The sequence below is a fragment of the Sapajus apella genome, unplaced genomic scaffold (genome assembly GCF_009761245.1).
Source record: "Sapajus apella isolate SASKATOON/1434 unplaced genomic scaffold, GSC_monkey_1.0 scaffold28, whole genome shotgun sequence".
NCBI lineage: Eukaryota > Metazoa > Chordata > Mammalia > Primates > Cebidae > Sapajus > Sapajus apella.
Genome location: NW_022436968.1, coordinates 13,970,810 through 14,114,988, shown reverse-complemented (window position 1 = coordinate 14,114,988; position 144,179 = coordinate 13,970,810). Strand labels below are relative to the sequence as shown.

Here is a 144,179-nt window from a genome sequence, read left to right as displayed (position 1 = left end):
GAGGAATCACATTGAATCATCTAGAGACATATGTTAGTTTGTAAGTACAGTATGGTTAACTCAATAATTAAAATAACAGTATTTCCTCTTTAGTTAAAAAAAAAAAGTCAAATGATGCCAGTAATAATAGTTTAAAAAGGTAGACAATTAGTATAGCAAATGACTATTTTCATTTGTTATACTATGTTGGTGAGGAATCTGAATTATGTTGACAACTAGGGCATTAACCTGACACTAATTCCAAAATAAGCATAGCAATAACCATTTTAATAACTGTTAGATGAGCTGTACCCACAGTATGTCGTTTCAAAAGCCACCTCTACATAACATGAATTCATTTTAAACATGGAGTTTTAATATTATTTTAAGGTCTTTCCTCTTTGTTATTTGATTTCATCACCTAAATGTCTGTGCAATTTTACCTGTAATATTCTGCTATTTTTTTCTGTTTAAAAATATCTGAAATACAGGGAATATGTTTCTGGTACGCAGCTTGTAAGATGGCCCCCATGACCCTCACCTCCTGATATTCACACCTTGTTTAGCACTTCCCATTGAGTATGGGGTGACCTCAGTGGCTCAGTTCTGGCAAATGCAGTGTAATAGAAGCAATGTTATATTCCTTTTGACATTAGGTTAACAAAAAAGACTGCAGCTTCTCTCTTGGTACTCTCACTTATTCTCTCTTGTTCGTTCTTAAATCTTGCCCTCTGTTTAGTTGATCTTAGGAAACCCAGCCACCATATTGTAGGCAGTTCTGTGAAAAGGCACATATGAATGATCTTGGAAGTAGAGCTTCTTAGGCTTGCCAACAGCTGTGTGACTGAGCTCAAAAGTGGATACTTCAGAGAAGACTCTAGCCCTGGCTGACAGTGGAACTGCAACCCCATGAGTGATTTTGAGCCAGAACCATCTGGCTAAGTAACTCCCAGAGTCCTGAGCGACATAAACTATTTGAGGTAATAAATATTTGTTGTTTCCAGCCACTAAGTTTTGTGGTAATTTGTTACACTACAATAAATGTTACAACATTGAGTATATCAGCTTTCTCTCTGTCTTGAAATTTATCCAACTATATTTTGGGGATTAAGTATGGGGCTGCTATGTTAAGTTTGGTCTTAAGTGGAGAAATATATCATTATGTCTTATTTACCATGGAGGTTTCTGTAATTAACCTGAGTAGGCTACCATGCCCCAGTGTGTTCTGTGTGGCATGTGTAAATTTATTTCAAAGATCTTGATGGAATTCCCGATAATGCAAATAAAATAAAATAAAATGAAAATGTTAGCAATTTAGTATCTGTTAGGTGTAATATCCCTTACATGCTTATATCTTAAAGTATCAAAAACTGCCATGTGTTTGGAATCTATTACATGGTTCATTCACCCCTTCATTCATTCAATTTCTCAATGCATTTAGAAAGCATCTGTTGAGTCCTTATTATGACCAGGCGTTCCCTGGTTATACCAGATAGAATAGACATAACAAGTGGAATGTTACTAATTCTGCCCTCCAGAAACTTAAGGTCTAAGGTAGGCAAACCAATAACGATTACAATAGAGGGAAATAATTGACAGAAATAGCAGTTGGCCCCGGGTACTATTAGCACAGAGAAGAGGCTTTGGAAGGAAAGCTACCTTTAGAAGTCATGTCTGATATTGAAGGATAAATGGAATTTAGTCAAATAAAGGAAAACATGAGAAAATTATTAACATTTCAAGCAGAAGCAAGATATGTGTCAAAGCACAAAGTAGAGATAGAGTTTAAAACTTTGAATTTTGTGTGAATAAACTCAATGCCGGCCCTCTTGATGCTAACACTTCAATGATAGAGGAAAAAAACGCATGAACAAATAAATAGAAAATTACAAATTGTGGTAAAGTTGAATAAAGAGAAAAACCAGAACACCAAGAAACAGTAGGGATTTATAACAGTATTGTTAGAAGAAATGATTTTCATGTTAGACATATTTTTAGGTACATATGGGGTAGTCCCTTGGAAAAGTCCCAGCACAATTTTGAAGTGAGAGTGAAACTTGAAGGCGAAGGTAGCGCTGGAGCTAAAGATTTGGACTTCAGGAAATGTGTAAGGTTATCAAATTGTCAATTATGCCGGCTTTCTGAAGTAGATTTTCAAAGTATCTTTGTGGATTAATTTTATTCTAAGAATCTGTTACTTTTTTACATCAGTACAGGGTTTAAAAATAATTTTGAGTAATTTTCATTAAATTATAATATTAACAACCACAAAGTTGTTGCTAATGGAGAATAGTGTTTTTCTAGAACTTCCATTTGTTAAGTCTGTGAGACTGCGAGACAGTTAAGCCTAATGCTTAAAAAACACTGAATACTGGGATCCCTAGCTGATTCCACACGTAGGCTTCAGCTGTTACTGTGTGACCATAAGTTAGTTACTTACAATCTTTCATCTCAGTTTGCTTTTGGTAAGACTTTACATGTATAGTGAGAAAAATATGAGAAAATGCAGGCAAAGCCTATGACACATTGCAAATGCTCAACTAGAAAATGGAAGCTCCTCAGAATATTATTCTTATTCTTATCACTATGAGTATCGGTAATAATGGCAGCTGTAGCCAGTCATAGTAGTAGTCAATGCTTTTTCTGTGAGAACATTCTGAAAAACTGTGGGATAGCTTGGGTTATAAAATTATCAATATTCTGACATTATTCCAATTAGTATTGCTGTTTCTCATATAACCATAAAAGATTGATTTGTTTCTTTTCTGTGTTTGAGGTGGGGACACAGGGTTAAAAAAAAATGTGGAAAGACCAAGAAAAAAGGTCAGGCAACTGAAGATATGTCTTCTGCCTTGGAAGCTCAAATTTTTAGGATCTTTCAAGATCCCCATTTGCTCCTAGGACTTCAGATGCTTGCTTAATATTGTTAAGAAATGTGATCATTTCCCATTTCAAATAAATACGGAAACCAGTATTCTTTGTTGCAATATTATACTTTTTAATATAGAAATGTTATTAAATTTTCTGAATTATTTGGACTCAATGTGGGTGAACTAAAGAGGTGACAAAAATATTCATGCTTATCTTTGCCCCTTCATGCTATGTAAATAATTTTATCCTACCATGTATAAATAGTACTTTTATAATTTTAAAAAGTTAAAAAATAAGCTCCACATGGAAAATATGAAACAAACACAATAATTTAGATTATACTAGACAACACATGACTCTAGTATAATCCTGGAAATGTTACCTGATAAAGAATATAAGTAATATCCTCACTTCCCTTCCTCCTTTTAAAAATATGAGTAAAGTCTTTTAAAATATTGTGTATTGTTAATATTATTTCCAGGTGTTAGCTAGCTCTTTATTGACTAGTTCATTTTAAAATAGGCTAGTCCAGCCGGGCGCGGTGGCTCACGCCTGTAATCCCAGCACTTTGGGAGACCGAGGCGGGTGGATCACGAGGTCAAGAGATCGAAACCATCCTGGTCAACATGATGAAACCCCGTCTCTACCAAAAATACAAAAAATCAGCTGGGCATGGTGGCGCGTGCCTGTAATCCCAGCTACTCAGGAGGCTGAGGCAGGAGAATTGCCTGAACCCAGGAGGCGGAGGTTGCGGTGAGCCGAGATCGCGCCATTGCACTCCAGCTTGGGTAACAAGAGCGAAGCTCCGTCTAAAAAAAAAATAATAATAAAATAAAATAAATAAAATAAAATAGGCCAGTCCCCATGAATGGCAGGCAAGGATAGATGCCTGACAGGACTGAGTCTTCTGGTGTCATACTTTAAGGACCTCTTTCTGTAGAACTTCCTTCTAGACATAAGTCTAGGAACTTCTGAATTTACACAAAACTCTTTCCCTTAGAAATAGAGCCAAGAATTAATTTTATTTCCATTATGATGTAGATTGTAATAAATGATTTATATAGCATGTGTAAGTCTTTAAAATATTTTTATATCTATTATCTCACTCTCCTTTCAGAATTACTCTGTGAAACGGGCAAAATAGGCAAAACTGTATCTCTCAGACCATTTTCTAAGGTTATGGTGCATCTTTCTATACAAGGCTTTGTTACTTACACAAGCATATGCTTCAGAGTTAATAGTCCATTTTCCATCTGTGCAACATTGGACATGATTATTAGTGAGACTGAAGATTTTTTTGTTGTTATTAGTTAGATGTGTTTCCTCCTTTGTGAATCAACTGCTCATCACCTTGGACTATTTTTCCATTGAATTATTTGTCATTTTCTTGTTGATTTCAGTGACTTGTAGATAGTAGAGATACAAGTCATTTTTTATAGCTGTTGCAAATATCTTCTACCTGGCTGTGGGCTACCTGTTTAATTTTTGTGATATTTTTTGATAAAATAAGTTTTTCATTTTAACTGAATTTGTAAATATTTTTCAAGAGGTTTTAAAGTTTTGGTTTTCACACTTAGGTTTTTAATCTACTTAGAGTTTAACTTTGTGTATAAGGTAAGTGATAATACTATTTTTTCCCCCACGAAATCCCAAAATTGGGAGCTGCTACTAAGTAATACAGGAGTCTGGCTTCTGTGCTTGCGGCTCTGTGCCTATTTATTGCGTAGGATTTTGATCTATTTATTGAAGTCTGTCTTTTCCCCACTGATCTGAGCAACTAGCTTGTTTATACCTTGCTCTATGTTTATCCAGTTGGCCTATTTGTCTATCCCTACACTGATACCGCATTGGTTTAACATAGTTTTTAGTCTTGATATTTGGTACAGCGCAGTTTTTCAACTTGCTCATCTTCAAAATTGTCTACTTCCAGGTCTTTTCTTTTTCATACATATTTTAGAGTTGGCTTATCAGATTACACACCATGATTAAAGTCAGGATTTTAATTGGGGTTGCAAGTAATTTGTGGGACGTGCACTATTATTGTTATTAGTATAAATATGTGAAAACAGAGGCATAGGGTACTTAGGAAACTTGCTCAATATCAAGCAGGCAATAAGAACAGGGTCAATATTTGAATTTGACCTAACTAGCTCCAGAGTCTGTGCTCTCATTCACTAAGTTATCACACTCTTCTGTAGAGTTTCCTGGCATTTTATGTTGATAATTATCTGCAAATAATGACAATGTTATTCTTTCTTATTCTTACCCCTAATATATTTTTTTCTTGTGCTGCTATAATCTCTTATATGGTTTGGCTGTGTCCCCACTCAGATCTCATCCTGAATTCCCACATGTTGTGGAAAGGTCCCATGGGAGGTACTTGAATCATGGGGTCAGGTCTTCTCTTGCTGTTCTCGTGATAGTTAATAAGTCTCACGATATCTGACGGTTTTATAAGGAGGAGTTTCCCTGCACTAACTCTCTCTTCGCCTGCTTTCAGAGGGAGGAAACCCCAAACCTTGGCAGCTTTCACGTGGTGTTGAGCCTGTGGGTGAACAGAAGCCAAGAAGTGACGTTTGGAAACCTCCGCCTACATTTCAGAAGATTTATGGAAACACCTAGATTCCCAGGCAGGAGTTTGCTGCAGGGGTACAGAGTCCTCATGGAGAACCCCCACTAGGGTAGTGCAGAAAAGAAGCGTGGGGTCAGAGTCCCCACACAGAGTCCCTTCTGGGATACTGCCTAGTGGAGCTGTGAGAAGAGGGCCACTGTCCTTCAGACATCAGAATGATAGATCCACTGAGAGCTTGCACTGTGCACCTGGGAAAACCACAGACACTCAACACCAGCCTGTGAAAGCAGTTGGGAGGGGGGCTATACCCTGCAAAGTTACAGGAGTAGAGCTGCTGAAGACCATGGGAACATACCACTGGCATCAGCCTGACCTGGATGTGAGAATGGAGTTAAAGAAGATCATTTTGGAGCTTTAAGATTTGATTACCCTGCTGGATTTTGGACTTGCATGGGGCCTACAGCCCCTTCGTTTTTGCCAATTTCTCCCATTTGGAATGGCTGTATTTAGCCAATGACTGTGCCCCAATGGTATCTAGGAAGTCACTAACTTGCTTTTGACTTTACGGGCTCATAGGCAGAAGGGCCTTACCTTGTCTCAGATGAGACGTTGGATTGTGGACTTTGAGTTAATGCTGAAATGAATTAAGACTTTGGGGGATTGTTGGGAAAGGATGACTAGTTTTGAAATGTGAGGACATGAGATTTGGGAGGGATGAGGGGCAGAATGATATGGTTTGGCTTTGTTCTCAAACAAATCTCATCTTGAATTCACATGTGGTGTGGGAGGGACCCAGTGGGAGGCAATTGAATTATGGGGGCAGGTCTTTCTCATGCTGTCCTTATGATGGTTAATAAGTTTCACAAGATATGACGGTTTTATAAAGAGGAGTCTCCTACACAAACTCTCTCTTTGTCTGCTACCATCCATGTAAGACATGACTTGCTCCTCCTTGCCTTCTGCCATGATTATGAGGCTTCCCCAGCCATGTGGAACTGTAAGTCCATTAAACCTCTTCCTTTTGTAAATTGCCCAGTCTCAGGTATGTCTTCATCAGCAGTCTGAAAACAGACTAATACAATCTCCAACCCAATGTTGAACACAAGTTGAGATGATGGCATGTAAACTTGTATCATTCCTAAATTTAAATGGACTAAGTTTTACTTGTAAGGTATATTTTAGTCCTCACAAAAGCCCTGTGATAGAGTAGGCAGCTATTAGCGCCATCGTAGATGTGCAAGGGTCAGTATGTCACTAAGAGTTGAAATAAACAGACTCAGTATTATGCAACTCAAATTTTAGAGCTAGAATTTTCATCTAGGTCCATTGATTTCAACACCTGTATTCTTAACCACTGTATTCTCAGTATGCCTTCACTGCATGCATGAATCCGTGTATTTACAAAACCAAGAGCTAAAATAGCCTATGTTCCTTTAGAGTTTCTTTTTACTCTAAAAAAAAAATAGTAGTTGAATCATTATTAAAAACAATGATTTTTAAATGGAACCCAAATAAGTAAAACAGATACAAGTGAGATTGTTCTGGGTAAACCTGGGATACAGAACCCAGAGCTGGGTCTGTTCTGTTTATTCCATTCACCCTGGTATCCTTGCTTAAGGTGCCTATGAATTCCATAGCACCTGAAACTGCATCTGAAACCATTGATTTAGAATATCTCTCCTTTTCTAGGTAGACAAGTAGACGTTGTATTATTTTTAATTTTTATTTATTTATTTATTTGAGACAGAGTCTTGCTCTTTCTCCAGGCTGGAGTGCAGTGGCACAATCTTGGCTCACTGCAACCTCCTTCTCCCGGATTCAAGCGATTCCCCTGCCTCAGCCTCCTGAGTAGCTAGGACTACAGGTGCACGCCACCACACCTGGCTAATTTTTTGTATTTTAGTAGAGACGGGGTTTCACCATGGCCAGAATGGTCTTGATCTCCTGACCTCATGATCCGCCCACCTCAGCCTCCCAAAGGGCTGGGATTACAGGCGTGAGCCACCAGGCCTAACCTGTTTGTCTTGTTTAATAGGAATTGATAAAGACAAATCCTCCCTACAGCCACGTTCCCTCTCGCAGTTAATTGGCTGCTGCATATGTGAGAGTCACTCAGACACTGTTTACCAAACCACAACAGCAATGGCCTGAACAGAATGGCCAATGTCCACCACAGAATTGGTTTTGCCAACTTGTTTTGTTATACCTTTTTCCCCACAGTGCAAATGATACTCCAGCTGCCTGATAGCAATTTAGGAGAAGGGAAGAAGAGGCCCTCAAAGCTCTCTTAAATTATATTTGTATATGCCTCAGCAACAGCTGATCTCAGGAATAAGCTGTTGAAACGGGGGGAGGGGTGCCTGAGCATCTGTTGAGAGTTCTCAGTAGGCTGTTCTGCCCTAGCAGTCTGAGTGTCATTTTTACGCTAGGGTTTTCAGAGAATGTTCCAAAATCAGTGTGGCATAATCCCCAGTAGCTCTTACTTAACTACCTAGGAGAAGGCTTTCTGTAAAAGACACTGTACACAAGAAATAGGTTATTATATTAATCAAAACCCTTACTTGTGTTATGAGCTCCCTTTTTTTGGTAGTGATAGACGTGGCTCTCCAGAATCTAGACACCTTAGAATGTGTCACAACTTTAATGGATAACTCAGAATAAATGTAAACAAAATACAACAGCTGTGTAATAATGTACAGAAACAAAGCATAAGTGGTAGACTGAATAATGGTCCCCAGAGATATCTAGTTCCTAAACCCTGTAACCTGTAAATGTTACTTATATGCCAAAGAGAAACTAGAGACAGGATTAAATTACGGATCTTAAAATGGGAGTGTTATCCTAGATTATATGAGTGGGCTCTGAATGTTATCACAAATATCCTCATAAGAGGGAGGCAGAGAGAGATTTGACATAGAAGAGAGAAGGCCATATGACCATCTCAACAGAGAGAGAGATTTAAAGATGCTTCCTGGGGTGAGGTCAGGGGAGGGTGAGCTGTAGGAAAAATAGCTAATGCATTCTGGGTTTAATACCTAGGTGATGGGTTGATATGTGCAGCAAACCATCATGGCACACACTTACTGTGTAACAAAGCTGCACATCCTGAGCATGTACTCCAGAACTAAAAATAAAAATTAAAAAAATAAATAAATAAAGATGCTATGCTGCTGGCTTTGAAGGAGTAACAGGGTCATGAGCCAGAGACTGCAAGGACCACAGCTCTAGAAGCTGGAAGATCAGGAAACAGATTCTGCCCTAGAGTCTCTGGGGAGAGCCTGGCTCCAACAATACTTTGATGTTGGCCCAGTGAAACTCGTTTCAGGCTTCTGACCTGCATAACTATAAGAGAATAAGTATTTGTTACTTAAGACACCAACTTCATGGTAATTTTTTATAGGAGCCGTGGGAAACGAATACAACATGTTTTGGATACACAGCAAGAGAAGACAGGGGAAATCAAAAAAGTTGCCATGCAAGTAATGATAATGTTATCATTGAATAAAATTACCCAGGCCCCTGGGAATTCTTTACTAGGAATTTATAATCTGAGGATGTTTTGTTGTTGTTCTTATGGTAATCTCCCTGTTCTTAGGCAACTCCAAAATCTGCACACTAAAATTAACAAAATGCAGTTAGTATATAGTTTCCAAATGCCTGACCATAGAATGAGATTGGTATAGGATATTTTTAATTGGTCCTTGGATGAAATGAGAAAAATAAAGACAATGTAATGAGTTTTGTCTAAATTAAATTTATTTATGTATTTGCTCTTATATGTTGTATTTATATTATTATTCTCTTGTAAAATGATATATGCCATTGTTGTGTTATAATTTTAAGCAATACATTTAGAATAAGGCAGTAAAATTAAAAGCCAGTAATTGGTTCCAGCACTTTGGAATTTTTATTGGTCTATTAAATTTGTAAGTTTAGTAACCATTTACCTAATGCAGATAATCACAAGAATTTTTCTACCTTATTAATTGTATTAGTTACTTATTTCTGATGTAGCAAACTACCACAAACTTACATCAACAATGTATTATCTTACTGTTTTGTAGGTTAAGATGCCTGAGATAGGTCTCATCAGAAGAAAGCTCACTTGCTTCTGGAGGCTCTAGAGAAGAAACTGTCTCTTTCCCTTTTCTGGCTTCTAGAAACCTCCCACATTCTTTGCCTTACAGCCCTTTCCTCCATCTTCAACACCAGCAACAGCAAGTGAGTCCTCGAAACACATCTCCTTTTTTGACTCTATACTTCTGCTTTAGTTGTCCATTTTAAAACAGTTTATTATTAAATTAAAATGTTGATTCTGAGTTTAACAATCATATTCAACAGTTTGATAAATATGACTAATCTTAAAAATTATTATGTGCTTTTACTCTATTTCATAAAATTGAAAATTTATTCTAGAACACATCATTATTTTATAAACTCCTAAGAAAAATTGTTGTCAAACAATAGACCACTATTAAATGAAATTAAAAATTAGATTCTAAGATGCATTATTATTTTATGTGTCACTATTGAAGAAAAGTCACAGCCAGTTAAATTATATATTTTTTTGCTAGAGTTGTTGTTTTATGTTTATTGAAAGAATTTTCTCAAGCTTACTTGGATTTATATTTTTATCATATATCATAGCAATATGAAGAGCTATGGCCAAGTTCATGCAGTCACAAGCAATGACAACTACATCACAAATGCTGCCTGGCTGAGAGTGATTTAAGACATCATTGATTGCAAGGTATATTTTGATTTCAGAGATGTTAAAATGTGCATGTTAGAATCAATATCATTATGTATTAGGGAGACTGTTAGAAAATGATGATTCTTGATTCCCATTCTTCAGTAGTAACTGAGATGGTTGGTGATGGGAGATGATTTATGCTTTGCTGGGAAACACATTGCACATGTTTCCTGCATGTTGCACAGGAGAGGGCTCCTGTTAGTGAATGAGTCTGGTGGATTATGCACTCAATTCACACAGCCATGAGTGCACACTGATGCAGAAACAGACTCTCCTTGCCACCTGATGCCTAAATTTAAGTATCTGCAAAGATTTCCTATAGCCCTGATGAATGGCAAAGGTCTACCGTGGGTAGTTATAGAAAATAGACATATATTCCCAGGGGGAAAAAAGCAGGTTTTCAAAAAATCTGTTTGAATACAGAAAAATCGCTACCATTTATTCAGGGCTTACTACATGCCAGGCACTATGCTAAGGACACTGTCAACATTTCCCCAATTTAATCTCCCACAACTAACAACCTTACATAGAAGATATAAATACAATATTTTTACAGATGAAAAAAGTGAACCCTAGACTAGATAAGTGATATGCTCCAGGAAACATGCTAGGAGGAGGCAAAACATGCTAGGTTTTGAGTCCTGGTTTGTTTGAGTCGAATCAGTGTACTAGACAGTCTTCTATATTCTACATTGATTATATCTAATCAAATAAATAACTGCTTCCAAGTTACTGAAATTACATTAAAGTTGGGGAGAATATTTGTATTTCTACTATAACTCATTTTTTCTACTGGATAACTCTAGATACTTCAGGAAAACGTACTTTGTGAAAATGAACATAATTTAATGAGTAATAGCACAAAACATAGATTTACCTTTTTTCCCTAAATTGAGAATGGCTTAAAAATCCATTTCCCAAGGACACCTGACACTCCAATTACCCATTTGAAAATTATTCATTTTGCCTCATGATTACACAATAATGTGTATATTATACTTCAAAGCCACTTTTTTGAGAAAGAACTAAACAAAAATAGTTCTTCTATGACTACAGAGGAGATCTACAGAAAAAAATAGTTATTATAGATAAAAATACAGAGGCAAGTGATTTACTGGTGTGTTTCAGTCAGTAAGTAGATCACACTTATATAATCTAAATTTATTCTTTCATACAATAGGTATAACTGAAGTTAGAATGTTTCAACAAATCAGAAAAAAACAGCCTAATAATCTCTTTCTATATACACATCACTGGTCTATGGCAATTTGAACAATCACTAAGGCTCATTCTTTAATTTAGCAAGTATATATTATTTTCTTACTATTTTTCCATCACTGATTCTTCACATCCCTATCACTAAGTTGTGTAAAGCAGTGATTCTCAACTTGACCATGTATTGGAATAACCTAGGAGAGCTTAAAAAAATATTAATGCTTGGGTCTCACCCCAGAGATTATGATTTAATTGATTGGGAGTATGGCCTGTGCATCAGGATTTTTAAAAGCTCCTCAATCATCCCCAGATGATTCTACTGTGCAGCCAAAGTTGACAACCACTAATCTGAAGAGTTCAATAGTATAAAACACATCTGTCAGTTCGAGAAAGAAGGCTGACTCAAATAGCTTAACAGTGTTACTTTTGAATTAGCTACAGATTTCTTTGTATATTTTATGTATGTTCTTATAACACCATAGATAATGGAGACTTAGTTATGTTGCCAAATACTCTAGGCATTTCATGAACCAAAAAATATAACCAGATTTTTATCTTATAACTTTGCTCCTAAAATTATCTTATTTGTTTTTAGAATTCTATAACAAATTTGTGTTTGGATAATAGGACCATAAAATCCAATAGTACTACTGTCTTGGGGGCATGGGTGGGAGTGTGTAGTAAAAAGGTTTAAAATTTATAACTTGCCATCTTAGGCAGTAATCCTGGCCAAGTTTCTTAAAAGACAATTTGATACACTAATAAAACTTCTGCCAAAGTAATCTTTTGCAGAGCCAAAGTAACTTTAGGTATGATAAACTGGCCCCAATGCATGAACTAATGAAACAAACAATTGTAACAGGCTATCTGTACTTCTGATATTACTGTTTTCTTGAAAAATACATGTAGAAGAAAGTAAGATTTTTGCATAACAAGTGGTAGAAATGCAGCTAGGCCCCCAAATAATACTTTCTATTCACGTAGAACTTTATAATTAGTAAAGCTTCCTTACAATAAAATTATTTATTTGGTTTCTAAGTCACTTGACTTCCTGGAAATGTTCTTTCTTAAATAAATATTTTTCCAGCTCAAGTGGTGTACTAATAAGATAATTTAAAAGAAAAGTCATGATTGGTTGATGAGAAGCTGTCATGATGCTGTCAAGAAAGTTAAGTAAGGTAAGTCACTATGATGTTTATATCTACCATTATTGCAGTTTCTAATTAGTTCATTTACCTGTGGTTCAGATCATACATCAATACTCCACTTTATGTAGCTCCTTTAGTATTATGCCTTCTAAATAGACAATTGGCAACTACAATAGCAAATACTCTGCAAAAGGAAAACATGACCTCTTATGAGGAAAGTGTCATCTACTAGGACTTAATGTCAGCAAATGAATATTCATTCAAATAAACATCTGTTACTTCTGCAAGCCACTGCAGTAAATCAGTTTTAAGAAGCTGTGTGGAGATGAATACCGCATCACCTTTCCTCACCCCAAATCAATCTCTTTAAACTGGGATCCTTTTTGTCTGGATTTTACATTGCACATACCACACTAAAACACATTATAGTTAGGCAACATAGAGCCCGTGAACGTGCTCCTAATGTCAGTCCCTGATATTGGTTTTAACTTATTTATTATTTGTAGCACTCAAGTTACTTACGTTTGTCAAGTTACGTGGTTGAGAATGCTGCAGTTAGTCCTCATCTGTAGTGTCTTTAACAAACAAGTGCTTGTTCTTGTACCAAATTGACTATCTGTGCACATACACACTTATATGTATATTTATGTTTATATATATATTTTATATATATATATATATATGTATGTTTGCATTCTGATTAATTAGAGTAAGTACACTGAGATTAAGTCATTAGTCCAAATACCATTTGTGCCACAGTAAGCACTGATGCCTGGTGATGCTGGGAATTTTCCCCTGATAGCACCTTTAAATAATTAACAATTATTTTTATATACTCACCGTTAAATGCACAAATACAGCTTATCAGTGATTTAGTGTTCTTTACAGAAACTCAGAGAGTTTCTATAAACTATCCCTCAGCCTACGTTAGGCACACATGAACTTGTTCCCATTATAAAGTGAAGAATCTAATCAATGTTCCTAAATCTAAATTTGGGGATTTAAAAAATGTAAAATAAAATGTTAAATTTTAATAGGAAATGGTTCATATTTAAGATTTGGCCATCTCTTCTAATATTAAAGTGACAGAGTACCAAGATTTATTTTTCATAATCTCTTAATTTTTTAAGGTTTAGTCCACTTGGGGACACTATTCTTCTGTTAAGAGTCACTGGCCTGCATGTTTCTCACCAATAAGAAATCATTTTTAATTTACTTAAGTTGTTTTCTTCTGATGGAGTGGAGAGTGTGTGATTGATATACACATTTGATTTAATAAATATTTTAAATTTTAGGTCAACATTATAACAGGCTAAATGGGATAGCAGAGGAAGGGGACAAAAAAAGGAGAATGTCATAAAGAAAGAGAATGAACTAGAGTTTGGTAGAAGAAAAATTGCCTAGAAGGACCACGCATTGTTTCTGATTTTTCCAGGAGCTTCTTTACACATTTCTTTCTCATTGGCCAGTCACTGTCAATCCCGCTATCCAAAGACTGTCCAAAAGAAACCTCCTGGGGATGCCTGAAACCACAGCACTTCCCTGTTCTTCACTGACTGTCAACAATTCCAGTCTGTCCTAGACATCTCAATCCTTTCATGCCACTGTGGGGCCAATGATACTGTTAATTTCTTCTCCTCTTTCTCATCTCTTCACTTAGAATGCCACTTTTTCTTCAGCTATGGCAGTGCATAGCAGCCAAGAGCATTTGTTCTGGGGCACAATCCAACATGTCACAGTCCAAAATTTACTAGTCATGTAATGTGACCTTTGGCATGTTGCTTTAATCTCTCTGTGCCTCAGTTTCCTCATCTGTATTTATTAATATATAGTAATTTGGGTTTTTGAGTCAATGTATATAAAAGATAGCACAAAAGACAGTGACTGCTATAGAAGTATTTGCTATATTTATTCAACAAATGTTTACTGAGCTCCAACAGGGTGCTAGGCACCGGGGATACAACTGTGATGGTGGGAGTAAGTGAGTGAGTCCAACATCTGAAGTATCTCAGCTGAAAGGCTGAATTCTGAATTCTATTTTTTTAAAAAGATAACCTACCACAATGTGAAAATAATTCAACTGCCACTACTTAACCATATAATTATCCTAAGATAGAACTTGTTTTCTATCTACTCAACTAGTGCCTATTTCTCAGAGACTGCTCTGTGTGTGTACATGCGTATGCACATGTAGGTGTTGATGGACATGTCACCTACATTCAAAAATACAGTTTTCTCTCTGCAGGACTAGGTATTACAAAATACAGCTTTTTTCATTTGTTGAATAGTTATTCAATATTTGTTTGCTGAATCAGTATATAAATCCATTCTTCATATCCTCTGGCCTCCCCTCTAATGCATTTGAAGGCAGCAAAACACAATTCCAAGAGGCTACTTACTACCTAAAGAATAGGTGAATGAAATTCAGCCATTGCTTTTTAGGTAGGAAGCCCCTGTTTTTAGACCTTGAGGCCCTCCCTCTTAAACTATCCTCATATCTTATTTGGCATATTTCCTCATGCACTGTACTTTGTCCTTTACAATGACTTTATTACATTTATTACATGAATAAATAGTCTCAGATATACACATAATTATATTTCCTAAGTTCAGTTTTATGAGTGTTTTTGTACGTACAGCAAGAGTAGCCATAAGGTAGTCATAATTTTGTTTTTTAAGAAATTTTTCTAAGAAGAAGAAAAAAAATTAACTTTAGAATTAATCTAACTAGACAGTGGAAATCCCACCTGATATAAACAACCTTATTAAAAATGAGAAATGACATCAACTATTTTCTTTACAAAATTCTAAACAACTTGAATTGCTGGCATATTTTTCCGCTGGTTTGGACATACATATGTTCATATAGCCAAAATAATGGAGGAAATGTGGCACTGGTTATGGTATCCTTTATATAAGAAAGACATCCTAATTTTTAAAAGCTAAACTGAATTTTAACAGTTAATCAACTCGTGAATACATCTGGCCTTAAATCATCACTGGCATAAGTGGTGCCTTCAAGCACAGTTAGTTTTGTTGTTGTTGTTGTTTTTAAAGATGCTAACAACCATGTTAGTTAATTCAGTGTGTTCAACATTATTTTTTTAAACAAGAGCATAAATCATAGGGATTCCAGAATTGGAAAGGACCTTAAGACTCTTCATTTTACTGATAAAGAAACTGGCATCTAGAAGGCTAAAGCATTATAACTAAGACTTAAACTTAAGATGCTGGGTTTCTGGGTCAGTGACCATGATGTTTTGATTAAGTGGTAGAGAAAGTTGGACCAAATGTATAACACTTTTATTTTCCATCAGTTCTTTTAAATTGCTCTGCCAATGGGTCTGAGATTGATCGAGGTGATTGATTTTAATCTTAACTGCCAGAATTTAGCTTTATAGAACATATAACTTGATCTCTTCTGTGAAGACATTTTATTAAGCAGGTTAGAAAAATTGTGCTGCCCTGCCGTACTTTTAGAAAAGAAGATAAGCCTATAGTCCAGTACTTATTCTCTGACCACGGTCTTATTAGAAATTGGGTGGGAAAATGTGGTCATTGTTCTCCCTGACATTTATCTCAGAGGTTAGACCCATATACCAAACATCTTTCATTTATTTCACTGTATGAAACTATTGTTCTTTAATTTCTCCAAATATCTTTCAATTCCTGTATGCTTGGCCTCTGCTGTCTTTAATGAAACTAGTTCCATAAATATATTAGCAGTGTGAAAGGATAATTTTTCTTGCTGTTATTATTCCATAACATTTCTTTCAGTTGGCTCTCTCTGATTGTGAATTAAGGTAACTTGGTCATCATTCAGGATTTATTTTACTAAATATTATATGCCAAGTACTGTCCTAGGCACAAAAAATAGATATGGGACCTTCCTTCCTTCTAGGAGGGGGAGATAAATATTGCAGAAATAATCACATAAATATTTGCTTATAAATCGTGATAAGACATCAAAAATATATAAGATGTTATGAATGATTACAACAGGATTACTGAATTTATACTGTCATATTAGAGAAGGTCTCTTTCATGTTTATGAACAAAGGTGCAAAAAGACTGTTAAAGTTACAGTAACTTTCTGATGACAGTCTTTTGACAATCTCTACAGGAGCTGGTGACTTGGGAGACTGGACTCTTTGCCCTGGTGGATATGGCAGTATAGCAGAATGGGCATAGAATTCCAAACTACAGTTCTGTCAAGAGCTACCTTTAAGACTTTAGGGAAGTCGTTTAGTGTCTCTAATCCTTAATTTCATTGGTAGAAAAAGTCTACTACCACAACATCCTTTTCTGGATTATCAGTACTGATACTAAGTGGTCATTATTTTATGAATCTAAATTGGAGATGTTCCTTAACTCTACCACACAGAATATATATTCTTTTAGAAAATTATTTATCACTGTTTTTATTTTTAACATCCTGATTACTCTGGGATGTTTACTTTGTCTGAGTTATTTTGGGATATTATAATCCAGAGAAGTTAAAATCATATACACTTTGACATTTTATTAGGCATAAAAGATTTCTGAGATCTTTGTAAATTATAACGAGCCTTTAAAACAGACCTTAAAAAACCTAAAAGTCTTACTCTTGATACAGAAATATTCTGTAAAAATATTTTGTTTTACTGCTTTAGTTTATATATTCAGCTGGCACATAAGCCTGATTATCATGTCAAATTAAGCTACTTTATTTGCAGCCCCAAAAGAAAGCACATTGCTCCTTATTGAGGCTTTTCTAATTGGAAAACCATTTGTGCAACATGGAAGAGGTAGCCAGAATCACAGGCAATCAGTCTACTTATTTGAAAATGATTGTTTGCACATTTCTTCCAAATCTCTTTTATAAATTTTTCAACCATCATGGATACAACTTTGTTTTCTGAAGCAGAAAGGATACATTTAAACTGATTTTACAGAAGATACTGTAAGGCATCTGAGAAAAATTTAAGTGACAATATTCAGTAAAAATATAAGTTAAAAAAATGATACATGACACTTTTCTTAGTCTTTTTAACTAAGCAGTACATGAGCTGATTTCATAGAAAAGGATTTATCAACAAGGAGGAACAGATAAACTGTTAGTTATAATACTCACCATTTTATATTCATGTATCATATTCCATCGAGTGAATGAACCATAATTTACCAAGCATAGTCCTTATGTTGGACAGTTTGATTGGTTTCTGTTTTTATATAGTATAAATTATACTGGGATAAACATTGTCAAGCATATAGCATTTAAAAAATATTTTGGGTTATTTCCTCAGGATAGATTCCCAGAAGTAGAATTACTAGGTTAAAAGAGTATGAACATTTTTATGATTCTTGTAACACATTGCCAAATTGCTTCCCAAAAAGGTTATATCAATTTAAAATGCCATCAGCAGTATAGGAAAGTGCCCTTCTCATAATGCTCCTCCAGGTATTTGGTATTACATAGTTTTTAGATTTGCAAATTTTGAGGGCAAGTATGTAGTGCTTCATTTTAATATACATTACTTAGAATTTTTTAAGGCAAAGATAAATATTTTTACATACAGCTTAATAACTTTGAATTTCTAATATGTTCTTTAACTTTTGATATTTTTATATGCATATTCAGAATTATATGTGATATTAATTATTATTCATAGTATTATCCAAACCATTTTATCTAGTCTATCATTTCAACTTGGTACATGTACTCGTACATCATTCCTTTAGGGAGGCATATTGAGGCTTCAATTTTTGTACCTGGTCAAATGCATCGTCTCCTGTAATTTTTTTTGTTGCTTTTTAGCATAGTATATCATAACTCTCTCTGTATTATGTACTCAAATTCTAATTTTCTTAGTGACTTTTAAAAATGTTAACTCTTGAACTCACTTGCAATTATGTTGATGTTTGATATAAGGTATGATTTTAACTTTTTCCATATTGGTAACTAGTTATCTCAGTCATTTATTGCATAATACTTCTTTTTTCTATGTTTTAGGTAAAATCTCATCTGTTACATAATTAAATTATGTAATATTTAGTTACTTCTTTTTCAGTGATCTAGCTGTCCTTGAGCCAGAGCTTATTGTTTTATTTAATGTGAAGTCTCTTCACATGGCTTTTTCAGGATTTAAAATTGGTTTTCTGTCTTTTTTCTTACATCAACTTTAAAATCTTGACAAATTCTAAAACAGACTGTTTGAACTTTCATCATTTCTTTTAGTTTATATAAGAACTTAATTTAAAAAACTGTTAACACAAAACAGCATGTATTTTTGCCAAATCTACACTTCTGCATTTATTCACGTCTTTTTTCACCTCGTAAAAGTAGTATCTGCTTATTCAAGAAAACTAGAAAAATACTGAATATAGTAAAATGAAAATAAAGTTGTTCACATTCATAGACACTCCAAAATCTAGGAACTGGTCAACTTTTTGGAATATTTTCCTTTCAGACATTTTAAATTTGCTTATTGTAAAAATATGGTGCATATTCACTCAATAAATATAGAGGGTTTACTTTGTGCTGGGTACCTTGAGAGATATTGAGGCAGGCTCTGATTTCACAGTGACTAAAACAGACAAACATCTATCCTCAAGTGTATTTTATCATAATCTGTTTTTAATATTTTAGCTTGCTTTTCACAACTGTTATTTTAATAACTGCAAATTTAATTATATGGGTGAATCAGTTTGTATAATCATTTGTATATCGTTGGACATTTCCAATTTTTCAATATCATTTTTTCACACATTTAGAATGTTTCCTTAAAGTACATTTCTTGAAATGGAGAAATCTGGTCAAAGGGTATGGCCACATTTAAGGCCCCTGAAAAAACTTCCAAATTGCTTTCGAAACATTGTACCAACTTTCATTGCTACTGGAAATGGACAAAGGGATTTTTTTTAAAAAAAAAACAATTTGCCAGGAATGATTATAATAGCTAAAAATTGTTTTTGTTATTTTGATAGATGTTTCATTTCAACTTTCCTTTCTGGATGACTTAGCAAGGCTAAATTTTTTTTATAACGTTAGATAAATATTTCTTTAAAAATTTTTTTGTAATACCTTTTGACATACTAAGGTGCTCATGGTTTTGTTTTACGTGTACAAGCTCCTTACCATCACATGAGCTTTTTTTGGTATTTACCTTTCCTTAGAGTTATCTCAAAAGAGAAACACAGAAAATAATCACTGAAGTATTTGAAGTCAAACCAAGGCTTATGCATCTTTCCGTCTCCAGGGCCCAGAGCTTGGTAGGCACACAGCAGGTTTTCCCCCCAGGATGCAGTGGAAGCGCACCTAGATGTCAAGCAGCACATTGGATTCTGGAGGTCCAAAGGCACTGGGACTAACAATGACAAACAAGGCTTTGTAAACTACAGCTGAGCCAAGAAATGCTTTCCTAATAAACCAATCCAGTCTTCAAGGGTAGAAAGAGGAAAATTCTTAGCCAGATGACTGAGGATACAAGTAACTGGAAAGCATCAGAAACCACCAGTAAAAATGAAGGGATACTGAGAAAAGTTATTGACTGGAAGGAAACAAAGCACCTTAAAATCAACAAAATAAATTTGTATTTATTCTACTCTTTTATGTGTGAGGGATGTTGCTGGCCATGGTGGATGAGTTGAGGTCTGTATCCCAGCTTACGTAATCATTCAGTTCAGAAACTTCTTAGGTAACACAGTGATAGATCCTGTGAAAGTCTTGGTTATACATACTCTCAGTTATGTAAACAGATAACACTGAGACTCACTGAAAGGCTCAGTAAAAGCATCTCCCAAACTAGGGAGGTCTACAGGATTCTGGGGCCTGCCTTATCTGCCCTTAGGCAGCTCTCTTTTTGTCACAACATTTGGTGGATAAGAGGACAAGAGATAATCATTGTAGTATCTATTGCAATTGGATTCAGTATCTTTCCTCTTACTGCTGCCCTTCTCAGGGTTGTGAGAGGCTGGCAGGACCCCAAACCAACAAAAGAAAAGAAAATAGACTGAGAGGAAACTATCTTTTTTGTAGTAGCTGGTGTCTGCTTGTGGAACTATTCTGATGGACCTTATGGGAAAAGGGCCCTTTTTATTATATATTTTATGAAATAATTGCATTAGGTCAAATTTATATGCTTCCAAGAGTGCCTATGAAACATGATTCCTAATTTCAATGATTGACATAGCAAAAACAAGAGAGAGAAAGAGAAAATAATTACGAAACACGTTGTCATGCCAGGAAGAACTAAACATTAGAAACAATTTATAACTACAAGTTACTTCTGATGGAGGTGGTGCCATGTCACCTAGGAGAGGAGCTGTGAGCTGGAATCATTTGAGTAACCCCTTCAGTCAGCTGAATGAAGGCAACCAGGCACCTCACATTGTGGGGGCAGGCCACTTTATCTTTATGGTGACTTTAACAATAGGTATTCTTTACTGAACACTCGAGTTCCAGGTACTTTGCCAAGAGTCTTACTTATATTATCTACGTTATCACTGGCTCTAATGATCTCTCCAGGACTAATCTAATGTTTCCTTCTTTGATCTTTACATCATGCCCCACAACTCCAAGCTGAATTAATATTAATAGTTCCATCATTAATTAATGGATGATTAATAATGCTCTATTCTCATTCTCTTTACTTCTTTAATATAGCACTTCTCATTCTGTAGGTTAGGTTTTTGGCTGCCCCACTACACAATTGAGTTTGGTAACAGCATAGCCCATATTTCACTCTAATTTCCCAAGCAGTTAGTAGGTCCTAAATATTCTGTTGGGTGAATGTTGAGTTAAACTCCATGACTTCAACTCACCAAAAAATCATGGAATTTTTTAGCAGGAGAGGACTTAGAACCCTTAATACAATCTTCTTTTACATAAGAGTAATTAAAATAACTTAACTTGCCTGAGGTCATATGAATTACATAGAATGAAAATTAGAATACACTTTCCTTGCTATTCAACCCAATAATAGAAGATGTTACCAAAACACAACTAAATGTCTTTCTCCCTCAAGCTCCTCACCCGACTAAATCCCATTAGCAATTGGCCTTTGGACTTTCAGGCTATTTCTGTGTTCTTAAATTTCCTAAAAGAACCCACGTTTAACATAGCTTTCCTTTTACGTCTCCCCATTCCAAACAAAGCAAAGCTCAACTCCAAATTGGCTGGCTTTTGCTGTAACATTACATCGTGTAAAGCTGGGGGAAAATTCTGCTTTTATTTTTGCTAACAAGCTTTTCCCACAAGCACTCTTTGACCCAGCCAAATAAAAATGCTTGTCCACACATAGACCATGCTCTTTTTCAAGACATGAGAAGTTCTATATGTTCATTCTGGGTGGAATATCCTTACTCCTTATGAATCTATTGAACTTTAATGAACTGTTCCCCTTCTGGACTAGGAGCTCCTAGCAGAGAGTAGAGACCTGGCTTTAGGCACACAGCAATTGAATGAGAGTGTGTCCAGTACCTAGCAACATAGGGCCCTCAATAAAGTTAACTGAATGACTGTGTCTTTGGAAAATTGTGGAAATGTAACTTACTCTTTAGAATTGTGAGCAAGCCTTTACCAAGTTTTCTATTAGGAGAAATAATAAGCAAACACGTTGGCTCACTCAGTCTTTTCTTCTTTCCCTTAACTGGTACATCTGTTTTGACTCTGCCATTCTCACTCCCTCTGTGAACTGCACATTCTCACAGCACCCCTGCCCCTGGACACTTGTGGGAGAGGAATCCACAAATTCCTTTGAGGCTCCATCACTGGAACAAGTTCTCAGTAGCTGGAGAAGGTCCGGGCAGCAAACAGGAAGTTTTTGTATTTTAGCTACTTTGCGCCGCGGGGTAAAAACCAGGGTCCACCTGGAGACAGCAAAAAGAATGGTAGAACAAACAAAACTGTCACTATCTCCACCTAAAGCTCTTCTGGGTGGACATTCTGACCCAACATCACTCAGGAATTCTCTTTCCAGAACTGGCACCTTATGGGCAAGACAGAAGAGTCCCGCAAAAAGTGTCATGTTTTAGCTCTCCTTCCCACCCCCCAACCCCAAACTCTTCTTGTTCACTTTTTAGAATGTTGAGCAGGACATTTTAATCAGTGTGTTGGATTTTTAGGGTTTCAAAGCATTGGAAGGACAGTCCCCTTTGGCAGCGATAGTTGCAAGCTGTCAGCCAAAAAGAAACAGAGGTTGGGCTCCTAATCTCCAAATGCCTTCTACCATCTTCAATGCCCAGGACCCCAACTTGTCCCTTCCTCCAGCTCACACGAGGGGCAAGTGGCAGCTCTTCTCCGCCTGCGTGCCTGGCCTCCTTAACAACACCCATTAGTCTCCCGTCTCCCGGGGCGGCGGGGGACTCCCAACCACGCGCCAGGGCCCTTGCGCAGGTACTGGGGCCCCGGGAGCCACGACGCCCTCGCGCAGGCGGAGGGGATGGGGCCAGCCCTGGGGACGCGGGTAGCCCAATGGGCAGCCTCGCCCCGGAGGCGGGCCAAGGCCGGAAGCCACCCCGCGGCACAGCGGCCCCGCGAGACGGTGCCCGCGCCCCCGCCTTCTCTGGCACGGGCTCCGTGGCCAAGGGCGGCAGGGGCCAGCCCGCTGGGTCCCCGCCGCGCTCTTTGTCCTGGCCGCGCGCGGGCGGACGCGTGCACCCCCCGGGCGAGGGGAGGCGCGGAGAGCACGCGCGAGAGCGCGCGGGAACAGCTCGCGCCCGCCGGGCGCCGGCGGCGCGCGTCCCTCCGCCAGGCAAGCAGCGAGCACGCGCGTCGCCGCCGCGCCCGCCCCTCCCCCCGCGCTTGCCTCGGAACTTGCTGACTGCGCGGCCGGGAGGAGCCGAGCCGGGCGGCGGCGGCGGGAGGCCACAGCGCGCGGGGGTCTCCCGCGTCCCCTCCGCCTCGCCGGGAGCTCGCGCCCTCGCCCAGCCGAGCTCCCACCCCCCCTTTTTTCCGAAGGCGCGGGGCGGCGCCACCCTCCGGCCGGAGCCCGGCACTGCACAACCCCCTCCGACTTTCAATGTTCCACACTCCCCGGCCAGAGCCTCCTCGGCTTCTTTTTTTCCCTCCCCCCCCTTCCCCCCCCCCACAGCTGCCTCCATTTCCTTAAGGAAGGGTTTTTTTCTCTCTCCCTCCCCCACACCGTAGCGGCGCGGTGGGGGAGGGGGCGGGGGCGGGCAGCTTTGTTCGCGCCGGGCGCCCGCGCCGCCGGTGTCCGCGAGCCGCGGCGGGGCCGGCCGGGCTGCTCGCATCACTTGGCGCCCGGCGCGGCGAGCGCTGCCCGCGGCCCCCGCGCGGCCCTCCCCACAAAGGGCCGCGGAGCTGCGTGGCCGCCGCCGCCGGCCGCGGCTTGCCTCCGCGGGCGCGGAAATTTGTTGCACTTCTTGGGGCTTTGTTTGTTTGTTTGTTTTTCCCTTGGGTTTTTAATTTTTTTTCGTTATTTTGGACAAAATGTCGGCCCGTGATGTAAAAATTGAGCGAGGAACCTTGGTGGCATTGGGAGCTTTGCAGAAGGTGCAGTTTGAATTCTGCTTTTCCCAGGGTGGCAGCTCGGTCTTGGCCGGATGAATCTTCGCTGCTGGCCGTGGAAACAGCTAGAGCAGCTCGTTAGTTGATTTTTAAATTTCCAAGTGTTGTGTTTAAAGGCTTTACGTGCACTGAGGAGGAATCGCCACCTTAAATAAGCATATGGGCGATTAACAGGGTGTGTTTTCCTTTCGGAAAGGGAATTTGGTAGCTTTGACCAATGTCAGTGTGTAAATATTTAGACGTTATTAGTGACTTCTTAACATTTTTCAGCGAGATCTGTTATTTACAGTGTGTCATATGTTATTAATGCTTGTTGCCTAAGTTCCCTGGCAAATCTGTTTCATGCCTTCTGAGAAAGTAGACAATTGATAGATTGTCCAAGGGATGGAAAAAAATGTGAGTGGGATTTCTAACTTGAGTTCGGCAAATCCCTGAACGCTGGCGTTTTGAGACACATCACCTCCCCTGTACCCTTGTTGTACGATGAAATAAATGTGAACACTTTTGAAGCTTTTTCATTTTTCAAAAATGCGATTTTAAATGAAGAAAATGCTGTTGGTTTATTTGTTAGATTTAACATTTTCTCCCCGCCTCCCCCGTTCTCTTTAAAAGTTTTCCAACAGATAACTTCACCAAGATGTCCAGTGATAGGCAAAGGTCCGATGATGAGAGCCCCAGCACCAGCAGTGGCAGTTCAGATGCGGACCAGCGAGACCCAGCCGCTCCAGAGCCTGAAGAACAAGAAGAAAGAAAACCTTCTGCCACTCAGCAGAAGAAAAACACCAAACTCTCTAGCAAAACCACTGCTAAGTTATCCACTAGTGCTAAAAGGTAATGTGTAAAAGAAGGATCCAGCACATGTTGTCAGGTTGTCTTCCAAGTGGTTGGACGCTTTAGTTGGTTTTACATCAATAACAATAGTTCAGAAATATTTACTTCATTATCGGTTTATTTGTACTTGAATGAATTGTCATTCTTTAGGTGGTATGTAAGCAACCTTACTAGAATTATATTTTTAAGCAAACTTATTCTGTACTTTGGTAACTTCAGTTAAGAGTGTCCTTGAGTAGAGATGAGACTAACATTGACACATTGTTTAAGGAGCTGGTAAGGAAAATTTGGTGAACCTAAATTAGATGGTACTTTGGGGATGTTTCCTTTTATGAGTCATAATCTTCTTTAATGAAATTGACACTTCCAGAGATTAGCAGTGCCTCTCTTCATGAAACTTAATGATCAGAAACGATCATATTTGCTAGGAAATTTGCAAATTTAGGGCTTTGCTATATTTGAAAGCAGATTTAAAATTGTGCTGCAAATCTGCTTACAGTTTTACAAAACATGACTTTAAATAGTGCATCACAGGTAACTTTCATGGTTAAATTATGATTATTCCTCCCTGTGCTTGTGAGGGTAAATCAAACTGAAAAGTAGCCCTTTACCGTTTGAGGTGTCACTTGGTGATAGAAAACTTTTATTGTCCTTGGGCCTCTTCACTCTGAAACTTGTGGATGTGCTTGACAAGTTAATACTCAGCAGCAGGAGAAACATATTTAATTGGATATAAGTGAAAGATCATTTGTTTCCTGTTGATTTATATTTTCTGCTGGAGAAAAAAAAATTCTGTCAATGAGACTCCATCAGTGGTAGTAGTAGTGGAATATCCACAAACTCTAGTAAATTATATGTAAAATATGTAATATCTACAGCATTAACCAATTTTGATGTCACAACTAAAGGAAAAACTATAAAAACTGATCAAGTATTGCATTCTGTGGTGATTCAGAAATATCTTATTTTTCTATGGATTTTCACTATTATTGTTTCAGTAATGAAGTATTAATAACTTGAGAATATTTTTGAATGGCAACAGTCTTTGACATAATTTAAAATCCTTCACATCTAAAGTTTTGAAAGCATCTTAAATTTGAAATCAAATCAGAAAACTGCTTTTCTATTTTCTCCTCTTTCTCTCTATATTTGTTAAATTTAAGTGCTGTACCTAAGATCAGGGAAAACAGAAATGGTTAAATTAAAATGTCAAGTAGTCTTTGAAAGTTTTTCACCAATAAAGCTATTTGTAAATTTTAAACTTTTCTTTGATAGATTAAAATGTTTTAAGAACTATTAATGTGCTCTTGCAGTAGCCTGTTAATTTTTACCTCAGTAGAAGTCACTTGAAGTCCTTGTCAAATATTCCAGTGCTTTCCCTCCTCCCTTTTTGTCTCATTTGCATATAAGCTTGAAAAGAGAATTTCTTGGGTAAAAAGTGTTCTGAAATAGATATTATATCCTTTACTGAGTACTAGTGGGTGAGTATTTCTCAAATCAAGTGTAAATGACTTATTTATTTGCAGTAGCAAGTGAGAAAAAAAGCTGCAAAGTTTCTGTTAAGGGATTTGGGTTATGCCTCTGAGAACAAAGAGGAAGCAGCCATGTTAGCATTACTGAAGGCAGAGCCAGCCTTGCATTTAACTGCATGGTGGTAGAGGGCAGTGTAATTCCCTGGTTGTTCTGTAGACTATCTCAAATCCTTTTTGTCTGTTCTCATTTCACTAACAGAATTCAAAAGGAGCTAGCTGAAATAACCCTTGATCCTCCTCCTAATTGCAGGTAAGAAATGAATTTTGTTGTTTTGGTTTAAAATTGTGGAAAAATATGAAGAGATTGGTGTATCTTCTGCGGATATGTGTGCAGGAGAGGAGACAACGTTTGCTTCTTTACTGCTTTGCAAGTGCATTAAACAAAAATTGTAGAAGGTGAACTAGATAATATTGGGAGAAAAAATACTTTTTAGCATAAGTATACATTGTGGATTTATGAATATACTGATTTTGTGCTTGAGATTCATATTAATGGTGCTGATTTTTGTTCTGGTGTATTTCTGCAGAGCGTGTTTATTGAGAAGTATGCTGAAGAAACTTCTAAAATTTTATTAGGCTTTAAAGTTGCTGCTTTTGTGCAATCTGAACTGACCTTCCACATTTAGAGATTGCTGAATGTGGTGTTACAAAATGTAAATGCAGTAAACAAGCATATAGTTGTTTCTGTTTGATTTATTCAGTAACTTGCCTTTAGGACAGATTTTACGTGCTAAGCTAATGGTTTTAGTCCTCGTTTTCTAGAGAGTGCATTGTTGGAATTATTTACGTTTTAAGCAAATGTCCTAATTGCTTCGGGAAATTTTTAGTAATTTTGGTAGTTGGAATATGTGTATGAAAAGCAGTAAATGAATTGGAATTGGGGGAATTCATTTCAGTAGAACTTAGGCAGATGAATTTAAGATTATTGGTTGGTATAAGATACGTCGAAAGTAGTTGGTTGATAATTTTTTCTCCAATAATTTTTGTTATTTCATTTCTATAGTGCTCTGTTCTTTTTAATGTTGACTGTATGGCTTACAAAATTCAACACACATAGACAAGAATATTATAGATAATTTGTGTAGAGATTGTGCACAATAATGCGAATGGCTGCAAGAAATAAGGCAGTTTTATGGTTTGATAGGAACATGTTTTTGTGTTTAACCTGTATTTCTGCTGCAAGTTGTATTCACTTGGGATGATCAGACCCTATCTCTGAAGTCTACTTGTGATATAATAGGGTATAATCCAATTGCTTCTTATTGTGTATGTTAACTGGATCCTCAGATAAGGTGATTTGATCCTGATTTATCCAGTGAATGAATAGTTTGCTTGTATTTGTAATTTCAGTTAGATAGGAAGCACAAATGTAAACTAATTTTAAGGAGATAGGGGTATGTCAGATCTCCAGGTATTAAGAGCTGTGCTGCCCTATAATGTAACCACTTGCCACATGTGGTTGTTGACCACTTCAGTTGTGGCTAGTCCAAAATGAGATGTGCTATAAGGATAAAATTTATATACATTGGATTTTGAAAACTTAGTACAAAAAAAGAATGTATAATACTGCATTAACTTAAAAAATATATTCATTACATATTGAAATAATATTTTGGATATATTTGGCTATATAAAATGTTATTAAAATTAATTTCACTTTTTTACTATTTTAATAGGGTTATTAGAATATTTGAAATTACAAATGTGACTTGCATTATATTTCTATTGAACAGTGCTGCTTTAGAGAACAAGCAAATCAAAGTGTTTTCCCTCCAGCCTTCTAAATGGTGTGTCAAATCTGTAGCCATTTAGGGAGGTCAAGTTAAATTTGCTCCCTGGAAGAATCACTTAACTTGCAGAGTGTATTCTGATATTTCCCATTATGAAAGATGTAAAGATCTATCAATTCAGAACTCTTAAATGTTTTAAAATTGCATGTAAGGTCAAACATTTTTAAAGGTTTCTGTTGATTTTCTGCAAATGGAACAAACTAATGTACGTGCATAAATCTAGAGAGCCTCGTGGACATGTGTTGAGTGCCCTCAGAGCGGTAGCCTAATGTTGCAGTTGTCAAAGAAATCTGCTTTACATGTTTAACCCTGGGAATGTTTCCTCAAGGTCACTGAGGATTATTTTAGAGGGAGTAGACTCAATGAGATCGGAGGTTTCACTCGTCTTTCTCTTTATAAACCAGATTTCATTTAAGTCCTTGAAATAATGCTTCTCATTTAGTGATTAGACTAGTGAAACATAAAAACTTTGGGCCTTCTGTGAACAGTAACATGAAACACCTCATCCCTGCTCTCCCTTGTCACAACCTTGTGATGACTATTAACTCTTGCAAGTAACATCTTTCCATTCTCAAGTTTTAATAGATGAGTTTCTGTGTGGCTGTATATGTGAAAAACAAACATAAAATATGTCTTAGTAGGGAACCAGGGTAAGTTGTTTCTTATTATTTGGAGGCATTGTTTTTCCATATGCCTCACAAGTAAAATATCCAGATACTTTGTGTGTCTTCAGATTCTTTTGGGTATAAGAAGATCTAGTTTTTGTCCTTGAGTAAGAATTGGGATACTGAGTGTTTGATAGAGGTGTTTTAGAATTTTGACAAATAAGAAGCCTGAATTTGTATTGTGTTTTTGCCTTCATGTCAGATCTGTGACAGATTGTGGTGTTACGTTCTTTTAATTCACAAGTGTGTAAATGAGAATTTTAGCTTTATGGTGATTGTACAGTTTAAATTTATTAATTTATGCTGTAATTAAAAATGGAATCTATATTCATAAATTTTAGAATATGTGACTTCATATTGCCTGAGATCTATGAAACCTAATACATTTGGCTTTCATGTGTAGTTATTTAAGCAGAATTCCATTACAGTTTTGAATATGATTTTTACAAGCTTGTCAAAGAACGTGACAGATTTAATTCTTCCTTAGGGAAGAAATGTAAAGCATATCTGTGTACATTCAGGAAAAATTTGAGTGAAATACAAGAAAACTCAGCAAAACCAAAATTATTCAGACTGGGGTGATTTCTCTAAAATCCTTTCCTATGTTTTAATTAATGAAATGTTCTTTAATTAGTATATAGTTCAGTCTAATAGATAACACCCAGGGTGATCTTAGGATAGATTTAATTGAATTGTGTATGGCTTTAAACATGTTTTAATATATTTTAATAGTGTTGATGTTTCTTTTCCCGATGGCTTAAAACTTTGATAATGACTCTATTTCCAGTGATTTGGTGTTATTTCAGGTTTTAGGTATTGGAGGGCCATGGACCGTAGTGTACTAAACATAGGGATATATTTATTTACTGGTTTCAGTTTATGCTGTTTATATAGATTAGATTATAAATAATTGATACATCATTGAGAGTGAAGGGAAATTGTGTTATAGGCATTTCCCTATTTGTATTGAGAGAGAATTATTGACCAGAATTGTTTAGTGATGTGTTATTAAGACATTTACTTTCCATCTTTTTCCCAGAGGGCGTCCTTGTCCTCTCATAGTCACCACTTGTGCAACAGTAAAAGTTTAGAAAGGTATTGGATTTCTAACTTATCCCTTAATTTCTTTCCATATAGAAAGAAGCACAAATATACACTCTTAAAATATTCATCAATATGTCAGATTGTATCTGTTCTGAAGATATTCGTGGGTATTTGTATTAATAAATAGTTTTTTAATGTGGGAAAGGCCATGTTGGGGGATATATATTACAGTTTCAAGTTAATAGTGTTAATACATTGATTGACAAAACGAGATCAGGTAATTTTGTTAACTTCTTTAAAAAAAAAAAAAAAAGTGAAATCATAAAAAAAGCAGTTGTTTCTAAACCAGTAGTTGGCAATCTTTAACTTCCTTATAAGCTGAATTGAGGATAAATTCTACTTTCTTCTGAGGGTTGCTACCACATTCCATCATTTTCTAGGGTAGACTAGAAGTTTGCTGCTTAAAGGAGTGATCTGCCAACCATCAGCATCTGCATCACAGATAGGGTTGTTAGAAATGCAGACTTTTGGTTCCTCCAACCCCCAACCCATAATTTGAATTTAACAAGATTCCTGGTGAGTTGTATGTATATATAAGTAGGTTTGAAAAGTGCTGGTACTGGAGCAAGACTGGATTCAGATCCATGCTCTGCCACTAATTTGCTATGTTACCTTAGATGTGCTTTGGAATATTTCTGTTCTTCAGTTTCCTCAGTTCTAAAGTGGGGATTAAAATGATACCCCCCTTTATAGGGTTATTGTGAGGATTAAATGAATTCATATGTTTAAGTTTTGTAGCAGTGTAAATTGAGTCAGTAGAGTGGCCACAGCAAGATAAACACGGGAGAGACAGTGTAGTGTAGAGACAGTGCAGTGTCGTGCCTTTACTGTTGCTGGCACTTTCTCCGGTGCATGGACAACTTACTGTAAGAATAATTTTATTTTAATTTATCACCTGATTATTGAGTACAAGTACATAACAAGAAATTTGTTTTTTACTGTCAGTAAAAGCAGTTCCTGGGAACTTGTATAAAAAAGGAAATTAGTCTAAAAACTTTGGGCATAGATGAACAAATACCGTATCCTTTTTAAAGGAATATGTATAAGGTTAGTGATATTTAATTCAATAGAGAATACTATGGTTATCCAGTAACGTATAATAAACCATTTTTAGATTAATGATTATGTTTTTCCCTTTTAAAGTATCTTATAAGAATTTGTGATTTTACTGTGAATGGGATTATATCGGTAGTTGTTACAATTCACATTCTGGATTGCTGTATCTTACCATTAGCTAACCCAAAGCATTCTTTCCTTGTCTGTGAACTATGGAAAAATTTTGAAAGCTTTTTTCTAATTGGCATATGAAAGCAGGTAATAATTGAAATAACATGTGATCCTTATATTAGCTTTATTGGTTGCTTATAGTGTACTTGGTTTTAAACTGTCTAACACATATAGATTGCTTTTTTTCTTAATACATTTAATTGTTTTTGTTTTACTTAGTGTGTACTACAAGATTGTGTCTCATTAATTTTCTAGTCTTTTATTTTCAACTCCTCAAAAAAAAAAAAGATCCTGGAACTCCTTCTTTATAAAAATTAAATCTTAATTGGAAACTCGATTTTGAAACAGATAAGTACAGAACTACTCTGACAAAGTATTTTTCATCCCACTGTGCCGTGATCTTCTACAGATAGATAGGTTTATTATTAGTTTTATTGTTAATAAATTCATTTTGGCATCAGCATAGATCTCAGAAATCATGAGGATTTTTCCGGGGGTTTGGGGGTTACTGATAATTTTAAATGGTTTGTGATTAAAGCAAATTGATGTTTTATTTTTCAATAAGCCAAGTTTCTTCAACAAAATTGTAATATAGTACTTTTATCATGCTGTATTATAATATTTGTCTGCCTTCTGCAAGAGTGAGTGTTCCTTGAAGGGAGAGATTGTCTTATTATTTTTTGTATCTCTTGCTTCATTCACATGGTGCTTTGCATGTGAAGGTCTGTTAATAAATTGAAGTCTCTCAAATTGACATAGAAATAGCAATTCCAGGCAAACCAATTACTTAAGAGAAAATTTATTAAATATCTGATATGTTCTTTACCTTTTTTATAAGTATGATACATAATATTTAATAACCTATTCAAAGGTTACCTAGCTACTGTTTTTGCTTATAAAAGGAAATTGATACTCACAGTAGGCCTAGTTATTTTCTCCATACATGCCCGTGTAGCAGAGAGACTCAGTACTCTATGTGACTAGAAACATTTTCCAAAGAAGTGACCAACCGAAAATAATATTCTTCCCTCTAAACTTCACATTTTTATTAAGGATCTATTAAGTTCAATACTAATAATGTAATTAGAAGGTCGGTGAAAACAGCATGTGCTTTTAAAAAAGTTATGTGGTTACTTTGCAGCTACATGCTGCAAATTGTATTCCTCTTCTAACCAATTAGTACTTTGTTCTCTACTTAAATGAGTCGCTGTAACAACAGGTGGATATATTTAATTGTCAGGAAAATAAATAAGTCTTACATAGATTTGCAAGGACATTCAGCTTCAGAAGGAAGAACCTGACCTTTCAGTTTCTTCTTTCCAATCAGTATGAAATAAAAACATAATTAAATCACTTGTAAATCTAGAGAAATAGAAAGTGATTTTTTTTTCTTCCCATACCAATTTTGACAGGTAAGTATATTTGGGCATTTTATTGGAATCCCGAAGCTGAAACATCTTCAAACTTTTAGTGTTTCTTTTGCTTTTGGATCAGTGGTTTTCAGCTGGGGCAGTTTTTGTCCTTCCCCAGTCCCCAGGCTAGGTGACAATTGGTAATGCCTAGAGACATTTTTGCTTTTCATAACTGAGGGAGAAGGGGGCTACCGCTGACATTAGTAGGTAGAAGTCAGAGATGCTGCTAAATACCCTATAATACACAGGACAGACCCCCCACAATAAAGAATTATCTGGGCCAAAATGTCTAGTGCTAAAGCTGAGAGATCTTGCTGTAGATATTTATTCCTGTACTTTGCCTCTTGAAATTTTGAATAGTTTGCTTTTGACTGTTTTCCTGTCTTATTAGTGATGCCTCCTTAATATATTCATCTACACCTTCCTCAGAGCTGGTTCTCCACTTTTTGCTACTTCTATGCATAGTTTACATGCATCTTATGTTATTTGGCATATGTGTGTGTTATTTTTCATACGAAACCACAGAATGGCTACCTTGAGTACCTGCTAAATCATGGTCTTCTGAGACAAGAAATGCTTACAGCAGTATTTTTATTTCTTTTAGGTCTCGTGCCAGTTAATTATATCCCGGCATGATCTAGCTTTAGGCTGGTTATATCTATTATGTTCTACTAGGAGTATTAGAGTAAAATCATGGAGAAATAACATTGGGCAATCATAAATTCAGTTTGACATTGAATTACACAAAGGTTAGAAATTTGTGCTCTTCATGTGGGTTTTATTTTCATCATTATGACAATACAGAAGTTACTTCTATTTTTACAAGTCCACAGTCCTTTATTTCAAACCCTTGGCACCAGATGTGTTTCAGAATGCAGAAATTTTCACATTTTAGAAAGGTAATATGATGTGTTTGTGGTACTTTGCGTACTGTGTTGTATGGCATTACTGTTTCTATGCATTACTGTTTCCACACCAAAATGTATTAATATTCATACAAGTGGAATAAATAGAAGCTACAAATAGTTTCAAGTTAGTTCAGATTTAGGGTTGCTACCAGATTATTTCATAACAACCTTATTAAAAAACCTTTGATTTTTTTTTTTTTTCCCCAGGGTTTTGGGATTCTAGAATTGTAGATAAGCAGTTGGCCTTATACAATAGTTCCCCCTTATCTGTGGGGAATATATTTCAAGAGTCCCCACTGGATGCCTGAAACTTGGGATAGTACTGAACCCTTTATATACTGTGTTTTTTCCTGTATACATATACATACTTATGCTATGTTTACATAAAGTTTACAAATTAGGCACAGTAAGAGATTAACAACTTCCCCTTAGCATACCCAAACGGCCAGCATCACTGCTCTTGGGCTTTGGAGCCATCGTTAAGTAAATGAGGGTTATTTAAAAATAAGCACTGAGATAGTTGGTAACCAATTCCCGATTCTTATAGCAGAGTCTGATAGTCAAGACCACTACTAAGTGACTAGAGCAAGCTTGTTCTACCCACAGCTTGTGGGCTGCATGGTGGCCAGGACTTCTTTGAATGTGGCCCAACACAAATTCATAAACTTTGTTAACACATTATGAGATTTTTTTGCCATTTTTAAAAAAACTCATCAGCTATTGTTATTGTTAATGTATTTTATGTGTGGCCCAAGACAATTCTTCTTCTTCTGCTGTGTCCCAGGGAAACCAAAAGATTGGACATTCCTGAGCTAGAGCATATACATTTTGGGTAAACTGGACAAAAGTATGATTCAAGTCCAAGTGAAATGGATCAGGACAGTGTGGGATTTCAGCATGCTACTTAGAATGAGGTGCAATTTAAAACTTAAGAATTATTTCTGGAATTTTTCCATTTAATGTTTTCAGACTGTGATTGACCTAGAGTAGTTGGAATTGTGGGAAGTGAAACTGTGCGGATAAGCTGGGACTGCTCTGCTACTTCTGTTATGTGACCATGACTGCGATTACTTACTACTCATGATGAAAGGGTGTTTTTATTTGCTTTGCTTTTTTTTTTTTTTTTACCCATTTCCTAATAGCTGATTTTGGTTTCTCAGTTGTTATTTTTGGATTGTTGCTTTTTTTTTTTTGTTTTGTAACTTGTATGCTTAACTAGAGAAAATTTTTAGACTCTTAAGAGTTCTTTTATCTTAAGATGAAACTATCAGTATCCATTACTTTTTAAGTTCTTTGTATACTGGCTTGTTTTTCCACTTTGCTTTCAAATACTGTCTTTTAATCATTCCATTCATTATAGATACACAATATTACACCGAAAGGAAGATAATCCTTAATACTTAAATGTAAGACTTGCCATTTTTATGTACGCATTTTGCCTTGCAGCATTTAAGTGCAATTAGGCTATAAAAGGAGGCATTAAATTTTGCTGGCTGTGTTGTGATTACAAACAAACCTGGAAGGCTTAGTGGCTCAACTGTATAAAGATTTATTTCTCATTCATATGAAGTCCACTGTGGGTCCAGGGACAATCTTGGGTTGCTCTTCTCTGTGTTGACTTGGATCTGTGTATCTGTAGCTCTGACTTACACCTGGAGAGTCATGTGGTAACTTTCAAGTATTTTGGTCTGGAAGCAAGGCATGAATTAGTCACCAGTGTAGAGTAACTGTAAAGTAGCTGAAAAATGTGGAGGAGTATACAAATATTCAGTGAGAAATCAATTTCCGTGCCACAAAGAAGATATACACGCTTACACATACGCTCTCTATTCTATGAATAGGTGACTTTCACTCTCACTTCAAAAGCTTAAAGAGGAAATAATTGAGTACCAGCCTGGCACTGTACTTGGTTCCACTGTACAGTAACCTAATAAACAATATTTTGTTTTAATTCCCAAAACAACTTTATGAAGTAAATATCATTATTCTTATTTAGATTTCAAAACCGAATGTGAGTGTTATTGAGAAAATTGCCAAATGTCATGCATTGTGTATATATGACAGATCCAGGGCAAAAACCTAATTGTTGATTTGAAATGAAAGCATTTTTAGTTTTGTACAGTGCTGTTTGGAAAATCTGGTAAAAGAAGACAGTTTTGATATGTTAGTACATGCTTAGTGTAAGTATATCCCATTCATTTGCTTATTTCTCGAAGGATCCAAAATAGTGTTCCTGTAGGGTTTTAGAATCTGGCAAGTAAGGTCCAGGCAGTGAATTGGAGAGAGTTTCCTTCTTTGGCTTGGGGATGGCAGGTGCTTCCTGTGCTTATTTTTTAAAAATTATCATTCAGAAGCATTTTATTTTCAGGGAACATTCCACAAGTAATCAGCTGTTTTGTCTTGTTCTCTTTCCTTGTAAGAAGAAGGTTAGGGATTGAATACGATCATAATGGAAAAGGTAAATCTTTGTTTTCTGCCATGTATTTCTTTATGTATTGCTTTCTTATAGGCAAAGGAGTAACTTTTAAATCTATCTTTACTTTTTTCTCTGGGGTATTATGAAGCAGTCCATGCTTATGAATTGCTTTGAACTTGGAAAAAATCTCTTTGCAGATAAGAATTTTTGTATTTTGTGAGAAAAAGCTCCAATCACATAGAATTTTAAGGGATTTTTAAAGCTGATGTCTCAGTAATATGAATACGTGTTATCTTTCCATATTGATACCAGCTTTGATTTTTTTTTTTTGCAGAAATTTGGATTTATATTGGATCCATCTTTATTTTGTCTTATTTTATATATTTTCATAATTTATTTAAACAGTTTTTTCTAAACTTGTGAATTTGTACTTGTGAATTTATATAAACTTGTGATCATTAGTATGGGAATTGGCTTTTTCTTTCTCCTTTTTTTTTTTTTGAAATAGGGTCTCACTCTGTCACTCAGGCTGGAGTGCACTCGCATGATCTTGGCCCACTGTAACCTCTGCCTCCTGGCCTCAGGCAATCCTCCCACCTCAGCCACCTGAGTAGCTGGTACTACAGGCACCCCCCACCATGCCTGACTAACTTTTTGTATTTTTAGTAGAGACAGGATTTCACTATGTTGTTCAGACTGGGATTTGTTTTTTCCAATGAGTCTCTTTGGAAGAGGGGCTGGCCCACTTTGCAAATCCAAACTAATGTTCTCAGGATGACCTGCTACATTTCTGTATTTCATTTTAAATGGATGAGATTATTGAGTTTTATGAATCAAATCTGTGCCTTGCTTCTTGTCTAAATGCAGTATTAAAGTTAAATTCTAACTCTTTGAGATTTTTATCTCTTTTGACATTTTATCGGTTTTATAAGGGTGTATGGGGAAATAACATAATGTGTGTGTTTATCACTTCTGTTTTGGATGTTCTGGTCGATAGGTGGTGATAGAGTAATATCAATAGTGAGGATCAGCTTCTTAGGGTCATTCCATTTTTTTGAAATCCCAGTTTTTTCTTTTTGGTCCTTCATGTATATAATAATTGTTTGAACTTTATGGTTATTTGCAACAAATGAAGCTTTGAAAGGAACTGCCGTATTGCAGTGCTTGTTCCTTGTGTGAGGTTTAGTCTGCCGTTTTTGGAGGCTTTTGGACTAGTTATGCCATTCCAGATTTTTTTTTGTTGTTGTTGTTGTTGCTTTAATGTCCCAGAGCAAATATACTCTGTCATTCTGTTTAACTTCCAGCTTGTCTGGGGAAAAATAAAGACATCTCTAGTCCAAAATTGCTTTTGGGAGTATAGTTCCACATCTTTTGGTCTCAATGAAAGTCCTAGGGAAACATGAATTTTGTTACCTTTTTATTGTATTTTCCATCACTTATAAATCATCATGATGATCCTCCCTTTACATCCATGCGTCTCAGTTTTTATAAACACTGTTCATTCCCTTTCTGAGGGTGGTTATTTGTAGTTAGTTTGGCCATTTACAATCTTATAAGTCCTTTACAAATGGATCATTTTTTCACATTAAATTTTAGTAGGTCAAGAATCCATTTATTCAGGGTCCCCAGGAGAATCGATCTCAGAAGATTGTGGCTACATATATTTTATGGCTTCCTATTGCTTTCTGTAGTCTTCTCAATTTAAACAGTAGCAACAACAGAACGTGGAGGGTACCATAAGGCATTGGCTTTATGATTTATTCTTGCTTCATACTTGTTTCTTAGGGTATTGGTGTTATGTGTTAGATTTGTGATATATATGCTTGTACTAAATTTACCTGATATCACAATGAGAAGAAACCTGGCATTTGAAGGCTCTGAACACAAACTCAGAGGCATATAATCCGTATGGAATTCAATGGCAGTTTTAACTAGTGTGCCTTTAGTTTTTCCTCATTTTATATTTACACCAGTTTCCTTGTAAAACTTAAAAAGACATTTTTCTCATCTTTCCAGATGCTTAATATCCCCATTTCCATTAGAAGACTGCCAAATACTCATTTTGTTCTTTTGAAAACCCTAAAATAAGCATGTTGCAATTATCACTTTTCCCTTTTGCTGAGGTTTCTTAATTTTGGAAAACTTGAAACATACATAAAAGTAAACAGGCTGGTATGATGAACCTACATATATGTGTAGTTATGTGTAGCTAATGATAGCTAATCTGGCTTTATTTATGCCCCATCCATTTCACCTTCCCATTATTACGTTAAAACAAATCTCAGGCATCATTTCATCTATATCTTAAAACATGTAAGTATTTCACTCTGCACTTTCAAAAAATAAGATTCCTTTTAACTTAACCATTGTGCAGTCAGCACGCCTAAAAATTTTCAGTAGCTCCCTCATCAGTCATTGTTTAGGTTTACAAATGGGTGTTGTCCTTCCTTCCCCACAGTTATTTGAATGAGGATCCAAATAAAGTTCAGTTGACCTTTGAACAGCATGGATTTGAATCAGTGGGTTCATTTATACATAATTGTTTTCAATAAATATATTGGAAAAATATTTAGAGATTTACAATTTGAAAAAACTTGTAGATGAATGGTATAGCCTAGAAATAGTGAAAAATATTAAGAAAAATTAAGCTTGTCATGAATACATAAAATACATGTGGATACTAGTCTGTTTTATCATTACTACTATGAAATATACACAAATCTGTTATAAAAAGAATTTATCAAAACCTACACAAACATTTTCAGACCATACATGTTGACATTTGGAGTCAAGAGAAATGTAAACAAATGTAAAGATGCTATGAAATCATAACTGCATAAAATTAATCATAGTACATACTGTATTGCAATAATATTATAGCCACCTCTTGTTGCTGTTGCAGTGAGCTCTAGTGTTGCAAGTATCTGCTTAAAATACTATGTGATGTGGATCATTTCTATATAAGCAGTTCATCACTCCAGTAAATTGTATATTGCAGTAAAAAGTGATTTGGTTCTCGTATGTATTTTATCGTGTTTAGTGCAGTACTGTAACCCGTGAATAACACCATGGGACCCATGTGAAGTGGCACTGGTGATGCTGGAAATGCTCCCAAGAAGCAGAGAAAAGTCATGACTTTACAAGAAAAAGTTGAATTGCTTGACGTATACTGTAGGTTGAGGACTGCAGCTGCAGGTGTCTGCTGTTTCAGACAACTTACAATATTGATAAATACAGTGTTGTAAATGTATTTTATCTCCTTTATGATTTTCTTAATATTTTCTTTTGCTTATTATACTGTAAGAATACAGTATGTAATACATGTAGCATACAGAATATTTTTGTTATTGGTAAGGCTTCAGGTCAAGAATAGGCTAATTGTAGTTAAGTTTTTGGGGCATCAGAAGTTATACTTAGGTTTTTTTTTTCTTTTTTTTGAGAAAAGGTCTTGCTCCGTTCCCCTGGTTGGAGTGCAGTGTTGCAATTATGGCTCACTGCCACCTCAACCTCCTGGGCTCAAGTGATCCTCCTGCCTCAGCCTCCTTTGTGCCACCAGGTCTGGCTTATACTCAGGTTTTCATAATCTCTGCATTGTTCAATGGTCAAGTGTAGATACATTGTGATTGGTTATGTCTTTTAATATTTTCTGATGTATAAGGTTCTCCTCAGTGTTTTCTTCATTTTTACAATTTATTTATTGGAGAAACCGGGCTGAGTTTCTTAGAGTCTACTTTGCTTATTGGATTTCTATGGTGTAGTTTAATATAGTTCTTCATCTTTAGTGTTTTTTTTATATTTGGGAGTTAGATTAAGAGGCTTGATCAAATTCAGGCTGGATTTTTTTTTCTAACAACTAGTACTTTTTTTAAAAAAAAAAAAAAAAACAAAAGTCCTGGTGCTGTGCTTTTCTATCAAAAGACACCTAAGATCTGGTTGTGTTTTTTTTTTGTGATGTTAGCAGCCATTGTAATGCCGCTCTAAACGGAAACTTACTCTCATCTCCTACTTGGTTACCTAATCATGTAAGTTACACAGTATAGGTAGGATATGTGCTTAATTTTTTCACTTGTTTACCAGTTTTCATTTTCAAAATAATGAGTTGGTGTCCTAGTATCCTTTTCAGAATGATTGTCAATTTATAATTGTGTTTCAACCCGTTGTAGTACTTCAGTATATTGCTGTTACAATCTTTATAGAACTTCTTAATTAAAAAAAAAAAAAAGTTCAGCTGAAATTGCTTTGCTCTAGGAAACCTTAGAGGATAAAAATCATATGGAGCTGTTTGGTGTAAAACAGTTGCTAGTGCATGCATTCAACTTAACCATTGCTCTAGGTATTATTTTGAAAACCGAATACCTGCTGAAGCTGTTGTTTCAAACATGACATTCTCCAAACCACTTCCTTGTCAGTTGTCAGAGATAATTAAGTCTTGGCATTAGGATAACCCGGATATCTTTATTAGAACTATAGGTCTCTTTTAAGTTATGAATTAAACCAAGGGGCTAGATTAAGATAGAATGCAAACCTTTATCAGAATCAAATTAATTTGTCACAATAATTGAACTTAAAAATTAACCTTGTAATCTAAATGTATAAGAGGCACCCTCCTTTGTCTGCTTAGTGTTTCTCATCTGGAGCATTTTAGTTATTTTTGACTGAATTGTGCTTTGACTTAGAAGACATTGAACATCCTTGGACTCTGCTGACTAAATGCCATGTTCTGGCCACCAAAACTTGCCTCTTCCTCCCATTTCCACATGTCTTGGAGGGGAGGGGCTATCACTTGGACTTGCAAATTACGAGTCTAGATTACACATTGCAGTGATAGCAAATCATAATGCTGTAACAAACTAATTTTATATAGCATTACTTTGGGTATTATATAATAATTTGTAATGGTTGTATTTCTTACATAAAATGTATCATGACCAAATTTGTGTAATTTTTACTGCATATGTAATTGTCTAATATGCGAAAAAAATTTTCTTCCTCCAGCCTTTTGCTTTTTACACCACCCACAATTGTGAACTCTCATAGTAAATTTGAACTTTGTGTGTGAGCTTAATGTGTACGTATGTACACATGGCTCTTTTAAATATGTGACTCTGTGTATGTTTGTCTTTATATTATTATTAAATTTTTTTTCATTTACAGGAAAACTTGTGTTCTTAAAAGGATTTCTGTTAGCCCATTGCCTCAAACTACACTTTTTCCTTACTCTTATTTCTAATCTCTCTTCAATCATTTAACCTCTTCCCTTTTCTAAGGTATTTTTTTATGCTCATTTAATTTTCTTATCTTTCTCTACTTATTATCCACTATCCAGCTTCCCATTTATCTATCTATCACCTGTATTTGTTTATTTCGTCTCACTTTTGTGTCTTTTATTTCTTTCATCTTTCTGTTAACTGGCTTTTCCTCTTTTATTTTATTTTAGAAAGGTTATTTGGTAATATTAGCTGTTAGTATTTTCTCATATGACTTATTCTTAGTTTCTTTTTTGTTTTATATGCCCACCTTCTCTTTAGTTTCATCTTCTTTTCTGATGTACTTGAAATGTCTCTTCTTTCTCCCACTCTCCTTTATTATTTCTTCATGTTTGCAATATCCATTCTTTTTCCCCCGTGTCATTTATCCCTCCTTGTCTCCCAGGCTCTCGTGCCACATTGTATCACAGCTGCTTTTTGGTGACGGATTTCCCTCAGAATCCCAGTGATTGTCCATCAAAATTACCTGTATTTAGCTCTCCTAATTTATCTTTATTTTTTTCTTATCTGTATTTTTTCTTCCATTATGTAGAAAAGTCCTATGTTGCAGCAAAAGTGTTGTTTCCTATTACCTGAGTAAAATTTGGGTTCTCTAGATTCTGCATCTTTGTTTACCTCTCTCATTGCCTGTGATGGCTTGCATCCTTCGAGTAGTAGTGATCTTTTAAAGCCTATTTCAAATGTTACATCCTTTTTGTGAAGGCTTTCCTGCACATATGTCTTTTGAGAGACATTTGAACTACTATTTAATTCACTGGTACTTACTGCCTCTTATCATGTGCCCTTTCTTCCAAGCTGAACTGGGCACTAGGACTTGTTATAACTCTTACGTTACTTTATATTTTCATCTCAGTAAAATACCATAGCACTAACCATGATAATAATTTTAATTAACTTAGTTGAAAGTAGTTCTGAAACTAGCCAGATTCTCCAAGTGTAGAGCACAAGAGCAACACTGCTTGACCATACACCTTGGTTGACATCCGTTGTCTTGACAAAAATACTAATCGCATTTCCTTTCACTTTTAGAAATACCCAAGCTTACATGATAAATTACAGGTTCACCTTACCCTCATGCCATAAATTGGTGGTGTTCTGGTTGGACGTGGTGAATCAGGAGATTCTTATAATCAACAATTACGCAAAGCACAGATTCTGATTTAGTTAGCCAAGGGTGGCCTGACAACGTGCATTTTAAGAAGCACATAAAAGGATTGAGGTAGTAGTGTGAGAAGCAGTACACTCTTTCTAGTACTGAGACCAGTGGTCTTAGTTGGGATAAGGAGAGTAGGGAAGGGGCAGGGGGAGATGATGAAATACCATTTATCCTCTGTGAAGGTGTAGAAGAACAGTTAAGATCACGTTTTCTACTTTGTTTTATATTTATTATTATTTTTTTGATACTGAGTCTCGCTCTGTCGCCCAGCCTGGAGTGCAGTGACGTGATCCCTGTTCATTGCAACCTCCACCTCCCAGGTTCAAGTGATTCTTCTGCCTCAGCCTCCCAAGTAGTTGGAACTACACGTGCTTGCCACCACACCTGGCTTATTTTTTGTATTTTTTTTTTAGTAGAAATAGGGTTTTATCATGTTAGCCAGGATGGTCTTGATCTCCTGACCTCATGATCTGCCTGCCTTGGCCCCCCAAAGCGCTGAGATTACAGGCATGAGTCACCGCACCTGGCCACCTACTTGATTTTAATGGCTCGTCATTTCTTACTCTAAGCATCCCCTATAGTTTACCTACATCTTAATGCAAAATAACCATTGGTAATAATGTGTGGGGAAGGAGTCTTTACAAGAATATTAAGGCCCTGTGTGTGAGCACGTGTGTAGTTAAAGACTTAATGAGAAAGCATCAAATTTTAGTGCAAACAGCTGAAAGTAGAAATAAATCAGAGCATAGTAAGATGCAACATTGAAGGGGCTCAAAGCAACAGATACATTTTTATCCAAAAAAGAGTAAAACAAAAAATCTTCAACAGCAGTTCCTTCAGATAATCAACAGATGATTCATAATTCATTTGAGAACATTAACTACGTTATTTGTAAAATAACTTTCCTCAATTTATACTTTTAATGTTTATTAAAATTTCTCTATAGATCTGCAGATGTTTTGAATGTGTAAGCAGTATAAATGTCTCATGTATCTTTTCTTCTAGAGCATAAGAAAAGATGGGAAGCTACCTCAAGCCTGTTTTGAGGCAAATGTGATATGAATCCCCAAGCATAATTCCAGTACTGCTAAATGACAATTATTTAATCTCACTGATGAACAAGAATATTAAAATTTTAAAGGTCAAATTTATTTTTTATGATAAGCGAAATAATACTCCTCCACAAAGGGTATTACAAGACCACAAAAAAAGTTAGTTCCCAGTACTCTGGCATACCACACAGTAGGCTAAAGAAGAAAAACTGAGCATTTCAAGAAATACCACAATACCAAAAAAAGCACTGGGTATATTTTATCTCCTCATCAGTTGTGAGCATTTAGGTTGTTTTCACCTTTTGGTTACTGTGAATAGTGTTGCTCTGAAGGGTTCATGAATACACATTTGTTTGAGTACATGTTTTTATTTCTTTACCGTATATTCCTAGGAGTGGAATTGCTGTGTCATATGATAATTTCTCTGTCTTTGTGAGGAACCATTGAGCTGCTTTTCAAAAAAGCTGTACCATTTTACTTTCCCAGTGGCTTATGAGGGTTCTATTTTCTCCACATTCTTGCCATACTTATTTTCTGTTTTTTTTTTTTTTTTTTTTTTTTTCCCCCGTTATGGGTACCCCCTGCCCCCATCCTCAAAGAAACAAACAAAAAACTCAAAACAGACCTTGTTGTACATTCAGGAAATCCAGATGACTCAGATAAAGGGCTTTGGAGTTAGACGAATAGAAGTTGAAGTCCTGGCTTCACAATTGAGTAACTATAAAGCTTGAGCAAGTTTTCTCCTCCGACTCTTAGAAATGTGAATAATAATCTCGTTTTATTCTTCTTAAGTGTTTTAGATATTATATACCTGGTATACGTTACACATAATGATATAAAAAGCAGTTGTTATATGGCCAAATAAACAGGCATGTTTATGAAAGAACATTTTGAAAAATGAAGTATTAGAACCAATTAAAATACAAACATATATTTTTGAAAGTGGTTTTGGCCCACCAATGATCAGTAGTACAGAATAAAGAATATTAATGCAGCTTGATAATTGTTTTGTGTTTTCAGCTGCCTTTTGCAATTTTTGTTCTTAGCATTTCACCCAATTTCTAGACATACTAGATGCCATGCATACATATAGTTTTAAAATTTTGTTCACTAGATGATCAGAATGACTCAGTATATTATAAAACACCTCTTTAAAAATCTATTAAAGTAGCTTTCTAAAACATGAGGTTAAGGTTATTTAAGTGACATTGGAATACATGAATAGTGATTTAAAAAGTTGTTAATCACAACTTTTATAATTTAAGCTCAAGATGGATGAAAATCTCATATGTTGTAAGGGGTCAAGCTATTGAAAAACTTTGCAAAGTGGGCATATATATTACTGTTTGAATCTAGAACATTACCATTGTACAACTCCTGGGGGTACCATTCACACTGTACTCCGTATCCAGCATAGCACAGCACAGAGTAAGTATAATATAAATGGTGTCCCTATAGTTGTATAGTGTGGTGGCCAGGATTAGACCTTAAAGAATAACTTTTTAAATTCATAAGCAAAATCATAAAGTCATTGATTGAAATTGTGTTATGTAAAGTAAGAATTCTTGTGCTTTGAAAAGGAACAAAATTTTAAACACACATCAAATACTGATCATACTGTAATGTTGATGTAATTTGCATCAGCATTACAAAGAATACGTTATGCATCATTAAGTCATATCAGTAATAAAGATATTAAGATTCACTATGATGGGATGGAGAATATGAATTCACACTGGCTGTTAAAGAGGCAAAAATTGGAAACAACTTGGGCGAGATTACATTACTTGGACCATTTCAAAAACCTGTTGAAAGTTTTGAACCACTGCTTTAGAAGAATGCTTAAGAATTTTTGGTTTTCTGGACTCCAGAGTTCCTTTCTAGCTCTAGAGTTTTATAAACATGAATTACTACATTTAGTGTAAATTGGAGTGAGGAAATGAAATTAGGTAAAATATGTCACTTATTCAGGAAAGAGAGGTAGGAGAGAAATAAAGAGGAGCCTCCAGAAAGCTGAGAGCTTGCATTTTGAAAGTAGAATTATCAGAGCTTCTTAAATGGCTGGGGAAAAGAAACATACAATTATGATTTACCTGGAGTCCCAGAAGTCCTCCACCTCCCCACCCCCAGCTGTCAATGTAGAGGTCGGGGCATCAAGAAGTGGAAATACAACGAAAGAGAAAATTTGGAGAAGGAGTGGATTCATATAGCACCAGATAAGTAGGTTTGCTTAAACCCAAGAGAAGGAATAGGCGGAAAAGTGCAGAAAAAAATAAAGGAGATTAGGAGCCTGAAATGGCCTAAGAAGTCTCTCAAAACTGAAGTAAGGATTCTGACATGTACAGGCCATAAGAAATCTTTATAGGGTACAGAAAAGAGGAGCTGGGATTTAGAAGGTGACAAATTATCATATAACTTGAGTTGTTGTGGTTAAAGAGATGTGATTAACTAACATTGCGGGGGGGCGCGGAGAGAGAGAAAACCATCTGGATGCAGTTCACCTTTCATACTGTTTTCAAGTTTGAATGAAAGGATTTTAAATTCTTATTAATTTTTTAATCCTCTAAAATGGCAAGACTGTCTTTACAATTAAATATTTGTTACTTAAAGAAATGTGTTTGTTCAAGTCTTTGCTTTAATAATGACAGTTTACAAAGAAGTTGTAGTTTTCCAACTGTTGCATATGGAGATTGAAGGGCTTGAATATCTCAAGCAGCTGACAGTATGGTATCATAGAAGCCTAGCTGGCGTTAGAAATACATATGACCTTCCACACCTAGCATTTGCTGACAAATGAAATAGTAAGGATGAGGTTAACTTTATGGCTGGCCTACCAATCACATTTTGAAATGGATTTGTTTTAATGGATTTCTCTTTTACTGAAAATATATGTATATCACTTGTTGGCTGCATGATAAAAGAAGTAGTACCCAACAACATAATGCCCTTTGATCTAGTTTCATGTTTAATCTATATTATTCATTAATATGTTTATTTTCTATTGCTCACTGTGGTAGGTAAGGCCTCCTAAGAGGTTGTATGAAAATGTATAGAAGGATTTAAACTGACAGACTGTCAATTCACAATACTTTTTTTAAGGACACATTTAGGAATGATTGCAAACAAAGAAAACCCTCTACATTCATAGATTTAGTTGCCGTGATTTACAACAGTGCTTTCCAATAAAAATGTAATGCATACCCCGTATGTAATTTTTGGTTTTCTAGTAACCACATTAGAAACTGAAATGAAAAAGTGAATTTCAATGTTAAAACCCAAATAAGAAAAATTACCAATTTTATCATAAGTAATATAAAAATTAAGCTATTTTACAATTTTTTGTACAGTGTTTTTGAAATCCAGTGTATATTTACACTTAAAATAGATACTACCTTTTACGGGCTTAAGGTAGCCACAGGTAGCTAGTGAGTACTGTACTGGGCAGCAGAGATTTACAATTGCTGCTCTGTGTTCTTCCACTTATCATGGATTATCTTTTCTTTTCTCTTACCTCTTTTAAATGTGCATAGATTTCAAGAACTGGGACACACCCCAGCTTGTAAAAAGATGGACAACCCCTATTGGCTAGAGGTAATTAGATGTGAAAGGTCTGAAAGAAAACTCAACACCCAGTACAAAAACGCAGAGTTCTTTTTAAAGGCTTTTGTTTTTGAAACACATCTCTCTGCCCATGTGTCTTTGTTATTGGTATCTTATAGAGAATGTGTGCTTTTTGTTTTGGGAGTCTCTCTATTCCTTTTGAGAATGGAGGGTATGTCCTGAACATCACTTTTGTGACAAGAAGCATAATATATTTGGCTTAATTAGTATTCCCAGATGGAGTTTATTTAGTAAGAAACTTATATTAACCTAAGTATATTTTCATTGGTGTTCTAGGATGAAATGTTATTTGTTATGATTTTAATTTTTTATATTAACAGCTTTTAAGGAAACATGAGCTAATAATGTATTTATAACTGCTTTATCACATTATAGACAGTCTTACATTAGCAGTACTTATGTTTCAGATGACCTCTAATGAGCAAATGTGGTATTCTTACTTGAGACATTTCTAGAAGTACTTTGTAAATAACTTTAAGTCTAATTATTTATGTCTACTTTTGAAGAACTTCCACGAGGGATAACTTTGTCCTGAGAAGTAAAAACAATCTAAGTACAATTGGACTTTATTTGATAGAAACTTTAAGATGTAGTTAGTTTTTGGATTTTTGGATTGTGATTTTACTCAGTACCTGAATGTTGTAAGTCAGTTTGCTGGTTTTGAACACTGAATTTGAATATTATTAAACTTTATAAAACAAAATTTGTTTGCACATAGTACACTATGGAACCAGACTATATTTCCTAAGACTTCTAGCCATGGACATTTTCATTGCCACTTTTTCCTTATGTGATGAATTGTTACAAGTGTCACTTAATTGTAGCTATATATGTCCATTTGAATATAATTTCAAGTGCATTATTTGTTCAGTGTGGTAGGTACTATTCTAGGTAATTTACATGTATTGTTAATATTTCTGCATTCTCCCAAGAATATATTATCATCTTTTTAGCAATCAGAAGAATAAATCCTTCAGAAATTACATAACTAGTCTAAAGACGTACTAAGAAATAATGGAAGCAAGATTCAAACTTAGGTCTGTCTGAAAAGATCATGCTCTTCATCACACTGCCTGCATCCGGTGTAAATGTGTGTGCAGGAAGGTCTTTGCGAGGTTGGGGTAGGGAGTTAAGAAAAACCTAATATTGTGAAGTTAAATTAATCGGTACAGCATAATACTTTGCTTTTCTCTTCACTTTCCTCTCTATTATACAGAGTTTGAGATTAATTGACTCAAAGCAACTTTTAAGAACTTACAGTTTTTAGAGTTGAAACCAGTGGTGTAGTGTGTAGTAGTTTTAGTTGTAAAACTTGATAACATAATGTTAATATTTTAAATTTCTTATTTGTACACAAAAAATTAACTACCTGATTAGCTGTAGCTTAAGAAACAATACAGTTGTGTTAAGTAACTTTGATTTGGGGCTAAATATGTTTAATATCAGGAATACTTGTCAGTTTATGTAGGTGTCCTTTGCACGTGCTTACAGCTTGTTTCTTTTTAAGGAGGCCAAGGCATCATAGCCTCCTGTATTGTGAATAAGAATAATATATATATAAAATGTAGTAAGTGACAACCAAGGCCTTTGTTGTTTCTTGGCCTTTTGCCAAATGCAATTTTGAAGGCTAGTGTTTGTATGATAAATCTTCAGACAGACAATGTCTTACCAAGAAAATATTTTGAAAGGATTTTAAGTAAAACCCAAAACTTACATTTGCATATACTTTGCATGCTGTCAGCCTAAAAGACAAACTCAACACTGTGTGTGTGTAAGTTACTCTTAAAAATTGACTTTGAATCCCTGTATTAGAGCTCATTTGTTTGCAGTGGCATACAACTCAAACCAAATTGGCTTAAGCAAAACATGAATTTGTTGGCTTACATAACTGATAAAGTCAGAGTAGATTTGGCATTTGGCATGCTGTCAGCGTCTGACTTACCTTTCCATTTGCTTGCTCTCCTTCCTCTTAGTTGACTGCATGATTACACAGACTTTCTCCTTGTGATGATAAATGGAAGTACCTTCCAACTATGTCCTTCAGATTGAGATGCAGTGTGAAATAGTGTGAATCTTGATCCTAGTTTTTTTGTCAGAAGTCTAATGCATTTCGTTAACTCCAGATGGGTATATTATATCTGTATAGTGCTTGCCTAGGCTACTGCTCTATCCCCAAGATAGGAATGGCATTAATTCCATTGGAAACACATAGACTATGAGAAGGGGTACAAAGGTGAACTGGGTTACCACAAGTTAAGTAAGGGAAGTTGAAGCCGAGTAGCAAAATCAGTATGTATCTTTTTGTAGTGATAGGCGTTTTCTATTTCTCCATAATCCTTACCTCTTCCTATTATGATGGCTCACTTAACGAATTTACATTGCCTATGTGGCACCTTACTGACAGTTGGGTTTGATTCCTCTGGTTTATAATTTCCTGTTATCTATTGAATAATTTGTTACAGTTATATAGTTGCATATATTTTTTTTCTATTTAACAGGCCTATACTTATAGCTTTTATCTTTTGTATATCTGTGTATTTAATATTTTTATGAACCTGAAGCTATACTACATTTGTTTAAGTTGTGAAATGTCAAGGATGTTTATAAAGCGTTGGGCCAATTACTTTTTTCAAATGGCTTTATCAAACACAGGTTTATGTGTTGGTTAAAGCTCAGCTGGTAGTCTTGAACTGCTTCTGGCAATTTCTTAGAAGAGGCTGTAGCCCAGACTTTGGCTCCTGCGTATAGTTATAGCTAAGCCAAGAGCTACTGATGTAAACGCCAGTTTATGGGCTGAGGGCTGGGATGCTGTCATAGCTGGAACAGAGGAGGTCCAAGCCTAGTCCTGCAGGAACAGAATTGGGAAGCATTTCCAGAGTCCCTTATTCTGACAGCTAGGCAGGACTGGAGAGGGAAAGGAGGCAGAAGTCTGTGAGGTCGGGATTCGTGTCACCAGGATAAAATGAACCAACACTGAGAGCTAGAATTGAGCACAAATAGTGCAGAGAAAATTCCCCTGTCAAGATTCCCTTGTGCTGGCATTAGATTTAAGGGCACAGAGTTTGCTTAAATAGACATACTTTCACTTGTTTTAAAGGCACACCTCCTTCTCCGTTGTATATGTATTCTATCTATATTGTTTTTGATTTCAGATTTTGTTGCCCTCCACATTTTGCCTTTTTAGATTCCATGAAGGATAATACTTCTAGGTCTAGGATGGCCAGATAAAATACAAGATACCTAATTAAAATTGTACAGAGAGAAGTTCTTCCTTAGGATCAATTAAACAATAATTTTTTATAAGTTTGTCCCAAATGTACGTGGAACATACTTAAATGCATATTAAATATTAGGAACATGCTAAGTATTCCTTGTTTAACGGAAATTGAAATTTAACTGATTAATTTCTATTTTTCTTTAATTAAACTTTTGATTTTGAGATAATTATAGATTTATATGTAGTTGTAAGAAAGAGTTCAGAGAGATTTTTCTCTGTTTTTATTTGCTAAATTTGACAACCCTCTCTGGGTTTTTTCATTGTAAAGCAACCCAACCCCAAAACATTTGAATTGTTTTGCAAATAGTAAATATTCTAATCTTTCCAGCAAGTTACTGCATTGAAAATGTTAGGAAACAGATAATTTAGCTTGCGACATTTCTGAGCAGGTAATATTTTGAACCATGCAGTCTCAGTCTCTTTCATCCCGCAGTCCTTCATAGGTCTTCCAACTCCTTTGACCCAAATTTAATCATATTTTTTTCTAGCAGTCTGTTGTGACTTTATTAGTGATTTCCTAACTATGAGATTATAATTTGGATAAATCAGATCCTAATGCCCACCACCCCTTTGAGTAAGCTGAGAGAAAGAAGTGACCCTTCAGGTTTTCAGAACTTTTGAGCCTCATTAAGATAGCTTGCTCCCTTATCCTTTTCTCTCACCTGTACAGTGGGTGGTACGGCCTGGGGAGAAAGATGGCTAGCATGTTTTCCACAAAATTACTTAGCCCTACATGTTGTTCCCTACTGATAATCAGACCTTGTGAGTACTTTTGTTTTATAAATATAAGAGAGTAGACTGGACTCAGGGAAAGAAGAGGAAGTGGAAATAAGTACAACTGTGAACTACGTATAATTGATTATCTTTTATTTCTTTCTCTATGCTTGGAAGTACCTGGGAGAATAGCTATAGAACATTGTTCTCTAACGATATGCAAGTTGGAGCTGGAATTAATTGGTCCATTTGACCTTCCATTGGTTGAACTTTGGTCTCCAGCTCTACCATCCTGGAAGGGGCAGAACATCAATGTATTCTTTCTGCCACCGCTTTCTAGGGGACACAACAGTGAATGGAGGCCAGTAGAGAACCTGCTGCTGCAGGTTTCTGTCTATACTAGTGCTGGACAGGAGAACTTTCCACAATGGTAGAAGGGTTTGATATCTGCCACATGTGGGAATAGAGCACTTCAAATATTGCTAGTGTGAATGAGAAACTGAATTTATAATTCAATTTTAATTATTTTAAATGTAAATAGCTACCTGTGGCTAGTAGCTAATATATTGGATGAAGCCTTGAACACTTATCAAGGAAGGTGTCTACAGGAAAAGTTTGTTAATTGTTCTTCAAGCATCCACGCAAACTAACACCAAACAAATACGGTACTTTGTATTCTGAACTGTCTTTTTAATCTGGCTTTTTACAAAGTAGGACTTGAAAAGTATTGAGGTTTAATCAGTTTAAACTTTGGCCTTGGTGATAAAATAACCAGTTATGACATTATGGGGTCTCTGCAGTATAGACAAATATGGGTATGCCAATCAGGATACGTTATTTTGCTTATGGTGTTTTGTTTCTTCTGCATGAAGCTTGGATGGAAGCTGTGCACATAATTCTGCTAATACTTATTGAGCAATTACTATGTGGCAGGCAATATTCTCAGTCTCAAAGCAGCCTTATGAATGTTATCCTCACTTTGAGGTGAGAAAACTGAGGTACAGAGAGAAGTTCTTCCTTAGGATCACATAGTTGGTAAAAGGTAGAAGCAAGATTTGAAATCAGGCAGTCTAGCTCCAGAGTTCATGCTCTTAACTGCCATACTGCACTAGTCTTTTAAGTTGTTCTTAAAGTGGTCGTAGACGTTTCATTTGTATGCATAGAGGCTGACTACTGGGGAAAATGTGTTGCTAGTTCTGGCTGAGGTCCAACTGGATATATACCAGTCCTGATTGGGCAAGGGAAGGTTTCCTTGTTCCAAGCCATGCTCAGGGGATTGTTGGGGACAGCCTCAGTTTCTAGCAGAGAGATGAATTAGGCCTGGCTGTGGCAGAGTCTCTAGTGGTAAGAGGAGGATGGAGGAATTCCTTAGTGGCTTTGGGTCAGTTAAAGGGAATGTCAGTGGGAATGCTCAACACAGGTCAAAGACCACTGGTTGTGCTTAAGTCAGATCTGCGTCCCACAAGCAAACATTAAATAGTTATTGAGAGTGATGGTTTAATTTCTTTAGAGCTGAGCTTGAAATAATTTTATAAACTGTGAGCATGATTCTCCCTTGCAGTATGTGCTTTTTATCAGGCTAGGCTATAATTTGTTTTATTTTTCATGGGAATGTGAAATTAGTTGAATGAAACATCATTGGATCTTAATGCATTAAATATTATATCTGTGCTAAAGACAGTTATCCTAAAACAACATAAACATGCCATTGTATAAAATCAATAAAAGGTAAAGGAAGTTGTTTCTTCTAGTCAGCTCATCTACATTAGTCACTTGTCTTTCTACTTTAGAATGTTCTATCTAGTCCCAGATTTTCTTCCTTAGTAACTGTTAACATAATGCTAGTATGATGTCTTCCCTGGGCATGTAATATTTTTGATACTAAGAAATTGGGCACACTGTAAAACAAATAACTGAAAAATAAGTGACCTTTTATACCCTTTATCTATAAAACTAACGCTGAATTGTTAAATTATATTATAAATATAATATTATATTAAATTATATTAATAATTATAAATATAATTATATTATATTATAATTATATTAAATTATATTAATAATAATTATAAATATAATTATTAAATTATATTATATTATAATTATTGAATTATATTATTTAATATAATAATTTATATTTTGGTCTATACACCAAAATAAATACTTCACTGCTTGAGGTCAGTGAACATATGATTTTGTTTCTTTTAGTATTTGTTTTTCTAACTCCTTCTTAAGTATTGTGGCAATTCCTTCTGACCCCTGTACTGTAAAGTACAAGCTAAGACTATTCCTTTCTGAAATGTAAAAAGTTCTATTTTATGGATTTGTCGATAACTAGAATGGCAAGGTGGTATTAATAAAGCACATTGGCACTTAGCTATATACTTTATAAATGCTTTTCTTATTATTAATGTATAGCCTGTTTTTCTTGATAAGCTAACAGTTTTTTTAATACTTTTTTTACTCTTCATTTATTCTTTTCAAACGTGTTTGTATTTTGATATTTTAATTGCTGTTTCTGCCTTGTTTTATGCTAGCCAGATATGTGGTTGCCAGTATAAACAGAGTCTAGTCACATGCAGTTTTTACTCATTCTTGATTACAGTAAATGTTTTACCAACCAGAAGGCAAAGTAAAATGAAAGTCCTCCTCATATTACTTCTCCTACTATAATGGTGTAATAATTGGAAAATATATATTTGTACTAGGCTTTATTATTTAATGTTATTGTCATTCTCTATATAGTTCTTTTTTATTCAGATAAATCAGCAGAAGGCATAATTTCACGTGTGTCAGAGCTGGTTACAGGGTTAATATGTTACTGGAATACTATTTCTTGTCAGTCATATTCTATATTGAAGGATTATTTTTTTGAGGTGGTCACTTAGCGGATAAGAGTAGTGGGTGTACATGTCACCCTCTTAGTGCAGCGGGCAGCATGTCAGCCTCATAATATGAAGAATAGTGGTTGATATTCCTAGCTGTAGAAGAAATCAAAGAAATCAAAGCGATATTTGCGTATTTTTAGGTTCTGCCTATCTACCTGAATCTGTGTTCTCTTAGGTAAGAAAGATGATCTGCAGAGACTAAGCAGGTTTTTAATATTTCTATCAGATTGAAAATTCTCCTTACTATGATGTAAAATTTCTAGCAGGATTGGCACTGTTTTAGTTAGATTTTGGTAATTGTTTTATGGCTACCAAAAATAGATTCAGTAGTTACATATGAACTGGGTTTCACAGGTACAAAAGGAAAATAGTAGCTAGTGAAATTTTTCCAAATGTCATTTTATACTTTACTTTTTCTACATTTGTATAAACAGTGTTTTCTGGTGGGACTTCAGAATAACTAAAAAAGCCTATGGCTGATAAAGTCAATTGAGGGACAAAAATCTTTGCTAAGAAGGGGTCTGATGTTTCAGAAGGCTGAAAATATTTACCTACCATTGGTTGTTTTTGCTATATCCTCCTTTTTTTTTTTTTTTTTTTTTAACATTTTACATGGATGTGTTGTGTTTATTGACAACATTCAAATCTGCCTAAGACTTTTATGTGTGGGTTGAGTACCTGTTTGCAAAAATGAACCTACTGATTTCTTTACTAGTGAGTGCCTTGAATTAAAACTTCCTGCTGAAGACTTGCCAGCTTCAACTTCACATCATACAACAGCCAGAGCTTTCACAGACTTACCTGATATAAGCCTTTCACTTAATAAAATTAAAGAGAGACTAGGTGACTTGGGTACAGGGTCTTGACTTTTTTTTTTTTTTTTAATTAGTTAGAGCCAGAGCAAAAATTCAGATTTCTAGGCTTCAGTCCTGTCTTAATCTGTTTTGTGTTGATATAATGGAGTACCTGAAACAGTAATTTATAATGGACAAATTTAATTGGCTCATGTTCTAGAGGCTAGAAAATCTAGTATCAGGGTGCTGGCAGGACCTAAGAAGGTCCTAGCAAGAGCTAGGATGCTGCTTATCCCATGGCAAAGTTCAAGAGAGTGGGGGTGATAAGGAGGGAGGGACCCATATAATAAGTCCAGTGCTCTTCCCAGGGCACCGAAATCAAAACGATGCCAAAAATTTTAAGAAAAATAATGCATTGGCTGCACAAGAATGATAGTGTAGAAGTGCCATTTTAACTGTTAGTTGCTGGGTAATACATTCCATTTTTTAACTTTTAGCTTAATGCCAACCTTGTGTGAGCTGTATCAATTTAATCATTGAGGTCCTCTGGCAAGTAGTGTTACAGAAATCGGATCGTATCATTATTTATTGTTTTTATTTTGGCTTTGAAAATGAATGAACCATGTGTCCTCCTTTTAACTACTTTTAGGAAGAGCAAATGATAAGGATGGACTACAACATTTTTTCCAGTTATTTAATTATGGTGATTTTTATTTATTTGTTTTAAATTTTCTTGAGTGAGAGTTATTAGGCAAAATGGACTCCATAGAATGTATCATATTTTCCTGTCACTCTAGTGTCTCATAATTAAACCATCATTTTATGTGGAAGCACAGCTCTGTTTTGGTTTACTGCAAGGTAGATGGCTTAGGTATTAAGTGGGGAAGAAACAAGTTAATTGATACTTTCTTTTGAGAGAGGGCAATATGGGTCAGGAACTCCAGATTTTTGTTGGTTGTGATAACATTTTTGAATAGTCTGCATATTCCTTTCCTGCATCAACACTTAATAGATTAGCAACACCGGTTAGTTTCAACAAATCTATATGTATAACAAAGTATACATGTACTAGTATATACTATAAATTTTCAAATATAAAACTCAAGCAAATATTTTGTCTTATGCAGTTGACAGGGTATTGGTCAGTTACAGTTGTCATTTAAATCAGTGCTGTCTTATTTACATTATTTTCTAGATCGTTATATATTTTAGGTACTTTAATAGCTCTTTAAAAAAAAAAGATCAAGGGATGTGTGTAGGTAGGTGGGTATACACATAAACACTCATGTACATGAGGTCACTCATGGATTTAGGTGTGTGAGTGTAATTGATTTTGAGTCATTTATTTGACAACCACACATTGTCACATAAGCACATAAGAGGTTTAACATGTAATGGCTACAAAGTAATCTCTTTGTTACGTGTGAAACCAGTTTGGACTGTCTGACTAAGTAAAATGAGTGCAGTATATTCTGTGTAAACTAATAGTTTGAAATATACATATGTCCCATACACCTAGTTGTTATTATATAGATATTTAGTTGTAATTGAAATCTAGGTTTTGAAATATGATGTTAAACCATTTGGTGGCATCACACATAACTAAAGCTTTATTATCTAACACATGTATAGACATGGATTTAGAGATAATATAAGTATTGGTATTTCTCATATTGAATATTTATGGATTTCCTACTATGTGTTAGACATTGCTTGGTATTTAGAATATACCAGTGGACAAAGTCAGGTCTTGTTCATTCCCATATACTGCTTTCTAACAAGGAATCAGGAAGATATGCAGATTATTTTTTTCTCTTTTTACATGGGAGTTTCATTATGTTGCCTAGGCAGGCCTGAAATTCTTGGACTCAAGCAATCCTCCCACCTCAGCTTCCCAAGTAGCTGGGACTACAGTCATGCACCACCTTGGCTGGCTACATTAATTTTTTTAAATTGCAAATATGTTAAGTGCAACAAAGAAAAAATACTGGGTATTATGATAGTGATCCATAGGAGTTGTGTTATCTATTGCTACTTAACAAATTGCTCCACAATTTAGTGGCTTTAGATAGAAAACATTATTATCTCATACTTGCTGTAAGACAAGAGTTTGGGAGAGGAGAAGCTGGTAGCTGGGTGGTTCTGGTTCAGGGTCTTCCATGAAATTGCAGTTAAGGTGTCAGCAGGCTGTAGCTGTCTGAAGACCTGATGAAACTGGAAGATCTATTTTCAAGGTGGCTCAGTCATATAAAAAGCTGTTGGCAGAAGGTCTCAGTTCCTCACTGGCTGTTGGCAAGTGGCCTTAGTTTCTTGCCATGTTGGCCTACCTGTAGGCTGCTTAAATGTCCTCATAAAGTGGCAGTTAATTTCCTCTAGAGTAAGTGATCTGAGGGAGGGAGGGAGGGACATTTCCATGTACTCTGAACTTCTCTAAACCTCATGGCTGGGTTTCAAAAACAAATATTGTGAAGCAGGGGAAGTGGGAAGAAAAGAGAGAGCTCATGTGTAGTGTGTATGTGTGCAGCATTACCTTTTTTGACCTAGGCTTGGAAGTCATACACCATCACTTCTGTTGCTTTCGGTGGAGGTAGTCAGAAAGTTCCACCCTAATTCAAAGAGAGGAGAAATAGACCGTCTTTCTTAATGGGGAATGGCCGGGTACTGGGAGAGCATTTGGACCAATAGTATTGATATGGTCATTTTTGGAAAATACGGTTTGCTACAGAAGGGAGAGCAAGAGCAGTTGCTGGGAGATCAGTAACATGTTTCCTGTAGCCTGGGAAGGATTTGGTGGCGGTGGAAGTGGAGGTAGTAAGAAATAGATATTACAAAAGATGTGCCAGAGAATGGATAGCATCTATTGGTTGAAAAGATGTGGATGGTGAAGGAGATGGAGAGGTCAGGGATGATCCCCATGTTTCTGACATGAGTATTAATGGACGCAGTGACATATTCTCAGATAGGAAATTCCAGAGGGTATGAAGATGGAAGTTTTTGTTTTCTGTGGTTGTGGTGGGTGGGGAAACATTTTAAGTTCATTTCCAAGCAAAGTGAGTTCGAGGTACTTGAGGGATATTCAGTAGAAATGGAATGTTGCTAGTTTTGCTGCATTCTGATACAGCTCAGAGAAGCAGCCTGGGTTGTAAATTAGTTGAGAATTTTATGTGTATAGATGGCAATAGGTATGAGTAAAGTTCACTTAGGTGAGTGTAGACTGAGAAGATGAAAAGAGGGGAAAAATGTTTTGAGAAATGTCAACTATTAGTGATTGATTAGGGAAGGCTAGGCTGAGAAGGACTGACCTGAGAGACTGGAAGAAAACAAAGAGGTTATTTGTCATGGAAACCTGAGGTAGAAAATGTTTTATTAGGTAGGCCACGTAAGTTTGGGACTGGATAATCTTATTGATTTTATCTCTTGAAGGTGACTTCAGCAGAGTTGTTTTATTATTTTTAAAAATTTTTATTGATACACTTGTACATATTTTTGGGGTACATGTGATATTTTGATACCTTTATATGATTTGTGATCAAGTGGGGGTAATTGGGATATCCATCACCTCAAACATTTACCTTTATGTTGGTAACATTACAGATTTTCTCTTCTAGCTACTTTGAGATATGCAATAAATTATTAACTATAATTTCCCACTGTATTATTAAAGTGGAAGTGAAGTCAGTTTAGAATGGTATGAAAAGTGAGTGGGAAGGAAGAGAATGGTGATGCCTAGTGAGGCAGATCTTTTTTTTTTTTTTTTTTTTTGAGGCGGCATTCTCTCTCTTTCGCCCAGGCTGGAGTGAAGTGGTACAATCTAGGCTCTCTGCAACCTCCAACCCCCGGCTTCAAGCGATTCTCCTGCCTCAGCCTCCTGAGTAGCTGGAATTACAGGCACCCACTACCATGCCTAGCAAATTGTTTTTTTTTTTTTTTTTTTCTTTTTTTTTTTTTAGACAGAGTCTCGCTTTGTCACCAGGCACCAGGCTGGAGTGCAGTGGCACAATCTCAGCTCACTGCAACCTCTGCCTCCCAGGTTCAAGCAGTTCTCCTGCCTCAGCCTCCCAAGTAGGTGAGACTACAGGCACATGCTACTACGCCCAGCTAATTTTTACATTTTTAGTAGAGACGGGGTTTAGTAGAGACCATGTTGGCCAGGATGGTCTCAATCTCTTGACCTTGTGAGCTGCCCACCTTGGCCTCTCAGAGTGCTGGGATTACAGGCATGAGCCACTGCGCCCGGCCCAAATTTTTGTGTTTTTAGTAGAGATGGGGCTTCACCATGTTGGCCATACTGGCCTCGAACTCCTGACCTCAGGCGATCCTCCTGCCTCAGCCTCCCAAAGTTCTGAGATTACAGGTGTGAGCCACTGCACCTGGCCGAGGCAGCTCTTAAGATGTTTGGTCAAGCAGGCAAGAGAGACTGAGGCCAATAGCTGCAAAGAAAAATGAAGTAAAGGGGTTTTTTTCTTAATTAATATATATTTTTTTCTTTTAAGGTAGAAGGGTTCAACACCCTTAAATGTTTATGGTAAGGATCTGGGAGAGAGCAAAAAGGGTATAATCCTATACACGTGGACTTAGTATAAAACTCAGGACATGCAAAAACATATTTAAAAATTGTAACGATATTTATGGCTCTATGTATTAAGTCTGCATATAGTCACATTAGGACATTTTAGTATGCAGACTTTATTATGTAGCTTATTTGTGTTCTTTGTGAACTAAATTGGTGACTTAAAAAAATTTTTTTTTAAATTTCTAAAAAATTTCAATACATCTAGAACATTTTGTCAATAACTACAGTGTTTTTTTGGGACAAAAATGATTTTTGCAGTAAAGACTTAACAAAAACAAAAAGACTTTACTTATTAAAAAGACCAAGTGGTTAAATAAATGATAAAGTATAATCTGGAGGAAATGCAGTATTAAAATACAATGTCAGAATTCTTGGAAAAATGAATAATTTTCATTATATGATAAAGTTAAGACTATTTTTTACTTTGAATTTTTAATAGTAACAGATAAGAATGAAATAAAAGCAAGTTAATTGGTTTTAGGAAGTCCCTAGGAAATAATCGATGTTAAAAAAAATAATAACCACAAATTCCATCAAAGCAGAATGGTAACAGAAAATTGAGATGTACTTAAAAGAATGCACAGAAGCCTGGACTAAAGTATAATCACACGATCCTTGTCCCATATACGAGAGTTAAGACCCACAATTCTTAAGTCACTAACTCAGTAATTTACAGTTAATTATATTGCACATGTCCAAACTAGAAACTGGGTACTCTTCTCACCAGAAAATTCTGCTGTATAGTACCATAGAGAACATTAGAGCAGTGAGACTGAGACCAGAGTAATTAGCAATAAAGATTAAAATTTGCTCAATTCAACTAGCTTTATAAACTTGTAGCAGATTTTAGAAAGATAAAATAACCACATGATACCTCTGGCATTCATATGGCAAACCTTGAAATAAATGTTAGTGAACAATGTAGTGGGCCTGGTGTCAGAAAACTGAGTTTTAACCCTGTAGCTGCCACTGATTTAACTTTGTGACCCTGGACAAGACACTAACCGTTACCTTCTTTTTATACCTTTTTGGGGCTTTGTTTGTTTGTTTCTTTGTTTGTTTCTTTGTTTGTAGAGACAGTATCTCGCTGTGTTGTCCTGGCTGGTCTTGACCTCCTGGGAGCAATGACCCTCTTGCCTTGGCCTCCCAAAGTGCTGGGATTTCAGCCATGAGCCACCATGCTTCACTAATGCTGTTTTGTCTTTATCAATACAATGATAGGTTTGGAGTCAGAGGTGTGAAAAAACTCATGTTTATTGGGCACCAACTATGTGGCAGGTAGTGTCATTTTCTTAACATTTCTTATTTAATATGTAGCATGCTATAAGGCTGCCTGTGTCAGACTCATTTTACAGTTTAGCTTAGGTAACGACAGTTATTACCTCGCTTATAAGTAATGGAGGTAGAATTCCAGCTCAAGTCTACTGACCCCAAAACTTTTTTGGGGTCAGTAGACTTGAGCTGGAATTTTTTGCACAGCATCAGTGTTCCAAACCTCATTTTTGTACAGCTTTAACAGCTGTCACCCTATAAGTGTCACGACTACTGTGATTTACTAGAGATTTTTCTTTAAATCTGTATTCATGTATTTTACTTACATTTATTTTAGAAGGAAACTGCTTGATAAACAAGAGCAAAACTAAGCATAAAATGGGTATGAGGGTCTGAAAAGGTAAGGCACTCTTTCTTCCTTCCGTGAAAGGTAGTAGGGTGGATATGTATGAAATATAGGAGGGACCAAGGGCCCAGGGAGAGGGAATCTCTTGGAGTTAGAAGCCAGAGCCTGGAAATGCCATAACTTCAAAGAATTGTGCTTGAGATTGGCAATTTGATCCAATCTGATTGAGAACTTCATATCACAGACAAAGTGTGAAGAGAGAGAAGCAGCTGGATTTGATTTAAAAGAGAAAACTGGAGGTGGCGACAGAATTGAGCTAGGAATGGAACTTGGGTTATAGAAGGGCCTGAGACTGAGGATAGAACATTCCCTGGGAGTGAGGAGAAGGTTAGTGCCTAAAGGAAGGACATAGGATAGGGATTGGGAAGTATGGAAGAATCACAGGGGTTGGAAGTTTACATTAAAGTGGGACACAGTGGTCAGGACTTCTGGAAATAGATGTGTGAAGGTGAAGGCTGAAGTCCAGGAGGGGCCAGTGGGACAAGTTTAGAGAAGGACCAGTGAAGTGGGCTCAGAAATGAAGCTTTAGAGATGGGTGCATCTGAGTTTGGGATGGTAATTTTTGAGTTACGGGCATGAGAGAAGGGCAACCAACCATGACTCCCTCCTGGATTAAGCCCACACTTTTTCTTCTGAAACTGGACTACAGATGTGACAATCTGATCCGTTTCTGTAAGGGAAGACTGTGTATGTGCACTGTCTGAAGTCACCTCATGGAAATGCAGTAGTGTGCATACCATCCTTTTGCGAAATGTAGCTTTTTCTAGACTGGATTCATCTGTGCCTTCCTAGTCTGGACTCTCCTTTGATCCATTTTTTTTTTTTTTAACATATATAGAAGTGTCATATGTTGCTTATTTAACAACAGCATAAAGTTTTCTTTTTCTAATTTGTTTAAGTAATAGTTAGATCTCGTATATTTTGGACTTGCCTTGTCTTTCAGCTCTGAACTAAAATGGGACTCGGCTAACTTTAGGATAGGGGGTTTAAGATGCTTTTTTAAAGGGAATGATTGACTAGAGCCTTGTTGCTGCAGGACTTTTTGGTTAGAGGAATCCCAGCTTCATGTCAGCCATCATCTTCTAACTCAGTATTCTGAGCTTAACTCACTTTTGTCTGTATTTCTTTTCACAGCGTCTTTACTTTCTGCTTTCTCTTTCTACCTAGAAGATCACCCTGATTTTGTTTTTGTTGTCGTTTTTAACCTAGCTCTACATTATGAGACTGCCACAGTGATTGTGCTTTGGTTTCATTTATGCCTTATGGACTTTCATTTTCTTTGCTCTTGGTGTTTTGCTGGCTACCTTCTAAAATGAATAATCTTGAATATGTAAAATGGTTATACTCTAGTAGCAATTTATGCCAATAAAATACAAAGAACACTACTTATATTTAGAGATTCTGTCCACCTTGGAGGAATGCATTCTGGTGATGTACATGTATACATAAATACACATTCACACATACAAGCACCTACGTTTACTCATGTGGTTAATATTTTTATCTGTATATACATATATATTTGACCTAGGAGGATAATATTTTTTCTGTGTATACGTATATATTTGACCTAGGATTGTATAGTATATCTATCTGGGTGCAGAAACCTATCTACCTTTCAGTGGAGATAATCTATTCTTGATTAACTTTTGTGCTCAAGGACTCAGGGGAGTATAGTAGTAAAACTGTGTGCCCTTTTTATTTGCTGATCTCTCTGCATTTTGTTTCAATTTCTGTTTTTTTTTTTTTTTTTTTTTTTTTTCTCGTGTGTGTGTTTTTTTTTTTCACTAGTAAGCTGATTCTGAAGAGTTTAAAGGAAGTAATTTTAATTGAAGGAGTTAGGGCTTTTTCCTTACACTTTCCCAGTCCACCAGGACTTGTCATCTTTGATTCCCTACAGTTGGTAACATCTTAACAAATGGCCGTAGTATAATAATAAACATGTATAATTTTCTTCTGTGTCTGGAGGGCCTAGAAGAGCTCATGCCTTTTATATGGGGGAGTGTTATTTTCCTCATAAACAGTTATCTGGGCTAGATGTCAGGATAGATCTAGGTTCCATGCTCTCAGATTTTTCACTGTAAAGTAAGGAAGTTTGAAATATTAGAACTTATCTTAAGTTCCTTTCTAGCTCTAATTTTTTTTTTTTTTGTCCAAGTTTTGCTCTTGTTGCCCAGGCTGGAGTGCAGTGGTGTGATCTTGGCTCACTGCAACCTCTGCCTCCTGTGTTTAAGCGATTCTTGAGCCTCAGATTCCCAAATAGCTGGGACTACAGGCACGCGCCACCACACCTGGCTAGTTTTGTATTTTTAGTAGAGACAGGGTTTCACCATGTTGGCCAGGATGGTCTCGAACTCCTGACCTCAAGTGATCCCATGCCTCGGCCTCCCAAAGTGCTGGGATTACAGGCATGAACCACCGCTTAGGGCCTAGTTCTAAAATTTATGAGAATATGGGTCCCTGAAATTCTTAGTTGATAGACAGCACAGCCAGTGCTCAAAATGTGCTATCCATAAATGTCACTCAGAAGCATATTAAGTTTGCATTAATCTTTTTTCTACCTATCAACTTTTAAAATTCAGTGTTCAGTGTCATTTTTAACTTGGTGGTTGTTTCATCTTGTTACTTTGGAAACCACAGTATGTATTTTATTTTCTTTTTGCATTTTGAAGGAATAATAGAAATAGAGAACTCTAAGGAGATGGAAGCTTCGTTTGTAATTATGTCAAAAATTCTTTTCATTGGAGAACACAATGTACCAGCGAGTTAAAGCCTACTTACTATTAGTTTCTTTAAAACATAAAAAATGAGCTTTATTGAGATAATTGACAAATTTAAATATATATGTAGTTAAGGTATACAGCTTGATATTTTGGTGTATATATTTTGATGTATGTATATATTGTAAAATAATCACGATAGTCAAGCTACTTAACATAGACTTCACCTTACATAACATTTTCTTTTAATTTTTTTTCTTTTTTTTTGTGTTGAGAACATTTAATAAGATCTATTCTCTCAGCAAATTTCAAGTGTATAGTACAATATTGTTAACTCTAGACACATTGCTGTACATTAGATATTCAGAACTTACTCATCTTGCGTAACTGGAATTGTGTACCTTTTGACCAGTGTCTCCCCATTTCCCCCTTGTCTCAACCCCTGACAACTACTGTTTTACTCTCTGCTTCTATTTGTATTTCCTACGAGTTTTTGTGGGAAGGTGATGTATTATTTTCCTGGGGCTACCATAACCAAGTACCACAAATTGGGTGACTTTGAACATAAATTTATTGTCTCACAAATCTAGAGGCTCGTTCTCCATTACAAGGTGTGGATAGGGCCGTGCTCCCTCTGAAACCTGTAGGGGGAACATCCTTCCTTGTCTGTAATAGCTTGTGATTTTGACATTACTCTACATTGTCACATGGCTGCCTTCTTCCTGAGTATTACCTGTCTCCACTTCTTGTAAGGACATAAGCCATAAAGATTAAGGGCTACCATACTCCAGTATAACCTCATCTTCACTAATTACATCTGCAGTGACACCTGTTTCCAAATATGCTCACATTTTGAGATACTGGGGGTAGGACTTCATCATTATCTTTTAGGGGCATACAATTCAAGCTGTAACAGTTGATGAAAATATTTTGATCTTAAATAATAATAATAAAACTAGAATTATTTCCTTTCTTTTAAATTTGTTGTCATTTCAATAATGCCACTACCACTTTTCTATCTGCTGAGCAAATGTTATTAAATACTTCTTTGTTTCTTGTGTCTAAGATTAAATAAAACTTAATGTAAAAATATAATCTTCCCAAATATATGATCTCCAGCATCACAGAAATAAGGATTTTTTTTTTTTTTTTTTTTTTTTTTAGCTTAGGTAATATATCTTGAACTGTAGTAATTCAAATCTAGTAACTTCAAAGATAGAATTTTCTGGTATGTTATATTGCTTCACATCAACTCTATTAATAAAAGTAGAATAGATGCCAAGGAACTTTTGTGATCTCTTGGCCAGGACAGACAACTTAAAAAGTTGTAAATAAAGGTTTTTAGAATTCACTATAAGCCTTTCATGTGGCTTTTGTTTGTCATATGGGGATAGGTTCTGGAATGAAAGTTGGAAATATTCTCAAGAAGTAAAAAACACCAAATAATTTTTAGGGGCACGAGTCGTTTGAGGTAAGTTTAGGATTAGGCTGGGTCTTGATGTTATCCAGAAATCAGACTACTTTGCACAATTATACTTGTATTCCTAATCATATCCACTACCCTGCTCTCCTAAATAGACCACAGAAACCTTGTGCTTAATAGCATGTAAAACAGTGAAGTGTCTTGCTTTCTAGAAATGCTTTTATTTTTATTACCACTATGCAAATAAATGTAATTTTCACATTGTCATAACATTCATTTTGTCATTGAAGATATTACTTATTTTTTTCCCTGACACTTCATGTTAAAATAAATTTAGCTTTGTTAGGTAAGATAACTTTGATACTTTCTTTTCATATTTATTGTGAAAACAGGTAGAATTGCCTGGGATACATGACATTTAAGGGTATTCTTTTAAAAGAGTTGCCTAAGTTGTTAATAGTTGTTAACCATAAGTGTTAAATACCACACTTTTTTTCTACATTTAAGTGACCATTGTCCTGTGTTACTAGACTTGTCTTGGAAATGAGGGACATATAGTGCCATTATATTAATTTGTATTTGAATCATATCATTGGCTATTAATAAACTCCTGCAGTCACATCTACATATATTAGCAGTGAAGAATCATTTTAGTGACAATTTGTTAGAGAAAAAAAAGTCTGAGTTCATAACCTAGTCTTCTATAAAAACAATTCTAATGTCAGTGTATAGCCCTTTTTTGTTTTTAAAACTCTCTAAGATAGTTTTAGTTTATATGGAAGCAATTTTCTAAAGAACAGGTGATGGATTTATGGAAATTTGCACATAAACATGTAATTACATTTTGTCTAAAAAGTGTAAAAATATTTCTTAATGTTGTTCAAAAAATATGTTAAATTCTGAATAATACCATGAAGCAATTTGATCTCATTTGCAGGGTCAACAGAGCAGTTAATACAATGACAGTAGATCCAGGGAGGCTTTTGCTATAGAATCAAATGTGTTGAGATAATGAATACTTAAATAGTTTTAATTAAAACAGCAGGAAAAGCTGAAAAAAACAATCCTTTGGAAGATTAAGTTAAATTTTGAAAATAATGATTGAAGCTAATACTTTAAGTTGTTTAGTATAGCGAATATAGATTGCATATTCTATAGATTGTCTTGGCATTTTCTTGTAATCTGATTTTTTTTTTCAATTTCAGAAGATAATGAATAAAATGTTGATAACTCTTTGAGTTCCATTCTCTTAAAAAAAAACTGTAGTCTCTCATAGACCATTTTGATTCCTGCTGGCTTCTCTATCTTGTTTGTCTGAAGGTAGAGCAGAGACACCTCTGTGTATTGAATTTTCTGTCAGCTAGTTCTTAGATCTTTCAACTGGTTTTTAAAAAAATAATCCTTGATATATGATTTCCAAAGGCTGAGGAAACAAAGTGAGAGAGGGGTGAAAGCAGTATATAATGGGGATTAGCTGGAGATTAAGGTTCTTCAAGTTTCAATAATGTCATTAATTTAAATATTTGACTCTGGCCCTTTTGTGTATGAGATTTGTTCCACCATTATAGATTTCATTATTTCAACTGGACTGCCTGAATACAACATTCCTGTCAGTATGATTATGTTTAATTCACACATGCCAATGGCAATATTACATCTATTGAACATGTATCATCAGTAAACTTGTATTAGTTAATGATTGGTATTCATTTCCAATTTGATTATTGTGCATATAATACTTTGTGTAATTTCTATGGTGATTATAAAGATGTGATTTGTAACCAGCTACTCAGACAATTTGTGTTACATTTTTTTTTAACGTGGATTTTATCAGCTAGAAATGTCTCTTCATAAAGGTAAATATTAGTAAAAAAATTTGTGCAGAGAATTGCGCAGAGTATCTTATTTATTTTTCTAATGTATTCTAATCTAAATTATTTATTCTATTAGGAATATTCTTAATGATCTTTATTAAAAATTTACTTAGTTTCTTAAATTATCTGTACCTATTGTTAAAATGTAGTCTATAGCCTTTTAAATAAAGGGTCTCTATTTTATAACTTAAGCGAATTTCGGATTTGTAACGTATGTATCTAAGTATATTTATGTGTCTGCATATGTGCATAAATTAAATCTTTGACTAAAAGATGGACCACAACAAGAAGTATGGGAAAGTGTTATAGTTACAATATCCCACTTTTTGCTTTTCTGTGTAAGGGACTTGGTAGCTGCATCATGGCCATGCAAACCTCTTGTTTTAAATGAGAGACATAGTTAACCATAAGTAAAAATGCTAAATAAATTTGAAATAGGAACTATTTGACACATTAAATAATATCTTACCAGGAATTCTTAGATGTGAAGTTATTTAATTCTTGAGACTTAAAAATATAATAATTTATTTATGGGTAGAGTTTTTTAAAAATTTGTCTTTCGAGCATTATGGAGACTGGAAAATTTGTGTGTTTTTTATTTGAAGGTCCTTTTTTTTTTTTTTTTTTTTTTTTTTTTGAGACGGGTTTTCACTAATGTTACCCAGGCTGGAGTGCAATGGCGCGATCTCGGCTCACCGCAACCTCCGCCTCCTGGGTTCAGGCAATTCTCCTGCCTCAGCCTCCTGAGTAGTTGGGATTACAGGCACGCACCACCATGCCCAGCTAATCGTTTGTATTTTTAGTAGAGACGGGGTTTCACCATGAAAGTCCTTAAAAAACAGTATGTAATTGTGAGAAGCAAGAGTGCTGCAGCATGTTGAATCTTTTAAAGATCTTTGCGAGTAATAGAAAAGCCCAAATTCTCTGCTAGTGTCATTTTTAAAATCAAGTATTGACAGTGAGTATAGCCAGCTGTCACTCTAACATTGGTAGAACTCTATTTTCCTAGTCATTTGATTGTACAGAAAAAGTATATCCTTTTATTACACAAGTATACTTTTATCATCAATCATGTACTGCATAATGCATAGAAAGGAGTATGTATAACATCTTGTAAAGCATAACAGTAACATACATACTGATGATTTCTCACCTAGCTTAAAAACTAGAAGGTATTACTGAATCTCTGTATATGTTATCTGTCCCTATTCAGTCACCCTATTTCCCTTCACTCAGATGTGATCATTATTCTAAGATGTTTTCATTCATTTCCTTCTTATAAAAATAATAGTTTCTGAATGTATTACTAAACGGTATATATTGTTTAATTTTGAACATTATATATGACCTAATGTAATTATATATTAATGTAATTATTATGTAATTATACTTTTTTCTCTGAAATCTTGTTTTAAGATTTATTTGAGTCTAGGCATGTAGCTATAGTTAAATGTCATTGCTTTATATGATTTTATTATGTGGATATACTTGGATGCATTGTAGTAGGATATGTTGGCTGTTCCATGTTTGTTTTGATTTTTTGTCGTTATGAACAATTCTGTGAAGATTATTGAACATGTGCTCTAGTATATGTGAGTAAATTCTTTCATTGTATATCTAAGAGTGGAATAGATGAGTCTCACAGAGTATGTGCATATTCAACCGTGCAAGATAATGCCAAATTGGTGATGCACTGATACACATTTCCACCAGCAAAGTGCAGTAGTTCTTTTTGCTCTACATGTTTATCAACTCTGACAATTTTCAGACTTCTTGATTTTTCCTAATCTATGTGTATAAAAATAGTATCTCATCATGGTTTTAATTTGCATTTTCCTGAGGCTGAACATTTTTTATGTTTATCTTGCATTCTTGTTTCTGTGAAATGCTTATTTTTTGTTATTTGTTCTCCCCCCTTCCCTGATTTTGTTTTATTAGGAATTTTTATGTATTGCGGACACAGTTGCCTTTTGTTTATAGATGTTGGAAAAATTTTGTCTCTGTTAATGACTTGGTTCTTTTTTTTGGTATATTAGTGAAAACTGAATTTAAATGGTAGTTAAATGTATCAGTTTCTTATATGATTAGCACTTTTTGTGTCATGGTTAAGAAATTATTCTTTGCCCCAAGCTCTTAAGGATAATACCTCTATTTTGTTTTCAGCGGCTTGCCCTTCATGTTTATTTCAAATCTATTTGGAATTGATTCTTTGAACAGCGTAAGGTAGTTTTCTCCATATGGATAACTGTGTTTTAGTAACTTTTTGAATAGTCCAGTGGCTGGAGTGCCATCTGTCATTTCATGATTCTGTTTTTGCCTGGTTCTGTGTTGGGCTCTTCCGTTGTGTTCATCAAGTTGTCCATCTCTGCACAAATACTGTATGATAGTTTCATTTACTATAATTCTGATGAGTCTTTGATATCTAGTAGGACAAGGATCTGTATTTTTATTAGGAGCTGCTTGACTCATTCATATAAAATTATAATCAGCTTATCAAATTCCTTGAAAAGTATTCTTGTGGCTTCAATTAGAATTTATTGAATTTGAGAAATTAGAAGTGGAATTCTTAAAAATGTTGGATATTCTTTTCCATGAATATAATATATCAGCCCCATTTATTTAGGATTTCTTTAATTCTGATTTTGCTTTCTAATTTTCTATATACAAGTATTGTACATCTTTTGCCAGGTTTATTTCTAGGTGTTTAATATTTTTGATGCTATTGTAAATTTTATCATCTAAAAACTTCAGTTTTTAAAAATTATGTTTTGTCATATCTAAAAACCTCGTATAAATGTTCTTTTTAATTCTTATAATTTGCTTATACATTCTTTGATTTTTATATGTAGACAATTATTCTGTCTTCTTTTTTTTTTAGTTCTGTTTCTTTCTTTACTATACTGTCCAGAACAGCCACCAAGACATAATTGAGCTTCCTTTCTTGTTCCGCATTTTAAATGGAGTGGTATAAACTTGTCATCCTTTATTGATGTTTGGTGTGGGTGTTTGAAGAAGTACTCTTTATCAGTTAATTTAGTCACTTTCTTTTTCTATTTTTCCAAGAGAGTATTTTGGTTGTCTTTGTTGGTAGTGATGGCCTTATGTAAAGTCTTGTTTGGGCATTTAATTTTAACAAATACTTTATCTACTAAGGAAATAATCATTTGGTTTTGCTTTACCCTATTAATATGACAAATTGAATGTGTATATTTTTCTAATGTCAGACTAACTTTGCATTTCCAGTTTGGTAATATATATTACCCTTTTTAAATACGAACACTCTTGGATGTGATTTTTTGCTAAGAGTCTTACATAAATGTTCATGACTTGAGATTGGCTTCTAATTTTTTTCTGACACCTGATTAGCCTGTTTTAAATATTGGCTTCAGAGGAAAAAAAATTTATTTTTTATTTTTGATTCTCACAAGAGTTTTAAGAGTGGAATGGTCTCTTATGTGAAATTTGATAGATGTCTCCAATAAAACTATTTGGACCTGGTGGTTTTGCATTTGGTATAAGGTAAGGAAAAGATAGAAATTAACTACCAGTCTATTTCTATGTTGTATAACCAGTATTCACAGTCTGTTCCTTTTAGTCAGTTAAATTTTTCTAGGAATTCGAGCGTTTGTTTATTTTTTTTATGTCTGTTGTTTCTGTTTTCTCTCAGTCTTGTCACAAGGTTTGTATGTTTTATTAGTCTTGACCCAAAAATTGAAAAAAACTTTGTCTTTGTTGATACTCTGTTTTGTTTGTGTTGTGTTTCACTAGTTTATACTATTACCTTTATTACATTTTCTATTTGCTTGAGCTAATTTTGCTGTTCTTTTTATAACTTTTTAGATTGTGTGCTTACTTTTTAGCTTTTGTCCTGTAATATTAGCATTAAAGCTCTACATTTACCTGTCAGTAGTGATTTTTTAATCTTTTCTACTAATTAAAAAAAAAATTTTGTTGAAAACTGCTTTTGGACCTAATGTATTGCTAGGTTTTATACCTATTTCCTGTGTGCCTGAGAAAAAACCTCTACTGTAATTATTATATGTAGGGTTCTCTATGTTTCCACTAAATCACGTTCATTTATTGTGTGGTTCAAATATTCTTTATTTTTTCCCCACTTATCAAAAACAAAACAAGATATGTAAAAATGTGTGCATTTGTCTAATCTTTGCCATGTTACTATACCTTGAGGCTATTTTATTATGTAAAGCAAGCTTGCAATGTTTTAGTAGCATTTATTTTTACCACTTTTCTTTGTCATTATAAAATACCACATTACTCTGTTTTTATTTATTTAGTCTGACTGTTTAAAGAGTTTGATCCGTTTGTATTCATTATGATAGGGGTTTTTAATTACCATTTACTTATTACTGCTTTCTGTTTTTCTCTTTTTCTGTGCCCCTCCTCCTTGCCTTGCCTTGCCTTTGTGATTGATTGAGGACTTTTTGCTTGTTTATTAGTTTTGGTGTTTTGTTTTGTTTTCCTCGTAATTCCATTCTTCTTTACACCTATTTTTGGAGGATATACACTATTTCTATATTCTTAGTGTTTCTGAAATTTTACTGTGCTTACTTAAAAAGAAGTCTTACATCTTAACTCACTCTCCTATAAGACAATGATTGTGAAACAGTTTAATTTCAATCAGCTCCTTTCCTGATTTAAATGTTTCCAGACTAGTGACCAGTTGCTTCTGTTTAACTCAAAAAGTTTGCTAGGCGCACAAATGGCATTTTGGAAATGCCTTGTAACCTGTTCTTATAATCTAAACGTTTTCTTCAATGGAAAACCAGCTTCAGGGCGGTGCTCCTTTAGGAAAATCTGGAAACCAAAAACTGTGGATGATCGCTCTTCTGAAGTTTATATCCTCTTAAGAAGTAGGAGTTTCTTGTCTCGCTTTGAACAGATTTTATGCCTAGCTTACCTTGGGTTTAGAGAACAAAATTAACTTCTTTTGTTGAAGTATTATGTTATGAAAGCTAAAGTGAACATCATTATTTCAGAGGAAACGTAAAATAGAATATGGTCGTATTCACCTGGTAGCAATTGCATGAAATAAAATGTATTCAGCATTAGTTTCTAATTGGTAATATTTTTTCCTCTGGAGACCGAGCTTCAATCTGATAAAAATATGTTTTATCCTTTATATATATGGATTACAAAAAAGTCGTTTGACTGACTTATTCAAATGGCCCCTATTTAAAGGAACCTCTATAGTTGATAGTATGGATAAGATAATGAAGTTTCAAAGAAACATTTGAGTCATTTAGTATTATTGAATATCTTCTTTATGTCTTAGGACTTTCTTATTTGTTAGTGTCTGATTTGACCCATTTCTTTATTCTTAACTCTAGATATTTTAACTTGGTATTCCTTTTTTTCTAAGTAAGAAAAATTTGCAATCTCTTTGAAAAAGTAAATTTTACCACTGTAACTTGGAAATGCAAAGAAAACAAAGCTGAAAAAATTTAATTTTTAAATATGCCTCCTTATTCCCAAATGATTCAGAACCACTTATTCAGAATAAGGAATATGCCTCCGTATTCCCAATTGATTGAATTAAATCACTTGCCCATTAATTTCAACTAATTTCAATTAATGGGCAAGTGCTTTCATTGAGGATTATCAAACTGTCTGAAATTTCCTGGACCTAGCATGCCACAATACCATTTTACACCTAGCTTAAAGTTTAGCATATACATTAGTGTGTACATTTAATTTTATTTTATTTCTGTTTAAAGTTTCAAAAGAACAAAAGTTTCTTAGAGGAAAATGTGGCTTTCAACAGGTGAAATGATTTCAGTAATGGAAAACATTAGAATCTGAAAAATTTGAAGAATTTAAAAAGTTAGCATATTTGAAGAATATGAAATAGTAACATCTGGAAAGAATTAGTTCGATACTTTTTAATTTAGGAACTGTTAGAGAAAGGAGAAAGACAACTTATATTTTCGGTGATTCTATTGAGATAAATGGTAAAATCTGCCTTGGAAAACTACATAATATATATAATGTACATGTCATTTGTAAACTATTCAAATCACTTAGGTGCTTTACGGTTAGTGTTCATATTTTAAAATTAATGTACATTATAGCAGAATAACTTTTGTTTTAATATTTATATGCATTCTATATAAGGGACAACAACATTTTGAATTGTAAAAAGTGAAACCTACAAAGTAAAACCTACACCTGTAATACTTTGATTTGCGTTATTCAGGGCTATAGTTGTATATTACTTTTTCTTAACTATCCTTTTTATGGTTGTAGTTCTTTCAACTACTGATTTTTCTTTTTGAACTTAAATGCAGCTTTTGTCATTGTCATGGAAATAATTACCATTTTATTGATTTTTATTTTAAAATGTATTTATAAAAAATATGAGTTTTTAAATAGTAATAGCTATTGCTAATACTGCTCTTACTAGTCATGTATATTACTCTTAGTAGATGCATTAGATGTTATCTTAGTAGTAATATTATATATGTTAATAAACATGTAGAAACATGTAATACTAAGCATACTCATAGTAGTATGTAATAATATATTAGTAATAATATATAACAACCTTGTTCAACCCATGGCCTGTGGGCCACATGCATCCCAGGATGGCTTTGTAGGCCAACACAAATTTGAAAGCTTTCTTAGAAAACATGAGACTTTTTTGCAATTTTTTCTTGTAATTTTTTTAAGCTTATCAGGTGTCCTTGATACTAGTGTATTTTATGTGTGGCCTAAGACAATTCTTCTTCTTTTAGTGTGGCCCAGGGAAGCCAAAAGGTTGGACACCCCTGATATATAGTCGTACTTCATATGTTCCCAAGGGTTTTTGCCATATGTTTTTGCTGGTGATGAATTTTATTCATAATTTAATGGCCAGCTGTCTTAGAATTTAAGATTTATTTTGTTTGATGTTGGACTCTATAGGTATATATTAAAGTAAGCCTCAAGTTTGGTAAGCAATGTCAGTACAGTACATTCTCCAAACAGTAGAGTCATAATCCGGATTTCTTGAGTTACTAGGTATGTTTGAAATGTCAAATTTCTAATTGAAATGGACAAGTAAAGGACCTGGATCACAGCAGGCAACAGGCAACATCTTGTACATGCTAATTTTTGCAAAAAACAAAGTTGGAGACTCACACTACTTGATCCTGACGTACTAGATAAACATACAGTAACCAAATTGCATGGTATTGGGATAGGATGGGCATATAGATCAGTGAAACAGAATAAAGAGCCCAGAAATAGATCCACACATAAATTGTCAGTTGATTTTCAGGAGAAATGCCAGGTAATTCAGTAGGGAAAGTATTTCAACAGAAAGTGTTAGAATAACTGAATATCTGTACTCAATATACAGAAGGTTCTTGAATAATGTTTCATTCAACATTGTGTTGTAGTTATAATGTTCACGAGGGAAAACACTGATTCTGGCAGGGGCCATTGTGTGGAGTTTGCATCTTCTCCTCTGCCTGTATGGGCTTTCTCTGTGCATTCCGGTTCCCTCCCACATTTCAGAGATGTGCATGTTAAGTAAATTTGTATGTTAAATTGTCCCCAACTGAGTGAATGAGAGGGGTGGGGGGAGATCTGAAAGAGTGTGCCCTGTGATGCAGGGGCACCCTGTCCAGGAATGTTTTCCACCACGTGCCCTGGACTGCTGGAACTCATCAGCTACCCTCCACCGTGAACTAGAATAAGTGGATAAACAATAGTCTTTTCTATTAATCTTTCTTAACTATATATATAACTCACATTTATTTCAGCGCTTACTAATATTAGAAATATTTTGGCCTTTAGTAAATTTTCGTGATGTTTTTGTGACCAGAAATATGATATAGGAACTTGCCTTGTTTATGTCAATTAGCGTATGGTTAAATTGGTTTCAGTATATGTCATTTCACATAAAGTTGCAGTTTCCAAGTACCTATCAACAACGTTAAGTGAAGACTTACTGTATTGAACCTTTATTGTTACCTCACATCATCCATAGTTACGCATTGTATAATGATGTTTTGATCGACAGACTGCATATATGATGGTGGTCCCATAAGATTATGATAGAGCTGAAAAATTCCTATCACCTAATTGAGGTTGTAGTCACTGTAGCACTGTAGAACAGTGCATTACTCACATGTTTGTGGTGATGCTGGTGGAAACAAACTTGTGCTGCTAGTTGTATAAAGGTATAGCACATAAAATTATGTATAGTCCGTACTTGATAATAAACAACTGTGTTCCTGCTTTATGTATTTACTATACTTTTTATTATTTTTAGAATGTACTCCTTCTACTTATTTTTTTAAGTTAACTGTTAAACAGCCTCAGGCAGTTCCTTCAGGACGTGTTCTAGGAGAAAGCATTGTTATCAAAGGAGATGACAGCTCTGTGTATATGTTATTGCTCCTGAGGAACTTAAGTGGAACAAGATGTGGTGGTGGAAGACAGTAGTGATATATATGCTGCTGAGAAAATGAAAAGGCAAGTCACAGAAAGGGGGAAAATAATTTCAAAACCTCTATCTGATGAAAGACTTGTATCCAGAACAAACAAGTCTTAACATACAAGACTTACATCTTAATAATGAGACAAACCAATTTAAAATGGACAAAAGATTTCAATAGACATGTTACTGATGAAGCTGTTTTAATAGTGCTTAACATCATTAGTCATTAGAAAAATGCAAATTAAAACTACGATGAGATACAACTACATACTGACTAGAATGGTTAAAATAATTTAAAAAAAAAACAGTATTAGGAAGGATATGCAGCAGTTGAAACTCTCATACATTACCATTGAGAATGCAAAATGGACGGCCACTTTGGTTAACAGTTTGGCAGTTCGTTATTGTAAACATATATGTGACTCAGTGTTACTGGTTGAATGATGTCCTCCAGAATGGTGCGTTTAAGCTCTAACTTGTAGTAGTACCTCAGAATGTGACCCGTTTTTTGGAAATAGGGTCATTGCAGTATAAATAGTTTAAGATGGGGTTATATTGGAGTAGGGAATTCTTAACCCAGTAGGATTTGTGTTCTTAAGAGAGACACAGAGGAGAGATGGCCTTTTGAAGAGAGACTTACAGAGAATGCCACATGATGACAGAGGAAGAGATTGTTGTTATACAGCTGCAAATCAGGGACTGCCAAGGATTCCCTGCAATGGCAGAAGCTAGGAAAAAAACATGGAACATTCTTTTCTAGAGACTCTCCTAGGTGATTCAGGAGAGCATGGCTCTGCTGGCACCTTGATTTCATACTTTTTGCCTCTAGAACGGCGAGAAAATAAATTTCGATAGTTTTAAACCATCTAGTTTATGATATTTTGATATGACAGTTTTAGGAAACCAGTAACACGATAGTACCACCTCTAGGCATTTACTCAAGAGCACGAAAACATGTTCACACAAAGATGTACCTTAATGTTTATATGGTTGTGATTATAATAGTGAAAAATTGCAAACAACCCAGGGTCTGTCATCTGAGCAATTGGATACTATATCCATATAATGGAATGAATTACTGATCAAACACACACCATATATAAGACTAAAAGCATTATGCTGAATAAAATAATCCAGTAGCAACAGTCTATGTACTATATGCTTCTGCAGTACAACATTCTAGCAAAGGCCAAACTACAGTAACAGAAAGTAGATCAGTGGTTACCAGGAGTAGGGAATAGGGACGGAGGACATTGACTTTAAAGGAACATGAGGAAACATTTTTAGGGTGGTGGAAATGTTCTATAACATGGTTGTAGTGATGTTACAGGACTGTATACATTTTTCAGAACTTACCAGTGTTTATTTGAAAATGGTGAATTTTATTATAAATAAATTATACTTCAACAAAGCTGATTAAAACCATTTGCAAAATACAATACATGGTTACATTGAAGATATAATGAGTATACTTTTATATCAAATGTAAAAACATTGTCTTAAGAGTATACAGGGACTGGTGTGGTGGCTCACGCCTGTAATCCCGACACTTTGGGCTGAGGCGGGTGGATTGCTTGAACTGAGAAATTTGAGACCAGCGTGGGCAGCATGGTGAGACTCCCATCGCTACAAACTAAACAAGTGTACAAATGCCAATTTTGGCTATGATAAAATATCTAATAGTGTCAATTGCAGAGTCAAAAAATTCATCTCAATAATTTAGTAATGACAAAGACACGGATATCTAGGAGTTGAATAAAATTTTAGTAAGATGTGATTATAGAGAAGATGTTACAGTCATCCTGTGATATCCTTGGGGTATTGGTTCTGGGACTCCCATGGATACCAAAATCCTCAAAATGCTCAAGTCCCTTATGTAAAATGGCACAATATCTATGCATATTGTGTTATCTTCTGGTATACTTTAAATCTCTAGATTACTTTTAATACCAATATGTAATATAAATTATATGTAAATAGCTGTTAAACTGTATTAGTTTTTTATTTGTATTATTTTTTATTAGTTTTTTTTCTGCATATTTTCTGTTTGTGGTTGGTCGAATCTGTGTATGTAGAACCTATGGGTGGTATAGAGGGCTTATTGTATTTATAACTTACTATACAGCGTGATTTTTAATATCTATACCTAAATGAATAAGTATTTTAAGTGGCTGTTTAACTGTTTCTTTGACATTCCTAAAACTTTGTATACTTAATTTGGGGAAGAAAAAATGTTTGTGTTCTTCTTAGTGGATAAATGGAAGATTGCTTTATAGTCCATGCATTCATAGAGCTTTCTGATATGCCCAATACCCAGTTAATGTTGATACATCCTTCTTCATCCTTCCACGGGACATTGGCCTGTCTCTAGTTCTGCACATGTTACACTGTATTGCATTTAGCCATTTTGATTAGATGGCATTTATTCCTTTTATCCCTACTACAGTGCCTGGCTTATGATGTACATAAAATACATATTAGTGGATAGGAAAAATTTTTATATAGAATCAATTTTGTGCCACAGTGTATTTTGTCGGGGTTAATGTTTATTCAACAAGCATTTATTGAGTAACTGTTAAGTGGAAAGCATTATCTGGCTGCTTTGGGATACATAAAAGAACTATAACATCTAAACATTTAAGGTTAGAATGAAATGTAATTTCTATTTAGTGTAAGGTATACTATAATTTATAGGATGAGGTTGGATAATCACTAGAGATTTCAGATGGATCATAGGTAAAAAATACTAGAAAAATGGTTCAGTCTGATGACAAAGGAAATCACTTTTTAGTAGCCATGGCATTCAAAATAACCATAGTTTAAAATGTAATTTAACGAACAGTTCCTGGAATTGTATTAAAATCATTCTCTTTACTGCCATATTGTTAGATCCAGAGAGTTAAACTATGCAGTAAATGAGCTAATATTTTACCTTAGAAGAAGACTTGAATTTTCGTAAATAGACTCTTTGAGGTTCCTTCTGATGGTTCAGTACATTTCCTTTTCTCTAAAGAAATGTTTCAGGGCCAGGCACGGTGGCTCAGGCCTTTAATCCCAGCACTTTGGGAAGCTGTGGCTGGTGGATCATGAGGTCAGGAGATCAAGACCATCCTGGCCAACATGATGAATCCCTGTTTCTACTAAAAATACAAAAATTAGCCAGGCACGGTGTTGTGGGCCAGTAGTCCCAGCTATTTGGGAGGCTGAGGCAGGAGAATTGCTTGAACTTGGGAGGCAGAGGCTGCAGTGAGCCGAGATTGCGCCACTGCACTCCAGCCTGAGTGACAGAGTGAGACTCTGTCTCAAAAAAAAAAAAAAAAAAAGATCCATGGGATTTTTTTTTCCTTTTTAAGATAGATTTTTAGTCTTCATCTAGAGTGTCAAATAGCACTCGAACCTCTCCTCATAAGGGCATTGAACAATAATGCAAGCTTAAAACGTTCTGATTTTTATATAGATGATCATTATAGGTCTATTTTAATTGTTAAAATGGATGTCAGGATTTTCCATGAGCAGTGTGCAACATAAGGATTTTTTATTTTATTATTATTATTATTATTTTTGAGATGGAGTCTTGCTCTGTCGCCCAGGCTGGAGTGCAGTGGCACTACCTTGGTTAACTGCAATCTGTCTCCCAGGTTCAAGCAATTCTCCTGCCTTAGGTTCCTCAGTAGCTGGGATTATAGGCACGCGCCACCATGCCCAGCTAATTTTTGTATTTTTAGTAGAGACGGAGTTTCACCATGTTGGACAGGCTGGTCTTGTATTCCTGACCTCGTGATCTGCCCACCCCAGCCTCCCAAAGTGCTGAGATTACAGGTGTGATGTTGCACACTGCTCACAGAAACTGTGGTAAGCTTTTTCAAATACAAGTGTATTTTTGGCCAGTGCTTTCACTAGGTGAATTGAATGACTACCAAACCACTGTCAGGAGGCAGTGTGGTCTGGAAGAGCAGTGGACTGTGAGTCAAAACACCTCATCCTTGCCATCACAGAACGTGGAGGATCATGTCAGCAGACCTTAGTACTGTTGATTATAAACATTATTGTAATATGTATCCTAATTTAGATAATGGAAAGCAAGTGTAAATGAGGATGTTATTGTGGAGCCTTCTGCATTTGTTGAAACTAATAAATTAATATTGGCAAATTAATATTAACTAAACTCTTGGCGTTATATTAGTTTTTTCACTGGTATCCCTTTCAGGAGATCACATTGCATTTAATTGTCACAACTCTTAAGTCTGCCCTATCCCCATCAGTCATTCTAAGCTTTCCAGATGCTTGAAAACTAATGTTTGCCTGCCTTAGGAATCAGAGAATATGTACTGAGCATTGCTCAGTCGTTCCTTCTTAATTCAAGGGTATTGTGAAACATCAGTTAATATCCTGTCCCCTTCAGGGGTTATTTACATGTTTCATATTTTCTGACTTAACTTTAAGTGTCTATGCTCTTCTGATTGGCTCTCCATTAGTATGACCTAGTCAAAAAGCCAAACAGCAATCTGTACGAGTTCAAAAAGAAGGAGAAATCCCTTTGGTATTAGGGAGGACCTTTCTATTTATTAATTGAGTTCAGATAAGGAATATTGCAAGAGGCAGTAGTCATTAGGGTGGTAGTTCAGAAATGGCATGGGCAGCAAACTTCTGAGGAGTTTTCTAAGGATGCTGGTGAAAGAGTGCTGAACTGGAAGTCAAGGAACAGGTTAGAATTCATGTTCTGCCACATACTATCTGTGCCTTGAGCAAGCACCTGACCTCAAGTTTCCTCATTTGTAAAACCAGGGACTCATACTAAATGACATGTAAAGACCTGTCAATTCTAAACATCTATAATTGAATCCCAGGTCAAATGCACTAAGTATCTGGATTGGAAGTAGGGATAAAGAAAATTACATAATAGTAGGAGCTGTCAACTTCACTATTAACCCCAAAGGCAGGTGCCATCACATATGGATGGAGAAACATTGATTTCTCTCAAATGTTCAAAAAATTGACTCAAAAATTTCACTCAATGTCACACATCTGGTAAATGCAATCAGATTTTAGATCTTGTGTGATTTCCAAGCCTTTTTAATAACGTTTATTACTTCCTCTCTATTTTTATAAGAAAGATTATTCAGAAGAACTTTCAGGATGCCTGGTGAGCAAGGAAGCTTAAAAGTTAAGTTTTATGCCTGTGTAACTGGAAAAAGAAAATGCCAATTTAAAAAAAAAATGTTTTAAATCAAAGTATAACAGGTTGAGCATCTCTAATCTGAAATCTGAAATGCTCCAAAACCTGAAACTTTCTGAGTTCCAACATGATGCCACAAGTTAACCTGAGCACATTTTTTCACTATATCCATGGTATGTTTTATTTATTTATTTTTTTTAATCTTTCTTAACAACTTTATTTTGGAGATCATTGAACAATGATGACAATAATGATGATGATGATGATGATGATGAATACTTTCCTTTTATTCAGCACCTACTCAGTGCGTGGCCCTATAGGTAATGTCCACAGTCTTTACACAGTCTTCTACATCTCCAGTGATGCAGAACTCATCCTTGACTTTCATGTTCACTTCAAATCCTTTCTTAAGCTCCCAGTACAAAAAGACACTATTGCTTCCTTCTCCAAACAAAACCCGCTTTCTCTTACTTCCAGGCCTTTGTCCATGTACCTCCCTATTCCCCAGTGTGTAGTGCTCCCCTCCCTGTGTCCATGTGTTCTCATTGTTCAACACCCGCCTATGAGTGAGAACATGCGGTATTTGATCTTCTGCTCTTCTGTCAGTTTGCGGAGAATGATGGTTTCCAGGTTCATCCATGTCCCTACAAAGGACCCAAACTCATCGTTTTTGATTGTTCATTGCAGCACTGTTTACAATAGCAAAGACCTGGAACCGACCCAAATGCCCATCAACGATAGACTGGATAGGGAAAATGTGGTATGTTTTATTTTTTGCTAAATACTTGCATGTGAATAAATGTAAGAAAATGAGCACTTACCAGTAGCATATATATTCAAGAGTCAGGAATGCTGGTGATGCCAGTCAACCAGATTGTCCACATGGGTGGCTGAGATACAGTGCATTCTTATGGTTTAGTGCGTGTACAAACCTGTTTCATGCACAGAATTATTTAAAATATTGTATAAAATTACTTTCAGTCTTTGTACGTAAGATGTATATGAAACATAAATGAGGTTTGTGTTTAGACTTTGGTCTCCTCTTTAATAGATCTCATTATGTATATGCAAATCTTCCAAAATCCAAAAGTATGAAAAAAAAAAAAAATGGAAACACTTCTGGTCCTAATAAGCATTTTGGATAAAGGATACTTAACCTGAATTATTGTCAAATGCCTGATAAGACAAAAACACAAGAAAGTAAAATATAATAATTAATGATAATCACCATAGACATAACCACTGTTATTTCTACCCATCCTCTTTTAAAATACACAGACATATTTTATACACATATACAAATTGTTTATGCAATATAATTACTACTGTGTATGTATAGTTCTCTGATCTACTCTTCCATCTTCATCTGTCAATAACATTTCTCCATGTCATTAAACAGTCTTCAGAATCTTGATTTTTTTATTTTCAGTGCCTACATCATGGTCGATTGAAAACCATGAATGATCTAACCATTATCATTTTGTTGGACATTTAAACTATTTTGAGTTCCATTATTATTATTTTGCATTGAGCCTCCTTATACAAAAACTTTCATTCATATCTCGTTTTTTTTTTTTTTGTCCTAGGATAGCTTCTTGGATGTGGGATTACTTGATCAAATGTCTCTTGATACATGTGGCTAGAAATCTTTAAAAAGTAGTGTTTCTCCTCCGATCTAGTAGTATTTGAGCATGACTATCCCTCCACCTTTTTCCCAAGTACTCCAATTTCTGGTCTTTGGCAGGGCCAGGTTTTATGTTAAAGATTATTTTGATTTTATTGAGTTTGAGGTGACAGTTGGTCAGAAAAGTGTAATGTTCAGTAAGTACTTAAAAAGTGAATAATACAAAAAATAGCAGTGCTACAACTAAAGACTTAGACATCGACATTTATGTAATACAGGATGAAGTCTCTAAGCAATAACTATGTATAGCTTCTAATATTTACGGCATTATGTATAGCAAGAAGGATGCCAAAGACAACTTCAGGGCAAACCCAGATCATAAGGGATAGAAGTTAAGAAAAAAAAAAAAAAAAGTCTTTAGTGGTAGTAGAGAATACTAGAGGTGATGGAATGCAGGTTTACTTTAATAGATTACATTTTCTATAAGGCTTTATCTTAAAGAAGGTTCAGCTTTAACTTACTGTGTAGAAACTACTTTTTTTAATTTCAAGATTTGTGACGTAATTCCACTATTATGCCGATAAAATTTTTTATGTCACTAGATTAGTGTATTGATCTTCTTAATGTACCTTTTGCATACTTACAGATGATAACATAATTCCTAAAGTCCCTGTGAATGGTTCTTATATTAACCAGTATGTTAAAAGTCCTAATTGCCCCACTAGTTTCTGATTTAGCTTACTGTACTCTCCAGGAACTGTTCAGTTCTGTTTTAAGAGTATTTTACAACGTAGTAGTCATATAATGTCAGTGGTGCACTGGTTAATGTTCTAAAATTAATGAATAATATTTTACCTATTTTCATATTACGTAGAATTTTCTAACTGCCAGAATTTAAAGTCAGAGAATTTACTAAATGTTTACACAGGATACTAAAATAAGATTTTACCTTTCTCTAAATAGCATACCTAGTGTTTATGCTTTTAAATCTGCTGCTTTATAATCAGAAAGAGGTGTAGGGAAATGGCAAGAAAGTGTACAGCAGGAAGAGCTGAGAAAAACTGTCATAATCTACTTTTTAAAGACAAAATGTATAGGCAAAATTAGTTGTGCTGTGTATGAGTAAGATTGTAGAGACATTTTCTCATTTGATCAATTTTCAAAAGCTATTACATTGTGCCGATTATCATTACAGCTTTTTGAGGTGATGTTAGGGAAGTTTTCCAAGAAGGCTTGCGTGCTCCTGGCTGAGCCCAACAAAGCTGCATTACCTTAATAAATTCACCACAATCTAAAGATGTTAATGAGTTTTGGCAAAAGTTATAATAGCTTCTTACAGCTTTCTGCGTAATACTGGTAACAGTCACAGAGCCCAGGCAATTATGTCATATCTGAGGATTGGAATACTTTCTTATTTTCATTCTGTTTTTTTTTCTCATTCTTTCTGCACATCTGCTGTCGCCCGTCTCCAGTTGTTTTGAATCCTGACTGAGCATTTTATCACCTGATGAGTTTTTAAACCTCTGTAAGCTCAAACCCAGCCCCACGTTAACACGTCAGAATCTCTAGGGGTGGGACCTGGTATTGGGCAAGGTTTTAAACTCCACAGATGACCAGCCAAGTTTGGGAGCCAAGTTTGGGACCCATGGTTTCAGATGTCATAACCACACATCAATTAACTTAGTACCTCTTAAGGAGGTTGCTCATTAGAATAACCTGCGAGATTTTCTCCACGCTGTTCCCTCACTCCCTCTACATTTATTACTTTAGTGAACCAGTGTTAACTGATGGGAATACATATACACACAGCCCTTGGAGATACACACACAGAGACACCCACACACAAGTTGGGACATAAAAAAAAAAAAGACAACAATCAATTTGTTACGTATTATTTTTCCTACACTCTTTGGAATACAGCCTGCTTATTTAAGTGACTTTGTATTTGTCTAGCATTATTTTATGTGGATAGTTTTGTGGTGTTAGTTCAGTATTCGCATAATCACTGTGAGGGCAAATACCTTGTATGTTCTGTTCATCACTGTATTTTCAGTACCCACGAGTGCCTCGTACATGGTGAATAATTAGTAAATGTTATAAGAGTGAATCATTAGCACTGAGTTTTGGGAGCACTTTACATATGTACCAACTATATTATGAAACTTTGTAATTACATTGTCCATCAAGGAAAAAGATCTTCCATAATGCCAAAGATAAGCAGGAAAAAGATTTGTTGAATTTTGAGTCTTTTGCAGGTCAGGGATTCTGTGTAGGCATTAAGGGTTTGAACAAAAATGTAGCACAAAACATAAATACTTCCTGGTAGAAGATATATTTCCATACCTGCCCTCGTATATCAAACTGCAAAACATACAGAAAAAAACTAATGAACAAATGGGTGCTTTTAGTCTATGCTTAGTTTAAGCTTCATGATAAACTGGACTAGAGCTTGACACATTTATCAACTGTTAGTTGTATTTTACCTAATCATAGCCTGTCTTAAAGTTAAAGGTAGAAAATGAGAACAAGATGATCTGTCACATATGGTTAACTTGTAATTCAGATTTATAATATATTGGCAAATGGCTTCAATTTTGGACGAGCCCTTAAACTGTACAGTGTTCAGAGAATGAGGGAAGGAAGATACCTAAGAAGGATTAAGTAATCTTAGCCAAGATATCTAAAAACTCTTAATAATTTGATTTTTCAGAATTAGAAAATCTGTGTTGTCAGAGTTCTCCAGTTTGGGGTTTGACAAGAAAGCATATCATAGAAATTACTCTGCCTATGAAAAATCCTTTATGGTTTAGATTTTCTTCTGTAGTGCCTTTACAACAGTTCCTGAGTGCTTCAGTCATAGCCCCAGTTTTGTCTTACTGGGCCTCCATCCCTCTTATTTTTCAAATTAAAAAGTACACAGAAAACTATTCAAGAGTAGAAAGAGTATATACAGTGAAAACTAGGTTTCCTTATCACTTCAGAGTACCACATCCTTCTTTGAGGTAACCACGATTAGCATTTCCTTCTCTGTTTTTCCAGAAAGAGTTTATGTTGCTGGTGTACACATGCAGATAGCTTTTGTAGTTTATTGGTATGATCCCCACATCACCAGATGATGTCTTCTTTAGTTTCTAACACACTTTACAAACCCAACTTCTTTCTGTATCTCTTCATGTAATTAATCTTTCCTGTGCTTTGTTTCCGTTTGCTTTTTTGTCCCTCTGTTAAACACCTGTCACAGGTCTGACATATAGTATTGGGACTTAGGTGTGGTGGTCTCATCTCAGGCATCATCTCGCCTTCTTACTCTGTACTCTTTGCCTGGCCTGGCCCGGCCCATCCCACCTGCAGGACGTTAGGGACCTGTGTATCAGGGTCTCACAAATTTATATTTATAGGACCAGGCCCCTCTACCTTATTTGCCTGTCTCCGGCATATTTATCATTTGAATATCTCAAAAACTTCTTAGTCCCAGTGTCTCCAAAACGAACATTTTTTTCAACATCCGTATCTTAGTTAATGGCATATACATTCATTATCTCAGTCGTACAGTCCAAAAACTATAAGCTATTCTTGCCCTATTTCAAAACGTAAGTCCGGTTAATTTTTTTTTCCTTTTACTTCGTAAATAACTCTCAAGTGTCTCCTCTTTGTCTCTGGTATTGCCTTAGTCTAGTTTGTTATCATCTTTCACCTAGATTCCTGCAGTGGTCCACCCACAGCCCCTCCAGGCCTTTTCCAGACCACTCTCCACAGAGCAACCTGAGGAGGCCTTGCAGAATGTCCCTATTAGTTTAATACTCCCCGTCGTTGCTTAAAATCTTTTGATAGCTGCCTATTCCTTTAATCTAAAGACAAGTATATTTCATGTAGCCTGACAAGTTCCTGCCGAGACATTTGTTATGGCTTCTCTCATCAGGTCATGTTTCCTTGTATTTCCCATGTTCACTTTGCTTCTGCCACATTGTCCTTCCAGGCCCTGCTACTTACATTGTTCCCAGTAGCCTCGGGGCATTTGCATATGCTGTGAAGTCCTCTTTCCCAGCCCTTTCACTTTCTGCTGATTAACCCCCGTGGGGTATTTCAAATAATCTTTTAAGTATGGCTTTCTATGACTCCTCCCTTATCTCTCTAACATTTCCCTGGCATTCAACAAAGAATGCCTCGCCTTTGTAGCACTTTCTGTCTTATATTTTTTTGTGAGTTTATTTGATTAAGATCTATACCCTCAGCAAGGCTTTAATTTCATTTGTATCTTCAGTTTCTTGTACTGATCCCTAGCCCCAAATCATAGACACTCAATAACCGTTTAATGAATGAATGTTTTCTTTATTGAATCTAAGAAGTACTATATTTTGTATATTGTGAATACTTTTAATTCAAAGTGAATTCATATGTTCACAAGGCACAGTATGGATTAATAAGCAATACCATTTCCTGGTTGGTGTAATAGAGATTACCGAAGAATTTACATGTTTACCAAAAAGAGGCCATTCTTGGGGAGAGGAATAGAAAGATAAAATCATTGGACCTGCTACCATATACCTAGGTCTACCCTTTTAGTTAGTAAAATTATTTTTCTGTATTATTTCCCCAGCCATTCCCCTCACCCTAATTGTCTGTATTATAGCTTTCCCTAATAAATTGTGAACTCCTAATTGCTTTCAACCTAAATAAATAAGATTTTTTTCGAAAACATTCAGGAATAACAACTGTTCACTTAAGAACAGTTTTTGAAGTTTCAAAAGCAATATAGTGGTATGGCTTTCCTTCAGAAAAATTAACAGAAGTTGCCTACGTTCTCAGCCTAGTTGGCACATGCCCATTAGCATTTGATGTACTTCATATAATTAGATTTGTTCTGCATGCTATGGATATTTGTAAGCCCCAACCACCATTGATAATGTTGTTAAAATGAACAACTCATTTTTAACATTACCTTTTTCTCTCTCTTGAGCAGTGAAGATAGAACTCAGTTGAGAGAGAGAGAATAGAGGTGACTTGGAGAAGAAAGGGTGATGGGTTGAGATTTCTGGAGGTTTCAGCTGAGGGAGTAGAGAAGCTTCAGAGAATAAAGGTATTCTTTATGTCACCATTAACAGAAATCAAGGATCTTCTGGACAGAACAACTTTTTGAGTGTAGGTATTTTAGCTAAGTCTGGTGTTATACACCACAATGAATGTGAATATAAAAAACAAGGGATTTAAGTGTGAAATTGTGACCACAGTATTAGCTAAAGATAATATACTTACAGATGTTGATGTTTAATTTCACCACACCCACAGTTTATCTTGGCATCCCAGTGCTTGGTCCATAGTTGTTGTTTACAATGTTGTTTAACTGACTGGACTTACTTGAATGTGTGTTTGTTTGTGTGTTTTAAATTATTTCACTTGTGTATGCTTGTACTTTTAGAAATGTTTTCACCTACGCTTAGATAAGTGTATAGTACTTTGCAATGAAAAATACCTGTACCAGAATTCTTCTCTTACGAAATGTTTCTTATGATTATACACAACAGACCTGACTGCATTTGGATGATGAATGTCATAATAGGTCTTAAGGTAGACAAAGCACAAACTTTATGGTAGTTTTGAAGAAAGACTAGATGGTAATTACTAGATCAAGAATGCGTTATTGCACTATCTGTGCAGACAGAAGTCTTTAGGCAGATGCCTTAAACAATTTTTTACTTCATCAGTATTTTCATATGTGCACCTGACCGGCAGAAATAGTTATTGATTCTTTAATGAAGATGGTTTTTCAGGCTGAATTTCTGTATGTATATGGCGCACACACCCAGCCAGTTTAAGTTTGTGTTCAATCTAATTCCTTTAAACCAAAGGCTATGAAAATAAATACTACTTATTTTCTGTAGACCATGTGGTAAGGTTGTTAGGGCTGGACACAAAGAAAAAATATATTTATTTGCCATACCCTCAATATATGAAAAGAACAGTAGGTTTCAAAAATCATACTTTGAAGCATCACAGTAATTTTGTTTGTTTGTTTGCTTGTTTTTGAGACAGAGTCTCGCTGTGTCACCAGGCGCCAGGCTTGGAGTACAGTGGTGCCATCTCTGCTCACTGCAACCTCCACCTCCCAGGCTCAAGCAATTCTCCTGCCTCAGCCTCCTAAGTAGCTGGGATTACAGGCACACCCCACCATGTCCAGCTAATTTTTGTATTTCTTAGTAGAGATTGGGTTTCATCATGTTGGTCAGGATGGTCTCGATCTCTTGACCTCATGATCTGCCTGCCTCAGCCTCCTAAAGTGCTGGGATTACAGGTGTGAGCCACCACGCCCCGCCGTATCACAGTAATTTACAAAAGGGCCAAGAAGTTACAGAAGCATTTGTAGTACTTTGTGTAAAAGATGTGAAGCTGGTAAAGAATGGTTCAAAAACTTAAGAATCAGAATCTACTTAATACAAATGTTAGGAAAAGAATTCACTTCTTTACAGGAGAATACTCTCTGATCGCTATTTCCTGAACAGTTACCGAAGATGTTTCAGGAAAGAGTTATATTCTAGTGTAGAGTTTTAATGCAAATGACCATATTTGTTTTGAAGGTGACACCTTGTGGGTTTTCGTCTACTCTTTAAAAACTTCAGTTTAATATCATTTTGTTTTTCCTCCCATCCCCACATCCTAAGTGTTAAACATAAAGAAACTAAAACTCATCTTGTCACCTGCTGTTTTGTTCAACAGGATTCTCTTCAGAAATATCCCTAAAGTTCAGGAGGGACTCTTAGAGTAGACATTTAAAACAGAGATGAAACAGAGGATTAATAATCCAAATTATATGAAGCATTTAAAAGTCTGTAGAGTAGAAGCCATCACAGAATCACCATTAGTACGTCATTAGATACCTTTATTTCTGAATCTGTTAACATTTAATATTTGGCAGGAGCTGGGTAATGAAAAATATTTGTATGAATTTATTGCTTTAAAATTTGTGATGAAGACATTTTACAAAAGAATCTTAGCTCTGCATATATGACCCTAGGCAAGTCACTTAACCTTTCTGTCTCGTTTTCTCATCTATGAAATTTTGATAAAAATACTCAAACAGGATTACTGCTACCGAGTTAGTTAAGATATAAAGCACCTGGCATAGAGTGGACACTCCATAAAATGTTCTTTCTTTCTTTTGTTATGTTAATAGTAAAATATAATTCTGGTATACTTTGAAACTTCCTTCTTTTTTGTTTTCAATGTACAGCAGTAGATAAGGCTTAAGTAATAATAATTCTTTCATATACTCTAGCTTGAACGTATTTTTTAAAGGAAATGAGAACTACATGTAGTTGAAGTCTCTTCATACTTTCTTCCCAGTCTCATTCCTCTTTCTTCCTCCCCAGAGGCAATAACTATCCTGTATTTTTTGTCCATGATTTCTGTGTAAGTTTTCATACTTCCACTGTGTATGTATGCATTCATAAACAATATGTGGGATCTTTTTTATGTTTTTAAAACTTGCATAAATAGTATTCAATTACATGTTTAATCCTACAACTTAACCTTTTTCACTTAGCATTATTTTTCAGATCTCTTGCTGAAAAATATAGGTCATTCATTTTAATTGCTGTATAATTATCTATTTCCTTATTGGTGGACATTGGCTTTATGCGTGTTTTCAGTATTTTAAACAATGCTAGGTTGGGTATCTTTGTATTTTTAATATCCTTCTTAGAACTCAGGTGTACTTACTGAGTCCCATCTTTATCCCTGAAATGTGCATTACTGACCTACAAACGTTTATAATGAAGTTATTTGTAAATGAACTTATTTTATAATGCACTTATTTATTTAAAAGTTCATTTATAAATGAACTTATTTATAATCTTAATTACCTAACTCATTCCAGTCTTTTCTAAAGATTGGTCTAATTTAAGGGCTCCTCTTTCTAATCTTCCCTTCCCCCTGTACTCATACTGAGATGCTAACTTTATAACCTAATTGTGGGAAAACTCATATTATTGCTTATGTTACCGATATTAATAGTGATTTTTAATTTTTAACATTATGCGATTTAAGTATACGAATTCTAAAGCATACTTTTTGCAATAGAATATGCATGCATATTCTTATGACTATTACAATACTTAACCCAACCTAATGGAGTAAACTTTTGTAATTTCTTATTAAATATGTATTTATAGTGAATAGATGAGCTCATTTTATAATTGCTATTCTTTATGTTTCTAGATTGCTTCTTTTTTATGGGGGATGGCATCTCACCTGAAATTTGGTATCTCTGTTTTTAAGTCAAAAATACATTTTCTAAATAAAATCATTTCGTATAGAGTCTGCAGACACTAGATATTTCTGAATCACTGAGGTATTTCCATATAGTTTGGCACAATGTAAAAATTATGTGATTTAACTTAATTATGACTGAATCATAGTGCTGAAATGTCTCCTTTCATTAGCCATGTTATTAATCTGAGTGAATCTTATCTAGTTGTAGCAGGCTTCTTTCCTGCTTTTGCTTTTTCAGTGATGGCTTTAGGGTTCCTAGACTATATCAGTCTGCCATCAAGTGAAACTATACCTCCCCTTCTGGCCATTATGCTAGTGTTGTCATGTAATTTGATTTTAGACATATTATAAACCCCAGAACCCATTATTACTGCTTTTGTTTAATCAATTGAATTATTTTAAAAGATTTAAATAATAAGAAAATAACGTCTTTGACTTTTGTTTGTTTGTTTTACCTTTCTTTTTAATTTTTGTTGGCTTTGGATGCTTCATATTACCAACCAGTTTCTCTGCATTAACCTCTGATAGCAGACCCTCCTGCTGTTCTTCCTCAAAATCATAGACAGACACATCCACATCTTTGCCCTCCTCTGCGTAACACAGTTTGCTCTTTTTGGTTTTGTTTTTTTTTGGCTGCTGGCTGATAGCCTGGGTCTTTTTGCCAACTAGGATCTTCCTGGGGTGGAAGTTCCCCTTGTTCTAGTGTCTCCACCTCTCCATTGGCCCCCACTTTAACCACCTGAAAACCTTCAGACAAGGGTAAGGTGTGGCATATAATGGGTTCACTTTCTGCAAGGCCCTCTTTAGACACTTCATTCTCATAAGCCCCCTGGAGTTCTTCTACTGAAGTAGTAGCAACAGGTACAGTCACAGGAACAGGTACTTGAACAAGCTGAAGCTCTCCTATGTTCATAGGCTGTTCCTCCATATTTATAACCTGTAAAGTTTTTGTTTTTGGTTTTGGTTTTTTTTTTTTTTTTTGATTTTGGCCATTCTGATAGGCATGTAGTGGTACGTTTTTCTTGTTTTAACTTGAAATTCCCCAATGAAATGAGACTGAACGTTTTTCATAAGCCTAATTGTCATCTGTTTATTTTTGGTGTGAGGTATCTGTTCAGGTATTTCACCTATTTTATAATCGGGTTCTTCATTTTCTTGAGTTATAATGGTTTATTGTATATTTTAGATAGCAGTTCTTTATCAGATATATCTCTTACAAATGTCTTCTTCTTCTCTTGACATCGTCTTGCAGCACAAAAAAATCTAGGCCAGTTACAGATGTGGAAGTTAAGAGCATATTGGTGCCATTGGGAGCTGTATAACTGCATAAGATAACAAAACAGTATATTTAAATCTTAGCTCTGGAGGACTGGCAATGTTTAAAACTTAGAGAGATTAGGAATAGAGGGTGAGAAAGGGGTCAGGAAATGTAGGAAAACTAATAAAGTATGTTATTCTAGCAATGAAAGAAAACTTGTATCAAGGAGGATGTGATTGACTGTGTCAAATGTTGCTGGACCAGTCAAATAATATGAAGATTCAGAAGTGATCATTGGGTCTAGTGATTAGGTAGATCATTGATGACCTTGGATAAGAGCTGTTTCAGTGGAGTAACGGGAGGAAATGCCTGTTTGGAAGAGTTCAAATAACAATGGAGGAGAGAAATTGAAGATAGCAGGTGTAGATAAGACTTCCAAGGAGTTTTGCTGTAAAGGAAAGATGATTGAAATGGAAGCTGGAAGGGACAGAGAAATAGAGATTTAAAAATGATAATAATAAAGTTGGGAGAAACAGCATTGTTGGATTCTTATTGGCATCACTCACCAGAGAAGGAAAAATGAATGATTCAAGACATTGGAAAGAGGCAGAGACAGAGAGAGTTTATGTCAGTCATCTGCTAACCTCTAATATGGTTTCTTTAAAATAGAGTGGACGCAGTCCTGCAGCTGCTCATGTCCTTTCCTGACTCCTTCCCTTCTCATTCCATGTTTTCACTAACAGATGTTACTTTATGAGAATGAGAAGAGGCCCCTTACTCCAGACAGGTAGCCAGCACTGCCTGGATTTTAGGATTGGATTTTTAACCCTTACTTACCTTAAGCTAGGTGTCTTTGGGTATAGCAAAGTAATCGCTATAGCTTCTCTCTTTAGTCTAATCCAAGGCAATAGGAAAAGTTATTTACTATCCTGCTGTAATAGTTAAATGTACACTTTGTCCTATTGAGACCGGGCTCCGTAGGAGAGGCTCAGCTCCAGGAGAGGATGTGTTCTTACTCTTGGTCCCTCACTTACCCAAGAATGAGAGGGAGCGATACCCCCCCCCACACACACACCGCATGGTGAGCAATTGAGTAAATATCGGACCCCAGAGAGTTTTTCAAAAAGTGATTTATTTAGGCAGAGAGAGAGAGCGAGAGTGAGCGAGCGAGCACGCGAGCGCGCGCACGAGACCTCCCACGAGGTCGTGGGAGGAGATCCAGATATCGGCCTGGACGGGAGAGAAGGGGACTTTTAACCTGGGAGTAATTCCCGCCCCATTTAAGTTTTCTGGCCTATGAAAGGAGTTCCTTTAAACTTCCGCCCGAGGGATTGATCTTTGATTTCTTCCCGCGGGCACAAAAGTTAAAGACCTCTAAGATCCCGGATGGAGACGTGGGTGGAGGTATGGGCACTGAGAAGTTCTTGCCTTTGAAACTACTCCCCCGTGTGGACTGGGGTAAGAGAATACATTCCCTCACTATGGCAAATAGTATGATAAGTGAGAAAAGAGCACATTTAAGAACTAAGAATTGGGTGTGGAGAGTCCAAGCTCTTCTACCAACTGGCAGTAAAATGAATTTGAGAAGAGTTTAAGGCATATTAGAGTCACCTTACCAACAAGTAATTGTGAGTTTAGATTTTATTTGAACTGTATCACATTTGTATTTTATAAAGTGATGGTGTTGAGCACATTGCACCAAAATGTAACTGAGACTTAGTAGCACCTAGGACTCAGATCTTGGTTTTTCTGACAACATTCCCACAGAAAGGAACCTGGGCTCTTTGGAGAAAGGCTGATTCCAAGGATGGGATTCTTTATGACAAAGGAAGGAAATGCTTCCAAAAAAAGGATGCTAACATGTTGCAAGGATATAGGAGTCATTTTGAAAGTGTTCCCCATTGGCCAAATCTACGATAATTTGGTCATCAAAATAATTAAAGGCAGTAATGACTTATAAAGCATTGAGAAAAAAATGAGACCATACCAATAACACTTCTATACGTACAGTCAGGAGAAAGGTCTCAAGGGGTAACTGTTACGTGTAGAGAAAGTTCTAGAAATGAACAGTCATGATTTTGTTGCTATAACAGAATACCTGAGACTGAGTAGGTTATAAGGAAAAGAGGTTTATTCGGCTCACTTGAAGGGCATCAGTCTACATCTGGTTAGGGCCTAGGGCTGCTTCAATTCACAGTGGAAAGTGGAAAGGCAAGCATCATGTGCAAAGAGATCATTATAGCAAGAGAGGAAGCGAGAGAGAAACTGAGGAAAGCCAGACTCTTTTTAACAACGAGTTCTCTTGGGAACCAATTCGTTCTTGCTAGAATGGGTACTCATCCCGGAAGGAGGGCATTAATTTATTCATGAGGGATCTACCCCTCTGACCCAGATACCTCCCTGCATTGCCACATTTGGAGGTCAGGTTTTAGCATGAGTTTTAGCAGGGACAAATCAAACCATAGCAATCACAAGTGGATACTAAATATTGGGAAGAAATTTTAATGAGAAGCAGGATATTTGCCTGGTCTTAAAGTGTCTGCCCAAAGATTGCTGTTGGTTGCAGGGAAAAGATAGTAACTAAGCAGTAGGAAAATTGGATAGCACTTTGTCTGGATGATGAAATTTAACATTACCAATGAGGTACAGGTTGGTAGATGCTGTGTGCCTCCAAATGTGATACCATGAGAAGGACACATCACTTACATATTATTTTAGCCAGAAATGCATTACATGAGGCTAATCATGAGGAAACATCAGGCAAGCTCAAAATGGTGAACATTTTTTTAAAAAAACTAGATTCTGCAAAAAGTGTTATAAAATTTAAAGAAAGGTGGAGACGACCCATATTAAAGGAGAATAAAGACACGGGAAATACATGGTTCCAAGACTGAGCCCTGCGTTTGGAGAAAAATTAATTTTTAAAGGGTATTACAGAATCAGTTGACAACATTATAATACAAATTGTAGTTTAAAGATTTCTATTAATGTATTTGCTGAAATTGTAACTGTTGTGATTTATAGGAGATTACTTTTAGGAAATGCACGCTGAAGTATTTATGGGGAAAAGGATATGTGTAACTTTCAAATGACTCAGAAAAAAGCATGTCTCTATGCACGCTTGCAGGGTTAGAGGGGTGTGTGTTACAATGGGAGAGAGGAGCAGAAGGGGCAGAATGTTAATGGAGACTGGGCAAAGTTATACCAACTTTCTTTGTACTTTCCTTGCGTTTCCTCTCTAAATTTGTTATATTTCCAAATAAGTTCATACACACACGCATGTGCAAACACATTGGGGCTTATTTCTTTTATGCTTACTTCACTTACTGCTCTAGGGTTGCTAATTTACCTTTAATACTTACCTGGTTTTATTATATTAATATGCATTGCTAATATATGTACATACTGATTTTTAATTTCTTTTAAATAGTGCTGGGCCTAAAGGAGATAACATTTATGAATGGAGATCAACTATACTTGGTCCACCGGGTTCTGTATATGAAGGTGGTGTGTTTTTTCTGGATATCACATTTTCATCAGATTATCCATTTAAGCCACCAAAGGTAAGAAGCTAGAAGAGCGTTCTTTAATATTTATTCTTCTCCTTCAAAATTGGTTATTCTAGAATTTAAATGTGTGTTGATGCAGTTATTTTGATTTCATTCTTTTTCATGGATTGATATGGAAACTCACATAATCAAGAATTTTAAAACTGAAAGTAACTGACTCCTTTCACAAATAATTTGTAATCAATAGACAGTTTAATTCTTAATTGTAAATAAAACTATACCTTGCACATCAATAAAGCAGATAAATTTTACACTTAGGGAAAATACTCTATGAACCTTCATTAATACCTTCATAATGTATTATTAATGAAAGTATTAAGGTTCATAGGGTATTTTCCCTCATAAGTATAAAATTTCCCTCATAAGTATAAAAATACCTTAATAGTTAATTAAGGTATTATTAATCAAGGTATTTATTAGGACAAAAAGTAAAACTGTTTAAACAGTGAAACTATTTGACAGCTTCCAGAAGGGTTTAATGTGAATTTGGTGCTAAATACCTTATCTTTATAGATAAGCAAAAACTTCATAGCCAAGCAGAGAGAAACTAATAATATTTAGTAAACTTATTTTGTACCCTCTTTGAGTATGATGTAGTGATGGAAACAGAGTGCCTGAGTACCTTCTGTCTCTTTGTTGGCTCTGAGTTCATTGGAAGTATGAATTAGGTGGATAACAGAGAACGGAGTGAGTTGTGTCTTGTAATGACCTTCAACTTTGCAAAGCTTAAAAATAGCAATTACTTGAGTGGCTTCCTCCCCTGACTTCTGTGTCTACAGTGGTCACAGCAGGTAAAAACCGCTGGAATTGAGCATGGAGTATTATTATGCTCCTGATACAGAGATGTCTGACATAGAGGGGAAAGTGTATTTTCAAGTCCGTAGCCCTTAATAGTGGTAAAATGTTTTTCTTTTCAACATGGTAACTTTTGTTCTCTCTGTATTTTTAAAATTTATATTGCAATTTATAACATTTAAAATTTATGTAGCCTGTGTGTATGTATGTATGTGCACAAAAAAAGGGTGTATTTTGTGAATAAAAGAGGATTATTTCTCAAGAAGGTATTGTCTAACAAGGTAACAACAGTTCCATCTAGTGGTAGTTACCCCAAATCACAGACAGCAAGGTCCCTTACCCCTGGAGGTATTTACTATCAGTTACAGCTGTTAGTGTGTAAAGTGCTTTACTGTGTGGTCCCATCAGAATCTAAGATCTTGAAATTCTTTTTGCATATGGCAGAAGATTAATTGCAGAAGACGACTCTTAAGTTTTTCTGGACACCTTTTAATGGAAAGTGGAAATTGACTAATATAAGAATTAGTACTGTATATGATTACCAGTAATTTTGATTAATCTAATGGTTATTTATAAATTTAGCATGTTTTTTGCTGAAATTGCAATATGTTAATCTAATTCTTTAGTGTTGGTTCACTCTATTGCTAAGATATATGGTATTAAGCATTGTTAAGATCTATAGTTGGACAAGTGAAAAATAAGATTTCTGGTATGATTGTAGTGTTTGAAACAATTACTTCTCTACAGTGCTAAATATTTTTGAAGTTTGGAAAATGTTGAACTTCTTGAAGGATAAAAGTTTAATAGAAATATGTTCATGAATGCTATTCTGTTCACTAGTTATAGTTGAAAATACTATATTTGTAAATCACGTGTATTGTAGTCATGTCAGTGATCTGAACATAAATTATTTCTGTATTCTAGAGCAGCATTAATGGAAATATAGTAAAATCTACATGTATATTTTAAAATTTCTTAGAGCCACATTAAGTAAAAAATAGGGAATTTTAATAATATATTATTTACCTAACATATTCAAAATATTGTCATTTTAACATGTAATCAGTGTAAGTATTATTAATGAAATCTTATACATTTTCTTCTTGGTACTAACTCTTTGAAATTTGGTATTTATTTTACACTTTTAGTTCAACTCATTCACCTCACCACAATTTAAGAGTAGTATATTCACAAGTAACTAGTATATGCTGTATTGGTCAGAGCATTTCTAGAGGAGCATACTCTCCTCCTCTTCTACTAAACTAGTGTGTTGCTCCCCCACCCCTCGCCATCATGCATTCTTTTCAGAAGGACATTTTTGAGAGCATTTAATGTTTTCTTCTCAGATTCCGCTTTTGCGCTCACAGACACTACTGGTGTCAAATGATCAAAAATTGTCTGTTTTTTTCTTCGGCAACTTCCAGTTACGAGTTAACTATCCAGTTAGTGTTTGTGATTATTTTGGGACTTCGTAGTGTTTGTTCTTATGATTTATCTTCTTTTCTCACACATTTCAGGGATATATTAGTTTCCTTTAGCCAGTAGCTAAAAACCTTGCTTATTTTATTTTAATAATTTAGTCTAACAAGACAGTGAACCAGCTGTAGAAGTGAAAGGCTAAGAAACAGAAATACAGGTAGTGTAAATGATTTTTTTAACCTTCTTCTAAATCCTCCAATATTTTCTAATGTTTGGTAAGAAATTAGCTGAGTTGATACTGATCTTTTATACTAAGAAACTGATGTAACTTTTATCTTTTAAAAAAATCGTCATCAGTTTCTCTTACCTTTGGCAACAAAACATTTCTCTTCCTCACTTTCTGTCTTTCTGTATGTGTATGTACACACACAGTTGTTTATGATGTGGGCGTGTGTGCTAACACACATAAATAGAGTTACTCTATCAGTTATTTAAGTATAACTGATCAGTTCCTCACTTTAGTTCTTTCTGTACAGAGTAAAAACAGACAAATTTTTTCAACTGAGTCAGATAAAACCATTTAATTTTGTTATTAAACCTAGTCTAAGGTTAGCTCCAGTTAAATCATTTAGTATCAACTATAATATATTACCCTTCATTATTTTTTTTAGTGTTTTAGTTGTTAATAAAACATTGATTTTCCTTCTGTTTTTAATGTGACTGTGCTTAGGTTACTTTCCGCACCAGAATCTATCACTGCAACATCAACAGTCAGGGAGTCATCTGTCTGGACATCCTTAAAGACAACTGGAGTCCCGCTTTGACTATTTCAAAGGTTTTGCTGTCTATTTGTTCCCTTTTGACAGACTGCAACCCTGGTAAGCAAATATTTATTGACACATACACTAAGGCTACAAAAACCAGTGCATTATTATTATTTTTTTTAGTTAGCTTTAAATGTAGATTGAGAGGTAAATGCTATTGATAGAAACATCAGCATAAAACATTTTGTGAGGAAATTACCAATGCCATTTCAAGTAGACTAGGCCAAAGTTGCTCAATACCCTCATTTAATTTGTTAATAGTGTGGCACTCTGTAATTATTTTGTCACCATCATTAATGGAATCCCTACTTTTAAAATTATGTAGGTGCACAGACCACGTCTAACAAGAGTGAAGCAATGTTTCTGACACCGATGTCTCCTTTTCCTGCTTCTTCTGTGCTGCCATATGCTTTTAGACAACTACTTTAATAATGGAGGACTTCTTACTCTCCCTTCCTTTTTGAATTAGTTAGTTATATTAGACATAGTAGTAATGGATATTATAATGATAGCCAGTGAGACTTGAACTAGATTATGATTATAACAACTCAGAGATTAAATCATTTGTGTATAATTCATAACTCTAAAAAATGCCTAACTGCCACATGTGAACTTTAGAAACTTGGGTAGCTGACTTGATCAAGTGATGTGTCTAATTTCACACACATTTTATTTCACTGTGTGGCCATTTTTTTTAAGTTCACTTCCTTTTTCTAAATATTTGAGAAGTCACTAAAGACTGTTACAGTTGTTACCTTGTGCTTAGCAGAGATACATATGCAATAGATAGAGATGGATATTCATTGTGGTGTCATTTATTAAAGCAGAGTATTGGAAATAACCTCAATGCCCATTAATAGATGTAGCTTTTTAAAAGAATGTGACAACTCTATATGACTAATAGGAAAATATCTTCAAGGTAAATTAAATATAAAAAGCACTGGAAAAAATACATAGACACGGCCAGACACCGTGGCTCATGCCTGTCATCCCAGCACTTTGGGAGGCCGAGGTGGGAGCATCACAAAGACAGGAGTTCAAGACCAGCCTGGTCAACATAGTGAAACCCCATCTCAACTAAAAATACAAAAATTAGCTCGACAGTGGTGGTGGGTACCTGTATTCCCAGCTACTTGAGGGGGCCAAGTCAGGAGAATCGCTTGAACCCGGGAGGCAGAGGTTGCAGTGAGCCGAGACCTTGCTATTGCACTCCAGTCTGGACTACAGAGCAAGATTCTGTCTCCAAAAAAAAAATGCATATACACAACATAATATTCTAAATGCTTGTCAATGCATGTAAGAACTCTGGAAAGTAATGTTGTAACAGTTGTTTTCCAGGGAAAGAAAATTCTGGATAGTTGGATTCAGGAAGGAACAGTTTCTTTTTACTGGCTAGTTAAAATATCGTACCATATGTACATATTTTTTTCTTTTTAAAAATCAAAATAAAAATTTATATCAGGTTCACTCTCTGGTTCAGAATTCTACTTAAAACAAAATGGCAAGTAAGTTTTCAAGTGGAACTATGGATAGTGATTAGAGTCATATTGGGCACAGATGAAGGAAGCATTTTATTTGAAGCAGCATTGTGTTGTAAGATTGGGGTTTTATCTAAAAATTACCATTTTCATCTTTTCACAAGCAGAAATATAACCACCTAGCATACTTCCGTTGTTGAATGAAAGGCCAAAATTACAAAATAGTTTTTGTTTATTGAAGACATTTCTTTTATAAAAATCAAATCTAGCTATACAGCTCAAAATTCAATTTTTTTTTTTTTTTTTTTGCTGAAGAGGATATTCCTAACTTGAATATTAAAATATATATATGATCATATTGCTTTAAACTTTTTCTTTTGAAAATCTAGCTATAACATGAAGATACTGCTGAAAAATAAGCGTTTCATTTTAGTAGACTATTAGAACTATACTTTGAAGAAGATACCACAAAATAGCTTTTAATGTTCTTCCCACTTTTCCAGCGGATCCTCTGGTTGGAAGCATAGCCACTCAGTATTTGACCAACAGAGCAGAACACGACAGGATAGCCAGACAGTGGACCAAGAGATACGCAACATAATTCACATAATTTGTATGCAGTGTGAAGGAGCAGAAGGCATCTTCTCACTGTGCTGCAAATCTTTATAGCCTTTACAATACGGACTTCTGTGTATATGTTATACTGATTCTACTCTGCTTTTATCCTTTGGAGCCTGGGAGACTCCCCAAAAAGGTAAATGCTATCAAGAGTAGAACTTTGTAGCTGTAGATTAGTTATGTTTAAAACGCCTACTTGCAAGTCTTGCTTCTTTGGGATATCAAAATGTATTTTGTGATGTACTAAGGATACTGGTCCTGAAGTCTACCAAATATTATAGTGCATTTTAGCCTAATTCATTATCTGTATGAAGTTATAAAAGTAGCTGTAGATGACTAGGAATTATGTCATTTGTATTAAATCCAGATCTGAGTATGTGGTTCATGCTGTTGTGAAAAATGTTTTACCTTTTACCTTTGTCAGTTTGTAATGAGAGGATTTCCTTTTACCCTTTGTAGCTCAGAGAGCACCTGATGTATCATCTCAAACACAATAAACATGCTCCTGAAGGCATAGTTTCCTGTCGTAATATTTTAAGTCAGTCTTGTTAGAAGGTGTGTCTGAGATGATTGTTGATGAAATAAAAATGTGGCTATGAAGATTGACTACTAAAGACTAGCACAAATAAACCAATTCTTAAATTGAAAACATTTAAAATCTTATTAAATGTGTTTCATTGAAAGAATGACCTTAAATATTCAAAAAGGAATTTTAACCCATTGGTCTCAAACACATAAAAACTGTACTTTGATAATATGATGTTTAAGCCAAAAAGAACATGAAATCCTGGCTTACTCACTTAGGAGTCTGGTAATGTCTTATGGAACATGTTGCTTCCAAATTGGTGTTTTTTGTTCAGCATTGGGCAGTATTGTCAGATGTTAACTTTGATGTGGTAGCTAGCTTATGGTGCACATTTTACTTCTAATCCTGGTCTTGAATTTTCGTGGTGTGTATAACCATTCTTACTATGGCAAGTGGCCAGCAAATATAGCCAGAGGCAGAGTTGAACACAGAAATCTTTGTTTGCCTTGGGGGTAGAATAGAACTGTGTTAGTGTACAGATGTGATATTATTTCTCAATGGATGAAATGCCAAATTGTAAGATGTTTTAGAGGTTAAATTTCTTCTTCCTAGTTGTAATTGTAAAGTGTTAGATTTTGGGAAAGTTAGAATTACTTTGCAATATTTAGATTTGCTAACAGAGTATAATTGTGTGGTTTTGTTTGTTTTGTTTCCCTATGACTAACGTAATTATCTCTGGTCATATAGCCAAGGCTGTGGTATATGGGGCAAGTGTCTTCTCCGATCGGCCTTCAATATGGAAATGAAGTATCGTCTTAAAATGTATAGAGTGAAAATATTAACATAAAAATTGCTTCAAGATAAGTGAAACGTGTAGTTGTGTGCATCACTAGAAATAGACTCCTACTCGAATGTTTGTCACAAGTCTTAGAGTAAAATTAAAATTACACTTATATATCTCTTTTTCACTTAAATTTCCCACCCAACACTATTACAGAGGAACACCATACAAAGGAACTATTTTGAATACTTCAGACTTTACATCTATGAAAACCTAACTAATAATCTATAATGGAGTCCAAGTCAATGTGATACAAGTGGAGACCTTTTATTAAGCTGTAAGGTTTTTTAATCAACCATAGGTGAGCTGTATAAAGTAGTTTTTCCTCCACTGCCAAAATTGTACGTTCTACATCCTAGAGTAATAATAAACTTCTCTCTTGGTGCTAAAAAAACTTTTATCATACTGAATGTTAGGATGTTTAGGGATGATATGATTAGACTTCCTTTAGTTACCATGAGCCTCATTACCACCACCAACCTATTTTGCTGACTTGTAGGCTGTGTCTATACTGGTTTGGGATAAAGTGGAGGGAATTGGTTACTTAGAATATTTGCAACTCTTTCACAAACTACCACTGTGGCCTTAAATAAGACACTTTAACTCTTTGAGTTTTAGTTTGTTTATACAGAAGAGTCAATTTGATCATTTCCCTCTTCTCTATTAGCCCTCAAGCTCAATAATTTTAATCTTGTAAATTTTTCTTGCTCTTGTCCTGCTTTCTCTAGAGGGAACAGGCTACTCTTTGAAATGGACTAATAGTATCTTGGTGTTCTAATTGATAGATGAACCTCTGACATGAGAGCCACTGCATGCCAGGGCACTGTTCAGTCACAGATGTGCCTTACCTCATTGGAGACACCTAAAGAGCTTTAGGAGAGCAGACACTGATGATCCTCAGTTGACAGCTGGCAGTGCACGTAGACAGGTTTAAATAACTTGCTCGTTATTACACAGCCAATACAATACTCCCTCTCCCCCTGCACCTCCATTGTTTCCCACTAGGCAAAGCGCTTTTGTTTATAACGTCACAACTTTATATTGAACACGTGCACCCAGACACACACACACACACACACACACATACACACACACACATTATAACTGTTCCCTATAAAAGTAGATATTTGTAGGTGATAACTTCTGGAAATTATAAAGTACAGTATTGTATTTTAGCAAAGCTTTGTTTTAATATTTTAGTCTCAAATGGAACCTTACAAAATATGACTTTGCAATGAATATGAGGTAGGTAGGTTTGTATTCTCCTTTAGTCATTTGTCATAGGAATACTTTTAACGTCACTGATTTCCCTTTATTTGGAAAATGAGATAAACAATGTTATTTTAAACTTATTTAACCATATATTCTATAACCACATCAGAAAATTAATATTATAAGTGAAGCATTTAATAGAATACCTTTTTCAAAACGGCTGTTTTAGTTATCTAGACATTGCCTTTTTTTAATAAGGAAATTTTAATTAACCACAGGAATAAAATTCATGTGATGCTTACAGTTTGACCATGTGTATGCCACTCTTTCTAATACAAAATTTAAGGTATTATTTTCTGATACGTACTTAAAGAACTGGTAGTTAGCCCCACTAACTTGTCCAAATGTTCTTACAACCATGTAAGAATGTGACTGTATGGTTTTTTAAGTCAGTATCAGTCCTGTGAATTTAGATAGTAACCTACGTTATAATGACATAAGTGCAGTACATTAACACATTTTTGTTAACATTTGCATTGTGGTCTTTTGACAGAATTATGGTGTGATGTGAAACATCAATTATTTTTCTCAAATTTTTATAAATTGTCTTAAGAGAGTGAGATAATGATTCTACATAAACATTATCTAATTATATTCCAGTTAGTGGTCTTTATTTTAGGTAAATAAAACATACAAATAAATTTGTTTGTTTCATATTTAAATAAATTACTAAATTTTCTCAGGTAATAGCCAAATAAAAATTAAAATTACATTCTAGTAGATATACATTATTTCAAATGAAATAAAATTTTTCTAGCTAGTTTATCAACTTTTTCTTGTAAAGTTCTTCAGTGATTTAAATGCATAACTCTGCAGTGTGTAATGGCGTGTTTCTATATAGTAAACTGATAGTCCTTTTAAAATGGCTATACAATGAATGGGAGTGGCATTTATAACTGCATTGCTGACAGTAATAGGTAGTGTTAAAGACTTTGTCTTTGTCAAACAGAATTAATCTTGTTAAATTAGAAATGAGGAGTGATCCTCTAAGATGTATGCCTATCATATCTAAGGCATATGCACACTAACCTCACTTATTTTTCTCCCTGCTTATGAGTTCTCCTAAACCCATAAGCATTTCTCTTAAGGGAATATCCTCGAACTCCAGCAGTATCTCTCTTACTTCAGTTTACCTCCTACTGGGCTCTCAGCTTCTTGTGGTTCTAGTAATTTGTGAGACAGGAAGCCCAAGGTGATTTTTAAATGGCAGCATCTAATATATTAATAAGATCATATATTGAAAAGCTAAGTTTTGAAAAGAAAAAAAAGCAATAGATTAATTTGGGCACAAGTACAGTATAAATAATCTTTAATAGTCTCTGTTGTTAATTTAACTATACCTGAGAAACCATGATTAGGCAGAAGAACTTTGGGACCTAGTCCTGGATATATTCTGAAATATATCTGAATATATTCTGGAATATTCCAATGCATAGCAAAAGGAATTGTTTGACAAATATAGGTATTATCAATGACGTATTTACAGAAATTTCAATTCACATTGTTTTCATATCTGTAGGTTACCTTGTTGAAATCTGGTGAGGCTAGAGCCAGTTACTCAAGTCCTCCCAACACAAGTCACTAAAAGCAATTTTTCCCCCAAATCCTCCAATCTCCAGTACCTAAAGTTTATCTCAAGTCCAGCTCCTTTGATGGAAACCTTTCTATTATACTGCTCTCACGTACCTGTTGGTCTGTTTCTCTGAGATGCCTTCTTCACAAACATCAGAAATAATAAAAGGAAATCAAGCATATGCATATTTCCAAGTGCCAACAAGTCAGGTGCCTTCCTCGACAACGTATGGCCTAAAGCCAAGAATTATTATTCCTTTTTCTTTTTGGAAAGGGGTGGGGGGAGATGAAAGGTGATTCTGCTGTATAACTCCTTAGCTGATCTTCACCCTGAGTTTATCTGTTCTACAAATATTATGTGTTTGCTAATTTCAAAGTTCTTTCTGGCAGTGTGGTACATACAGAGATGAATACGTTTTCACATCCTTAAATAGTGTATCGCTTCTCTATCGAGATAGACTTTTCCCTCTTATTAGCAGAGGAGAACACATCTTTGCTAATGTATTTCCATTTTTATTGAATAAGAAACTGAACAGATGTTCCTGCTGAGTTAGCAATGAAAATATTAGTATAATATTTAGTAAGTTTTACTCTATATATAATGTTGAATATGCTTAATACTATTTAATGCTTTTAATTTAATTATTCTTTCTTAAACTCCTCTTAGTACCCCATGTTTGCAGCATGCATTTTGGCATTTCATTCAATTTTATTCCATAACCATATTTCTGGATAATGAGCTTTTGGAAGTTAGTATCTATGCTTCATGTCTCCTTAACTCAGTATCTAGTCTAATATGTAACATGATGTATATTTGCTGAGCGAATGATAATTATATCATGGCAAGTATTCTCCATAAGTTTATCCAGAGACCATTTGAAGCGTATCAGTCATGTCTTCTTTGATTCTCCATGTTGATTCAGTGCTTTGTATGTGGTCAGTGCCACATATTTAAGTTGTTAAATTGAAACTGTTGAATTGAAATACGGGAAATAGCAATGGATTATTCATATAACCTACTTAATGACAATGTATTTAAAATAGACTGACTTAATCTTATAATTTTAAAAGTCCTTAAATTCACCAGAATACTTTCTGTCTACAAAGTTTACATAATTTCTCATTATCATTGCTGTCTTCTTAATTGATATTTCTCCTTTTTTATTGGTAAAAAGAAAACAAATAACATGTATCTGCTTGCAGTGTTTTAGGGAGATCTGTAAAGAAACGAAAACTAATGGCCTTTGAGAAAATCTTTTAAGAGAAATATTTTAGGGCAAGGGAACTAGTATACCATTTGGTAAGGTGAAAGGCGCTACTCTGGAGTGTTGTAAGTCATTTATTAAACTATTCAAGTCTTTGTTTTCTGTGTGTGCATGTCTGTTTTTCACTTGCTTCTGTGAGAAAGGGAAATGGAATAGATGAAGAGTCACATGGTCATTTTTTTCTGTATCGCCGCATGTTCTTTCTTTGCTAGCATGTTGAATGGAAAAGTAACTGGGTAAGAAGCACCCTAGTTTCAGAATTATAATTTCAGCAACTTCTATTTTGTCTCATACCATGAATATTTCTTAAGTCAGCTTAGCAAACTCAGATATGTTGGCTGCTCCCATTTCAGTCCAAGAGGGGAAAGGGAAATCTGTGGAGGAATGGGTTGCCGAGAGGTGTATGGTACTCAGAAGTTCTGACAGTTAGGGGCCCAGGTGTGTAAGGAAAGTCAGGGATTCTCTTGTGATTGAGATTGGGGTACTTAAGTGTTTTTATGAGCATTTCAAGTTGTCATCTACAAAGTGATGAAGAAGAGTAATAATTTATGGAATAAAGGGTATGAGGGGATAATACCTATAGGGCTTTCACTGGCACCCCTTACCTGATTCCTCTATCATTGTTTGAAGAGCACTTTTTAGCCTTCTGCTAAACTCTTGCTGTGGTCACACAACTCTCAAATGGTGAAGGTCATTTTAAATATGCATGAGAGACTGTGTTTTTTCTTCCATGGTTTTTTTTTTTTTTTTTTAATGACACATATAATGTTTTGTTTGTATACATATATCTCAATTATGAGTCCCTAGAAATAAGGGATTTGTGTACACTGGAATATTGATTTAGGTGCTTAGGATTAGCAGTTAATAAAACACGCAAAAATCCCTGCCCTTTCAATTGCTGGGAGACAGGCCAAAAAATTTTTAAAGTTGTGTGTGTGTGTGTGTGTGTGCGCGCGTGCACGCATGTGCATGCACACGCATGCCAGGAGGGACAAAGAAAGGGGAGGTTGAATTGCAGTTACAACAAGGGTAGTCAGGGAAGACCTCACCTAAAAGATGAGTCGAGCTGAAGATGGTAAGGAATAAGCCACATAGGGAAAGAGTATTACAGGCAGAGGGAATACCAACTGAAGAAATCTTGTGGCAAGAGCATGCCCAATGCGTTCAAAAAGCCAGCAAATGCTTAGGAGGGCTGAAGCAGGTGAGCAAGTAGGAGGGGAATAGGAAGCCAAGTCAAGAAGGTGACAGGTGGGCAGATCACATGGAGTCTTGTATTTCATTTTAAGGAGTTTGGTTAGTATTCTAAATAAGATGGGACATCACTGGAAGCTGTTTTTAGCCAAAGAGCAACAGGACATGATTTATTAAGAGCCTCTGATCAAAGTCAGGGAAAAAACTTGCTGTGAGGTTAAGGATTTGGGAGCAGGAGGATGAGTTAGGAGACTAATGCAGTAATCTAGGTGAGAGATACCAGTGACTTCAGCCTGTGTGGTGGCAGTGTAAGTAGTAAGAAAAGATCAGGTTCTAATTAAAGAGAGAGCTAAGAAGATTTGCTGATAGATTGAATATGTGATGTAAAAAAGGAGTTAAGCTTCAGGACCTGAGCAAACTAGAAGACTGTGGTTGTCATTAACCAAGGTGTCATTAACTTGAGGGTGAAGCAGGATACAGAGAAAGATTATGAGCTTAATTTTTGACAGATTAAGTTTGAAATGCCTATTAAACATCCAAATGGAAGTGCAAGACTGGATGTACAAATTTGGCATTCAAGAGTTCTGGGCCAGGGATGTATATTCGGGACATCAGCTATTTGTAGCTGTGAGACCTGTGATCACTCATTCAAGGGAATGAGTGCTGCTAGAAAAGAAAAAAACCTACGCACTCCCAGATTAGGAGACTGAGGAGAGATGAGGAGTCAGCAAAGAAACTCAGGAAGGAATGCTCAAGAAGTGAAAGGAAAACCAGTAGAGTTTGAGAACCTGAAAAGGAAATGAAAAGTTTAAAGGACTTGGGAATGGTCTACCGCCCTGTGATACTACTGATAAGCCAAATACGATAAGGACCTAAATAGCCATTAGCAACTTAGGAGTCATAGTCATTGTTGACTTTTATATGTACAGTTTTGTTGGAGCAGTGAAATCAAAGCTTGAAGAAAGTAACAAGGAATAAAGAACTTGGAGACTCCTGACCATTTTGCAGTGAAATAGAGAAGTGGGGAGTAGTTGGAGTTTCTTTAAGATGGGAGAAATTATAGTATATTGATGGGAAAGATTAGAGAGGGGGAAGTCTATTGTATAGGGGAGGAGGAGCAGTGAGTGTCTGGGCCCTGAAAAAGTTATCTGCTACCTCATTTATTCAGGGTGTTTTCAAAGCTCTGTGCACTACCTTGGCCATCTGTCTTTCTGTCTGACTAGGGTAGAAGCTCTTTGAGAAGCACAGCATCCAGCACTTAGAGCAGCATTGTCATTCACCAAATTCTTCAGTTTCCCTAGATAAACAGGAGGGGATAGGATCTAGCACAGGTGAGGTGTTTGACCCTTGTTGTGAATTTGCAGAGGACAAGGGCATAGGTCAGACTGGAGGGGTCAATGTGGTTAGTAGGAGGTTCTTTGGTCGCTTCTACCCCTCCACGAAACGAGATGTTATTGGCTGAAAGCATGAATGAGGAGACCACAATTTATATATGTGTGTGACCCATTAGTGTCCAGCAGAGTAACTAGTCGTTTACTGTCAAACGAATGATTGAGTTTCTACCTGGATGAGCCTTTCATTTATTTCATAGTTAACGTGTTAAGGAGCATGCAATTAAAATTTCCATATCAGCTCAGATGGCTACTCTTTTTCATCAGCTGTGTTTTAGCATTTGTTTGAATCTTTAGCACTGTAATTTTTGTTTCACTCAAGTGATTTTCCTGAAGTCATTGAAGAATCTACCTTGACACCAAACTAGCGAAATTCAATTATTTGCTGAAAGTTAATACTGTTTTAAATGCTGGACACAAACGATAGGCTGTGTTCCCAAGGAGATCATCATAATCTAGTCAGGAAGAGAGATGTCCAAGGTGAGTTACACAGAGCTTTGAAAAAGCATCAGTGGATGGTGTGGCAGATAATGTCCCTGAGTTTGCTAGAGGAAAAATGACACTAGAAAACTGAGTATTTTATGGATTGTGGTGTTCAGAGAAGGACATAGTGACACCAATTTCTGTGATCCTCACTTCCATCATTGGCCCCCTGGCAAGATTCAGTTACAAGCCTTCTCTCCCTTTGCGCCGCACCTCACTCAGTAAGAAGGGAATTTGAAGATCAGGTTTCATTTCCAGAAAATCCATAGGGCAATCACAGCTTATGACCAAGGCTCATATCTTTTATTCTGCTTACCTTTCCCTGCTATTTTTCTGACTTCTTGCCTCCCAAGATTGATAGGTAAGAAGTAGGGCCTTTTTTTGCTTATTTTCTCTGAAAAACTAGTCAGCAAAGAGGTTGGAGTTTTAATTAGCTCAACTACTTTACTTAGAAAGTCAAGAGTTAAGAAATACTTAGAAGTGAACACTTTTTTTTTCCTGATTGGGTCTTGTTGAACAATACTTTTGTTGTAATTATTGCACATTTAAGCCCAATTATTCTTTTTATCTGAAAAAGAAATAGGATATGACTCTTCTTTTGTAAGCGGATTACAATACTATTTTTTAGAACAGGGTTGTCTAATCTTTTGACATTCCTGGGCCACATTGGAAGAATTGTCTTGGGCCACACCTAAAATACGCTAACACTATAACGGTAGCTGACAAGCTAAAGAAATGGTCCATGCAATAAAGCTCATACTGTTGTAAGAAAGTTGGGCTTCATTCAAAGCCATTATGGGCTGCAGGTTTGATAAGCTTGCTTTAGAATATTTCTGGTAGTTGCACATAGACTTGTAGTTGCTTTATTTCTTATTTTTGAATGAAATCACGTCTTGATTTTGTTCTCTTCCTTCCACTCCTACTGTCTCATTCAGGCCCTTAGTTATTCCTTATCTAAAGGAACCTTTAAAGTTACCCTCTTGTTCATCCATAAAACTCCATTCTTCACACTAATGTCACATTAATCTTCCCAGAGTAAACTCTTTATCAGGATAGTCCCTGCTTAAACTTCAATGGTTGCCTGTTGTTTACTGAATAAACTCTAAACTCCCTAGAAGGCTGACTTTCTGTTATTACATCAGTGTACTTCCTGGAAGCAGCAGCGTCTATTTCAGTAGGAGCTTTGGATGTACTCATTTTGTAGCAAAATACCAGAGTCGCTCTTCCCAATGGCAGCAGTTCCACTTATCACCGAAAAATATTTCCTCAGAGAGAGCGATAGTGACTCATTGAGAACATTTCCTTAATTCATCGACTTTTTCAAGGTTTTCTGCTCATAGGACTACAACTCCTTGGTGCTCTGACTTTTTTACAGTTTTACTACTAGCAGTTGAAAGTATTGATGCATGTAACCTTGTTGCTAGCCATGTTAAGTTTCAATCAAGCATCAGAAAATGGATTGCTTAAGATACTTGGCTAGGCACACCAGTATTTTAAATGTGAATTGATATAGTTGGTGCCTCAAGACAGATGGTGCATTGCTTCTGTGCCTAAGAGCATTTGGCAGTGATGAGATTGAGCCTTCTGCTCAGTTCAAAATGATTCAGTGATGAGTGGGCAACTTTATACTTTTTTGAGGGTTTTTTTTTTTTTTTTTTTTTTGCTGAATTTGAGTATTGGAAGTGTTTTAGCTTACACACTAGCTATATGTAAGTACCTTCAAAAAATGACACTACAGGCATAGGCAAGTACATAATCGGGTTAAGTACTGTATGTCAGTTTGACATATGGTGCCACTTGTTTTTATTTTTATTATAGTGATAGGTTTCCGGTAAGATTTCCAAGTGCAGTTGAACATTGAACAACACGGGTTTGAACTGCACAGGTCCGCTTAATATGCAGATTTTTTTTCCAATAAGTGTATCAGAAAATTTTGGGAAATTTGTAACAATCTGAAAAAACTTGCAAACCACGAACCTTAGAAATATTTTTAAAAATAGTTATGAATTCATAAAACACATGTAGATATTAGTCTGTGTGTTAATCAACTTTGTTATGAGTAAGACTCCTGGTCTACAGTAGGCTACTTCTTTTGGGGAGTTAAAAGTTATATGTGGGTTTTTGCACTGTGTGGGATCACCCCGCTGTGGTGTTCTTCAAGGGTCAGTGGTTTGGCACATTTAAACATGGGCCCAAACTTTTCAGATTTTAATTTAAAAGTTAGGCTGATGTTAGTTAAGCTCAAAAGGAAGGCTTTTCAATGAAGTAAGTTTAGGAGACCAGAGAATTTTAAATCTCATGTTGTTCACCTTTCCTGTTTTATGTTGTTTCCCAGGTTAATACTTCTCAGTCACCTTGCTAAAACAGCATTTTCTTATTTAAGGCCAGGCTAGAATATTGCCACCAATATAGTATCTCTGAAGTCTGTATTTAGAGAATAGCATCTCTGACATCATGTATTTTGTTAACTAAAATTAGAAATCACTTGTATTTCTTTTGACTTGCAGCTTGTTAGAGGGTTCTTAGTCATTAGCTAGACATGTATTTTTTCTCTTCATGTATTTTCAAAGAAGGATATATGTAACTCTGTGGTTGTCATTTGGGAGGCATTGAGTGTTAAATATCATAGGATGCCCAAAGCCCACAAGAAGATAAGAACACTCCGGTGAGGACCTCTGAAGAGAAACAGCAAAAGCATCTCCATTCTGCACTGAGTTGTGGGTTATCATTGTCACGGAGGTGAATAAAGGCTGATTTAGGAGAGGGTGCTATAATGTGGAGGAAACATCCAGCCTATTTATGGCTTGGAAAAAAGGTTTGCTCCTTTGAGCTTGGTTGGGTTAAAACATTGTATTTGCCTGCTCTCGTAATGCTGGAAGGATAAAGAGATCAATAAAGTTTTCTCAGATTCTCTAAGTCAGACTTGTCTCTATTTTCTTAACATTTCCAGGGAAGCCAAGATCACAAAGACTGGTTGATTGTGGTGGTGGGAATATCGGTATTGATTCCATAATATTACTGTAAATTCTTTTTCCAAGATTAAATGTATTGTGCACAGGTACTCTGACCACATCTCTAGATTCATTTTATGTAACATGCTTTATGGACTGATCTTTGAATAACCACCTCTTCTTAGAATCTGCAATTTTGGACATGTCCAGAAGAGTCATTCCCTGTCCAGGACATGGCAGCATATCCTGGGAGAATGGAACTAGAAGACTGATTTAGGAGGACACAGAAACATACCTGATCCCACCCTACCCCCCAAAAAATCTAGTGACTTCTCCGAGAATCACAGGAATCTGCTGCTTCTGCCAGTAGGGACAGCAGCCTTAGTTCCAAAGCTGGGGTTCTGCTGGGAAATCTTTAAAATCACCATCCGTAGAACATATCCAATAAAATCTATATTACACATATACAAAAACCAATTACCAAGGGTTGTGGCCTGACACATTTTGACACTTCCTCTTGAAAGAAATGAGTATGGAGATCACAACTTTTAAATGTTAGTTATATTTTTGCAGTAATTATGGTCATTGATTTATCACAATAGTTTCTTTGTGAGTAAAACACTTCAATAATAATTGGTATCTTAAATCTGACTGCTGGGTCTTTACAATACTGAATTCCAGAGCTAGAATACTTTAATTAATTTAACCACCAGCCTGTAATAGAATAAGCTTTCAAATGCCTTATTTGCTTTCTTGCTCTGTAGCAAGGAATTCTTTTTCTCTTCACTTCTCTGGGCCTGAATTTTCTCAACTATGTAATTGAACTAAAAACAATGAACAACTACAGAAATGTAGTGAAAGGAAAATTTACTTAGTGGTAAAACAATGGGCAGGTAAAGTGTCTGAAGGACTTTTTTTAAAAAGCAGTAAAATATACAGTTTTAAATTGTATGGATAATTATACATTTGAGTGCAGTATGAAGCTTCACTGTTAGAACATTGTTTTTGCTTGTGCTAATAGGTTGTGTCGCATCTTTTTTTGTTGTTTTTTTGTTTGTTTGTTTTTGTCTCTGGGCTCTGAAGATTGAAGTTTATTAATTGCCAAGAAAGAAATAAGTGAGTATATTTCTTTTTAAAAATTTAACAATACCGACAATGGATACATATTTATTAAAGGACATCTTGTTATAATTAAGCAACATGGCTGCCTTAAGATTATTTTAGGGCCAGGTGTGGTGGCCAATGCCTGTAATCCCAGCACTTGGGAGGCCAAGGCAGGAATATCACTTGAGACCAGTTCAAGACCACCTTGGGCAACATAGCAAGACCTTCATCTCTACAGTTAGCCAAGCATGGTGAGCATAACTATAGTCCCTGCTACTTGGGAGGCTAAGGCAGAAAGATTGCTTGAGCCCAGGAGGTCGAGTGTGCAGTGAACCGTGATCATACCACTGTATCCAGCCTTGGTGACAGAGCAAGACCCTATTTTTAAAAGAATATATATATTCTTTTAGGATTTTGCACTGGAGAGCTGGTCTAACCATTTCTGGATGACTCTTATTTCCAGACATAATTGAAAGAATGAATTAAAGAATTTAGAAGCATTCTGGGTGTGGCGGGAACATCATACACATTCTTCTCAAGAGAAAAATCACACATTTCCTAGTTCTTGAGGATTTCTTTTAGTTCCATGTTTTTCCCAGGCCAATAATAAGATGTTTTCACTTTTCTTTGCCGTTTTTTTTTTTTTTTTTTGGAAGAGGTGTGGTGGAAAGGTTTTCCAGAACCAGAGGCTAAGCACGTAGCAGTATAAATATAACTTCTTTATTTCAGCTTCCAGAATGCCTCCTCTTCAGCCTTGCCAGTTCACTGGAATAATGAAGCTGTAAACAATAGTGTAAAGAAGTTCCATCCAGTGATTGAAGTTGAATAGAAAACAAGGAAATAGGCTGATGTACATCAAATAGACCATCTGTACTCTGAGTCCTTCCCAGGTTCACTAAAGGGGGAAGAGGGGACACAGTTTTAGATTTAATTTGTACTGTACCAGATATGAATGTGATAATTTTCCAATGAATATTTGTTAATCTTATCTAATTTAAATAATTACATGTTAAATAAAAGGTGCAGGTGTTAAATTGACTTCCTCCTGGGACCACTTAGCATTTATTTCTTGTTACCTGTAGAAGGACAGAAAGGAAACACAGAAGCCATGTTTTTACTGATGGTGCTAGGCATTGGGAAAGCCCAGGGTAATAGAAACATTTTGTGTTTTTTTTTTTTTTATTCCAAAGCGAATACAGTACATTAAATGAGCAGGTTTTGATAAATGCTTAGTGACATGCCAAATAGCTTACACATATATTTGCTTAAAGGAGCTTTCCTTCTGGAATTAATAAAATTCTAACTAGAAGGAGGTGCAGAAATTAATTCAAGGGATGTAGTGAAAACCCTGGAAGGCTTGCCTCCCCTGTCCGCTTCCCTCCTTTCCCCTCCACTCCTGTCTCTTCTCGCTTTCTTTCCTCCCCCCTTGCCTGCATTCACTGTAAAAAGTAAAGAGCAAGTGAGCGTATAATTACATCTTGCTCCTTTATTTCTGAATTAGTGGGATATTTTTTGGGATTTCTCAAACCACAACATGAAACAGTTTTTCACCACTCCCATCTCTAATATTCCATCTTTTCATTTTACGTTTTGTGAATTGGCCAGTGTTTCTAATTGAAAAAACAAAACTTAAGTGTACAAGAAATGTACATTTCTTTGTTTAATCTTTAAAAAATTTTTTTTCTTGATGCTTTGCATAAAAAACAAAAGGTGCTTTTTCTTTCTGCCCCATCAGAACTGTGATTATTTTTGGTGTATGATATCCTTTAGCACACCATAAGTCTCCACTAGATGTCAGTGTGTCACTAAATGAAAACAGCTCAGCATGCTCTCCAGACCTGTTCTTGAAACAGTGGAAAAGTAAACCCATTTATAATTTTTAACCAGAATGATACAGATGTTTTAGCAGGACAAGTTAATAATAAGAGATATTTATCCTAATGTGTATTAATAACATGAAATCTTCTGTTTAAAAAAGTCAGAAGCTTTCATCTGAGGATTTCAAAATGCTTATGAATAGTCCTGCCTTTTCCCCGTCATATCCACAAAGAATTAGACTGTCAATAAGATCTTGTTTTTATAGTAGACAATCTGAATTGCATGGTGCCAAGATGATAGGCCCAAGATCAATCACAGTTGATGTATGGTAGAACCAGACTGGTGCTTCTTTAATTGCAGACCCTATTCTGCCTAACTAATGCTGCTTCTCCTTTGGTGTTTGTCATGTACTTAGATGCAGATGCCCTTTGAAGAAGTCTGTCATTTGTATTAATTCCTTTCTTATTCAACCAGCTCATCAAGAGTGGAATGATAAGAACGATGAGGTAATTGGTTAAGTTACTATGGGGATGTTTATACCAGAAAAATTAAAAAGCAAAGTGTATAAAGGAAAAAGTACTAAAATTACTTGTGGAAAAGACACTTGGTACTAACTTTAAACTGTTTTGTGCAGATTTGAGAATCTACATTAATTCATAATTTTAAGATTTCATAATGATTGCATAAAGAGAATGCTAAGCAACCAAGAAGATAACAATATTTTACATATATTCTTTTAGGGACAGTTAAACTAATGAAAGCCTCATTAGTTCATTTTCTCAAGTGGGAAAGGAAGGAAAGGAAGTTGTAATTTGGTCTGGTGGTTGAAACTCTTCAGTCTATGAAGATAATGGTGTAAGTTTTACACTGTATAGTTTTTTTTTAAAGAGAAGTCTGCATGTACTTAAATAGTGATATCTCCTAAATTTTATGAATACGCAGGTTACAAGTATGTAAAAAGTATGTTTGTGAAGAAAGATTAAGAGAATATATTTAAAAAGGTTAGAGAATAACCTTTCTAAAAAGATTAGAAAATAAAGATTAAGAGAATACACAGAAAAAAAGGAAGTACCGGTAAACTTAATTTCCTCTATGTGGCATTATTGTTTTTATCATAAATATCAAGGGAAAAAATTGTTTCTCCTTTATTGCCCATATTGTAAAAATTTGTGACAATCTCAACTTTAGAAGGGCTTACTCATATCATTGAGGTACACTGTAAACAATTGTAATTCAAGAAGATGGATAGGCTTCATGCTTGGTTTGTTACCAATGTTTCAGTTAAATCGTAAAATTCAAAGTAGAGATACCTGATCAGATTTTCAAACCTTAAATTTTAGGTAAAGATAAATGATTGCCCAAATCCGAGCAGGCTCTTCGCTGTAGTATTTAGTGCATTGTTTGTGTTAAGTAAATTTTGATGAAGAACTGTTTAATAAATGTAGCCATCCTCAGCTTGTGTTTTCATTTTAAATGGTTTAGTTTTAAAACAGTTACTAGCAAAATGCAAGAGAATACCAAAATTAAAATTGCTATTTATTTTGCATGTTTGGACCTATATTTAGACGCAGAACTTGTATTATAACAAATCATGCATGCATCAGATTGAAGTATAAAATGATAGCATTTCATATATATAAAAGAAAACTTGTATTTCATGTCTTATATGCCCCAACTTGCTAATCTTCAGGAAAATGCAAATCAAAACCATAATGAGATATCTTCTCACCCCAGTAAGAATGGCTGTTATCAGACAGATGAATAATGATGGATGCTGGTGAGGATTCAGATGAAGGGAAATACTCCCACACTGCTGATGGGAATGTAAAGTAGTACAGCCATTCTGGAAAACAGTCCGGAGTTTCCTCAAAAAAACTAAAAATAGAACTACCATACGATCCAGCAATCCTACTTTTGGGTATTTTTGTGTATTTATCTGAAGGAAAATGAATCAGTATATCAGAGATAATCTGCACTCCCTTGTTGCAACACTATTCACAGTAGCCAAGATAAATGGAGTCATCCTAAGTGTCCATCAGTAGGTGAATGGATAAAATGTGGTATATATACACAATGGAGCACTATTTAGCCATAAGAAATACCACATTTTTACTCATGTAATCTAAAGAACATGATCTCATAAAGGTAGAAGTAGAGAGTAGAATAGTGGTTACTAGTGGGAAGGGCAGGAGAGAAGGGAAGATAGGGAGAGTTTGCTTAACAGACATAAAATTACACCTAGATAAGAGGAATCAGTTCTCGTGTTTCACAGCATTCTTGAGTGTCTCTAGTTAACAGTATTTATTGTATATTTTCAAATAGCTAAAAAGAGGACTTTGAATGCTCCCAATACAATGATAAATGATTGAGGTCATGGATATGCTAATTACCTTGATTTACTCTGATAATTTTACCTTGTATACATGTATCAAAATATCACTGTACCCCATACGTATGTATTGTATCAATTTAAGAAAAGCCATGAGATAAAAAAGCGTTTTTATAGAAGAAAAAAATATATATATACAAAATCATCTCCAGAAATCTTTTCTTTTTAATGCTGATATTGTAGGAATTCAAAGCACATTGAATTTTACCAGTAACTATACACTAAAACTTATTAGCTCGTATAAATCACTTCCTGTCCCTGTACCTGCCTGGAACACATTGTTGGGTAAATGAGGATTTTGGTATGAGAGAGAGGAGAGAGGCCCAGAGCACTGTAGCTACTGCTGGAGAGAACAGGCCCCTAGGGGAACATGCCCTTAGAAAACAGATCAGCACTCATGCCGTTTCCAGCTTGAACTTGAAATTACATGGAGACCTTCCTAAAAGGTAGACTGATTCTGTAGGGCTGGGGCAGAAAAGTCTGCATTTCTAACAAGCTCCCAGGTGGTATCTATGTTGCTGTTATGAGGGAACAAACATAATCTGATTGTCTATGGCAAGGCTTGTAACCTCCACCCAGAAGTCCTTTAAATCAGAAGTTCTAGCACTTGAGTGGGACTAAGAATCAACTGGACAGGTTATTAAAACAGAGATCCTTGGGCCCCATCACAGAGATTCTAATTCAGCAGGTGAGGGCTACAAATCTGTATTTTTAACTGCTGATGCTAGGGCAGGGCTTCAAGTAGCAATGCTTTAGACAACACATTCTCAAGCCACATGTCCAATCCTGACAGAGCACCTGCTATTCTAATATATCCTTGAGTTCTAAGCTATGAGTGTTTTGTGATATGCTGCAAAGGTTAGCTCAGCATTCTCATTTTTGCCAAAATAGTAATCATCCAGAAGATCTCTCAATTTGAACTTTCAAGATGTCTTTTGTGTCTTTGTAAGCTCAGCCACTAACAGGAAGATCAAGATTTAGTACTGATGGCTTGTATACTGTTATCAGGAGGATAAGGAAAAGAAATTCAGTAGGCACTAGAACTCAAAACATTTAGATCATCATTTACTGACTGTGGTGTGTGTTGCATTGTTTGAAATCCACAACTTGCTAAGGATATTTGGCTAGAGTTTGCAATGATACTGATTTAAATGTTGCACTTTTTCTTGACAAAATCTTTTCAAAATTGACAAATATTTTCAGAACTTGGAAATGTATTGAAAAAAAATTCGTAGGCAACTGGGGAAAACTTCTTAAAGTTATTATCTCATTAGAGCAATGTTTATTCCATTCTTAGAGGATAAAGATGGAACTAAACATAGAAGTATTTTAACTTCACATAAATTAACATGAAAGAAAATTTCAGTGAATTATTATTGCAATAGCTTAAAATACAAAACTATTACTTGATTTTGGTTTCTAAACAGTAGTTCTTTTTTATTTCAATCAGTTTTATTTTTCAGTGTCTTTAAATGTATTAGTATTATGAGAAAATACGGTTATAGTTCCTTGACATTTACATAGCAGTATTTGATGATAATCTCTTCAATTTAAGGATGATCAAATTTTAACGTTTCTCAAAGATTAAAGCACATTGAATATGGAGATTGTATATTTTTTCATTTTGAAGATCAGTTTTACTTATTTCATTAATATATAGTTACTGTATTTGAGTTGTAGTGTTCTGTAATTTGTAAAATTTCTCTAGTGGGCATGCATTTAACAATATTAGCTTTCTCCATTGGAGATTTGTGAGAGAACTAAAAAAGTATTCCATGCCACAGCTGGGTACTACAACTGGAAATAGCTAAGCAACCTTGTTTTCATAACATAACAACATGTACTATATGAAAATTACAATAATAAGATTTACCAAATATTGCTTGTTAGAGGCTGGTCTAAATAGCAATACTATTCTGAACAAATCTATCCAAAGCATATTTTTTTTCCTTCCATGATGTAAAAATCTCTAGGTTATCTATATTGGATGGATTTCTTGGATAACTTTCAATGTTAATGGTTTACATGCTATTGTATCACTATAAAAGATTTTAAAATGAGATATCTCCTCTACCTCACCAATCCACTTAGTTCCCAGCTGTTTAACCTTGGGCACATTGCTTAACCAATTCCTTTGTTATATGTTATAAACAGGCTTTTTACTTAATAGATATGACTTCAGTCCATCATTAGGGCATTTCCTCATTTGTGTGACTATCTGATTGACTGTCTCCCCTGCCTGGATTTCTGAAGGACAGGAGCTCAAGGACTAAGGCTTCTCACTCTTCATTGCCTCTCCAGGGTCCCACATATTGTCTAACTTTGTAGTAGCTCAATAAATACTTAGTAGTTATTTGCAATTAATGACTTATCTGTACTCATATGTTAACAGAAATTATTTCCTTAGACCGTCAGCCTTGGGAGCCAGTCAGAATGTGTATTAGTGGTTATTTTGTGCCTCAGTCTCCCAAATTTCTTCCTCTAGTTCAAGTAAAGGAGGACTGGTTGCTTGGAAATTTCTCAAGTGCCATATTCCTTCATTTTAAATGTGCCTGCTTTGACTTCTCTGATTGACTTCCAGAGTAGCCCTGAGAACCCACAGGCTGTGGCTGCTGCAGCAGGTGGAGTCCCCGCCACCCCTGGACCTGGGGCGCCTGACTTCACGCGAAGATGCCTTCATCAAAGAGATGGGAGCTGTCAGACGCTTGCAGAGTCAACGTTCTCCTCCATGTCCGTACTTTTCTGCTTTCACTCCCTGTAAACCCAGTGGCCCCTCCGAAGCTAGGGATTGCTGAAATGTTGTATTTGTCTCATCCTAGGCTACAAATAGGCTCCTTGGAAACAGGGTTGACATTTTTCTATATTCAGTGTCTAACTTGATGACATACATTTTTATGCCTGTAAGAAATTATGCTGACACAGCATATCTGAGAGAAATTTTCCTACTTCTACTTCTGTGTCCAGGGACTTGGGGCTTTCAAGTCTGTTTCTTCTCCTGGTAAACTTAAATTCTCCAGAGCATATCACCAAAAGGTTTACCTAAGCACACTATTTCCTCTGCTTCTGAAGTCATTTTGTGAGTTGTTTCTGACCGTTCTCAACTCAGCCCAGCCTAAGAATTTTCTCTCCTTTCCCTCTGTGTCCTCCCTCCTTCCCTTCTGGATCCTTTGCGTGGCCAGCCAGGTGTCTCCCACTCCCTGGCATAATTTCCCGTGGGAGAGGGGAAGAGGTCTTTTGACTACTAAAGTGTGAATTTGTATCTTAAAATGTGGCATCAAGAAATATACAGAGGCAATGTTTTGCATCAAATTTATTTCTACATTTAGTATTGTTGCTATTTCTTTGAGGTTATAGATATATAATACATGAAGACTTTTACAAGTTTAAAATTAAAAGATATGTAAACCAGGTCTTGCATTCATATTATCTTGGGTCATCTGTACGGTTTGAATTTCTTTTTGTTATTAATAGGAAAACATTGTTTTAGACCTCAGGAACACTGGCCATCCCCCTCATTTTCATCTAATCATTTAATTCCTTTATCCTTATATTTTTTTCAGTGCAATCCACTGAATTGTATTAATTTTAGTTTTATCCTCCGTAGAGAGGATGAATGATTTGATAGTTGCCTTCAAGCTTTTAACAAGATTTTTGGTAGTTTTTTTTTTTTTTTTTTTTTTTTTCTCCAGTTTATGAGAAGCAAAGAGAATTTACTGAGGGGAAACTGTTGATAGATAAGAAGACTGGGCATATAGCATGGCAGAGCATTGGGCTGTCCAACCCACACTAGCTGTGTAACCTCGGGAACATTGCTTAACTCTCTGATCTAAATTTTTCATCTGTAAGATGCAAATGGCAATAGTACTTATTTTGTAGGGTTGCTGTAAGGATTAAATGAGAAAATGATTGTAAAAAAATACAATAACAAACAGCTCCTTCAAGCCTTCATTTTCAGAAAAGGGACCCTATTTCCTAGACGATTTGACTACTTCAGTTCTTTTTCTTGTTTAATCCCCTGATTAACTGAAACTATTCCACTTTGTCATAGCTAGCTTATTTATTTATTTGGCATAAGTATTTCCAACCATAGATCAACTTTTTTTAAAACCTACAAAAAATGGGAGATTAGAGCAGTCAGGCAAATTGTCATGATGCCTTGTTGAGACGTTGCAGAAGGAGCATGCCTCTGCCTGAATCCTAGAATGCCTTCTTGTAATAGCCTCATCAAACTGCCTTGTATCCAGTAAATGTTTGAATAAATCTGTTAATTTCTGGGAAGTCCTAAATGTGTTTATCCCTTGGGAGGACAGATTTCCTGGGCCTACACAATGAACCTGTACCAGGATCTCAAGCAGGCTGCTTTTCTTTTTTTACTAGCTGTAAGTTTGCCACTGCTGGTTTTATAACTGTGCTGTCAATAACTGACATCAGTCCTTCAAGATAGTCCTAGCAGTTGACAGCAGCAACAATAAGGCAACAGGATTCTTGTTTTTGGATCATTACTTTATATTTTATATAACCATATTCTTTAATACCTAGCTTCAACACTTATGACATATATTTCTGAAAATTATTTAACAAATGTTTGCTGGTTTTCTAATGTGTAGTCTTTGTTGTTTAGCTTTCAGAAATGATTTAGAAGAACCAAGGTAAGAAGGTAGGGTAGTTACACTTTAAGATAAATCTTTTGAGATATTATTCATTCTTAAATACATCATTCAGTTTTTTTATACTTTCAGAGAAGTTTTTTCCCTGAAAATATCTCTTGATTCCATTTTCCAAAGAATCCACATTTCTGAATAACATAGCTATTTTTTTATATCTTGATTCCTTTAATTAAAACATGTTTCATACAAAACTCCTTTCAGTCAAATTGAAACAATGTGGCTTATAGTGTCTGTAAAAGGGGTGATTTGTTTATCTTACCTGAGGAGTAAGCTGGGAGGGGGCTTTTATTTTTTATTTTTTTTCTTTTGCACAGGTGGCCTTAGGAGCAGCATGAGAGGAAAAGAGCAGGTATTGATTATATACATTAAAGATGGTGACTCTTCAGGACTCTACTGGGAGCTCTTGTTAAAATGTCACTCCGTAACTCCTACAGCAGTGATCCAGATGAAGGAACACAGCCACAGGGAATAACCAAGGTGCACTGGGGCATAGTCTCGACTGCAGCACTGTGTGTCATTCAGCTTCCTTGTTACTGTGGGGAAGACTGTGCTGCTGAATAATCAAAGGCTTTGTGATACTCAGAGCATGAAACATCGCTGTCTTGCCTGTAGAGGAATAGAAAGGAAGGACATTCTAATTAAAGGACACATCATGTTTAGAGGCCTGATAGAGCAGATGGCAGCCAGAGAAAGTTTTAGGAGCAGAGTTGATATACCTGGTGACTAATTGAATAAGAAGTATAAAGAAGAAGGTGGATTTTAAAAAATGACCTTAAGTCTTTTAGTTCGGGTAACTTGCTCTATGAATCAAGAAAGGAATTATCACTAAGGAAAGGGGTAAGAGCAGGAGAGGGAGAGAACTCACTGCTACTGTGCCTGGTCATTGCCAAATGTGATTTCTTGATTCTCTGAAAACTCGGTGAAGCAGACATAGTAAGACTAAGAGATTTGTCCAAGTTTATAAAGCTAATGAGACCAATTCAAGCTCAGGACCTCTTAACTGCAAAGCTGGTGGCCTTTTGTTACCATATCACGGTGAATAGAAACATAAGCCACATTATCTTAGGAAGAATGATCCCAGAATTATGCCCCAATTCTAGAACACACACCAGTCAAATGAATAGAACTATGCCAAAAAAAAAGAAAGTAATCGTTACTGTAAGGACTCAATGTCTGCAACAACCTGCCCAGTCATACATTCTCAATTTGCTTCAAATGCTGAATATTTAATTAAAGAGAAACTTGGTTTGGCACACAATTCAATCACTGAAAATACAATGCTGCCATGTTTTGCTGTTTTAGTAGCTATAAAATTGGCCACAGGCCTTGAAACTGAATGTCAAACATTCCTGTACTGAACCAACTGCCATTTGTAAGCTGTTCTTATATTGAACCTTCCTTCCTGGAAATTTTTGCATTAGAAATCCTTCCTATACTAGTTCAACATGTTGCTTCAGACATGATAAACTGCCATAGAATATAGATTGGCTCAGGTCCTAAACAGTACTGGGGGGAGACTCATCATTACTTCATTTCCTATCATAGAGAACATAGAGCCTATGCTGTACGAGATCCAAAGCAGTGTTTCTTAAAGTGTAGTCCAAGAACATGTCATTTTAGTTGATAGTTAATATTCAGGCATCTGGGCTGTGCTCCAAATCTACTCTAAAAGAAGTTATTGCAAAGTAGCCCAGGAATGTGCATTTCACTCAATGTCTAATGTCATTTTTATGCATACAAATGGTTGAAACAACTGGGTAAGATGTGGACCATGACCATATAGTGCAATAGAGGTATTTCTCCCAGAGTAATAGACAAGAACAGGTCCATAGGAGTAGATTCTCTACAGCCATCGGTTGTTCATTTTTCTTTTTCACATCCTGAGATGGAATTTACAAAAAAGAAAGTCATCATTTTTATTTGCTAACAATGACTGCTACAGTCAGCATGCCCGTTATAGTGACAGCCTCCTAAAAGGATGCCTCTTGCTGGTTAAACTTTTATGTGGTTTGTGTGAGAGGGGTATTTCACATGACATAAAACACTGCTGTTCCATTTTCATAGCTTTATACTGTTTTTAAATTTCTGTAGTTGTAACTTTCAGTGATTTTTAATGGAGTTAGCCAAAAAATATTTTTCTCCCAAGTAGTGCAGTATTTATAGTGCTACTCCAATATAATTCTCAATCAATGAAATAAAGCAAAAATATGTCCCATACAGAGCACAGCATGCCATGGTCACTGATTTCTTAAGTGTATGAAACAAAAAGTAACCAAGAAAAAAAAAAAAAGACAAAGTGTTTCTGGAGACAGCTTTATGGCTCCAAAATTTTTAAAATTGTTTTTTACATTTTTATTTGTTATACTTTAAGTTCTGGGGTGCATGTGCAGATCGTGCAGGTTTGTTACATAGGTATACATGTGCCATGATGGTGGTTTGCTGTATCCATCACCCCATCATCTACATTAGGTATTTCTCCTCATGCTATCCCTCCCCAATATCCCCACCACTGCTATTCCTCCCCTAGCCCCCAACCCCCTCCCCCAGGCCCCAGCGTGTGATGTTCCCCTCTCTGTGTCCATGTGTTCTTATTGTTTAACAACCACTTATAAGTGAGAACATGTGGTGTTTGGTTTTCTGTTCTTGTGTCGGTTTGCTGAGAATGATGGTTTCCAGTTTCACCCATGTGCCTGCAAAGGACGTGAGCTCATCCTTTATTATGGCTGCATAGTATTCCATGGTGTTTATGTGCCACATTTTCTTTATCTAGTCTATCATTGATGGACATTTGCGTTGGTTCCAAGTATTTGCTATTGTGAATAGTGCCACAGTAAACATAAGTGTGCATGTGTCTCTATAATAGAATGATTTATAACCCTTTGGATATATACCCAGTAATGGGATTGCTGGGTCAAATACAATTTCTATTTCTAGATCCTTGGGGAATTGCCATACTGTCTTCCACAATGGTTGAATTAATTTACACTCCCACCAACGTGTGGAAACATTCCTATTTATCCACATCCTCTCCAGCATCTGTTGTCTCCTGATTTTTAAATGATTGCCATTCTAATTGGCATGAGGTGGTATCTCAATGTGGTTTTGATTTGCATTTCTCTAATGACCAGTGATGATGAGCTTTTTCCATATGTTTGTTGGCTGCATAAATGTCTTCTTTTGGAAAGTATCTGTTCATATCCTTTGCCCACTTTTTGATGGGGTTGTTTGTTTTTTTCTTGTAAATTTGTTCAAGTTCTCCATAGATTCTGGATATTAACCCTTAGTCAGATGGGTAGCTTGCAAAATTTTTTTCCCATTCTGTTGGCTGCTGGTTCACTCTGTTGATAATTTCTTTTGCTGTGCAGAAGCTCTTAAGTTTAATTAGATCCCATTTGTCTGTTTTGGCATTTGCTGCCATTGCTTTTGATGTTTTGATCACGAAGTCCTTGCCCATGCTTATGTCCTGAATGGTATTGCCTAGGTTTTCTTCTAGAGTTTTTTATGGTGTTAGGCCTCATGTTTAAATCTTTAATCCATCTAGAGTTAATTTTTGTGTAAGTTGTAAGGAAGGGATCCAGTTTCAACTTTCTGCATATGGCTAGCCAGTTTTCCCAACACCACTTATTAAATAGGGAATCCTTTCCCCATTGTTTGTTTTTGTCAGGTTTGTCAAAGATCAGGTGGTTGTAGTTGTGTGGAGTTCCTTCTGAGGCCTCTGTTCTGTTTCATGGGTCTATATCTCTGTTTTGATATCAGTACCATGCTGTTTTGATTATAGTAACCTTGTAATATAGTTTGAAATCAGGTAGCATGATGCCTCTAGCTATGGTTATTTTTTGGGTTTTTTTTGTTTGTTTGTGTGTTTGTTTTTGTTTGTTTTTTTGCTTAGGATTGTCTTGGCTATGCAGGCCAAAATTCCATTTTTACATTTATAGAAAGAGCAATAAAATAATTTCATTCATTGTGTGTGTGTAAAGGGATGCAATCTTGATTGAAAACCCTCGGTCAAAAATATGTTGTGCCTGGGAAACTATACTTAATGCTAATTGGGAGTATTTGAAAAGAGAAAATTCACTGAGCACTTGATAAATAAGCACAATGGGTGTGCTCTACACACTAGTAAAGCCTGAGTCCTATATGTCCCAGATTAAATATTTTGTAGCCCATGCATAAGATGAAGATCTATTTTCAAGCATTAGCCAAAGCGTTGCCTCACAAAATTAGTAAAAAACTCAAAGAAATGAGAATTAACCAAATTTTATTATTATATATAATTCTGCTTAAAACCTAGCTGAAAAGTGAAAAAGCTCAAGCAACTTCCTTTTCACATGTCTCTATAACATTAAGCAATGAAACTCAATGATGCTTTCAGTTACTTTTACTACATTTACCAGCGCCTTCCCTGAAGTAGTCTAGAGACCCCTTTGGGAGCTAAAATATACATATATAAAAAGAAGGGGATAAGAAATCAAATTAGTGATATATATATATATATATATATGTCCTAAATATATGGGGCAAGGAGACAGCTCTAAGCTAAAATAATCTGGAAGGTTTCCTGGAAAAGGGGCCATTGAGCTGAACCTTTATAGAAATTGGGGAACAGAAGATGGAAGAAGACATTGGTAATAACTTGGGTGCTTTGGAAAAGTGCATTTGGTAGATTTTGTGCTTAAATATAATTGTAGGAAAATATGTGTGTTGAGGAGTTAGAAATCACATTGGATTCCAGGGCAAGAGTGCTGAATAGGAACAGCTCTGGTCTGCAGCTCCCAGTGAGACCAATGCAGAAGGCAGGTGATTTTTGCATCTCCAACTGAGGTACACAGATCATCTCACTGGGACTGGCTAGACAGTGGGTGCAGCCCACAGAGGGAAAGCAGAAGCAGAGTGGGGAGTCACCTCACCCAGGAAGTGCAAAGGGTTGGGGAACTCCTTCCCCAAGTCAAGGGAAGCCATGAGGGACTGTGCCATGAGGAATGGAGCTATCCAGCCCAGATACTATGTTTTTTCCATGGTCTTCGCAACCCACAGACCAGGAGATTCCCTCAGGTGCCTACATCACAAGGACCCTGGGTTTCAAGCACAAAACTGCCTGGCTGTATAGGCAGACACCAAGCTGGCTGAAGGAGTTTTTTTTTGTACCCCAGTGGCACCTGGAATGCAAGCGAGACCGAACCATTCACTCCCCTGGAAAGGGGGCTGAAGCCAGGGAGCCAAGTAGTCTTGCTCAGTGGATCTGAACCCCATGGCCCAGCAAGCTAAGATCCACTGGCTTGAAATTCTTGCTGATGGCACAGCAGTCTTAAGTCTACCTGGGACACTCAAGCTTAGTGGAGGGAGGGTCATCCACCATTACTGAGGCTTTAGTAGGTGGTTTTTCCTTCACAGTGTAAAAAAAGCCACCTGGAAGTTCAGACTGGGTGGAGCCCAATGCAGTGCCACAAAGCTACTGTAACCAGACTGCCTTTCTAGATTCCTCCTCTCTGGGCAGGGCATCTCTGAAAGAAAGGCAGCAGCGCCAATCAGGGGCCTTTAGATAAAACTCCCATCTCCTTGAGACAGAGCACCTGGGGGAATGGGCAACTGTGGGTTCAGCTTCAGTAGACTTAAACGTTCCTGCCTGCTGGCTCTGAAGAGAGCAGCAGATCTCCCAGCACAGCACTCAAGCTCTGTAAAGAGACAGACTGCCTCCTCCAGTGGATCCCTGGCCCCGTGCCTCCTGACTGGGAGACACATCCCAACAGAGGTCGACAGACACCTTATACAGGAGAGCTCTGGCTGGCATCTGGTGACTGCCCCTCTGGAAGGAGCAGGCAGCCATCTTTGCTATTCTCCAGTCTCCACTGGTGAAACCTAGGCAAACAGGGGCTGGGTGGATCCCCAGAAAACTCCAGCAGACCTTCAGAAGAGGGGCCAGACTATTAGAAGGAAAACTAACAGAAAGAAATAGCATCAACCTCAACAAAAAGAATGACCACACAAAAACTCCATCTGAGGGTCACCAACAGCAAAGACCAAAGGTAAATAAATCCATGAAGATGAGGATAAACCAGGGCAGAAAGGCTGAAAATTCCAAAAACCAGAATGCCTCTTCTCCTCCCAAGAATCATAACTTTTCACCACTGAAGGAAAAAAAACTGGACAGAGAATGAGTTTGATGAAATAACAGAAGTAGGCTTTGGAAGGTGGGTAATAACAAACACCTCTGAGCTAAAGGAACATGTTCTAACCCAATGCAAAAAAGCTGAGAACCTTGAAACAAGGTTAGAGGAATTGCTAACTAGAATAACCAATTTAGAGAAGAACACAAATGAACTGATGGAGCTGAAAACACAGCATGAGAACTTCATGAAGCATACACAAGTATCAATGGTTGAATTAATCAAGTGGAAGAAAGGATATCAGAGACTGAAAATCAACTTAATAAAGTGTGAAGACAAGAATAGAGAAAAAATGAAAAGGAATGAACAAAGCCTCCAATAAATATGGGACTATGTGAAAAAAACAAACCTAAGTTTGATTGGTGTACTGCAAGTGGCAGGGAGAATGGAGCCAAGTTGGAAAACACACTTCAGAATGTTATCCAGGAGAACTTCCCCAACCTAGCAAGACAGGCCAACATTCAAATTCAGGAAATACAGAGAACACCACAAAGATACTCCTCGAGAGGAGCAACCCAAAGACACATAATCCTCAGATCACCAAGGTTGAAATGAAGGAAAATATGTTAAGAACAGCCAGAGAGAAAGGTTGAGTTACCCACAAAGGGAAGCCCATCAGACTAAAAGCAGATCTCTCTGCCGAAACTCTACAAGCCATAAGAGAGTGGGGACCAATATTCAACATTCTTAAAGAATAGAATTTTCAACCCAGAATTTCATATCCAGCAAAACTAAGCTTCATAAGTGAAGGAGAAATAAAATGCTTTACAGACAAGCAAATGGTGAGGGATTTTTTCACCACAAGGCCTGCCTTACGAGAGCTCCTGAAGGAAGCACTAAATATGGAAAGGAAAAACTGGTACCAGCCACTGTAAAAGCATACCAAATTGTAAAGGCCATCAGCACTATGAAGAAACTGCATCAAATAATGGGCAAAATAACCAGCTAGCATTATAATGACAGGATCAAATTCACATGTAACAATATTAACCTTAAATGTAAATGGCTAAATGCACCAATTAAAAAGCAAAGCCTGGCAAATTGGATAAAGAGTCAAGACCCATTGGTGTGCTGTATTTAGGGACCCATTCACACGCAAAGACACTCATAGGTTCAAAATAAAGGGATGGAGGAATATTTACCAAAGGGGGGGAAAAAAGCAGGGGTTGCAATCATAATCTCTCATAAAACGGACTTTAAACCAACAAAGTGAAAAGAAGACAAAGTAAGGCATTATATAATGGTAAAGGGATCAGTGGAACAAGAAGAGCTAACTATCCTAAATATATATTTACCCAATACAAGAGCACCCAGATTCATAAAGCAAGTTTTTAGAGACCTACAGACTTAGACTCCCACACAATAATAGGCTACTCTACTATCTGAGGGTTACCTGATGACTCATGTCACCTTCTTCTAGGCTTTTTTTCTATCTTCTGGCTTCTCTCCTTCTTTGACCTTTTCTCTGACCTTTACTCATTTTTGTGTCTTTTATCCAGAGGCAGAAAAAACAAGCACACACACCAGAAATTCCTCCCTTCTTCTCCTGACAGCTTCCCCTTTCTCTGATGTCTTGTTTACTGCTGACATCCAGGCTCTGCTCCAAGTTGGGAAGGAGTAACCAGTCAAGGTATTTCCAAATAAAGACAGTTCTCTTCCTAACAGAAATTCTGGTTCTGGCTATTAAAATCTTAATAAAAATTTAGTATCATTACACATACCACGACAAATGACAAATGTAACAAGTAAGTATAATCCTCTTTTGTTCCTGAGATCTCTGCCTCACTAACTTGAACACTCCATCTATGTTTTCTTTCAAAATGGCATTGTATTATTTTTGGGTGATCAGTGTTCTTTCTTTGCCCTCTCCCTTCTCTCCCCTTTTCCCCCCATCTCTCCCCTGTGACAATGAGAGGGATATTAAACTCTTCCTGTCAGGAAGAGTCACTTAAGATCTGGTATACTTTAAACTGCTCCTTGGAAGCAACTAATATTCATTACTTTTTAATAACTTCTTGCCCACCTTAATATGGGTTTTACATTCATATACATCATCTTATTTAATTATTTCCATAGCCATATGAGAGAGGTATAATTATGCCCCCTCCTTATTTTTTTGAGATAGAATCATGCTGTCACCCAGGCTGGAGTTCAATGGTACCATCTTGGCTCACTGCAACCTCCACCTCCTGGATTCAAGAGATTCTCCTGTCCCAGTCTCCTGAGTAGCTGGGATTACAGGTGTGCACCGCCACACCCGGCTAAATTTTTGTATTTTTAGTAGAGATGGGGTTTCACCACATTGGTCAGGCTAGTCTCGAACTCCTGACCTTGTGATCCACCCACTCACCCTCCCAAAGTGCCGGGATTACAGGGGTGAGCCACCACCCCAGGCCCCCATTTTTATAAATGTGGTAACACAAGATTACAGAAATAACCTGTTCAAGACAATATGGCAAATTCAAGACAGAGTAGGGGTTTGAAACCAACTCTGTCCTCAGGGATTTGAAACAAGTTTGTCTAATTTTGAAAAACTTTCTATTATTTTGGCATCTCTCCAAATTTTTTTTAAATATTTGACTCGACTGAAAGAATTGCTGTACTAATGTAAAATAGCTACCAGTATGTCATCTCTCAAATTACTATTAAAACAAATCTTTCCACAAATGTGCCTCATATTATGAGCCTTATTATGCATTTTCCTGTACTCCAATCACAGAAAACATCTAACCAGTTGACCTTTCCATTCTTGACTTTAGAGAATATTCCATATTTCTTAGTGAGACTCATTCCTCCCAGCCTTCAAGTCCATTTTCTGTATGTCCTTAAACACTACTGTATTAGAGTTCTCCAGAGAAACAGTAGCAATAGGGTGTGTGTGTACAGAAAGAGATTTATTTTGAGATATTGACTTACATGTTATGGCTGGCAAGTTCAAAATCTGCAGGGTTTACTGGCAGACTGGAGACTCAGAGAAGAGTTACTATCTGAGTTTGAAGACACCCTGGAGGCAGAATTCCCTCTTCACTGGGGAACCTCTCTTAAGGCCCTCAACTGAGTGGATGAGTTTATCTATATTAGGTAGGGCAATCTTCTTTACTAAAAGTCTACTGATTCAAATGTTAATTCTATCCAAAGAATACCTTCACTGAAACATCTAGAATAGTGTTTGAACCAAATTTCTGGGTATCATTACCTAGCCAAAATGACAGACAGAATTAACCATCATAACTACTTACCCCTAAGCTGCTGTTTTTCTTAGATGTACATCTTTGTGTGCAGAGAAAAATGTCTGGAAGAATACACACTAGAATTTTTACAACTAGAGAGAATGTATTGCCTCACACTACAAGAAGAGGGAGAAACTTAATGTTTGGGGAAGGACCATTTTGTATTGCTTACATTTTTTGAGTGCATTGTTATTTTCAAATTAATTTTTAACAAAAATAACACATCATAAAGTAAAATAGTACTACGAAGATTGTGGGGAAGGTCACAGGCCTCTTTTCTACCCCTGCCCATGCTCTGATTCACATTCCCCACAGGCATTCACTTTCAACTCTTTCAGGTATTTTTTTCCGGTTTTCAGCTCTACGTTTTGAATAACACATTTGTACTGCTATTTCTTGGCTTCCTCATTTCAGACATTATTGACAAGAAATTCTACCATGGAAGGTAGGTATTTATGCTAACCCCTTACTCAACCCAATATACTCTCCCACTTTCTCTCACTCCATTCACCTCAAATCATGTCACATTTGGGTCAAATATATATTGAATATTACATTAATATGCCAGTGTGAATACAGCAATGTGGTACACTGTTGCTTCCATAGCAAAGCAACACTGTATAGTGTAGTATAGCTACATTTTCTTTCTTACACAAGTTTATCTCCCTGAAAATCACCTCATTTTATTTTGCTTGCTTGTCTTTCTATGTTATTGATGACTTATTTCTTTTTTTTTTTTTTTTTTTTTTTTTTTGAGACGGAGTTTCGCTCTTGTTACCCAGGCTGGAGTGCAATGGCGCGATCTCGGCTCACCGCAACCTCCGCCTCCTGGGTTCAGGCAATTCTCCTGCCTCAGCCTCCTGAGTAGCTGGGATTACAGGCACGCGCCACCATGCCCAGCTAATTTTTTGTAGTTTTAGTAGAGATGGGGTTTCACCGTGTTGACCAGGATGGTCTCGATCTCTTGACCTCGTGATCCGCCCGCCTCAGCCTCCCAAAGTGCTGGGATTACAGGCTTGAGCCACCGCGCCCGGCCGATGACTTATTTCTAAACATCCGCTAGCTCTCTAAACGTCCTCTTAAATAAGAGTTGGACACATAGCTAATTTATCAGTTTCTTCCTGAAACAAATGATAATAGAAATACAACATAGCAAAACCTATGGGGTATAGCAAAAGCAATACTAAGAAGGAAGTTTATAGCTATGAGTACCTTTTTAAAAAAAAAAAAAAAAAAAAAAAAACTTCAAATGAAGAATGTAATGATGCATCTTAACTGGAAAAGCAAGAGCAAACCAAATCTAAAATTAGTAGAAAAAAATAAGGTTAAGAGCAGAAATAAATAAAACTGAACTGAAAAAAGAATGCAAAAGATCAATGACACCAAAAGTTGTTTTTTGAAAAGTTAAAAAAATATTGGCAAACCTTTAGCCAATATTATGGCTAAGAAAAAAAGGGAGAGGATCCAAATACACAAAATTAGAAATGAAAAAGAAGACATTACTGTATTGTCTTTTAGGTTAACTGGCTGCACTATTGGCCATACCCTGAGTCAAGCCATGGCGACCCTCATGACCAGCACATAAACCTCTGAATGGCCTCTCGGAACCAGAAAGACTGAAGTAACTGGAAAACCACAAAAGGAGAAGAAATGATCAACCTCTGCAGTGCCTAATTAACTTTGAGACATTCTCTATAGTTCCTTATTCCCGCCTCAATTGATAAGGCCATTGGACTTTGTAACCAACCTTGGTCAACCTTGTGACTCCAGACCCTATGACCCCTCCCAGCTTGAACTTCTGTAACTTTTCACTTCCTACACCAAACCTAAAAAACCGGCTCCCATCCCACCTCCCTCCACTGACTCTCTTTTTGAACTCAGCCTGCCCGCACCTGGGTGAATAAACAGCCATGTTGCTGACACAAAGCCTGTTTAGGCAGGGCGTGGCGGGGGTCTCTTCATTCAGAGCATGCATTTTAACATTTGGTGTGGAAACCTGGGACAGGGGTACTTCTTTGGGAAGACCAGCCCTCTGTTCCAACTCCCCCTCTGGAAAGAAACCCACCTGAGACCTTAACACATCAGATCAGCCCAGCAGCTCACGCTTAGCATGCCAAACAGCTCTCGCCACCTTCAGATTGGGTAAACAGTCTCTCTCTCTCTCTTTTCCCTTAAATCCCAAGGAGACAAGTCTCCCCCTCTCTGTTTCTTCCTTTAAATCCCCCTCCTTCTAAATAGAGAAGAAAAGGAGACAAGTCTCTCCTTTCTCTCTTTTCCTTTAGATAAAAAGAGACAAGTCTCTTCCTTTCTCTCTTTTCCTTTAAACCCTTCTCCTTGTAGGTAGAGAAAAGAAGACAAGTCTTTTCCTTTCTCTCTTTTCCTTTAAATCTTTCTCCTTCTAGCAGAGACAAAGGAGACATTCTTTGTGTAGAGACAGAGGAGACAAGTCTCTCCCTCCCACTCACAAACTCTGACATAGGTCACAGGCTGAGGAAGACAGTCTTCCCTTGATGTTTGGTCAATCGTGGGGATGCCTGCCTTAATCACAGATGTTACAGCCCAGGACTCAGTCAGGGATGCCTACTGAAAACCCTGGTAGCTGCTCACTCCTTATCCTCATCTCTGCTCCTTTCCTTAAACTTATCTCCTTCACTATGGGCAATATTCCACCCTCTATTCCTCTGTCTTCACCTCTAGCTTGTATCCTAGAAAACCTAAAATCTCTTCAACTGTCACACGATCTGAAACCTAAACATCTCATTTTCTGGACAAATTAGACAATGGCTCCAAATGGCCAGAAAATGGCACTTTAAATTTTTCTATTCTGCAAGACCTAAACAATTTTTGTCAATGAATGGGCAAATGGTCTGAGGTGCCTGATGTCCAGGCATTTTTTTACACTCCAATCCCTCCCTAATCTCTGCTCTCAAGGCAACCCATCCCAAATTTTCCTTCTCTACCTTTCATTCACCCCTCCTGCCCCTGCCAGTGACTTGGAATCCTCCTTGACCATCAACCCTTCCAGGCCCTAATCCGGGCCCTAACCCAACCCCCGCCCAGGGCCTCCCTCCTCTTCCTCTGCCCACAACCCACCTCCTTATGCCCCTCCTGTAACCTCCCCACCTCATACCCACTCCAGCTTACAGTTTAGTCCCACGGCTAACTCCTCTGCCCCTGCCCAACAATTCCCCCTTCGAGAGGTGGCTGGAGCCAAAGGCATAGTTAGGGTGCACTTTCTTTCTCTTTACCTGACCTTTCCCAAATTGGCCACCAGTTAGGATCCTTTTCATCAGCTCCTACTTAATATATACAAGAGTTCCAATACCTAACCCAGTCCTATAATCTCACCTGGAGTGACTTAAATGTCATCCTTCTACTCTCACCCCAGAAAATGCTTAATATGCATTTTATCACCCAATCAGCCCCTGAAATGAAAAAAGCTACAGAAATTAGAATCAGGCCCTCAAACCCCAAAACAGGAATTAATCAACCTCACCTTCAAGCTGTTCGATAATAGGGAAGAAGCTGCCCAGTGGCAGCACATCTCAGAACTACAGATGCTTGCCTCTGCCATAAGACAAACACTTACAGAGACTTCAAAGCACCCAGACTGCAGCATCCAGCTACCCCTCCAGGCCTTGCTTCAAGTGTCGGAAACCTGGCCACTGAGCAAGGAATGCCGGCAGCTGGGGAGTCCTCTTAAGCCCTGCCCCATCTGGGGGGGGTCCCCACTGAAAGTCGGACTGTCTGACCCATGTTGCTTCTTCTCAGCTTGGTGGCTGAAGACTAATGCTGCCTGAACACTTTGGAGGCCCATCGTGGATGTCAAGGACCATCATGGATGTCAAGCTTTGGGTAAGTCTGATGGTGGAGGGTAAGTCCCTCCCCTTCTTAATCAACAGGGGCGCACCCACTCCACGCTGCCTTCTTTTCAAGGACCTGACATGGATGTCAGGACCATCATGGATGTCAAGCTTTGGGTAAGTCTGATGGTGGAGGGTAAGTCCATCCCCTTCTTAATCAACAGGGGACCACCCACTCCACACTGCCTTCTTTTCAAGGACCTGTCTCCTTGGCCTCAGTCACATTGTTCCTTGTTGGCATTTTGAAATGTTACTGATCTTTGTATGGTGATTTTGTATGCTACAACTTTACTGAATTTATTTATGAGTTCTAATAGTTTTCCTGTGGAGTCTTTAGGTTTTTCCAAATATATCATATCATATACCATATCATTGCCAAACAAGGATAATTTGACTTCTTCATTTCAAATTTGGATGTCCTTTATATCTTTCTCTTGTCTGATTGCTCTAGCTAGGACTTCCAGTGGCTTGTTGAACAACAATGCTGACAGTGGACATCTTTGTCATGTTTCAGGTCTTAGAGGAAAAGGCTTTCAATTTTTCCCCATTCAGCATGATACAGGCTGTGGGTCTGTCACATATAGCTTTTATTATGTTTGGAGGTATGTACCTTCTATACCTAGTTTTTTGCGGGTTTTTACCATGAAGGAATATTGAATTTTCTCAAAGGCTTTTTCAACATTGATAGAAATAATTATATGGTTTTTGTCCTTCATTCTGTTGATATGATGTATCACATTGACTAATTTGCATATGTTGAACTATCCTTGTATCCCAAGGATAAATCCCACTTGGTCATGATGAATGATCTTTCTAATGTATTGTTGAATTTCGTTTGCTAGTATTTTGTTGAGGATTTTTGGATCAATAGTCATTAGAGATATTGGCCTGTAGTATTTTTTTTTTTTCACAATCTTTTTCTGGTTTTGGAATCAGGATAATACTGGCCTCATAGAATGAATTTGAAAGTATCCCCTCCTCCTCTATTTTTCAAAATTGTTTTTCTTTCCTTTCTTTAATTTAATTAATTATTAATTAATTAATTAATTTTACAGAGTCTTACTATGTTCCCACAGGCTGGAGTGTAGTGGCACAATCTCTCATCTCACTGCAGCCTCCACCTCCCAGGTTCAAGTGATTCTCAGGCTTCAGCCTCCTGAGTAGTTGGGATTAGAGGTGTGTGTCATCATGCCCAGCTATTTTTGTTGTTGTTGCATTTTTAGTAGATACAGGATTTTACCATGTTGGCCAGGCTGCTGTCAGACTCCTGACCTCAGGTGATCCACCTGCCTCAGCCTCCCAAAGCGCTGGGATTATAGGCATGAGCCACAGCACCCAGCCTCAGAATAGTTTGAGTAGAATTGGTATTAATTCTTCTTTAAATGTTTGGTGTAATTCAACAGTGAAGCTATCAGTTCCTGGGCTTTTCTTTAGTGGGAGACTTTTTGTCACAGCTTCAATCTCATTATTTCTTATTGGTCTGTTAAGGTTTTGGATTTCTTCCCAGTTCAATATCGGTAGATTGTATGTTTCTAGGAATTTATCAATTTCTTGTAGATTTTCCAATTTATTGGCATATAGTTGCTCATAGTAGCTACTAATGATCCTTTGAATTTTTGCAGTATCAGAGACGATCTCAGGGCAAGGGGTGATATTGTGGGATTGTTAGAAGGAGCATTTGTCGTATTGACTGATTGGTTATTGCTTGTACATGATTTTGTAGGAATAGAGAGATTAATAGGAAAACACAGGGTCCAAATAAGAGAAAGATAGGTACCAAGAGAAGTGGGGCATTTGTATGGAGATGCCTGAAAATTTGGAAGTGACTTTGGAACTGGGTAACAGGCATAGGTTGGAACAGTTTGAAGGGCTCAGAAGGGACAGGAAGATAAGGGGAAGTTTGGAACTTTCTAGGGACTTGCTGAATTGTTGTGACCAAAATGCTGATAGTGATAGGGACAATGAAGTCCAGCCTGAGGTGGTCTCAGATGGAGATGAGAAACTTATTGGGAACTGGAGTAAAGGTGACTCTTGCTATGCTTTAGCAAAGAGACTGGTGGCATTTATCCCTGCTCTAGCGATCTGTGGAACTTTTAACTTGAGAGAGATGATTTAAGGTATCTGGTGGAAGAAATTTCTAAGCAGAAAAATGTTCAAAAAGTGACCTCACTTTTTCTAAAAGTGTACACTCATATGCATGAAAAAAGAGATGGTCTGAAATTGGAACTTATGTTTAAAAGGGAGGCAGAGCATAAAAGTCTGAAAAATTTGCAGCCTGATCATGTGGTAGAAAAGTAACACACATTTTCTGAGGGAGAAATTCAAGCCAGTTGCAGAAACTTGCATAAGTAACAAGGAGCTGAATGTTAATAGCTGAGACAGTGGGGAATAGTCTCCAGGACATGACAGAGATCTTCACAGCAGCCCCTCCCATCACAGGCCCAGAGGCCTAGGAGGGAAAAATGGTTTAGCGGGCTGGGCCTGGGGACCCACTGCTGCTCTGTGCAGCTTTGGGACTTGGTCCCTGGCATCACAGTAGCTCCAGCTTGAGCCACGACTTACAGGAGCCAGGGTACAGCTCAGATCATTGATTCAGATGGTGCCAGCCCAAGCCTTGGTGGCTTCCATGTGGTGTTGGGCCTGAAGGTATGCAGAGGTAAAGAGTTGAGGCTTGGCAGCCTCTGCCTAGATTTCAGAGGACATATGGAAATTTCTGGATGTCCAGGCAGAAGTCTGCTATAGGGGCAGAACCCTCATGAAGAGCCTCTATTAGGGCAGGGCAGAGAGGAAATGTGGAATTGAACCCCTCAAACAGAGTTCCCACTGAGCCACTGCTTAGTGGGGCTGTGAGAAGAGGGCTGCCATCCTCCAACCCAGAATGGTAGATTCACTGACAACTTGCCTCATGCACCTGGGAAGCTGTGAGCACTCATTGCCAGCACATGAGAGCAGTCACAGGGGCTGTTCCCTGCAAAGCCACAGGGACAGAGCTGTCCAAAGTTGTAGGATCCCACCCCTTACATCAGTGTGCCCTGGATAAGAGACATGGAGTCAAAGGTGATTTTGGAGCTTTAAGATTTAATGGCTGCCCTGTTGGGCTTCAGATTTGTGTGGGGCCTGTAGCCCCTTTGTTTTAGCCAATCTCTCCCTTTTGGTATGGGGACATCTACTCAATGCCTGTACCCCCATTGTATGTTGGAAGTAACTAACTTGGTTTTTATTTTATAGGCTCATAGGCAGAAAGGACTTGCCTTGTCTCAGAAGAGACTTTGACTTAGAGTTTTGAGTTAATACTGGAATGAGTTAAGACTTTGGAGGACTGTTGGGGAGGCATGATTGTATTTTGCAATGTGAGGACATGAGATTTGGGAGGGACCAGAGGCATAATAATATGGTTTGGCTCTGTGTCCCCACACAAATTGTATGTCAAATTGTATGTCAAATTGTAATCCCCACATGTGAGGGGAGGGCCCTGGTGGGAGATGATTAGATCATGGGGGTGAATTTCCGCCTTGCTCTTCTTGTGATAGTAAGTTCTCACAAGATCTAATGATTTAAAAGTGTGTCACTTCCCCCTTCACTCTCTCTCTCTCCTGCCTCACTGTGGTAATACATGCTTGTTTCCCTTTTACCTTCTTCCATGACTGTAAGTTTCCTGAGGCCTCCCAGCCATGTGGCACTGTGAGTCAATTAAACTTTTTTTTTCATAAATTAGAATCTTAGGTAGTTCTTTATAACAGTGTGATAATGAACTGATACAAATAATTTCTTCCTTGTTTATCTGCTTCAGCTTTATAGAACTCTTATTAATGGATATTCAAATGCCTGATTTGATTCTCTTATTTTGTTATTTTGTCTCCGATACTTTTCATGCTTTTTCTCTGTGTGTGGTTATGATTTTCTTTCTAAGATACATCTTCAGAATTACCTCCCACCTATTATTGAATCTTTTATTTCTGTTTTTTTATTTTTATTTTTTTATTTTCAGGAGCTCTTTCTTATTCTCTGAATGTTTTCTTTTCTGATGTTTTACTCTTCCTGAATATAATCACAATCTTTCTCTCTCTCTCTCAATCTCTCCTAAACTTCTCTTCCCCTTACTGCATTGCTCCTGATTCTTGCAAATTTTTTTCTTCTTGCTTGTTTGCTTTGATTTTCCTCTTTCACATCAGAAAATGTCCTTATATGCCAGCTGATTCATGGCTGTTGATTCATATTTCAGAGTTAGTCACTACAATGCTGCTTGGAAGTTCTGTGTGCGCATGGCTGTGCTTATTGAGTATGCAGGATTCACCTTAAGATTATAAGAATTTTCAGAGATAAAAACAGCCAGAGGCCAGTGTGTGTGTGTGTATGTGTGTGTGTGTGTGTGTGTGTGTATGTGTGTGTGTGTGTGTGTATTTTTTTTGAGACAGAGTTTTGCTGTGTCACCAGGCTGGAGTGCAGAAGCGCAATTTCAGCTCACTGCAACATCCACCTCCTGGGTTCAAGCGATTCTTCCACCTCAGCCTCTCAAGTAGCCGGGATTACAGGTGCACACCACTACACCCAGCCAATATTTGTTTTTTAGTAGAGATGGGATTTCACCATGTTGGTCAGGATGATCTTGATCTCCTGACCTTGTGATCCGCCTACCTCAGTCTCCCAAAGTGTTGGGATTGCAGGCATGAGCCACTGCACCCAGAGGCCAGTATATTTAGATCTTTTATTTTAGGCTTAGCTTAGTAACCAAAGAAATATTCCTGTTTTCAGCCTGGGAATAGAATCTTGTTTGCCAAAAGCTGGGAGCAGAGTAGAGGATAGGGAGGGAGGTGACTGGAATGTTACTGTTGGTATTCAGATTCTTACATAATATCCTTACTTTCCTTAGATGTCTCACCTTTTCCTCAGCTATGTCTGTTGTCCCTCAGGCACCCAAAATATGAGAAATAGTGGCAGGCTGTACAGGGTTGGGGTAGGAGTCTAAGTGTCTGATTGCCAGTTAGACAAACTTAACTTTCATCTCATGCTCCAGTTTTCAGGAGCCCATGACCGTGCCATTCTCCTCCTGTTCAGTGTATCAGTGCTTCCAGTTCTGGAGCCTTTTCGTAGGCAAAATATAGATTAATAAAATAGAATTTAATGATCAAGTCTTCTAAATTATGTTTGACAGTTGATGCAAAAATTATATAACAGATTATAGCCCAGTTATGTAACAGGTTATGGCCCAGTTATTTCTCAGAATTCCCCTCAAGTTTCTTTTGTCTATTATTTCCTCCATATATTAGTTTGGTTTCACACTGCTGATAAAGACATACCCAAGACTGGGAAGAAAAAAAGGTTTAACGGATTTACAGTTCTACATGGCTGGGGAGTCCTCACAATCATGGCAGAAGGTAAGGAGAACCAAGTCACATCTCACATAGATGGTGGCAAGCAAATAGAGAGAGCTTGTGCAGGGAAATCCACATTTTCAAAATAATCAGATCTCATGAGACTTATTCACTATCATGAAAACAGCAGGGGAAAGACGTGGCCAACAATTATCTCCCACCGGGTCCCTCCCGTAACGTGAGAATTTTGGGAGCTACAAAATGAGATTTGGGTGGGACACAGAGCCAAACCATATCACTCAACTTAGAATTAGGCTATACACAGCAAGAAAACTGTAGAAGTGATGCTGTGTTCTTTTTGATGAATTCTGCCAAATGCTATATAAGTTCAGTTTGTTTCATTATTGATGATATTAACTTTGATCACAAAATTAAGGTGGAATTGCTATCTTCTTCCACTCTAGAGGTATACTTCATTTTTTACTTTGTAATTAATATTTTCTAGGGAGATATTTTGGGATATATACATATATAGCTATATATATATATTTTTCCCTAGAAAATATTAATTACAAAGTAAAGTTATGGTTGTAAATGTATGTGAAGGAAATATTTGAGACAAGTATAAACAAGACAGTAAAAGGAAGTAAAGGTAGATAAGGTTTCTACAGCTTACTAGAACTGGTAACAGGTTAACACCAGTAGACTTAGATAAATTCTGTTTATATTATATTGTGTAATACTTAAAGCAACCCCTAAAATGGTATACAAAGAGATGTAATAAAAATTTTTACAGATGAATCAAAATGTAATTCTAAAAAAATTTTCTAATTCACTGGAAGCCAAGAAAAGAAAACAGAGAAATGAAAAGCAGAACAAAAATAAACCCCAAAAACAAAATGACAGACTTATACCTTAACATATTAATAATTACATTAAATATAAATGTTCTAAGAACACCAGTCAAAAGAGAAAGATTGGCAGAGTGAATTAAAAACATGACCCAACTATTTACCGCCTACGAGAAACCCACTTAAAATGCATTGACATAAGCAAGATGAAAGAAAAAGAATGGAAATATATATATTATGCTAACATTAATCTAAGGTAAGCAGGAGTAGCTATATTAATTAACTTAAGGCAAAGCAAATTACCAGAGACAGAGAAAAACATTGTATTATGATAAAAGTGTCAATTCCCCACCAAGACATCATAATCCTAAATGTATATGCACCAAAAAATGGAGATGCAAAATATGAAAAGCAAAAGCTGATAGAACTGAAAGGAGAAATGGGTAAATTCACAATTAAAGTTGAGGACTTTAAATCCCTTGTTACCAATTGATGTAACTAGACAAAAGATTATTAAAAATATAGAAGAACTCAACAACAGTATCAACAAACAGGATCTAATTAACTGTTAAAGAAAACTTCATCCAATAACATCATATTACTTTTCAGTTGTCCACAGAACATATGATACAAAACATGTAAGATAAACCATACTTTAACAAATTTTAAAGAATGAAATCATACAGCATGTGTTCTCTGCACACAATGCTATCAAACTAGAAACAACAAAGAGATAACAAGAACATCTCCAAATACTCTAAAACTAATATTACACTTACAAATAATTCATGAGTCAAAGAGTAAGTCTTAGAAGAAATGTTTTCAAATACGTTTAACTGAATGGAAATAAACATATAACTTATTGAAACTTTTTCAATACAGCTAAAATAATGCTTAAAAAATTTGTAGCACAAAATTTCAAATCAATAATTTAAGCTCCCAACTAAAGAAACTAGAAAAAGAAGACTGAAATAAACCCAGAGCAAGCAGAAGGAAGGAAATAATAAAGTTAAGAGCAGAAAACAATAACATTGAAAGCAGAAAGCAATAAAGTAAATAATAATTAAAAAAACTGGTTCATTGAAAAGCTCAATATTTATAAACCTCTTTTTTCATTTTTTATTAATTTTCATTCTCATGCCTTGATATCCAGTAGTGACAAACTTCTAATAAGACTGACAAAGAGAAAAAAAGAGGAGACAAATTGTTCATATCAGGGATGGAACAAGAAATATCACTGTAAATGTCAAAAGAACAGTAAGATAACGCTATCAACAATACCACTTACATGAATTTGGTAACTTAGATAAAATCAACAAATTCCTCCCAAAAATCCATGAACTATCACAACTCACTTGTTGTGAAGTAAATGATTTGAATAGCCCTATGTCTATTACAAAAATTAATTTATTATTAAAATACTCCTAAAAAGAAATCTTCAAGCCTCGATAATTTTATGTACAAAAAATTCTACCAAGCATTTAAAGATTTAACACCAATTCTACAATGTCTTCCAGAAAAGAGGAGCTGAGGAATACTTTCGAACATTTATATAAAACTAACAATAACCTAATACCAAAATCAAAGACAGAACAAACGAAAGTACAGACCAATATCTCTCATGTATACAGACACAAAAATGCTTAAAAAAAAAAACAAATGGAATTTAGGATTTTGTAAAATAAACTTGTCACGACCAAATGGGGTTTATTCCAGGTATACAAGCCTCTTCAACATTGAAAAATCAATCAATGTAGTTCAAGCAATGTAGTTCAATAGACTAAAGAAGGAAAAAAATATAAGCTGTAGACAACCTTCAAACCTGGAGAGAGTATTTTCAAAGATATCTGAAAAAGAGCTTATATATTTAAAATATTTGCAAACTTTTACATAGAACACTCGAAAATCAACATTAAAGATAATTCAATATGGAAATGGACAGATGATGTGAAGAAGCATTTCACTGAGGACATGCTAATGGCAAATAAGCACATGAAAAGATGTTCAACAATCTAGTCATTTGGGAAATACCAATTAAAACCACAGTGAGATATCAGCACACACCTATTAGGACAGATAAAAGTGACAATACTAAATGATGGCAAAGATTCAGAGAAATTGAATCACTCATACATTGTTGATGGGACTGTAAAATGGCACATCCCTCTGGAATACAGTTTGGCTGTTTCTCAAGAGATTAAACCTACTCTTACCATATATTCCATCAGTGAGCACTGACACTCCTTGATATTTACCCAAAGAAGTAGAAAACTTATGTCCACACAAAAACTTATGCATGGATATTTATAGTAGCTTTATTTGTAATTGCCAAAACTTGGGAGCAACTATGATGCCCTTCAGTAGGTGAATGGCTGAAAAAACTGTGGTATATCCAGACAATAGAATATTATTCAGCATTAAAAAGAAATGAGCTACTAAGCAGTAAAAAGACATAGAAGCACCTTAAATGCATATCACTAAGTGAAAGAAGCCAGCCTGAAAAAGCTATAGAGTATATGATTCCAACTCCTATTACATGACCTGGCAATTAAATTCTTGAGACTTTATTCCAGAGAAATGAAGAATTATGTTAATTCAAAAACCACTTCACAAATGACTGTATCCTCATTATTAGTAATAACCGAAAACTAGAGGCAGCCTAGATACCCTGCAACAAATGAATGGTTAGAAGAGCTGTGATACATTCGTGTGATAGAATGAAACTTCACAAAAAAAGGAATGAACTACTCGGTACAGGAAGTAACCTGGATGAATCTCCAGAGAATTATGGTGAGTGCAAAGAGCCAAACCCAAAGATGGCATGCTGTTCTATTCCATATAAAAATAGAGC

General features: G+C 36.1%; 1 protein-coding gene and 1 long non-coding RNA gene across 5 annotated transcripts; one reads left to right on the top strand and one right to left on the bottom strand.

Annotated features, from left to right (window-relative positions):
* Positions 1 to 22,897: 22,897 nt before the first annotated feature.
* Positions 22,898 to 100,954, top strand: UBE2E3 (ubiquitin conjugating enzyme E2 E3). Of its 4 annotated transcripts, none has more exons than XM_032292779.1 (6): positions 22,898 to 22,913; positions 24,660 to 24,878; positions 26,610 to 26,660; positions 95,166 to 95,298; positions 98,249 to 98,396; positions 100,324 to 100,954. In XM_032292779.1, the coding sequence occupies exons 2-6, from the start codon at positions 24,685 to 24,687 to the stop codon at positions 100,419 to 100,421; spliced, it is 624 nt and encodes a 207-aa protein (XP_032148670.1). In that variant the 5' UTR covers positions 22,898 to 22,913; positions 24,660 to 24,684; the 3' UTR covers positions 100,422 to 100,954. The 4 variants fall into 4 exon arrangements, with proteins under 4 accessions (XP_032148670.1, XP_032148667.1, XP_032148668.1 ...); XM_032292776.1 differs by lacking the exon at positions 22,898 to 22,913 and adding an exon at positions 23,682 to 24,032; XM_032292777.1 differs by lacking the exon at positions 22,898 to 22,913 and adding an exon at positions 23,775 to 24,124.
* LOC116561087 lies at positions 62,604 to 65,604 on the bottom strand. The gene is made up of 3 exons (XR_004273282.1): positions 65,585 to 65,604; positions 65,460 to 65,462; positions 62,604 to 62,685 (listed from the first exon to the last, which is right to left on the bottom strand). It is a non-coding gene; the product is annotated as an uncharacterized LOC116561087 (long non-coding RNA).
* Positions 100,955 to 144,179: the final 43,225 nt, after the last annotated feature.

Bases quoted from the DNA above. Each gene is read 5' to 3' on its own strand.
- UBE2E3 (XM_032292779.1), top strand. From the start codon at position 24,685: ATGTCCAGTGATAGGCAAAGGTCCGATGATGAGAGCCCCAGCACCAGC. The intron at 24,879-26,609 runs GTAATGTGTAAA...TTTCACTAACAG, and splicing joins TTATCCACTAGTGCTAAAAG to AATTCAAAAGGAGCTAGCTG. The intron at 26,661-95,165 runs GTAAGAAATGAA...TCTTTTAAATAG, and splicing joins GATCCTCCTCCTAATTGCAG to TGCTGGGCCTAAAGGAGATA.